Here is a 144,179-nt window from a genome sequence, read left to right on the forward strand (position 1 = left end):
GTGGATGAAGATTGAATCAAGAGTGATGCAAGGTTTATGCAGAAAAATGGAGAAAAGTTGAGAGAAAAAGTTGAAGAACTTTTGGATCTAGATCTCAATTTCACAATTCTGTTATGATTAGCCAGAAAATGGTTAGAATTAGGTTTATATATGTGATGTTAAGCATGTTGCTAATCATGATTAGCAAAAATGCAAATGATTAAGTGATGTCAAGTGTTATGACCAATTTTGCATTTCACCTTCAAGTGCATGAAAACCAATGTAACAGTACCATTTTCTGCCTTGGATCACTTGGAAATGTGGTTTAGAGGCAAATGCATGTGATTGGAAGTGAATACCGTGCTTAATTTTCAAATTGTCTTTTTCCCTCCAATTTTCAAATGAAATTCACATGAAAAATGCAATATTTTTGTGAGCAAAATGCATGAGTTATGATATGTAATTTGGATAGTACATGACAAAAGAAGAATTTGGCAAAAAAATCCCACTCCATTTGGCCTTTTGGTGTGAAAGTTATGCACTTTTGAAATTCAAATTTTCTTGACCAAGATTGATCCATAACTTGCCAACCACACATGAGAAATTCATGTTCTTGGACTTTTTGGAAAGGTGAGAGCAAGATCTACAACTTTCATGTTGGACAAAAGTTTATTTGAAGCATTTTTGGACATGTAATCTTAAGGAGAAGACCTTTCCATTTTTGGCAATTTTGAATTACAAGTCACTTTCTATTTTTGGAAAGTTTTCATCTGACTTTATTTTCTTCATTGTTGATGTTTGAAATGTCAAATGAAACTTGTTTGGACATGAATGAAGTATTTCTAACCCTCTCCCACCTCCAAATCCATCAGTTGACTTGTGGTTGACTTTTGTTGACTGATAGATGAATTGGCTATGTACAGATGAACTTGAGCCTCAATCTCCTGATGAAATGGCTCAAACATGAAACCCTAGCTTCCATAAGCTCAATGAAACCATATGATGATCTCTCATCTCAATGAAGACCTCATCTTCTTGACAAGCCCTGATTGGCATAATTCAGATGATTAGGGTTGACCAGTGGTCAAAACCCTAATCCCAAGGAACTAATCAAGCATAAGGAATCTCTTGGTGATGACAAAAACCATGATGATGGTGGTGTACCATTTCCCATAAGATAATGATCAATCTCCTTGAGGAACCAAGAAACCTTAATTGATGCACAACCCTCAGATGGCTAGTGATCAATTCATGAAACCCTCAAGCTTGAATATATCAACCTCTTTATCTTCTGATCAAGACCTAGGAGGATGACTTGCTTAATGTTGCCATATGATATGCAAAGATGCAATGACTAATGTCCTAAAAAATGCAATGCAATATGCTAGGCTAGTCCCAATAGAGGAGGGCAAATTTTGAGGTGTTATAGTATCGAGCTCAGAAGGCTATCAAAGGTAGTATCTTGGCTGACCATCTAGCGCACCAGCCGATTGAAGATCATCAGTCAGTTCAATACGACTTCCTTGAAGAGGAGATTCTGTATTTGAAAATGAAAGATTATGATGAGCCTACACTTGATGAAGGTCCGGAACCTGGTTCCAGATGGACGATGGTGTTTGATGGCGCTGTGAATCAGTACGGAAATGGAATTGGGGCAGTAATCATTACTCCTTATGGAACACATATTCCGCTTACAGCAAGGCTAACTTTCCAATGCACGAATAATATGGTTGAGTATGAGGCCTGTATTATGGGACTAGAAGAATGTATTGATTTGAGAATCAAGCATCTTGATGTGTATGGTGATTCGGCCCTAGTTGTCAATCAGATCAAGGGTGAATGGGAGACGAATCAGCCAAGTCTCATTCCGTACAGAGATTATGCGAGGAGGATTTCAACGTTCTTTACAGAAGTTGATTTTCATCATATTCCTCGAGAGGATAATCGAATGGCAGATGCTCTTGCCACGCTTGCTTCCATGATTGTAGTCAAGTATTGGAATGAAGTTCCCAACATTGCCGTGATGCGCTTGGATAGACCAGCTCACGTGTTTGCAGTTGAAGAAGAGAATGATGACAAGCCTTGGTATTTTGATATCAAGAATTTCCTCTAGAACCAGGTCTACCCGCCTGGGGCATCTGCGAAAGATAGGAAAACTTTGAGAAGGTTGTCAGGCAGTTTCTACCTCAGTGGTGAAGTGCTGTATAAGAGAAATTTTGACATGGTTTTGCTCAGATGCGTGGATAGACACGAAGCAAACCTGTTGATGACTGAGGTCCATGAGGGTTCATTTGGTACTCATTCCAATGGACATGCCATGGCAAGAAAGATGTTGAGAGCAGGCTACTATTGGCTGAAAATGGAGTCTGACTGTTGCAAATATGTGAAGAAATGCCACAAGTGTCAGATTTATGCGGATAAGATTCATATTCCTCTGACACTTCTGAATGTGATTTCGTCACCATGGCCTTTCTCTATGTGGGGAATTGACATGATCGGCATGATTGAACCGAAAGCGTCCAATGGGCACAGGTTTATTCTCGTAGCAATTAATTACTTCACCAAATGGGTTGAAGTCGCTTCATATGCGAATGTGACCAGGCAGGTGGTTGTGAAGTTTATCAAGAACCAACTGATTTGCCGTTATGGTGTGCCAGATAAGATCATTACTGATAATGGATCTAATCTGAATAATAAGATGATGGATGAGTTGTGCGCTGAATTCAAGATTGCACACCATAATTCCTCTCCTTACAGACCTAAGATGAATGGGGCTGTTGAAGCCGCTAACAAAAATATCAAGAAGATTATCCAGAAGATGACAGTTACGTACAAAGATTGGCATGAGATGCTGCCATTTGCTTTGTATGGTTATCGTACATCTGTCCGCACTTCAACAGGGGCAACCCCTTTCTCTCTTGTTTACGGCATGGAGGCTGTTCTCCCAGTAGAGGTGGAGATCCCATCAATGAGAGTCTTGATGGAAGCCAAGTTGACTGATGCTGAATGGATTCAGAGTCGTTATGACCAACTGAATTTGATTGAAGAGAAGCGATTGACTGCCATGTGCCATGGTCAGTTATATCAGCAGAGAATGAAGAAAGCATTCGATAAGAAGGTCAAGCCTCGTGTGTTCCGAGAAGGTGACCTCGTGCTCAAGAAAGTCTTGTCTTTCGCGCCCGATTCCAGGGGCAAGTGGACTCCAAACTATGAAGGTCCATATGTTGTCAAGAGAGCCTTTTCAGGCGGAGCTTTGATGCTCACAACAATGGATGGGGAGGATTTCACTCGTCCTATGAATTCAGATGCAGTCAAGAAATACTTTGCCTAAAAAAAAGTATGCAAATGAAAAACAGAATAGCTCGCTAAGTCGCCACCCGAAAGGGCGACTTAGGCAAAAATGAGCGTCTCGGTAGAGAACCCGCAAGGGCGATCCAGGCAAAAGTTAGAGACTTGAAAAAAGGTATATTTGCATCCCGCTAGATTGAGTACCTCACCCTGGGGCAATCTAGGCAAAAATTAGGGATTTGGCAAGTAACTGCATCCTAACAAGACGTTCTGTTCCGCAGTTGTCGGTTCGTCAGAAATTCTCGATTCGTCGTCGACTGAAGCTTCGAATACATCGAGATTCAAATTGGTAGAGAAAGGATCATTATGTTCAATGTAGCCCTCTTCCAATATATATCACTGATTTCAAACTTGTACAGATCTATGGAGTCTTGCCATTTGCAGGCTACCATTCCATCAAATCAATTTGAGCTTTTATCCAATTATTTGCACTCTTATTTGTTTCAATTCAACAAATGTTTTGCACGTTTTAATTGATAAAATGTCATTGTTTTAAACAAATAATTTTTTTCAAATTTGATGTTTTAAAACAAAGTGAACATTCACAATGATGAAAGGATACTTAAGAATTTCTCAGTGCTCTCCCAAGGGTGGCATGATTTCCAACAGGTAAGACATTTGTTCATATTCCTGGCATGGTTGTATCCTCTTTATCCTGCTGCGCTGTTGGGGTTGTTCCCCAAGCAGAGTTATTGTTGGGGTTGTTCCCCAAGCAGAGTGCTTGTTGAAGACTTCGTTTTCTTCTCCAGCAATATTATCTCCCCAGCATGGGTGATTTCTTCTTGAAGATTCAGTGGTTGGTGGAGTGATATCCCGGTACTTTACCACTTTCCTCAGCGCAGTCGCCTGCCGAGTTGTTCATATGACATACTGCATTTTATGCTATATCTCCCCATCGGAGCGTTTATTGAGGTTTTCACCTCTTCTCCCTTCAGCAGGGCAGTGATTATGTTCCTCCTCAGCAGTTGTGGGTATTCTCCTCAGAAGAGTCAGCATTTGGTGGTTGATCCCCAACTCTCTTCCATATCCCCAGTGGATTCTTCAGTGGATTCCCTAGTTGATCTGCCAGTAGATTTGTGGTTTGGTGGATTATATCTGTGTGATTTCCCCAGAGTCCCCGCCAGAGTTGGTTTTCCCAATAGAATCAGGATCCCCGCCAGAGTTGTTCTCCCCAGTAGGGTTGGTTGGTGATCTATCATCCAGAGATTTGGTTGATTCCCTGATGCTCTTTTGATCCCCAGTAGAGTGGCTTGTTGCAGAATCTACTTGTGTGATCTATCCTTCCTCAGTGGGTTTATCCCCAAGGGAATGACTGACATTATTCCCAGGTAGAGTTACTTGTGCAGAAGATTCTACGTGGATGATCTGTTCTCCCTTTGTGGGTTGTTCCCCCAGTGGAGTTGTGTGGAGTTGCTTTCATAGCAGTTCTCGCTTGTTTAATGAACTTTTGGTACGGAAGATCCCCCTGCAGATATCTTGGGATTTCTCCTGTTTCCCCAACAGATTGGTCTTTGCGGCTGTTTATGCCTGTTGTGACTTTCTGTACCCCAGTTGGGTTGATCCATCACTCAAAGATTTCCTGATATCTCTGATCTTTTGCCTTCCCGCAGATCTTTGCTTTTCAGCATGAGGATCTCCAGCAGATTGGCTTTCCAGTTGGATTTTTCCCTTGGAAGTGTAGTACCGGGTGTTTGATTCCTGGTCCTGTTTGTGTTAGATATGTTTGTTTTGTCAGCATTCATCAAACATAAATCATGCATATTCATGCATACTCATAAACATTCAGATATTCATGTTGCACTTTTTCCATATATCTCTTTGTTTGTTATCTCCTGCTAACGGTGATACAGATCTCCCCAGTAGATCTCCCAAGCAGACGTCGGGTGTTTAATCTCTCAAATTAGAGTCAGCCCTTAAGCAGAAAGTGTTTATCCTTTCCTGCCATTCCCCACTGAGATACATCCTCGTGGATGACGGTTGTTTCCGTTCCCTCCCAACACACACATTGGGACGGGTTTTCCCTTTTGAGTTCTATCCTCATTAGGACGAGTCTTGATTCAGTCCGCCTTTTTGGTTCGATCCCAAATTGGCACTTTTTTCAACTGTCTCTCGTGCTTCCCTGTGGTATAAATGAATAGTTGCTTACTAACCGGCGCTCATTCATCTTATCCTCAGTGGAACTTTTTGGGCCTCTGCCTACAAACCAGCAGTTGTAAGTCCTATCTTTGCGGTTTTTTCTACCTACTACCCGGTAGTTCAAACCCCGTTTTCTCCCCTAACGGAGTTAACTTTGTTGTTCATCCCAACCGATGACAATTCCCCTTCTGTGGTTTTCTACCCGATCTTTGGTAGATGTAATCCCCTCTTTGCGGTTATCTTCATCTAGTTCTCGATGTTGATTTTCCTTCGTTTGGATAAGTTGCTTGAGTAAGCACTTATATCCCCAACAAGTCTTTTGTGGATAATTGCCGTATGCTAGCAATTTTATCCCCAACGGGCCCTTTCACCTTTTGTCAGTGATTGTGTTCCCCGGATCATTGATTTTCATCAATGTATCCCCGACGAGTCTTCTTTCATTTACCCTCTTGTTGGTAATGTCTGTTGCTCCCTTTGATCGGTCATTTTTATATACCTAGTTTGGTATCCCGATGCCTTTCTTTTTGGATTTTTATCCTATAAACAACCTACAACCCGGTTAAGGATAATCTTCCTCTCGAGGTTATTATTCACGTTCTGACGGTAATGAATAATATATCTCATTCACTCTTTGGTCGAAGCCTTTCGTGTTTCCCCAGTCGAGTAAGATTCGTATTCCTTGTGGAATCGAATATCCATCATATAAACAAGTTTGTTGTTCTAGCTTTCTTCAGGATGATGAGTGTTATGGAACACAAACCAATTCACGATTTCGGATTTTATCCTATAAACAACCTACAACCCGGTTAAGGATAATCTTCCATGTGAGTATACTATCTGTCATACCCCAAAATTTACCCGTTAATATTACAAGGCATTTCTAAGGCACTCCAACTTATTTTTCAAGGCATTGATCTTAAAAGAACAAGGACCCAACACACGGATGACAAAATCCAGAAAATGGCCTAAACTGGTTTGCTCGCTAGGCGAGCAATTCCTTCGCCTAGCGAACCCTTCGCTACGCCACTCGCCTAGCGAAGCTTGCGAATACCAGAAAATTCTGGGCTTCATTCTGAGCCCATTAGGTCATAAAAAGAGCATTATAAATATCACAACTTCAGTCAGGAAAAGGGAGGAGGAAAAGGGAACAAAACCGGAGATAGAAAGAAGGCACAACAAACCCTGGAGGCTAACCCAGAGAATTCAGAGCAACCCTAAAGGAAACCCTAAAGGAAACTCATCTGCACCAAGGTTATATCCGCCCAACCCAATCCGACTTGCCCATTCAAGGTTGCAATTCAATTGCAAACAGGTTTGCATTACTATTACCGCTTTATGTTCTTAATAGGCATGTGGCATTATGATTGAATTTATAAAAATATCTTAAGTTTTGCATATGAATTTAAGTATGATGAATATCTTGAATGTTTAACCATGTAATCTCTGTAATGGATGCCATAGGGTGTGCAGCTTGCTGAAATTGTACTGTTATCAAAACCAGAACCCGCAGCCGCTCGCTAGCCCATCGCTAAGCGAGCATGTAGCGAGCGTTCGCTAAGCCTTCGCTAGGCGAGGCAGGAGCGAACGTGACAGTCGCTGATTTTTCTGTCCTGTTCTATGCTTATCGGATCTGTTTTATCCTATGATTGTTCTGTTCTGTTCTATTCTGTCCTACTGTTGTGTTCCTTTTGTTTGGTGCAATTCTCGATTGCACCCTGATTTGGTATTCTGACCTGTTTGCTGAGTTTTGTAAGGGTTCACACACTCCCGGAGAAGGTAGCTTGTTAGGTATTCCACTTTATTTGTGGGATACCCTTGTGGAGATTCATCCTAATTACCTAATTAATTTTAACATGGACCTAATTACCTAATTGATTACAACTACCTAATTGATTGTAAAATATTGCCTTTGAACATGTGATCTTGGACCTCTCTTTGTTGCCTTACGATATTACGGTATTATGGTCATGTCCCTCGAATGGGGGGATACACTTAGCAAAGACCCTTCGGTTAAATCATCATGTCCCTATAAAATAAATCATAGTCCCTCGGACGTTGCCTGCGAATATATGATTTTGTCCCTCGATGACCCTTCGTTGTAGCCTACGGTTAAATGATGATCGTCCCTTCGAATGCTAAGGTATCCTTACAAATGTTGCCTTCAATGACCAAACGATGACCCTACGATGTCCCTTTACATCCAAAGGGATAAGACTACTTACTTCTCAATAGTAAGGACAGTTTTACCCTCATAAGGATAGGAAAGGCCCATAAAGACCTTGGGTGGGTATAACTCTTAATTGCTAGCTCACAATCTAAAATATTTTTCATACCTCACACTTTGCAAATACTAGAAAATCACCACTTGGTATGCATTCGTACTAGAATCGTTACCAAGTTAAATTTTTCTAAACCGCTTTCAAAATTAAACGAGATAAACACTTTGTATACATTCGTACAAGAATCATTACAAAGTTAAACTCTCTTTTTAAAACATTTTTTAAGCAATTCACAAACACTTTTTTCAGACAAACATAAGTGATCGAGCAATTAAGAGCCCATGGATAACCATGGATACAAAGGGTGCTAACACCTTCCCTTTGTATAATGTACCTCCCGAACCCAAAATCTAATTAAGGTCTTTCCTGTTCTTTTCCACCTTTCCTTATTGGATAAAAGAAAAGTCGGTGGCGACTCTTGCTATCCGCGACATTTGCTTTCCAAAGCAAAAACACACCAAAGTCAGTTCACCGCATGACAGAACTAGCGACTCTGCTGGGGACTTAAAAAGAGAGGTTACCTTAAAAAACAAGATCACTTATTCAAATTGTCTGATTTACTTTTAAGGGATTGCTTGGGTATTTTATGCTTGAGTCAAAGATCCTACACCCGGATCTAGTGTACCTTAGGTAAGTAGCAATAGATCATCGCGACTATCCGGCGTATACTGGAATGGTCCAAATGATGGCTACGGTTAATGTGACACTTTGGATGTCTTGATGTTCCTCATGTTTACTTGAGGAAAAATTTGGCTTCCGCGTGGTGTCATCAAAGCAATAACCAGACCTTTAGAACCCTAATTGACTCATCCTAGCCATTAGAAAGTAGTGAGATAACTGACTTCGGTTCCGACTGGGGTTGGTTGAGACTCGATACTACACTCTTTGAGATTGGACTTTAGGGAAGCTTCGGTCAACCACTTGGTGTTGCACTGAGGTGGACTTAAAGGAAGGTCAATGATTTGAGATCCTTCTAGAACCCGGTTACTATTCTAGGACAGGTTGAACCAACCAAACTTCAGTGGGGAGTGTAACACCCCGATGAAATAAGGATAATTATTTAATTTAAATTAATATAATATTTATTAATTTAATTAATTAATTGGATTATTATTATTGGAATAATAAAATTGGAATATATATAAAGGGTTCCATTTGGTAAAAAGGGTTTTTCACGTGAAAAGGAAGAAGCGACTGAAAAGTGGAGAAAGGGAGAAAAGAGAAGAAACTGAGAAAAGGGCAAAGAGGAAGAGCTTGAAGCTAAAGGATTGCCGGATTAACTCAGGTAAGGGGGGTTTATCATCGTTTAATGGGTATTATGGGATAATATGTCATGGGTAGTGATAAACCATTGATTGATCTCTGAATTGGATGATTATGATGAAATTGTGAAATATTGGATGAACGAAATTGGGTTATGATTGAGAGGAATTCGTAGGAATTAGATGTAAAAATGTTAGATTTTTGTGAAATCGAATAGGGTATGATTCGTGTTAGATGATATGAACAATTATTGTGAAAAATTGGACTGTGAAAGGTTGAATTGGATAGATCTCGTAGCAGAGAAAGCCATAGCAGATCTGGAAGTCTGGTTTCTGGTCATACGCGTATGGCACTAGGCAATACGCGTATGAGATGGCATGGTACGTGTATGGCACTAGGCAATACGCGTATGGATTTGGAAGATGATGTTTTGAACGTAGATTGGTCTCTGTTGGTACGCGTATGGAGAAGTGGTACGCGTAGCATACGCGTATGAGATGGTGTTACGCGTATGGGATTTTGTCAGGAGATGGGCCATACGCGTATGGGGTTAGGCAATACGCGTATGGGCAGGATTGTGATTTTCCTGAGCTGTTGTTGTGCAGTTTTTAGCTGTTCAGCTGAGTAACGTAATGCAGATGATGTATGATATATTAGGGATCATTTCCCGTTGTTTTGAGTAGTATAGGTATTAGTAGAGTGTGCTAATACTGTGGTTGTTATTTGGCATGATATGATATGCTTATGTGATAAAATACTGCTGATGTGTGATAGTATGCGTGATGCTGTGAATGTATCAGTTATGTGTGCATTGGTGAATAGACTGTTTTATGGCTTAGAGTGTGAGCATATATCTATTCTTGAATTGTTGTTGATGATGTAGCATTGCTAGGTGATTAGCATGCATGTTGTGGCCTTTATGGTGGTAGCTAATTCCCATGGTGAGGAATTAGTGATGAGTTATTGTGGATTGTTGTTGATGTTTGCATGCTAGGTGATTTAGCGTGCATAGCATAGCCCTTGGGGTGGTAGCTAATTCCCATGGTGAGGAATTAGTGATGTGAGTCACTAGGTCTCAAATGAGTGGGACTAGTGAGCTTGGTAGCCGTACCTGGATTTGGTCGGTGAGGTTGAACTATATGTTCACGAATAGTCGGTACCGCATGCATGGAGTCTCATTGCATAATATATGTATGTATGGCGTATAATATGAATGGATGTATTCCAATATTATACGTGTGTTTTATGGTTGTTTTGAGTTTGAGTATAATGATGGTGATGATTATGAGTTGATATTGCCGTTGCTGAATATGTGTAATCTGATTAGGGTAATGATATGTGTTATATTACTTAGCATTACATGATATTTTATAATGCTTATTATATCGATTGAAGGAACTCACCCTTACAACTATGTTTTCAGGTAACGAGCAGTGATTGAATAGAAGCTAGTCCTGGGAGTCTAGTGTAGTCCTTAGTGGGTCATGCTCTGGTAGATGTAACATCGGGATGGGATGTTTTACTATGTTTTCTTTTGGTTGTTGAACAACTTTACATGTAATGTAGTACATGATTTGGATGTTGTTATTTCGTATCCGCTGTGAATTATGCAAAAGTGTCTTATTTTAATTAAATAAATGAGCATGACAGGATATTTTGATGATTGGTGTGAAGTGATTGTGTGACACCCTTCAGGGCATAATTACTCTGATTGATATTTTATTATTTTAATCAAATAGTTGGGGTATTTTAGAAGGGTGTTACATTAGTGGTATCAGAGCATAGTCGGTCGAGTCGAGTCGTAATTATTCTGTTTTCCCTGTACGGGATAGGTGTTGTGTAACCCCATCAGTACTTATTGTTTAGCTTGTTGGGTTTTCAGAATAGAGATGGCTGGAAGAGGTAGAGATGATGCTGCAATTGCTGAGGCTCTGGGTATGCTAGCTGGAGTACTTGGGGGAAATCCGAATGTTGTGGGAATGGGAGCTGCTCGTCAACTGAGTGAGTTCCAGAAGAACAATCCTCCAATGTTCAAGGGAGCATACGATCCAGATGGTGCTCAGAAGTGGTTCAAGGAGATCGAGAGGATCTTCCGAGTGACTGAGTGTGCCGATAACCAGAAGGTCAGGTTCGGTACGCATATGCTGTCAGAGGAAGCAGATGATTGGTGGGTTGCTACCCGCACTGAGTTGGAATCTGCTGGGAATGCTGAGATCACTTGGGCTGTGTTCAGAGAGAGATTCCTGAGGAAGTATTTTCCAGAGGATGTCAGAGGAAAGAAAGAGATAGAATTCTTGGAATTGAAACAGGGTAACAGGTCTGTTACTGAGTATGCTGCTAAGTTCACAGAGCTGTCAAAGTATTATACTCCCTATAACGAGGCTACTGGGGAATTTTCAAAGTGTGTGAAGTTTGAGAACGGGTTACGTCCCGAGATCAAGCAGGCTATTGGGTATCAGCGGATCAGAGTGTTTTCTGATTTGGTTGACTGTTGCAGGATTTTTGAACAGGATTCCAAGGCTAGAGCAGAGAGCTATCAGCAAAGGGTTGATAGGAAAGGCAAGAATCAGAATGATCGTGGGAAACCGTATGCAGCTGGCAAAGGTTTCCAGAGACAAAGTGGGATGAAGAGGCCTAGTGGGGGAGACTCTAGTGCCCCTGCCAAGTGTTACAGATGTGGTCAGGCTGGACATCGTTTCCATGAGTGTACCAGTGCTGAGAAGAAGTGTTTCAAGTGTGGCAAGGGTGGTCACTTGGCTGCAGAGTGCCGGTTGAAGACTATGACTTGTTTCAACTGTGGAGAGGTGGGTCATATCAGTCCGCAGTGTCCTAAGCCGAAGAAGGAGAATCAGTCGGGAGGCAAGGTCTTTGCTTTATCGGGTTCTGAGACTTCTGCAGATGATCGTTTGATCCGAGGTACGTGTTATATTAATGGCTTTCCTCTTGTAGCTATTATTGACACAGGTGCTACTCATTCCTTTATATCTTTGGATTGTGCTGTGAAACTTAAGTTAGAGATATCTGAGATGCGTGGTAGTATGGTGATTGATACTCCTGCGAAGGGTTCAGTGACTACTACTTCGGTTTGTTTGGATTGTCCTTTGAGTATTTTTGGTAGAGACTTTGGAGTGGACCTAGTGTGTCTTCCACTAGTGCAGATCGATGTTATCTTGGGTATGAACTGGTTGGTGTTTAACCGAGTTTCTATCAACTGTTTTGATAAGACTGTGATCTTTCCTGAGATTGAGGAAGGAAAGAGTTTGTTTCTATCAGCGAGGCAGGTGAATGAGGCAGCAGCAGATGGGGCAGAGTTGTTTATGCTGTTAGCGACTTTGGAGGCTAAAGATAAACTGGTGATTTGCGATCTAGCTGTGGTGTGTGATTTTCCTGATGTGTTTCCGGAAGAAGTGAATGAATTACCGCCAGAGCGTGAGGTTGAGTTCTCAATTGATTTGGTACCTGGTACTAGGCCGATATCGATGGCTCCGTACCGTATGTCTGCTGTGGAGTTAACTGAATTGAAGAGTCAGTTGGAAGATCTGTTGGATAAGGAATTTATTCGTCCGAGTGTGTCACCGTGGGGTGCACCAGTGTTATTAGTTAAGAAGAAAGAAGGTACTATGAGGTTGTGTGTGGACTACAGGCAACTGAATAAAGTGACGATCAAGAATCGGTATCCTTTGCCGAGGATTGATGATTTGATGGATCAGTTGGTTGGTGCGAGTGTGTTCAGCAAGATAGATTTGAGGTCGGGATATCATCAGATACGTGTGAGAACTGAGGATATTCAGAAGACTGCTTTCAGAACAAGGTATGGACATTATGAGTATTCTGTAATGCCTTTTGGTGTGACTAATGCGCCTGGAGTATTTATGGAGTATATGAATAGGATTTTCCATCCGTACCTAGACAAGTTTGTTGTGGTGTTTATTGATGACATTTTGGTGTATTCGAAATCTGAAGAAGAGCATGCTGAACATTTGAGAGTGGTTTTAGGAGTTCTACGAGAAAAGGAGTTATTTGCTAAACTCTCTAAGTGTGAATTTTGGTTAGAAGAAATTAGCTTTCTTGGTCATGTGATTTCAAGAGGTGGTGTTGCTGTTGATCCTTCTAAGATAGAAGCGGTATCTAAGTGGGAAGCTCCGAAGTCAGTTTCTGAGATAAGGAGTTTTCTTGGACTTGCAGGTTATTATAGGAAGTTCATTGAGGGATTTTCTAAGTTGGCGTTACCGTTGACGATGTTGACTAGAAAGGGGCAAGCGTTTGTTTGGGACTCAAAATGTGAAGAAGGTTTCCAAGAGTTAAAGAGAAGGTTGACTACTGCTCCTATTTTGATATTACCAAGTCCGTCAGAACTATTTGAGGTTTTCTGTGATGCTTCATTGTTGGGTTTGGGTGGTGTGTTGATGCAGAATAAGCAGGTTATAGCTTATGCTTCGAGACAACTGAGGGTTCATGAGAGGAACTATCCGACGCACGATTTAGAGTTGGCAGCCGTGGTATTTGTTCTGAAGTTATGGAGACATTACTTGTACGGGTCAAGATTTGAGGTTTTCAGTGACCATAAAAGTTTAAAGTATTTGTTTGATCAGAAAGAGCTGAATATGAGACAGAGGAGATGGTTAAAGAATTGGATTTAATTGAGCAGTTTAGAGACTTGAGTTTGGTGTGTGAGAGTACTCACAATAGTGTTAAATTGGGAATGTTGAAGTTAACGAGTGGTATTCTGGATGAGATTAGAGAGGGTCAGAAATCCGATGTGTTTTTGGTTGATAAGTTGACTCTAGTGAATCAAGGTCAAGGTGGTGAATTCAGAGTTGATGAGAATGGTGTTTTGAAATTTGGTAATCGGGTATGTATTCCGGATGTTACCGAACTTAAGAAGAGTATCCTGGAGGAAGGACATCGTAGTGGCTTGAGTATTCATCCTGGAGCTACGAAGATGTATCATGATTTGAAAAAGTTATTTTGGTGGCCGGGAATGAAAAGAGAAATTGCGAGTTTTGTTTATTCTTGTTTGACTTGTCAGAAGTCAAAGATTGAGCATCAGAAGCCGTCTGGGCTAATGCAACCGTTGACTATTCCAGAGTGGAAGTGGGATAGTATCAGTATGGATTTTGTGTCTGGCTTGCCGAGGACAAATAAGAATTTTGAAGCCATTTGGGTGATTGTTGATAGATTGACGAAATCGGCTCATTTCATTCCGATCAGAATGGATTATCCATTAGAGAGATTAGCCGAGTTGTATATTGAGAAGATTGTAAGTTTGCATGGTATTCCGTCGAGTATTGTTTCGGACAGAGATCCTAGATTTACATCGAAGTTCTGGGAAGGTTTGCAGAGGGCTTTGGGAACTAAGCTGAGATTGAGTTCTGCATATCATCCGCAGACGGATGGTCAGACTGAGAGGACGATTCAGTCACTAGAGGATCTTTTGAGAGCTTGTGTTTTGGAAAAGGGAGGTGCTTGGGATTGTTACTTACCTTTGATTGAGTTTACCTACAACAATAGTTTTCATTCGAGCATTGGTATGGCACCGTTTGAAGCTTTGTATGGTAGGAGATGTCAGACCTTTATGTTGGTATGAATCCGGTGAGAGTGCTGTGGTTGGACCGGAGATTGTTCAACAAACTACGGAAAAGATTAAGATGATTCAGGAGAAGATGAGAATTGCTCAGAGTCGTCAGAAGAGTTATCACGACAAGAGGAGGAAGTCACTTGAGTTCCAAGAGGGAGATCATGTGTTTCTTCGTGTTACTCCGATAACTGGGGTTGGTCGAGCTTTGAAGTCGAAGAAGTTGACACCTCGATTTATTGGTCCTTATCAGATTTGTGGAGAGGATAGGAGAGGTAGCCTATCGTATCGCTTTACCGCCGTCACTTGCGAATTTGCATGAGGTTTTTCATGTGTCTCAGTTGAGGAGGTACATTCATGATCCGTCGCACGTGGTCCAAGTAGATGATGTACAAGTGAGAGATAACCTGACTATTGAAACATCACCTATGAGGATAGAGGATCGAGAGTTGAAGCAGTTGCGGGGTAAAGAGATTGCCTTGGTGAAGGTAGCTTGGGGAGGACCAGCAGGTGGCAATGTGACTTGGGAACTTGAGAGTCAGATGAAGGAGTCTTATCCGGAGTTATTCACTTGAGGTATGTTTTCGAGGACGAAAACTCTTTTAGTGGGGGAGAGTTGTAACACCCCGATGAAATAAGGATAATTATTTAATTTAAATTAATATAATATTTATTAATTTAATTAATTAATTGGATTATTATTATTGGAATAATAAAATTGGAATATATATAAAGGGTTCCATTTGGTAAAAAGGGTTTTTCACGTGAAAAGGAAGAAGCGACTGAAAAGTGGAGAAAGGGAGAAAAGAGAAGAAACTGAGAAAAGGGCAAAGAGGAAGAGCTTGAAGCTAAAGGATTGCCGGATTAACTCAGGTAAGGGGGGTTTATCATCGTTTAATGGGTATTATGGGATAATATGTCATGGGTAGTGATAAACCATTGATTGATCTCTGAATTGGATGATTATGATGAAATTGTGAAATATTGGATGAACGAAATTGGGTTATGATTGAGAGGAATTCGTAGGAATTAGATGTAAAAATGTTAGATTTTTGTGAAATCGAATAGGGTATGATTCGTGTTAGATGATATGAACAATTATTGTGAAAAATTGGACTGTGGAAGGTTGAATTGGATAGATCTCGTAGCAGAGAAAGCCATAGCAGATCTGGAAGTCTGGTTTCTGGTCATACGCGTATGGCACTAGGCAATACGCGTATGAGATGGCATGGTACGTGTATGGCACTAGGCAATACGCGTATGGATTTGGAAGATGATGTTTTGAACGTAGATTGGTCTCTGTTGGTACGCGTATGGAGAAGTGGTACGCGTAGCATACGCGTATGAGATGGTGTTACGCGTATGGGATTTTGTCAGGAGATGGGCCATACGCGTATGGGGTTAGGCAATACGCGTATGGGCAGGATTGTGATTTTCCTGAGCTGTTGTTGTGCAGTTTTTAGCTGTTCAGCTGAGTAACGTAATGCAGATGATGTATGATATATTAGGGATCATTTCCCGTTGTTTTGAGTAGTATAGGTATTAGTAGAGTGTGCTAATACTGTGGTTGTTATTTGGCATGATATGATATGCTTATGTGATAAAATACTGCTGATGTGTGATAGTATGCGTGATGCTGTGAATGTATCAGTTATGTGTGCATTGGTGAATAGACTGTTTTATGGCTTAGAGTGTGAGCATATATCTATTCTTGAATTGTTGTTGATGATGTAGCATTGCTAGGTGATTAGCATGCATGTTGTGGCCTTTATGGTGGTAGCTAATTCCCATGGTGAGGAATTAGTGATGAGTTATTGTGGATTGTTGTTGATGTTTGCATGCTAGGTGATTTAGCGTGCATAGCATAGCCCTTGGGGTGGTAGCTAATTCCCATGGTGAGGAATTAGTGATGTGAGTCACTAGGTCTCAAATGAGTGGGACTAGTGAGCTTGGTAGCCGTACCTGGATTTGGTCGGTGAGGTTGAACTATATGTTCACGAATAGTCGGTACCGCATGCATGGAGTCTCATTGCATAATATATGTATGTATGGCGTATAATATGAATGGATGTATTCCAATATTATACGTGTGTTTTATGGTTGTTTTGAGTTTGAGTATAATGATGGTGATGATTATGAGTTGATATTGCCGTTGCTGAATATGTGTAATCTGATTAGGGTAATGATATGTGTTATATTACTTAGCATTACATGATATTTTATAATGCTTATTATATCGATTGAAGGAACTCACCCTTACAACTATGTTTTCAGGTAACGAGCAGTGATTGAATAGAAGCTAGTCCTGGGAGTCTAGTGTAGTCCTTAGTGGGTCATGCTCTGGTAGATGTAACATCGGGATGGGATGTTTTACTATGTTTTCTTTTGGTTGTTGAACAACTTTACATGTAATGTAGTACATGATTTGGATGTTGTTATTTCGTATCCGCTGTGAATTATGCAAAAGTGTCTTATTTTAATTAAATAAATGAGCATGACAGGATATTTTGATGATTGGTGTGAAGTGATTGTGTGACACCCTTCAGGGCATAATTACTCTGATTGATATTTTATTATTTTAATCAAATAGTTGGGGTATTTTAGAAGGGTGTTACAGGGAGGGTATTTACCTATGGAACTCATGCAAGCCTTAAAACCTAAGAATGATTGTTGTGTGACTTGTTTGTGCTTGTTATTTATTTAACATCATAACATCATAACATCATAAAATCATAACATCTTAACATCATAACATCATAACATTGTACTAACCATTTCAAGGACTTAGGGATTTAACGTTGCTCTATTTTGTAAGGCTATGACTCCCAGGAAGACCATCCGGATCAATTTGGTAGCCATCTCTCCTCAACTCAAGGATTTAGTGTCAGAACTTCCCGATCAGGCTCAGTTCATCAAGAAACATGGTTCTCTCCTCAATTTGGTTACCACTGGTTTCAAAGAAGATATGATGAGAGTCCTATTCCAGTTCTTCGATCCTAAACATCATTGCTTCACATTCCCAGATTATCAGTTGGTACCCACATTAGAAGAATTTTCCAGGCTGCTTGGGATACCTATTCTTGATCAAACACCTTTCAGTGGTTTAGAAAAGATTCCGAAGTCTGAAGAAGTTGCCGCAGCTTTACACATGACAAAGTCCGATATTGAAACCAATTGGGTAACAAGAAGTGGAATTAAGGGTTTACTTGCCAAATTGCTGATAAATAAGGCCCGAGAATTCCTAAAAGTTATGAATGTCCATGCTTTCGAAGATGTTTTAGCATTACTAATCTATGGTTTGGTGTTATTTCCTAACCCAGACCAATTCATAGATATGAATGCTATTAAGATATTTCTCACTCATAACCCTGTGCCTACCTTGCTTGGAGACATTTTGCATTCCCTTCACACTCGTACTATGAAGAGGCAAGGGACTCTCATGTGCTGCATACCTTTATTGTCTAGGTGGTTTATTTCACACCTTCCTCAATCAGTCTTGAAGAATGAGCAAAATCTGAAATGGTCTCAAAGAATAATGTCGCTCTCCCATTCAGACATCCGTTGGTGTCCTCATCTCAAAGAAAATGTTATCATCATTTACCGTTGTGGAGAATTCTCTAACGTACCACTCCTGGGGATAAGAGGAGGTATTACTTATAACCCAGCTTTAGCCCTACGCCAGTTTGGTTATGCTCGAAGAGACGGTCCACATGAAATAATTATTCAAGGCACGGTGTTTGACTATGACAACGATTCCCAAGGTCTCCGTCAAAGATTTGTACGAGCTTGGGGCATGGTGAAAAGAAGTACTTTAGGACCGAAAAACTCTATTCCTATGGAACCTTATCTCAGATGGGTACGCGCAAGAGCTCGTGAACTTGTCATGCCATATCTCGCAGTCAGACCGCTGATTGTTGAACCAGAAGTTGAGGGAAGTACTCCTCGGATCATTCCTTATCCAGATATGCCTACCAATGTGGAAGAATTAAAGAGATCCTGGATCCATTTGAGGGAGGAAAGAGATACTTTTGAAGCCCAGTTCTGTGCTGAAAGGAAGAAAGTGTTGGAACTCACCTGCCAGCTTCATGAGGAACGAAGACTCAATACATATCTTCGCCCGAAAAGAAGCCGCCCCTGGGAGACTTGAGCTTTTATTGTATTTTATTATTTATTGTAATGAACATTGATTAAATTTTTTTAATAAAAGTCCTTTCTTGGTGGTTCACGCAAAGTTAAATTCCAAAAGTCCTTGAAAACATTTCATACATTGCATAGCATGACATAACATTGCATAACAGGTATTCTAAAGGATCTATGTTCTCACGGTCTTCCTATTGCAAACAGAAAAATGGCTCTCGAACAAACTGTCAAAGATCTCCAGGCTCAGAATGCTCAATTCCAGGAGATGATGCTGAGCTTATCCAAGGGGCGGGAAGAACTGAAGGCTCTCTTGCTCGAGAAGAAGAAAGACAAGAAACCTGTGAGTTACATTAACCCGGGAAGAAGGCTTAAAGGACAGGCTGCAGGAGTCAAGATTAGACTTCCGAAGGATCAAGAAGAGGAGACAGAAAATGATTCGGAAGATGAGAATGTTGATCCTCTCAACCAGGAGGAGGACGATGAAGATTATGAAGATGAACAGTACTCTCCAAAAGAGGATAAGTATAAGTTGTTGGAAGAACGCATGCTAGCTATGGAGGGCCAGAAGGCGCCCGGTCTGGATTTCGAAAGCTTGGGACTGGTCTCTGATGTGGTCATTCCTTGCAAATTCAAGATCCCCACTTTCACTAAGTATGGTGGTGCGTCTTGTCCTCAGATGCATCTGAGAGCTTATGTGAGAAAGATTCAGCCGTATACCACTGATAGGAAACTATGGATCCATTTCTTCCAGGAGAGCCTGTCTGGCACACAGTTGGAGTGGTATTATCAGCTCGAGAGCTCTAACATCCGCACCTAGACTGATTTAGCGACAACTTTCTACAAGCACTACCAGTATAATTCTGAATTGGCGCTACTCGGCTACAGTTGCAGAATATGACTATGGGCTCTAAAGAAAGCTTCAAAGAATATGCTCAAAAATGGAGAGATTTGGCTGGCAGAGTCAAACCCCCTATGACTGATCGAGAATTAGTGGACATGTTCATGAGTACACTGACTGGTCCATTCTACAGCCATCTACTGGGAAGTTCTTCATCAGGTTTCACTGACCTTATATTGACGGGTGAACATGTTGAAAGCGGTATTCGAAGTGGAAAGATACAGGCAGCTACCTCTGCAAGCACCAGAAAGCCCCATCAGGGAAAGAATGAGTCAAATGCTGTGTATGGTGAAAGGGGTCATAACAAGAAAAGTCGTGACCATACCATCAGAGCAGTTACAATTGCAGCCCCGCCAGCTCAAAACTTCCAGCACAGACAAGACAGGCCAAGAAGGCAGTTTACCAAGATCAATATGACTTTAGCACAAGCACTGCAGAGTATGCTAAAGGCAAATTTAATTACTCTCAGAGGCCCTCCTGCAAATCTCAACACTACTTCTCCCTGTTATAATCCCAATGCCAGGTGTACGTATCACTTTGATAGCCCCGGGCATGATACAAACGATTGCTGGTTATTGAAGAATAAGATTCAGGATATGATCGATGCTGGGGAAATTGAATTTGATCCTCCGGAGACTCCTAATGTCATCACTGCTCCTATGCCTAACCATGACAAGACTGTTAATTTTGTGGATGACAATTCTCACATTGCTAATGCAGCCGACTTAGTGTCTCCTCTCCTGACCATCGAGAAGAATTTTATGCAAGCTGGTTTATTTCCAGGTTGTGCTGAAAGTTGCGATCTTTGGGTACTCCGACCCAATGGTTGCCTGAAATTGAGGAATGGTATTCAACGGCTGATGGATGATCGTACAATTCTCTTTGAAAGGATTCCTAAGGTGGAAAACGCTGTTGAAGAAATATCTGTGATTGCTAGGTCCAAAGTTCCAGTGAAGATTACCGCTACTAGAGTACCTGTGAAGATTACTGTTGAGCCCAAGGTATCTCCCCTAATCATTACTGCACCTGGCCCAGTACCGTATTCCTCAAGCAAAGCCATTCCGTGGAATTATGGAGGTGATGTTTACATCCATGGCGTGAAGCAAGTTGGTAATTCTGCTAATCCTAATGACATTGTTGGGACTAGTAAAGTTACTCGAAGTGGAAGGATCTTCTCTCCAGAAATCTCACCTCCCGCCCCTGAAATTCGAGGAAAGGAACCAGCGATCAACCCTGCTCAGTCGAAGACACCAGTCGAAGTTACTACCGAAGATGTTGCCAAGCAGGAAGTGGAGGAAATGCTGAAAATCATCCGTAAGAGTGATTTTGATGTGGTAGAACAACTGGGGCATACTCCGTCTAAGATCTCGATGTTATCCTTGTTATTGTCTTCTGAATCTCATGCCAAAGCGTTGATAAAATTCTTGAAGACTGCTCATGTACCTCAGGAGACCTCCGTCGATCAGTTCGAAAATTATGTTGCTCATCTGGCTGTTGACAATGGCCTAGGCTTTTCTGATGTTGACCTGACACCAGCAGGAAAGAATCACAATAAAGCTTTGCATATCTCCATTGAGTGTAAGGGGATCACCTTGTCTCATGTGTTTATCGATAATGGCTCTTCTTTGAATGTGCTACCGAAATCCGTACTCGATAAACTTGACTGTAAAAGCATCGAACTGAAGCCTAGTGACATTGTGGTACGTGCTTACGATGGTGCGAAGAGTGTTGTCCATGGTGAAGTGGTTCTCCCTATCAAGATAGGACCTCAAGTCTTCAACACTATCTTTCACGTAATGAACATTCGTCCTGCCTATTCCTGCTTGCTGGGACGCCCTTGGATTCATGGGGCAAGTGCTGTAGCCTCGTCTCTCCATCAAAAGCTGAGGTATCCAATAGAGGGCAAGATTGTCACTGTGTGTGGAGAAGAAGAATATATTATCAGTAGTGTGCAGGCCTTCAGATACGTCGAGATGGATGGTGAATTCTTTGAGACTCCTTCTCAGTCATTTGAAGTGGTTCCTCCCCCCAGTCCTGTCCTTAAGCCAACTTCCTGTGTGCCCAAGGTTATCAGTGCTCCTCCTGCTATGATTTCTCTGAAGGACGCTCAAGCCGTGGTTGAAGATGGTGGTCGTACTGGTTGGGGTCAACTGATCAATGTACCGTACAAGTCTGATAAGTCTGGCATGGGATTTAACTCTGAAAGGATGGTCAAAGATCAGATTAATGCTGTAGAAGATACTGATAGCGATTGTGACTTGGATAGCTGGATTTTCCCAACAATTGGTGACGGACTCAATAATTGGAAGGCTGAAGACACTATCCCGATTTCCTTTAGTCAGGAGTAATTGTTATTGTCTATTTTAGTGTTGCAAATTTTAATTTTTTACAATTGAACTTCTTAAAAGCATTGTGTCTATGCCCGGGGCGCAATAGCTAATTTGTTAAGGGTTTTGTCATCTTCATAAGCATATTCACATTCAATAAATCAATGGACGTTTTGCATTCAAATATTGCGCCCTTTATCTTTCCCGTCATCTTTCAAACGAGTTATGTTTTCTTACACACACTCACGTAACGAATTGCAGATCCACACCCACTCTGGATCCTGTTGATAATAGTTCTGCTACTGTTAATTATGACTTCGAAAATCCGGTCTACCAAACCGAGGATGGAAGTGAGGAAGATTGTGAAGTACCTGAAGAGCTTGCCAGACTGGTATTGCAAGAAGAAAAGACTATACAGCCGCATGAAGAGTCAATCGAAATTGTAAATCTGGGTACTGAAGTGGACAAGAAAGAAGTCAAAATAGGAGCAGGCTTGGGAAACAGTGTCAAGGAAAGATTGATTCAGATGTTACATGACTATATTGAGATTTTTGCTTGGTCTTACGAAGACATGCCAGGACTGGATACTGATATAGTAGTGCATCGTTTGCCGATGAAGGAAGATTGTCATCCTGTTAAGCAGAAGGTTCGTCGCATGCGTCCTGAGATGTCCGAGAAAATCAAAGCCGAAGTTATGAAACAGTTCAATGCCGGTTTTCTAGCTGTTACTTCTTATCCCCAATGGGTTGCCAATGTGGTACCAGTGCCGAAGAAGGATGGTAAGGTGCGAATGTGCGTAGATTACAGAGATTTGAATAAAGCGAGCCCCAAAGATGACTTTCCACTTCCGCACATTGATGTTCTGGTAGATAACACCGCTCAACACAAGGTATTCTCCTTCATGGATGGATTCTCAGGTTATAACCAGATTAAGATGGCGCCTGAGGACATGGAGAAAACCACGTTTGTGACGCAATGGGGCACTTTCTGTTATAAAGTAATGCCATTCGGTTTAAAGAACGCAGGGGCAACATACCAGCGTGCTATGGTGGTTTTGTTCCATGACATGATCCATCATGAAATAGAAGTATATGTGGATGACATGATAGCCAGATCTCATACCGAAGAAGAACATCTCGATCATTTATACAAACTATTTGAGAGGTTGAAGAAATACAAGTTGAGATTGAACCCGAACAAATGCACCTTTGGAGTAAGATCCGGTAAACTCTTGGGCTTTATTGTCAGTGGTAAAGGAATTGAGGTTGACCCGGCCAAGGTGAGAGCTATTCGAGAGATGCCAGTTCCCCGTACGGATAAAGAAGTCAGAGGTTTCTTGGGACGTTTGAACTACATTGCCCGATTTATTTCCCATTTGACTGCTACCTGCAAACCCATCTTCAAACTACTAAGGAAAAATCAAGAGATGATATGGAATGATGAATGTCAAAAAGCTTTTGACAAAATCAAGAAGTATCTCCAAGAACCTCCAATTCTGGTGCCACCAGTTGAAGGAAGACCTCTAATTATGTATTTGACCGTGTTAGAAAATTCAATGGGGTGTGTGTTGGGGCAACATGACGAGTCTGGTCGAAAAGAGCATGTCATATACTACCTTAGCAAAAAGTTTACCGACTGTGAAACAAGATACTCACTGCTCGAGAGAACTTGTTGTGCTTTGGCCTGGGCTGCTCGCCGACTAAGACAGTATATGTTGAATCATACCACTTTGTTGATTTCGAAGATGGATCCTATCAAATACATATTTGAGAAACCTGCCCTCTCCGGAAGAATAGCAAGATGGCAGATGATTTTAACAGAGTATGATATCCAGTATACTACCCAGAAAGCAATCAAAGGAAGCGTGCTAGCCGATCATTTGGCTCATCAAGCAGTGGATGATTACCAATCTATGAATTTTGAGTTCCCAGATGAGGATGTCATGCTTGTTACTGATTATGAAGAACCTGGACCGGATGAAGGACCCGAACTGGGATCCCGATGGACTATGGTTTTTGATGGATCTTCTAATGCATTGGGCAATGGTGTTGGTGTTGTAATCATTTCCCCCAAGGGTTGTCATACGCCTTTCACTGCTAGACTATGTTTTGATTGTACCAATAATATGGCTGAGTATGTGTAGCACCTCAAATTTGCACCCATCATTGTACATACATTTTCATATTAGGACATAGCATATCATGGCCCATTGCATAGCATTGCATTGTCCCTTTGCCTCAAGTGCAAGTCAATCAGGAAATTAGGTCAAACTGATCAGGAGATCAGTCAACCAAGCAAGCAAGTGCATTTCTCAAGGAGCCAAGGCCCTAGGGTTGGTCCAACATGTTCACATGACTTGAGGATCCATTTGAAGTGCTTTGGTCAAGGATTGGATGTTCAGAAGTCATCAGTCAATGCACAGTCAGTCGAAAACCCTAAAAGTCAACTGTTGGTCAACTGTCCATTTAATCAGTGATTTGAGGATGGAAATTGGTTTGAGAGGTCTCATTCATGTCCATATAGTCCTCATATATCATGTCAAACACAATCATGGAAGAATTTGAAGCCAGATCAGAAATTTCCAAAAATGGAAACTGGACCTGTAACTGAAACCTGCCATAAATGGAAAGTCTTGATCCTCAAACTTACATCATGATACAAGCTTCAAATGAATTTTTGCCCAGCATGAAAGTTGAAGATCTTGTTCTCCCATTTCCAAAAAGTCCAAGAACGCTCAATTCCCATGTGTGGTTGGCAAGTTATGATCGAATCGATTTCAGAAATTCTTGAACTTCAAAAGGCCATATCTCCCAAACCATTTGGCCAATTTGGGTGGGGTTTTTTCCTACAAGTCACATTTCATCTCCTCTTTCCAAAAATATAAATTTCATGAACCAAAACCTTGCCAATCAAAATGGCATTTTTTGACTTGTCTCATTTAAATTCAAGTTTGACCAAGGGTTGACTTTTTGAAATAATGATTTCCAACCATTCCCACTATCCAAATATGTTCAGAAATGTGGTTTTGGTCATGTTACAAAAGTCAAATTCGTGCAAGTACATAGCCATGCCTAACTTGCTTGAAACTTGGAAGAAAGTACAATTTCTCAACCACCACATCCCACAAATCCATGGACCATGCCTTGTACATCAAAACAGAAGATTTTAACCTCATTTTCTGTCATGGAAAACCAGCTGCAGCCAACATTTTGACAGCAAAAAAACCTTGGCTCACTCATTCTCAAAAAAATCACATTTTGGCCATTTTCTCAAAAACTGTCCAAAACTTCCAAAGAGTTTGACATGGCCTTGCCTAAAGCAACATCAAACAGCATGTCAAAACATGATTTTCTGCCATTGTAAACACAAATAGCAGCCACCAAACACAGCAAAAACCAACAGAAATCATTCATTCTAAAAAGCTTCATTTTTGGCATTTCTAAAAATCTGTCCAAAAACTTCCAAAGAACAAAACTTTGCCTGGCTTGAAACATCATCCAAACTACATTGTGGACCTGTTGCAACCACTTTCCTCCATCTGTAAACTCCTTTTCCACTGCTGTTTTAAAAAAGACATCATCCATGACAGTCCATGATTTGAGCATTTTCCAACATTCCTGAGCCAAACAGCAATCATCATCTATCATTGGAAGACCTTTGGAGCATCTATTTCAGGCCAAGAGGACCAAAACCACACTGTTTCTCCTTCTGCTTCAAAAATAGGTAAGATTTCGACCCTCTCTATTTCAAAAACCATGAGATGTTTCTGGTAGGTCTCTCCATGCTGAGTCTCGTGGTGTGTTTGTTTTTGAAAATGATTGACTGTTGCTCGAGTTATGCTGAAAACAAGTTTGATGTTGATTTATGTTTGTGCTCGATTCATGATACATACAAGGTTTTAATGAAAATGGTTGATGGATTCTTGTTTGCCATGATTAGATGAACATTTGTGTGCATCCAATTTTAATTTCTGGAAAAATTTCATGAAACGCGATTTGAAGGTGATGAATGAAGGTACTGTTACTGTGAAAACCCTAATTTCAGAAGCCTTGCCCAGATTCCTGTTTGCTTCACGTGCTGCATGCCCTTGTTAACCTCACAGCCAATCAAATTATTTCCCTGGCCGCGCCTAAACGGCGTCGTTTTGTTAAGTGGCACAAATAATTACAAAAATGCCACAGCGTGCCCCCCATGTGTCCCATTGGAATATGTTGTTTTGCAATTTTCATTTCATTTAATCACCAATCTTGTAAAATCCATAACTCGTCCAATTTTAATCCAAAAATCATGGGATTTTTTGTGTTGTGTTCATCACAATCTCTAGTTTTTTATCATAATTTTTCCAGAATTTTGTGATCAATGGATCTTAATTTGTATGAGGGTTTGTGACATGTGACTAATTTTTGTACACTTTGCCAAAACATTTGTGAAATGGTGATACTTTATCCAATGGCTCCCAAATTTTTTGTGCTCAAACTAGACACACTCATGGTGATTTTGGTGTAGAGTTTGTGAATTTATCATTTGTGGTTTGTGAGTTATGATTTTTTGAATTAGGGTGTGACAATTTGTGTCACACCATTGATGTCCAACTTGATGATTTTTGATACCATGCTTCTTGACCTCCAATTGATCTGATTTTTTGCATGAACCTACTCTTGTATGTCTAGTTTACATGTGAATTTTCTTGGAATTATTTGTGGCATTTCCTAATTGTTTGGGATTTTCTCCCCTGCTTAATCAAATATTGACTTTTTGTGACACATGTTCCCATTTCATTTGTGAAATTCTCATACTTTATTGGATGGACATGAAATTTTACATGAGATAACTAGACATCCTAATCTTTGCCATGGTTTTAGTCCCATTCATTTATCATACACCATCCCTGATTTATGATTTTTCTAAGTTGATGCATGTTTGGTTGACTTCCTTAAGCATGTTCAAAATTGCTTTGACTTTCTGATTTTCGTTGACTGCCTTCCACTTGTCCAAATGAGATGAAATTTGACATGCATACCATGCTATGGATTGGGATTGACCATGATTTATTTGGTGATTTTTGGAAATGTTTGAGTTTGCTTTTGAGTTAAGTCTTGCTGTTGACTTCTATGAGCTTCTGAATGCCATGTTTTGACCTAAATTGTTCATGAAATGATGATGATGATTGATATGAACATGAAACCAATTGGGGTTGCTTCTTAAATGTTTGCACTTGATCTTGATTGGGCATTGCTTGCTGTTTTGACTTTCTCATTCATTTTTGACCCTAGGCTTGCCCTAGTGGTCCTGTTACTCACTTTTGAGCTTGTGTTTTCAGGATGACCAACAAATGACCAATGAGAACAATTCTTTTGGACTGAGCTTGCTTAAATATCATTGTCTAACTTGTTTGTCTTGTAGGTGGCTTGGCTCACATGCCTTGAGCTTTGTGCATTGCACATTTATCTGCTTGTGTTGACTGTTGACCTTGGTTTCATTTTGATTTAACTTTGACTTGTGTACTAATGTTGTCTGACTGATTTCAGGTACTTTAGTTGCTTTTAGTTCCTTGTGAACTTTCGCTTTGCTTTGCTTTAAATAGCAACTTGCTTGAGGTATAATTCCTTTACTTCATGTAGTCTGGAAGACCTGGCCTGTTACTTGGCCAGGCAACTGTCTGAAGTCCCCCTTAAGAGGCAATGTTTGTGGATGTTTAATTTTGTCCTTGCATAGAGTCAAAGACCTCCTAAGTGAAGAGGCAATTGGCAGAACCCAAGGGATATGCAACCTATCCCCTGCTATTCAGTGTGTCATCTGCTTTGCTCACACCACTGTGTTGATGCATTACAGATAAAAACCCAAGATCTTGTGCAATTGTACAGTTGAGTCAGTTTCAAATGTGTAGAAGGGTTCCCACTTTCTGAACCCACACATTCTTGTCTTAAGCTCTCCCAGGCCAGGGATAAGAGCTGTGAAGTCTCATCTTCACTCACCTTTCATCTGCTTCACCTTAGCCCCTCAATGGCAAGGTTAAGAGCACATTCACCCAGTTCCAGAGGTTTGTTTGTTGAGGTTGATATGACCCCTCGACTAAAACCTAACCCTTGTTTGAGCCACTTGCTTGTGTATAGTGTGTGCTATCTGTGCTTGTAGGATTGTTTGACTTGCTTCCTATGCAAGTTAGGATTGTTTGACTTGCTTCCTGTGCAAGTTAGGATTGTTTGACTTGCTTCCTGTGCAAGTTAGGGTTAGTTTAGACTTGCTTCCTGTGCAAGTTAGGTTTTGCTTGGCTTGCTTCCTGTGCAAGTTAAGTGTGTGTGTGGCTTGCTCCCTGTGCAAGTCATGACTAGGATAGGCTGGCTCCCTGTGCCAGTTAGCTAGAAACCTTAACTTAGGGTTGATTTTGCATGACAACATCTAGGCTCGAGTCGTAGTCTCCCTAGTTGTGTCTCCCTCTGTTATCTGGTTAGGCTAGTCCTTTATCCCTCTGTAGGGGAACTACGTCGCCCTGATCCTCATACCAGATGAGGTACGTAGGCAGGAGATGAGCAGATCTCTCCGGGCGCCCGTGTCTTTGTTTTGTCTTGTTGTGTGCTTGGAAGCTGATGTAAGTCCCTCGAGTGGCATTTGGGTTCCAGTGTGCGTGTGTTTGGTTCGGATGCTGATGTAAGTCCAGTGATTGGCATTCAGGCTCCACGTTTGCCTTTGCCTTTGTTTGTTTGTGTGCGTGTCAGCCGAGCTACGAATGCTCTGATTCTTCTCTCGTCCGAGAAGATACGTATGCATAGGATGCGATATCCTAGCGAGCACGTGTCGTTTCCCCAGTCCGAACTACTTCGACTCTGATGTCTATGCCTGATAGACTAAGTAGGCCCAGGATGCGATATCCTGCCGAGTCAGTTTCAGTCAGTTTCTTGTGTCTCTTTTCAGCCAGTGTGTGTGAGTATTTGAGCAGTGTTTAGCAACCATTTTCCTTCCTATTGTGCGTGGATCCCGTCGAGTACGACGGATGTGTAGGGGTGCTAATACCTTCCCTTCACATAACCGACTCCCGAACCCATTCTCTTTGGTCGCGAGACCATGTCTTTTCCCAGGTTTACTCTGAGCGCTTCCTTTCCCTCTTTTGGGATAAATAACGCACGGTGGCGGCTCTGTTGTTCTTGTTTTCCCGCCGGTTTTTCGCGTGATGCGACAGCTGGCGACTCTGCTGGGGAAATAGAGAAGTTGACCTGTGCTGGTCCGTCTTCCCTGAGCGAGTCTCTCCTAGCGCTCTCTAGGTTAGGATTTTGGTTGCTTTGTGCTGTGTTTATTTATTGCATTCATTGTATATATGTGCACTTACTGTTTGCATTTATTATTTGCATTAATGTTTGCATTTCATTCATATTCATCTGTTGTGCTGTCTGTGTTTCTCTGTTTGGGGGTGGGAGTTACTTGAGGTAAAAGGGCCCAATACCCAGGCTACGAGTGAAATCTAGGGAACCTAGGAATAGAGTGATTCATGGGAAGCGGGTGGTATTGCGCCACTTAGCGGAACATTGATATCACGAGCAGTTCAGACCCTGGTGGGACATTATCGTTGCATACTTCGGGTGTGTATATGATGATGTTCTGCGAAAGGTTATTTATGCTGCGTTTCTCTCGACCTTACCCTGGCCTAGATAACACCCGTGAATGGGGAGGGTTTGATCATTACAGGTACAGTTGCTGATTGGTTGGTGACGTGTTGGTGACTCTTGGTACTGATGGTGACTGTGAATTATGGGGCATTTATTTCTGGGTCGCCAGAGTTCTGTCCGTGGTTTATCAGCGGGTTCCGTTTATTTCGGATCCCCGGGCTGAGTTGAGAGTACTTGTTCAGAGGATTTGACTGTCATCCGTTCAGTGGATGTTCCTGTGATGATAGTGATGTAATCTCCGGTTCCGTTTATTTCGGAACTCCCCCAAGTCGGATTTATTGGTGACTTGATCCCACAGATATGACTGGTTCAGAGAAGTATTGGGCTTTCAGATGACTTGGTGGCACAAGGGCCTGCATTCATGCATTTGCATCATATCATCTCGCATTCATCTGCATTCAACTCATGTCTGTCCGTACTCAGGGCCCGTTATTTTTAAATCAAAAACCCCGGTTGAGAGACATCCAGATGTCAAAATGTTGTTGATGAAATTTTATCTGTCTCAATGAAACCAGAAAAAAAGAGGACTGAATATTCCTAGTGCGGACAGACATTGCATGTGTGAGTCATACTAACCCATTTGCTGTTTTGTAGGTTTCAGTATTCAACCGGTGTGCATAGCTTGTCTGTTCAGATAACCTGCTGGGGGCCAACGAATCCAAGCTGATGGATCTTCCCAACGCCGACATCCTTGAGCTGAAAGGGATGATGAGGGACTTGTTCAGTGTTGTGCAAGGGCTTGCCTTGGGACAAAAAGCCATGTCTGAGAGATTGGAAAAGATTGAGAAATGGCTGATAGTAGAGAAGGTTCAGGGGAAGGCTCCGTCCTCCGAAGTGAACAAACCTTCCGGTACTGTAGCAAGGAAACCCTCCGACAGTGGTCCATTCAAGAAGAAGGTCGAGCCAGTTGGTGTGCCCGCAAAGAAAGAACGTGGTAAAGATCGTTATCACCCTTACGCTACCACTGTATCCACTCCTGTCAGCAATCCACCTGCTCAACAGCAACAACTGCCACCTCAACAGAAGACACCGAGAGCTGAAAGCCAGGTGAAGAAGAAGAAAGAGGATCGTCAGTTTGAGGAACCACCCGTGACTTACGCCCATCTGTTCCAAAGGTTGATGGATCTTGCTTTAGTACGACCAAGGATATTGATTCCCATAGAACGGCAGAAGAGGCCACCAAACTATGATGAGAATGCCAAGTGCGAGTTTCACTCTGGGGCACCCGGACACAACATTAAGGGCTGTAGAGCTTTTAAGCATGTCGTCCAGGACATGGTGGACTCCGAGACCATTAACTTGGCCCAGATTATGAAGGGGGATGTCAACCCTGCGCCCAGAAGGGGTCCTGTAAAAGTCAAGATGGTGAAGAAGGCCAAGAAAGGATTGGAGATGACTGAGGTGGATCAGCTAAAGGTTCCAATGGCTGTGGTCCCAAAACCCCTGGAGCAAGATGGAGTTTACCCTGTTAGTGATAATTCTTGTGCGATCGTCACCATAGAGGGAAGTGTATTGATGAAAGACACGACCCAGAAGATGAGGGAAGTAGAAATGGACGATGTAAGGTGTGGAGCACCCCGTCTGGCAGTTGAAACCGTCCAGGTAGAGAAGGCCCTTGTTGCTGAGAAAGAGAAGAAGTTGTCCATTTCTTCTTATAAACAAGCTCTGGAAGTGGTGAAAAACAAAGAGGCGCAGGGCTGGGGAAGGATCATTGACATCGTGATAAAAGCAGACATGTTTGGGGTCGGTTATCAGCCGGGTCAAGAGTCGTCTAGACCAGACAGAGGATGTCGTCCACTGTACGCCTTCGTCAGTGCAGGAATGTTGGATCCTGGTCATGCCCGTTCAGTGGGTGAGGATGTTGACAGCGACCGCGAACTCAAGTTGTGGATAAAGTCGTGTGTACCAGGAAACTGGAAGGACTCCAAAAGCATCACTGTCACTCATTCTGAAGAGTAGTATTTTTGTTTTTCAAATTTTTGTTTGCATGAAAGCCATACGTTTTGCCCGAAACGTAATGGTCCATTATAAGGGCCATCTCATGTGTTTCATTATGCAACATTTTGCATCAGTAATGAATGGATGTTTTTGTAGATAAAAGCGGTGTTCCCTGTTTTTCATTTAATTTTGCAATTTAAAAAAGGAAAAAACAAATAAAAATGGCAACGTTTTCTTCATTCTCTTTCCTTTTGATTTTGTCTCGTTCCAAAGTGATTACTCTCCTGATCTCACCGATAACGATTTGGTTACACCTCTGTATGACTTCGACAATTCGATCTATCATGCCAGAGAAAAAGGCGAAGAAGATTGTGATTTGCTGGAATTAGCCAGGTCATTGAAACAGGAGGAGAAGGTGATTCAACCACACGAGGAGCGATTCAAGATTGTTACTCCAAGCTCCGCCGAGGTTAGAAAGCGAAAAGCCGAGGTCGTTTCAGAAGCAAGTCAAGAACAGAATGGTAGCCCTGTTAGAAGAGCAGGTTGATACGTATGCCTGATTGTGTCTAGATACACTAGGGCGGAATACCAATGTTATGGGGCACGAGCTACCCTTAAGAGAAGACTGTCCTCCAGTAAAGCAGAGACTGGTGCTGAAAGATGAGAAGGTGTATGGACCACCAAGATGTGAACAGAGCTAATCTGAAGGATGAATTCCCAGTACTTCACAATGAGGTATTGGTTGATTATATGGCTCAGGTCTCAGTGTTTATCTTCATGGATGACTTCTTGGCCCAGACCAGATTGAATTGCTGCCAGATGATATGAAGTAAACCAGGCCTATCACACAAGGGGCACCTTCTTGTTCTAAGTTGATGTCGTTCCGTCACATGAGGCCGGTGCCACGTATCAGAGGTCTACGGTGACTTTGTTTCGTGATATGATTCATCGTGAAAGCAAATGCCATGTTGATGACATGATGGCAAAGTCCCAAGCAGAACAGGGGCATCCGGTAGACTTGGGGCAAGTTGTTTGACCGGTTGAGATAACTCATACTTTTGAGTCTGAATCAGTACACTTATGGAGTGTTGTCCATCAAGCTACCGAGGCTTGTTGTGAGCGAATCAGAGGAATCGAGGTCGATCCTGCTAAAAAAAAAAAAAAAAAAAAAAAAAAGAAAAGAGGGTAAGTTGTAGGAACCTCTGATTCCGATACCTCAGTGAAAGAAATAACTGTTAATCCGGTACTTGATAACCCTCGAGGGGTCTACGAGGTGCGTATTGAGTCAGCATGACTAGTCTTGTCGAAAAGAGTATGCAATTTACCTAAGCAAAAAGTTTATCGACGGTGAAACAATACACTCACTGTTCGAAAAAAACTTGATGTACTTTGGCATAGGCTGCTCGCCGACTGAGACAGTGTATGCTGAATCATACCACTTCGTGGATGTCCAAAATGGATCTGATCAGATATGTGTTTGAGAAGCTAGTAGCAACCCATGGAAAGGTTATCAACCAAGGAAGTTTGAAGTCCCTGATGAGGACATCTCGAGGTACTCAAATCGAAAGATTGAGAGTGACCGATCCCGGAGGAGGGGTCTGACCCCGAATCCGAACGGATTCCGATGTCTGAGGGGGAATGAGATGAGGTGAATAAGTTAGTGCTTCCCGGATCACAGTTGGTTACACCAACAATGGTGGCTGAACATAAAGTCTGTATCCTGGATATTGAACCTTGGGATGTGCATCTACTTGGGGCAGTGACTTCCTCACAGAAATATGAGAAATCAGAGAAGACTGAATGGATAAAGACTCGGAATGACACGTTAAGCCCAACTGAGGAAAGGGTTTGACAGTTACTTGTTATAGGGCAGTTGTACCCAGTGAATGAAGCATGTTGTTGACTGAGAAGTGTGACCTCGCGCGTACCACGTGGAAGAGTTGGTTGAAAGGGATCCTTCCTCCTCAAGACAATTGTGGGGCAAATGGAGGAACAGTTATGAATGTCCATTTGTGGTCAAGAAGGTTTCCTCCGACAGAACCTTGTTGTTTATGATCACGGATGACGACGATTTTCCATTCCCTGTGAATGCGGACGCAGTTGGAAAATACTTCGTGAAAGAAACCCGCTGGACGAAAAAAGAATAAAGAGTCCAGGCAAAAAAATGGGCATCCCGGCGAACCAAGAAAAAGAGAAAGGTTCGGGCAAAAGTTAGGGATAATAAAAGAAAGAAATGTACACCCGGCAAGTTGAAAACCCGCAAGGGCGACTTGGGCAAAAAAGGGTATCCCGGTGGACTGAAACCCGAAAGGGCGGTCCAGGCAAAAGAGGGAATGAAACGAACAACTGCGTCTAGCATGATCATTTGTGCTCATGATGACTTGGATAATCTCCGACAGAGACCGATCGGAAGCGTCTTGTTCAGAAGACAGAAGGTGCGGAAAGTCCTGAGGACATATGAGGTGTAACTGAGTTGGAACCCGATGAGATCACAGTTTCACGTTGCCATTAGGATAGAGATTTTTTCTTTTATGTGCAATCACCTCTTTCCAGGGTTTGCTTCCTGTGTGTTGCTCAATTGTGAGCCATCTTTTATTCCAGTCAAATAAAGCGTGTGTTTGGTCAAATAAATTTTGTTTTTATGTCGTTACTGTTTTGATTACGAAAACATCTATTCATTTTGATAAGAATATTTGCATTTTTGAAACATAGAGGTCCCTTCTGATGCATGCTTGTGAGATTGAAATCTGGAAATCTTACTTGGAAGTCTGAGTGACCTAAGTGTTGAAATATCAGAACACCTGGGGCATATCGGGGGCACGTTTTTGTCTGACGATCTCTTGTGCAGGTGCTGATAGATATCTTCATTCACTTGCCAGTGGTAATATGAACCTTTTTTGACAAGAGATCCCCTCAGAGTCCAACCAGGGGCAAGGGATAGATGAACCGTGAAAAGACGGTGAAGGATTACGACAACGATCCTGGAAAGTTAATCAAGAAGACTCTTCAAAGTCTGATGATTGGAAAGTATGTATGAATCCCAAGAGTTCAGCCTCCGTGAAGTACGGACGAGTTGGGAATACAAGATGATGGAGCAGAAAAGTCCAGATGAGTCTGGGAGTTCTTAAAAGTGGGAAGTCAACACTATGGGTAGATGATGGATACCTGTGTTCGACGAGTCGACCGACATCCCTGTCAAACAAGCCGTATCTCCCCAGAGGATTAAAAGTGTGATCTCCCTGGCAGATTCGAGGTCGTTGTTTCCTCAGCAAGCCCGAAGGTTATCACGTCCCCAGCAGGGGCAGGGGCAGAATGTTTCTCAGGGTGGAGGACGTCTCCCCAGCCCAAGCCAGTGATGAAGCTATCAGAGTTATCTCCCCTGCAGAGATGCCTGTGGACAGTACCTTTTTTTCCCCAGCAGATCCAAGGATTGTCTATCCCCAGCAGGCCTATGCTTGCAGATTTCCCCAGTTGAGAATCCCCGCTGAGCGCCTGGCAGTTATTTTCCCCCCAGGAGTCCCCCAGTGGAGTTTATCAGTAGACTGTTGGTGTGTTCCCCAACAATTGGTTTTGTGATGCTGTTACCTCCAGTATGGCCGTGAGTGCTTATCCCAAGCAGGTTTGTGGGAATTCATCTCCAGTATGATATGACGTGTTATCATCCTCAACAGAGTTGTTACTCTCACCATTATGGTTGTTCTCTCCACTAGGATCGTTCTCCTCAGCAGAATGGTGTGTTTTTTCCTCAGCAAGTTCCCTGAGTGGAGCGGGTCTCATGAAATACATCTCCAACAGTGATTCTCCTACATATGGATTGGTTGGGTCGTCCCTAGTGGAGTAGCATTTATTTCTCCAGCAGAGTTCATCCTACCAGAGGATTGGACGAGTTTCTGTAGTAGACTGATATCTGCATCCCCAGCTAAGTTGATTCTACCTATGGACTGCATGGGTTATCCCCAGCGGATTAACAGATTTTCTCCAAGCAGAGTTTATCCTATCTGAGGATTGGTTGGGCCTTTCTCCCAGTGAAGTCGCTGTACCATTCCCCAAGCAGAGTTCTCCGCAGAATATTTCCCAAGAGGAGTCTCCCCACAGAGTCAGAGTATCTGATCATTTTGGCTCCCTAGCCAGGGTTCATTTGCATTTTTGCATGTAGTAATCATTGCATCTTCAAAAATCGCGTAGCATTTCCATTCCTAAATAGAGCATTACGCCATAGAAAAATTCAAACATATGCATTCATGTGTTCGAAACCCCATCAAACCGTATTCCCTGCAGAGACGGATTTTTGCTCAACCTGTACAACGCATTTGCTACAGTTGCTCCAGTCAACAATTGGTGTTGATAATCCCCCATAGAGGTTTATTTCCTCACCCGTTGGTGACAGAAAGTTTGTTTCTCCCCAGTGAGACCCCCCTGCAAGTGTTCAGCCTTGCCCGGTCATCTTGTGGATGTCAGTACCCTGTCAGCACCCGTGTGTGTTGTTTCCTTGGTGTCGGTAAACACCATCTTTCGGTGATTCCCAGTCGTGCGTAAGTGTCTGGTTTTCTTTGATGTCTGTAAGCATCATCTTTCGATGTTCGTAACATCGTTATCCCTTCCCTAGTGAAGATTACTCCTCTCCGTTGGTGTCGATAAACGTTGAGTTTTTCCTGATCATCCGTTGATGATTTGGTTGTGTTCATTATCTTCATTACTCCTCTCCGTTGGTGTCGATAAACGTCGAGTTTTTCCTATTCATCCGGTGATGTCTAGTTGTACCCTCCCCATGTGGACTTACCTCTCCGTTGGTTTCGATAAACGACGAGTTTTTTCCCATTCATCCGTCGATGTCTGGTTGAGTCCTCCCATTCATCAGTAAATGTCTGGTCGATCTTTTTTGGTGTCTGTAAACATCATCTTTCGATGTCTGTAAACGACGAGTTTTTTCCCATTCATCCGTCGATGTCTGGTTGAGTCCTCCCATTCATCTGTAAATGTCTGGTCGATCTTTTTGGTGTCTGTAAACATCATCTTTCGATGTCTGTAAACGTCGAGTATTCCCATTCATCTGTAAATGTCTGGTCGATCTTTTTGGTGTCCGTAAACATCATCTTTCGATGTCTGTAAACGTCGAGTTTTCCCATTCATCAGTAAATGTCTGGTCGATCTTTTTGGTGTCTATAAACATCATCTTTCGATGTCTGTAAACGTCGAGTTTTCCCATTCATCTGTAAATGTCTGGTCGATCTTTTTGGTGTCCGTAAACATCATCTTTCGATGTCTGTAAACGTCGAGTTTTCCCATTCATCAGTAAATGTCTGGTCGATCTTTTTGGTGTCTGTAAACATCATCTTTCGATGTCTGTAAACGTCGAGTTTTCCCATTCATCAGTAAATGTCTGGTCGATCTTTTTGGTGTCTGTAAACATCATCTTTCGATGTCTGTAAACGTCGAGTATTCCCATTCATCTGTAAATGTCTGGTCGATCCTTTTGGTGTCTGTAAACATCATCTTCCGATGTCTGTAAACGTCGAATTTTCTCCCATTCATCCGTTGATGTCTGGCCGAGTCCTCCCAGTTATTCAATAACGTCTGGTTACCCCACCGTTGGTCCCGATAAACGTTGAGTTTTTCCCATTTCGTCCGTTGACGTATGGTTGTATCCCTTCCAGTTATTCAATAATGTATGGTTACCCCTCCGTTGGTCCCGATAAAGGTCGAGTTTTTCCTAGTTGTCCGTTGGCATCTAGTTGTGATCTCTTTTCCCATTCATCGTCGTTGCGATGTCTGGATGTGGCCGTACCCTTTGAAAACAAAACCAAAAAATATATACCCAGCAATAAATATCAAATCCCAGTGGACGTTTCCATTGGTGGATCCCTGTATTGTGCAAATTCTACGGTTCTTGGTATTCAATCCCTGTTTACCCTGAAAGTCTGACAGCCGTTGCTCTCATCCATTCGGGTTCCCAGCTGATTGAATAGGGGCAGCTGTAGCACCTCAAATTTGCACCCATCATTGTACATACATTTTCATATTAGGACATAGCATATCATGGCCCATTGCATAGCATTGCATTGTCCCTTTGCCTCAAGTGCAAGTCAATCAGGAAATTAGGTCAAACTGATCAGGAGATCAGTCAACCAAGCAAGCAAGTGCATTTCTCAAGGAGCCAAGGCCCTAGGGTTGGTCCAACATGTTCACATGACTTGAGGATCCATTTGAAGTGCTTTGGTCAAGGATTGGATGTTCAGAAGTCATCAGTCAATGCACAGTCAGTCGGAAACCCTAAAAGTCAACTGTTGGTCAACTGTCCATTTAATCAGTGATTTGAGGATGGAAATTGGTTTGAGAGGTCTCATTCATGTCCATATAGTCCTCATATATCATGTCAAACACAATCATGGAAGAATTTGAAGCCAAATCAGAAATTTCCAAAAATGGAAACTGGACCTGTAACTGAAACCTGCCATAAATGGAAAGTCTTGATCCTCAAACTTACATCATGATACAAGCTTCAAATGAATTTTTGCCCAACATGAAAGTTGAAGATCTTGTTCTTCCATTTCCAAAAAGTCCAAGAACTCTCAATTCCCATGTGTGGTTGGCAAGTTATGATCGAATCGATTTCAGAAATTCTTGAACTTCAAAAGGCCATATCTCCCAAACCATTTGGCCAATTTGGGTGGGGTTTTTTCCTACAAGTCACATTTCATCTCCTCTTTCCAAAAATATAAATTTCATGAACCAAAACCTTGCCAATCAAAATGGCATTTTTTGACTTGTCTCATTTAAATTCAAGTTTGACCAAGGGTTGACTTTTTGAAATAATGATTTCCAACCATTCCCACTATCCAAATATGTTCAGAAATGTGGTTTTGGTCATGTTACAAAAGTCAAATTCGTGCAAGTACATAGCCATGCCTAACTTGCTTGAAACTTGGAAGAAAGTACAATTTCTCAACCACCACATCCCACAAATCCATGGACCATGCCTTGTACATCAAAACAGAAGATTTTAACCTCATTTTCTGTCATGGAAAACCAGCTGCAGCCAACATTTTGACAGCAAAAAAACCTTGGCTCACTCATTCTCAAAAAAATCACATTTTGGCCATTTTCTCAAAAACTGTCCAAAACTTCCAAAGAGTTTGACATGGCCTTGCCTAAAGCAACATCAAACAGCATGTCAAAACATGATTTTCTGCCATTGTAAACACAAATAGCAGCCACCAAACACAGCAAAAACCAACAGAAATCATTCATTCTAAAAAGCTTCATTTTTGGCATTTCTAAAAATCTGTCCAAAAACTTCCAAAGAACAAAACTTTGCCTGGCTTGAAACATCATCCAAACTACATTGTGGACCTGTTGCAACCACTTTCCTCCATCTGTAAACTCCTTTTCCACTGCTGTTTTAAAAAAGACATCATCCATGACAGTCCATGATTTGAGCATTTTCCAACATTCCTGAGCCAAACAGCAATCATCATCTATCATTGGAAGACCTTTGGAGCATCTATTTCAGGCCAAGAGGACCAAAACCACACTGTTTCTCCTTCTGCTTCAAAAATAGGTAAGATTTCGACCCTCTCTATTTCAAAAACCATGAGATGTTTCTGGTAGGTCTCTCCATGCTGAGTCTCGTGGTGTGTTTGTTTTTGAAAATGATTGACTGTTGCTCGAGTTATGCTGAAAACAAGTTTGATGTTGATTTATGTTTGTGCTCGATTCATGATACATACAAGGTTTTAATGAAAATGGTTGATGGATTCTTGTTTGCCATGATTAGATGAACATTTGTGTGCATCCAATTTTAATTTCTGGAAAAATTTCATGAAACGCGATTTGAAGGTGATGAATGAAGGTACTGTTACTGTGAAAACCCTAATTTCAGAAGCCTTGCCCAGATTCCTGTTTGCTTCACGTGCTGCATGCCCTTGTTAACCTCACAGCCAATCAAATTATTTCCCTGGCCGCGCCTAAACGGCGTCGTTTTGTTAAGTGGCACAAATAATTACAAAAATGCCACAGCGTGCCCCCCATGTGTCCCATTGGAATATGTTGTTTTGCAATTTTCATTTCATTTAATCACCAATCTTGTAAAATCCATAACTCGTCCAATTTTAATCCAAAAATCATGGGATTTTTTGTGTTGTGTTCATCACAATCTCTAGTTTTTTATCATAATTTTTCCAGAATTTTGTGATCAATGGATCTTAATTTGTATGAGGGTTTGTGACATGTGACTAATTTTTGTACACTTTGCCAAAACATTTGTGAAATGGTGATACTTTATCCAATGGCTCCCAAATTTTTTGTGCTCAAACTAGACACACTCATGGTGATTTTGGTGTAGAGTTTGTGAATTTATCATTTGTGGTTTGTGAGTTATGATTTTTTGAATTAGGGTGTGACAATTTGTGTCACACCATTGATGTCCAACTTGATGATTTTTGATACCATGCTTCTTGACCTCCAATTGATCTGATTTTTTGCATGAACCTACTCTTGTATGTCTAGTTTACATGTGAATTTTCTTGGAATTATTTGTGGCATTTCCTAATTGTTTGGGATTTTCTCCCCTGCTTAATCAAATATTGACTTTTTGTGACACATGTTCCCATTTCATTTGTGAAATTCTCATACTTTATTGGATGGACATGAAATTTTACATGAGATAACTAGACATCCTAATCTTTGCCATGGTTTTAGTCCCATTCATTTATCATACACCATCCCTGATTTATGATTTTTCTAAGTTGATGCATGTTTGGTTGACTTCCTTAAGCATGTTCAAAATTGCTTTGACTTTCTGATTTTCGTTGACTGCCTTCCACTTGTCCAAATGAGATGAAATTTGACATGCATACCATGCTATGGATTGGGATTGACCATGATTTATTTGGTGATTTTTGGAAATGTTTGAGTTTGCTTTTGAGTTAAGTCTTGCTGTTGACTTCTATGAGCTTCTGAATGCCATGTTTTGACCTAAATTGTTCATGAAATGATGATGATGATTGATATGAACATGAAACCAATTGGGGTTGCTTCTTAAATGTTTGCACTTGATCTTGATTGGGCATTGCTTGCTGTTTTGACTTTCTCATTCATTTTTGACCCTAGGCTTGCCCTAGTGGTCCTGTTACTCACTTTTGAGCTTGTGTTTTCAGGATGACCAACAAATGACCAATGAGAACAATTCTTTTGGACTGAGCTTGCTTAAATATCATTGTCTAACTTGTTTGTCTTGTAGGTGGCTTGGCTCACATGCCTTGAGCTTTGTGCATTGCACATTTATCTGCTTGTGTTGACTGTTGACCTTGGTTTCATTTTGATTTAACTTTGACTTGTGTACTAATGTTGTCTGACTGATTTCAGGTACTTTAGTTGCTTTTAGTTCCTTGTGAACTTTCGCTTTGCTTTGCTTTAAATAGCAACTTGCTTGAGGTATAATTCCTTTACTTCATGTAGTCTGGAAGACCTGGCCTGTTACTTGGCCAGGCAACTGTCTGAAGTCCCCCTTAAGAGGCAATGTTTGTGGATGTTTAATTTTGTCCTTGCATAGAGTCAAAGACCTCCTAAGTGAAGAGGCAATTGGCAGAACCCAAGGGATATGCAACCTATCCCCTGCTATTCAGTGTGTCATCTGCTTTGCTCACACCACTGTGTTGATGCATTACAGATAAAAACCCAAGATCTTGTGCAATTGTACAGTTGAGTCAGTTTCAAATGTGTAGAAGGGTTCCCACTTTCTGAACCCACACATTCTTGTCTTAAGCTCTCCCAGGCCAGGGATAAGAGCTGTGAAGTCTCATCTTCACTCACCTTTCATCTGCTTCACCTTAGCCCCTCAATGGCAAGGTTAAGAGCACATTCACCCAGTTCCAGAGGTTTGTTTGTTGAGGTTGATATGACCCCTCGACTAAAACCTAACCCTTGTTTGAGCCACTTGCTTGTGTATAGTGTGTGCTATCTGTGCTTGTAGGATTGTTTGACTTGCTTCCTGTGCAAGTTAGGATTGTTTGACTTGCTTCCTGTGCAAGTTAGGATTGTTTGACTTGCTTCCTGTGCAAGTTAGGGTTAGTTTAGACTTGCTTCCTGTGCAAGTTAGGTTTTGCTTGGCTTGCTTCCTGTGCAAGTTAAGTGTGTGTGTGGCTTGCTCCCTGTGCAAGTCATGACTAGGATAGGCTGGCTCCCTGTGCCAGTTAGCTAGAAACCTTAACTTAGGGTTGATTTTGCATGACAACATCTAGGCTCGAGTCGTAGTCTCCCTAGTTGTGTCTCCCTCTGTTATCTGGTTAGGCTAGTCCTTTATCCCTCTGTAGGGGAACTACGTCGCCCTGATCCTCATACCAGATGAGGTACGTAGGCAGGAGATGAGCAGATCTCTCCGGGCGCCCGTGTCTTTGTTTTGTCTTGTTGTGTGCTTGGAAGCTGATGTAAGTCCCTCGAGTGGCATTTGGGTTCCAGTGTGCGTGTGTGTTTGGTTCGGATGCTGATGTAAGTCCAGTGATTGGCATTCAGGCTCCACGTTTGCCTTTGCCTTTGTTTGTTTGTGTGCGTGTCAGCCGAGCTACGAATGCTCTGATTCTTCTCTCGTCCGAGAAGATACGTATGCATAGGATGCGATATCCTAGCGAGCACGTGTCGTTTCCCCAGTCCGAACTACTTCGACTCTGATGTCTATGCCTGATAGACTAAGTAGGCCCAGGATGCGATATCCTGCCGAGTCAGTTTCAGTCAGTTTCTTGTGTCTCTTTTCAGCCAGTGTGTGTGAGTATTTGAGCAGTGTTTAGCAACCATTTTCCTTTCTATTGTGCGTGGATCCCGTCGAGTACGACGGATGTGTAGGGGTGCTAATACCTTCCCTTCACATAACCGACTCCCGAACCCATTCTCTTTGGTCGCGAGACCATGTCTTTTCCCAGGTTTACTCTGAGCGCTTCCTTTCCCTCTTTTGGGATAAATAACGCACGGTGGCGGCTCTGTTGTTCTTGTTTTCCCGCCGGTTTTTCGCGTGATGCGACAGTATGAAGCATGTATTTTGGGACTCAGAGCCGCTATAGACCTAAAAATCAAGCTTTTGGGTGTGTACGGAGACTCAGCACTAGTAATCAGTCAGATCAAAGGAGAATGGGACACTAAACATCCGAATCTCATCCCTTATCGAGAACGGGTGTTGACATTAATCCCATATTTTGAAGAGATTACATTCGAACATATTCCACGAGAAGAGAATCAGTTGGCAGACGCGTTGGCTACCATGTCATCTATGTTCAGAGTCAGATGGGACAACGAAGCTCCCATGATCACCATTAAACGATTAGATGAACCAGCATACTATTATGAACTTAATGCTGATGAAGTAGAAGAGAAACCTTGGTTCCACGAAGTAAAGAGATATTTAGAAACTCAGGAATACCCTGAAGGGGCATCCATCAATGACAGAAAATTTCTGAGGAAGTTTTCCGCTAAATTCCTTTTGAGTAATGGAGTATTATACAAACGTAATCATGATTCGACTTTGCTTCGCTGTGTGGATAAAAAGGAAGCAGAAAAGATTATGGGAGACATGCATGACGGTATTTTTGGGACTCATTCTAGCGGACATACAATGGCCAAGAAGATTCTGAGATCAGGGTATTATTGGTCTACCATGGAAGCTGATTGCCACCATCACTCCAGAACTTGTCACAAGTGCCAGATCTATGCGGATAAAGTACATGTGCCTCCGGCTCCATTGAACGTGTTGACAACCCCTTGGCCCTTTGCAATGTGGGGTGTTGATATGATCGGAGAGATTAAACCTACTGCTTCTAATGGACATCGTTTCATCCTTGTTGCTATTGATTACTTTACAAAGTGGGTAGAGGCAGCCTCATTTGCTTCTGTCACCAAGAATGTGGTGGCACGATTCACCAAGAATAATCTCATTTGTCGATATGGCATCCCTGAAAGAGTTATCACGGACAATGGCACCAATTTGAACAACAAGATGATTACTGAACTCTGCACGCAGTTCAAAATAAAACACCATAACTCTTCCCCGTACCGGCCAAAGATGAACGGCGCCGTGGAGGCTGCTAATAAGAATATTAAGAAGATTATACAAAAGATGACAGTGACGTACAAAGACTGGCATGAAATGTTACCATTTGCTCTGCATGGTTATCGCACTTCAGTACGAACTTCGACAGGGGCAACTCCTTTCTCTTTAGTCTACGGAATGGAAGTCGTCTTACCTGTGGAAGTTCATATTCCCTCTCTAAGAATCATGAAAGAGGCAGGTTTAGACGAGGATGAATGGATTCAGACACGACTCGATCAGATAAATTTGATTGATGAAAAGAGACTCGCGGTTGTTTGTCATGGGCAGATATATCAGAAGCGCATGACCCAGGCATTCAACAAAAAGGTCAGGAGACGGGTGTATCAAATCGGCGAATTGGTGATCAAGCGTATCATGCTACCACAAAGTGACCCCAGGGGCAAATGGACTCCCACATACGAAGGGCCATTTGTAGTTAAAAAGGTATTCTCTGGTGGAGCCATGATACTTGCTACGATGGATGGCGAAGACTTCCCACATCCTGTGAACGCAGACATAGTCAAAAAATACTACGCATAAAAGAGACCCGCTAGGTCGACATACCTAGGCAAAAGTAAGGGCATCCCGACGAACCAAAAGGGTTCGGGCAAAAATTAGATATAAACATATAAAAATGTACACCCGGCAAGTCGAAAACCTGAAAAGGCGGCTTGGGCAAAAAGGGGTATCCTGGTGGACTGAAAACCTGAAAAGGCGGTCCAGGCAAAAATTAGGGATTAAAAGCGTATGACTATGTCCCGTTCTCAGACAGCTTCATCCAAGTTCAAGGGACTGAACAAGCCAATCACTTCTATCCGACAACAGGAGATGAGATGCTTGAAGACATAATGACAGTAGCAGAATTAAAATCAATATGACTCTTTTTTCTTCATAGCTTTTTCTTTGTTGTCTCGACGATTTCCTCTGACTAGGATTTCTGTCTCCTTGTACACAAATTGCCTGTTTATAGGCCCTCTTTCAAAATCAATATAATTTTATTTCCAAAAAGATGCTTTTGTTTTACTTTTTCTGTTTTGTTTGCGTAAACGTCCATTGATTTAATTTGAATTAATATATGCATTTGAGTATGATCGATATGTACCAAAAATGCATGCATAAAATAGAAATAGCGATTACTACAAGACTTTAGGATCGAGGAGAAGGTCTAACCACGCTTTCCAATGAATCCGTTGCTAATTCTATCCCCCAGCAAAGCCAGTTATTCCCCAGAAGCAATTGGCATTACTAGACAAATTGGTCATCTCTTCCACCCCCAGCCAGGCTTCTGTTAAATATTTCTACCATCAGACAGAAATCAAGTATCCCTAGATGAGAAAGGGTCATCAATACAAATATCTCCAACCAGAAGATGGGGATTTATTTTCCCCAGGGGGTCGCCAGAAAAAACTTTTCAGACGCATAATTCATTCATTACATCATTTCACAGCATCCGCATGCATACATTGTTCGCATTTATTTTCATAAGCATAAAATATCTCATGCACCATGACATGGCATGAAGCTAACTTTATTTTTCAGGTTAATTATCCTCCTGCTACAGTCAAAACAAAGGTCCATTCAGACGGACATCTTTATCAATTACATTCAAGATTCAACTACATCTCGCAGATATGATCCATATGAACATTCATTCTGACAAGCACTCTGATATCCTCCCAATGGTGGCATCTTTAAGCCCACCCCAAATATTCATTGCAAATACAACAAATATTATCAGATACAGCCTAACGTACGGTTCATTCTGATTCAGCTCAACATATGACTCCTTCAACTCAGATGCGATCTAACGTACGATCCATTCTGACATTTTGCAACTACAATACGGTCTAGCGTACGACCCATTTGGATCTTCAAATCCTCAGATACTGCCTAGCGTACGGTACATTCCGAGGTGTAGTCTAGCGTACGACTACTTTCTTCTGCAGATACAGCCTAACGTACGGTTCATTCTGCAACTCCAATACGGTCTAGCGTACGACCCATTTGGATCTTCAAATCCTCAAATACTGCCTAGCGTACGGTACATTCCGAGGTGTAGTCTAGCGTACGACTACTTTCTTCTGCAGATACAGCCTAACGTACGGTTCATTCTGCAACTCCAATACGGTCTAGACCCATTTGGATCTTCAAATCCTCAGATACTACCTAGCGTACGGTACGTTCCGAGGTGTAGTCTAGCGTACGACTACTTTCTTCTGCAGATACAGCCTAACGTACGGTTCATTCTGCAACTCCAATACGGTCTAGCGTACGACCCATTTGGATCTTCAAATCCTCAAATACTGCCTAGCGTACGGTACATTCCGAGGTATAGTCTAGCGTACGACTACTTTCTTCTTCAGATACAGCCTAACGTACGGTTCATTCTGCAACTCCAATACGGTCTAACGTACGACCCATTTGGATCTTCAAGCCCCCAGATACTGCCTAGCGTACGGTACATTCCGGGGTGTAGTCTAGCGTACGACTACTTTCTACCTCCAGATACAGCCTAACGTACGGCTCATTCTGCAACTCAGATACGATCTAGCGTACGATCCATTCTGATCTTGCATCCCCAGCGAAGTCACCCGCCTAATGGATAACTCATTCTGCTACTCAGATACGATCTAGCATATGGTCCATTCTGATCCTTTATCCCCAACAGCGTATGATCCACTCTGATCTTGCATCATCAAACTTCCTGGATGGCATCTTTAAGCCCACCTCCATCAGGAATAACTTCTGACTAACAAGTGCAAATTTTTGGGGCATTCTAGTGTTCAATAATCTTCCACCTCCAGACCACGAATGGCGTACATACCATTCTAAATCTCTCGGTTCAAGAATATTGAACAGCGGCAGCTGTCATACCCCAAAATTTGTCCGTTAATATTACAAGGCATTTCTATGGCACTCCAACTTATTTTTCAAGGCATTGATCTTAAAAGAACAAGGACCCAGCATACGGATGACAAAATCCAGAAAATAGCCTAAACTGGTTTGCTCGCTAGGCGAGCAATTCCTTCGCCTAGCGAACCCTTCGCTACGCCACTCGCCTAGCGAAGCTTGCGAATACCAGAAAATTCTGGGCTTCATTCTGAGCCCATTAGGTCATAAAAAGAGCATTATAAATTTCACAACTTCAGTCAGGAAAAGGGAGGAGGAAAAGGGAACAAAACCGGAGATAGAAAGAAGGCACAACAAACCCTGGAGGCTAACCCAGAGAATTCAGAGCAACCCTAAAGGAAACCCTGAAGGAAACTCATCTGCACCAAGGTTATATCCGCCCAACCCAATCCGACTTGCCCATTCAAGGTTGCAATTCAATTGCAAACAGGTTTGCATTACTATTACCGCTTTATGTTCTTAATAGGCATGTGGCATTATGATTGAATTTATAAAAATATCTTAAGTTTCGCATATGAATTTAAGTATGATGAATATCTTGAATGTTTAACCATGTAATCTCTGTAATGGATGCCATAGGGTGTGCAGCTTGCTGAAATTGTACTGTTATCAAAACCAGAACCCGCAGCCGCTCGCTAGCCTATCGCTAAGCGAGCATGTAGCGAGCGTTCGCTAAGCCTTCGCTAGGCGAGGCAGGAGCGAACGTGACAGTCGCTGATTTTTCTGTCCTGTTCTATGCTTATCGGATATGTTTTATCCTATGATTGTTCTGTTCTGTTCTATTCTGTCCTACTGCTGTGTTCCTTTTGTTTGGTGCAATTCTCGATTGCACCCTGATTTGGTATTCTAACCTGTTTGCTGAGTTTTGTAAGGGTTCACACACTCCCGGAGAAGGTAGCTTGTTAGGTATTCCACTTTATTTGTGGGATACCCTTGTGGAGATTCATCCTAATTACCTAATTAATTTTAACATGGACCTAATTACCTAATTGATTACAACTACCTAATTGATTGTAAAATATTGCCTTTGAACATGTGATCTTGGACCTCTCTTTGTTGCCTTACGATATTACGGTATTATGGTCATGTCCCGCGAATGGGGGGATACACTTAGCAAAGACCCTTCGGTTAAATCATCATGTCCCTATAAAATAAATCATAGTCCCTCGGACGTTGCCTGCGAATATATGATTTTGTCCCTCGATGACCCTTCGTTGTAGCCTACGGTTAAATCGTCCCTTCGAATGCTAAGGTATCCTTACAAATGTTGCCTTCAATGACCAAACGATGACCCTACGATGTCCCTTTACATCCAAAGGGATAAGACTACTTACTTCTCAATAGTAAGGACAGTTTTACCCTCATAAGGATAGGAAAGGCCCATAAAGACCTTGGGTGGGTATAACTCTTAATTGCTAGCTCACAACCTAAAATATTTTTCATACCTCACACTTTGCAAATACTAGAAAATTACCACTTGGTATGCATTCGTACTAGAATCGTTACCAAGTTAAATTTTTCTAAACCGCTTTCAAAATTAAACGAGATAAACACTTTGTATACATTCGTACAAGAATCATTACAAAGTTAAACTCTCTTTTCAAAACATTTTTTAAGCAATTCACAAACACTTTTTTCAGACAAACATAAGTGATCGAGCAATTAAGAGCCCATGGATAACCATGGATACAAAGGGTGCTAACACCTTCCCTTTGTATAATGTACCTCCCGAACCCAAAATCTAATTAAGGTCTTTCCTGTTCTTTTCCACCTTTCCTTATTGGATAAAAGAAAAGTCGGTGGCGACTCTTGCTATCCGCGACATTTGCTTTCCAAAGCAAAAACACACCAAAGTCAGTTCACCGCATGACACTATCCACGTTCTGACGGTAATGGATATTATATCTCGTGCACTCTTGGGTCAATCTTTTGATTGTTTTCTCCGCAGAGTAAAATTCGTATTCCTTGTGGAATTGAATATCCATCCTATAAACAAGTCTGTTGTTCTAGCTTTCTTCAGGGTGATGAGTGTTTTGGAACACAAACCAATTCACGATTTCGGATTTTATCCTATAAAAAACCTACAACCCTGTTAAGGATAATCTTCCATGCGAGTATATTATCTACGTTTTGACGGCTATAGATAATATATCTCATGCACTCTTTTGTCGAATCCTTTGTTTGTTTCCCCAATTGAGTAAGATTTGCATTCTTTACAGAATCAAATATCCATCCTACAAACAAGTCTGCTCTTCTAGCTTTCTTCAGGATGATGAGTGTTTTGGAACACACACCAATTCACGCCTTGGTCGGTCACCTGTTATATACCTACAACCCGGTATCCTTGGTGTTCCTTCCTTTCTGCTCTCTATTATGACCTTGGTCCCCTGTGGAGTCAGGTTTTCCTGAGTTTATGTACCTTTTTAAGGTCTTTCTCAGATGTTTGGTTGATTGATATCTCTCACCCTTATACCGGTCTTAGATATTCATTCTTCCTGAGTTTGTTACCCTAACCGGTAACATCTCATTCCTTTGGCTTCCCCTGGAAAGTCTTTGTTAGATTTCCCCAGCGGAATTGTGTTTCTATTCGTGTTGTTGTATTGGTGTTATCTCCAGTACATGCATTTTGTGAGTCAACTTGTGTCTTTCCAATGGATGTCTTCCTTTGGAAATCTTCTTTTCCCCAGTGTGAGTCCTTCACTCCCCAGTGAGGTCTCCGATCCAGTCGTGTTTTGTTCACGCAGTGTCAATTTGTCCCCTAATTCAGAGTCGTGTCCTGCTCACGCAATCTTTTTTTTTCTTTCTATCCCCAATAAGAGTCCCCATGAGAGTCCTGTTTGAGTCTCTGTTCCTAGTGAGTGTATTACTTCGATGGATCGTCTTTTCTTCTGTGTGAACTATATCCCCACAGAGTTTGTGTCTTTTGCATGCATACATCTGCATCATGAGGTCTCTTAGGGACCAAAATTTGTCTCATTACTGTTATTTAAGACCATTCTACCGCGTCGAGATGAAGATTTCTAAACTTCACTTCTCCGGCTAGAATGACCTTAAATAGGGGCATCTGTAAGACCCCAATTTTGTCCCTAAGATCCCTCATGGCATCATATCATATCATATCATCGCCTCAAGGATCCTTGTGCACCTTGCCTCCTTCCCTGTGGGTGGGCTATCTTTTGAGAGTGATTTTTGATCACCAAGCATGTTTTGCATTTGTATATCATTGCTTTTCATTTGTTTACTAACCAAAAGTACAAAAATATTGTCATCTAACCTTGTTACTTGCAGATGAAGCAACATTAGGTCAAGCCAGTCAAAGGCATTCATTGAGCTATAGATGGTGGCCATTCTGAAGAATTTGGGCACCATGATCATTCACAAAAGTTCATATGAGTTGTGGCTTCATTTTGAATCAAGATCTCAAGTGGTAGGGACTTGAATTTCATCTGAGCATAATCAAGTCAACTGAAACCCTAGAAAAGTCAACACAAGTCAATTGTGCATTCAATCATGGATTTGAAGGTGGGAGATGGTTAGAGAGGCCTCATTCATGTCCATATAAGTCTCATTTAACATTTCAAACATCAACAATGAGGAATTTGAGGGCAGATGAAAAGTTTCCAAAAATAGTAAGTGACCTGTAATTGCAAATTGCCAAAAATGGAAAGGTTTTCTCCTCAAGTTTACATCATCAAGCAAGCTTCAAATGAAATTTTGTCCAACATTAAAGTTGAAGATCTTGCTCTCACCTTTCCAAAAAGTCCAAGAACATGAATTTCTCATTTGTAGTTGAAGAATTATGATCAAAACATGGCCAAGTGTGGATGGAACTTCAAAAGTGCATAACTTCTCAACCAAATGTTCAATTCAAGTGGTTCTTTTTGCTAAGTTCCTCTCTTGAATTCTACTATCCAAATCTTGCATTACATTGCATCATTTCTCATTTCATGAGCATTTGCAAAATTTTGGATTTTTGGAGGGAATTTTCACAAATTAAAATTGGTAATTCATTTGAATATTTTACAATTGCCAATGGTTTTAAAATGTGTTTTTAAGTGAAAATCATGCAGCCACGTGCACTGTTCATGCACCATTTTCATGCAAGGGTGAAAAATGCCAATTTGTCAAAACACCTCCAATTCCCTTAATTTGCATTAGCATTGGTTAAACATGTTTAGAGTTTGGTTAATTAGGAGTATATATAGTGAAACCCTAACAGAAAACACTAACCACACTTCACAAACTCAGATCTAGAATTTTTCTCTCAAATTTTTCTCTCAAACTTTTCTCAATTTTTCTCTCATTTTCTTCAAAGCATTTGCATAATCCTTGTTCAGTTCATCATCTAGCATCATCACTGATCATTGTTCAAGCAAGATTCAACTGAAATTCGTGAAAATTAAAGCTCCTCAAAGCAAGAACATCAACAATGGTGAAGTCTTGAAACTGTGGAATCGTGCATAGCTGAGCTTCGATCTTCCTTCTAAACATCTTCATAAGCATTGTAGAAGATTCTCCAAGCATCACAAGGCCTAATTCCAGTTGAATCCGCTTCTGTTGCTACAAGAGGTCACAAATTAATTTTCATAATCTTGGTTTTTATTGTGCTAGTGTTATAGATCCTTGATTGCTGAGTTGATTGAGCTTTGAATCGTGTTAAACCGTGCTGAAATGAGCGAGAACCGATCGATTTAAGTTTGGATGTTGATTTTTGTTTTGCTCGATTCATGCATGTTATGTTGATTTTGGACGAAATAATTGTTGATTCTTGATGCTGGATGTTAGATATACATGATGCATTGCTTGATTTACATTTCTGGAGACTTTGAAATTTTCTGGAAATTGAGGATGAAGATCATGAAGATCTTCATCATGTTCATGTTGCTGGAAATTACCTGCGGATTCTTCCATAACCTTCATAGCGTTACCTGCGTTTTTTCCTGCGAGTTCGTCCACTTTACCTGCGGATTTGGCCTGTGCATGCATGCATATTACGCTAGGGTTTGGTCTAAACGACCGTGTTTTGGTAGCGCGCGCGTTTCAATTCAAATGTCAGCATGGTTCGATCCTTGGCTTGCTCATTTTCTATTTGCCTTGCTGAATTATTTCACATGCTCCATCCATTCATATTCATGCTTCAACATTCATTTTTTAATTTTTCTTTTCATTTAAAAAATCATAACTCAATGAATATTGATCCAATTGATGTGAGATTTTTTGCACATTGTTCCTTATGATGTCTACCTTTTTATGGTTATTTTTCCAGAATTTGTGCTCGGTTGGATTTTAAAGTTGCCTAGGGATTGTTCATGCATATGCTATCTTGCACCTTGCTTGCCATTTTCTTTGTGAAATGATGATGGTTGATCCAATGAATGTGAAAATTGACATGCTTAAACTAGACATCCCAATGGTCATTGTGGTATATAGTTTGCATTTTTCTCATTTCTGGTTGTTGAGATATGATCTGTTTAATGTAGGTGTGACAATGTGTGTCACATCTTGGCTTGCTTGATTTGCTGATTTTATTTACCATGCCAATTAAATGCCAAATAATGTGAATTTTTGCATGATGCTACTTCTGGATGTTAGGATTGATCATGAATATTTGTGGAATTTTTGGATTCATTTCTGATTTGTTTTAGATTTTCCTTGCTGGTTGACCATATTTGAACTTTTGAAGAGTGTTGAACTTCCATGATTTGTGAAATGCTTAGGCTTGATCATATGAACTTGAAATTTTGCACATGTTTTCTAGACACATTGAAGTTTGTATTGGCTTTGGTTTGAGTCATTTATCATTTGTCATCTCTATTTTAGGATTGCCTTAAGTTGATGTATCAATTTGTGCCTCCTTTGAGCTTGTTTGTGCTTACATTGCCTTATGGAATTTGATTGCCATGCTTAAACTTGTGCAAATGCCATGATTTTTGGTGTGATGATCATTTGATGTGTCTTGTTTAGCCATTATTTTTCTTGAGATTTTTTGAGCCATTTTGGAATTAATATGCCTTTGTTCATTCTGTTGCTTCAATGAGTTTTCAACTTGCATACCTTGGCATGATTGCTTTATGAAATGAAATTGGTTGATGATATTGACATGAGACCTTTTGGATGATGTTCTAATTTGATTAAGCTTGATTCTTGTCAATTTTCATGTTCTAATTTGGCTTATTTCTCCTTCGTTGACCCTAGGCCTTGTCCTAGTGGTTTGCTTCTCATGTTTGAGTTTGTTTTCAGGTTAAGAAGTACATGGCCATAAGGAGATTAATTCACATTGCTTGAGTTGGTTTATTTGATTGATATTGGCTAACTTTGACTTGTTTTGTAGGATGATCTTAGCTCATTTGAGTTGAGCTTGTGCCTTGCACATTGTGGTCTTACTTGTTTGATTGTGCATTGTCTGTTGACTGTTGGATTATCTGTTTGACTTTTTTGAATTGTATACTGATTGAGTTGGATTGTTTTCAGGTACATTAGTTGCTTAAGTTCATTTTGAACTTGCTTTTGCTTGGTTGCTTAACCAATTAGGTATAATTTCTCTTCTTCATGTAGTCTGGAAGACCTGGCCTGTTATTTGGTCAGGCACCTGTCTGAAGTCCTCCTTAAGAGGCAATGTTTGTGATTGTTTATCTTTGTCCCCAAGCAGGAAAAGTCCTTTTGATAAGGCAATTGGTAGATAAAAGAGATGTGTAGTCCATCTCCTACTATTCAGTGTGTCATCCCTTTGCTCACATTACATGTTGATGCATTGTGGATCTTAACTCAAGATCTATAGAGTCATTTTCTTGTGGAGAGAGTTCCAACTTTCTGAACTCCCACACCTTCTGATATTCAATGCTCTCTCTGACCAGAGATAGAAGCCATGAGGCACACCCCTCATATCCTTTCTTCTGCTTCACCTTAACTCTCAATGTTAAGGTTAAGAGCACAACTTACCCCATTCCAGTTGACTTTAAAGTCTAACCCTTGCTTGAGCCTAATTGCTTGTATATAGTGTGTGCTAACTGAATCATTGATTACTTATTGGTTCATCTGTACATGTTTACTTGTTTGCCTTAGTGCATTTATCATCATTAATTGTTCATTATTGCATGATCATCATTTCATATCTTTGTGACACATCTTTGTTTGTCCATTGAGGAATCAACTGTAAGTCCATTCATTGGCCATTGTTCCTATGATTTGGAAGGGATTGAGTGTAAGACCATTTCATTGGCCACTTATGTCCTCTTTGCTTAGTGCTTTTGTTTGTTTGTTGTATGTGAGGATTCAATTGTAAGTCCATGTTGTTGGCATTTGTTTTCCTATGATCATCCTTTGGAGATTAGAGTAAGCCCAGATAGATTGGCATCTGACATCCATGTTTTGTTTTGTTTTGGGAGATTGGAATAAGTCCATTTATTGGCATCTGATATCCATGTTTTGTTTTGCTTTAGGAGATTGGTATAAGTCCATTTATTGGCATCTGATATCCTTGTTTGTTTTAGGAGACTGGTGTAAATCCATTGATTGGTATCCGGTATCCACCTTTGTTTGTGAGATTGGTATAAGTCCAGCAATTGGCATCCGGTATCATTTATTTTGCTTACTTGCATTGTTGCCTCATTCCAAAGGACACACTTGAATCATCTTCCATATGATTTCAAGAGGTGAACATCTGAGAAGTTTTACACTTCCTCACCCTTCCATATTTGTGTGTGTTTTCAAAACCCTCTTTTCACATGTTATTTCAAAAACTTTGACAAATATTGTGCAAACGTTTTCATCTCTTTTCAAATTAGAAACTTAGGCCCTAAGCCTATGATTTTCAAACTCCAATTTTCATAACATTTCTTCTGAATCAATTCTAATCATACTTTGACCATACTTTTCATGAATACTCAAATCAATTAATCTCACTCATTCAATTGTTTTGTGGCCCAAGCCCACTTCCCATTCAAGTTTTCATACATTAGCCATAGGTTTGATTTATCCTAGTTGGTTGATGTTAACCTCACCTTTTGTCCTTAGTGATCGAACTGTAAGACTTCCGTACTGAAAACAGGGTTAACCCCTCTAGTACGTCGAAGCTTTTCTCACATGGTGGACTTGTTGTTTGTATAAGGTTGAGTTTTCTCCCGTGGATAACGAAAGACCTTAGGGCTTTTGTTTTAAAATGAACCCACTCATATTTTGGAAATCTTTTAGCCGAACTACGACGTTTTGATCCTTATCTTTCATGGAAGGTACGTAGGCAACGGGTTCATCCGTTCAAACACAAAAATAACTAACTTGTATATTCTTTTATCATCTTCCCAATCATGTTTGCACAATATGTCATAAACAAATGAACTTTTTATACAGCAAGTGTGAAAAAGGCTCCCTAGGAGTACCTAGGACGTTTTGGGTGCCTAACACCTTCCCATTGCGTAATTAACCCCTTACCCAGACTCTCTGATCTTTTTATTAGTTTTCTATGTGTAAAACTTCTTAGGCTTTTGTTCGCTTTTTAGCCAATCCTTTGGATAAATAAAAGTGCGGTGGCGACTCGATTCTTTGTATGCTTTGCTTTTGATTTAGTCAATAAATCATAAAGTGACGAATACACCGCTACACATACTTACATCTTCTAAAGTTATAGTGCACTCACCGGTTGGGAAGTGAAAAGTATGTGTTTTGGGTCTCCATCATTCAAGTAGAGCATATATGAAACTTGTATCAATAACTATATCTTTCAGTTTTACGACGTTTGCAAAACTAGAGGTATCCAAAAAAGGTTGAATATAATGTGGGGCATCAATTAACTTATGGTTTCGGGTTCTAAAAGCTCTTTCAGGTTCCACCTGATACATGCAGTGAAAACAATAAACAAAATAACACATACATAATATATATTTATTTGTAAAAAAAATAACAAAGCAAATGTTAAACAATTATCAAAACAATAAGTATCACTTACTAATGCTTGAATGTTATCATTAGTTCCCCTATGTTTATCACCCATAAAAAAAAGGAGTTTGAGACATATTGAGATTTGTGGTAAAAATGATAGAAGCTTGAGTTGTGGTAAAAATGAAATGATGATAAATAAGTGAGTTGTGGTAAAAATGAAATCATGGAGGAGTATTTATAGATATACTTTCATGACGTGTTCTAGTTATCACTTTTACATAATGATACAATTTCATCTGCTGTTCTATGAAGACTAACATACAACTCTAATGGCCCTAAGTTAATGAAATTTAAATAATTGTCAAACATTTCACGTACATCTTCATCATTACAAATTCGAATTTCTTCATACAGCAGCATGCCATTTGAATTGATGTATGGTTTTCGATATCGCAGAGCAACAATTTCTCTCTCAAATTCGGTAACATGAAGTATCTGAGTTTGGATGTCGTCAAAACCAAAGTTTTACATTAATCTGATTGATATTGGATCAGAAATAGCATTGCAAGAATCAACTTTTTTAGATGATATTGGCTTAATAATGTATATTATACCAATTAAGAGAGCCATGTGGGTAGCTTATGCGTTTGAATTGCTCAGGTTTGGCTTCTATATTGTGTTTGATAAGACCAAACATGTAGTATATATACAACTTCCAAGATGGTGGACAAAAATAGTAGCCTTTCAGAATTTTTTAGGGGTACTCCAACCAAGATGGCGGTCCCCAACCTTGCAAATTTCCACGTGCCAAGGTCCTCCAACCAAGACGGCGGACCCCAACGCCACATGTCTTGACGCACGGACCCCTGCGCTCTTCCTGCACGCGCGCGCCTTCCCAAACGACGAACCCCAACGCCAGACAGAATCCCACGCGCTGACCCTTCATCTCAAATGGAGGGGGCCTTCTACCTTTACAGAGGTAGTTGAGGTTCTCCATCTCAAATGGTGGACGTCTTCTGCATGGCTACAACGTACAATTCCAGACAACCCTTATATATAATTGAACCTTTAATTTTCAAATTAAATCATACACACAATGACTCAAAATAATATCACAGTTCAAATCCATTATAATGGAAGTATTTTTCCAGATGTTAATGTCAGAGTCATATTTCAAAACACAAACGTGCATCAACTCAAAATACACCCCAGATCCAATTACACGCGTCTAAAAGAAAGACTCGAAAACAAGCTCCAACAACAGATAACTGATATTTATTATCGATATCCATATTTTAATGACATCGTTAATAGCGTGACTTATACAACAACGAAAATAGAAGACGACAATGACGCCGGGTTAATGTTCCAGTGCCATTCGACAAGTAATTTATCAGATGTGATTGAGTTATACGTATGCTTAGTAGACAACGATGAGGGTGATCAAGTAACGTATCTGACGCAAACTTCTCAATCTCATCAATATCAAATGAGTCAAGAGACTATACTATCGTTGACACCAGTTCCAGATGAGGATGTCAGGGATGATAGTGACTATGAAGAAGCGCGATACGTAGATACGCAGAATCTTTTCAGTGGAGAAAGTGACAACTCTGACAACGATATCCCCGTGGTGCATCAAGATCGAGTGCAAGATCTGTACAATCCACCACTACACATGAGAAATCCCACATACTCACTTGACGAAGATGCATTAATTTTTGAAACCACAGAGCCACTTCAGATAGAGGGGGGGTTGCTTGGAATGGAATTTAATAGCAAAGAGGGACGTGTATTCGCCATTCGCCAATTTCACATCAGAAACTGTCTTGATTATTCCGTTTATATGTATGATTCTAAACGACTCATAATCAAGTGTGTTAACGAAGAATGTGCCTTCTAATGCAAAGCATATGTGGGGAAGGGGAGTGGTAAGTGGGTGATCACTAAGGTTAGTGGTCCGCACACATGCATGTCTTCCACAATGTCTCAAGATCATAGAAAACTTGACTCTAATCTAATATGTAACAATATCAAGTCTCTAATCAACAGTGATGCCTCACTGAAAGTGAAACACATCATCGCTCATATTCGGGAGACATTCAACTACACAATCTCTTACAAAAAGGCATGGATTTCAAAGAATAAGGCTATCGTTGCTATTTATGGAAACTGGGAGACTTCATACAACAACCTGCCGCAATGGTTGTTGGTCATGAAAACATTTCTACCAGGTACTATAATAGAACTCGAGACCCTTCCTATATTTTCAAATGAAGGGACTCAAATCAGTGGTGCTAGAGTTTTTCACCGCCTTTTTTGGGCTTTCCAACCATGCATCAAGGGTTTTGCATTCTGCAAACCGGTGGTTCAAGTAGATGGCACATGGTTATATGGAAAGTACAAAGGAACTTTGTTAATGGCTGTGGCACAAGACGGAAATAGGAACATATTTCCAATAGCTTTTGCATTGGTAGAGGGTGAATAAAGAGTGCCTATGTTTGATATCAGATCGACATGTCACACCACAACCCAACCTATGTTTGATATCAGATCGACATGAGTCAATAAAGAGTGCCTATAATAACCTGGATAATGGATGGCAACATCCTCCCTCCTCACACGTCTATTGCATCAGACATATAGCGTAAAATTTCATGAGGGAATTCAGAGACAAGGAACTTCGGAAAAAAATTGTTAACATGGGTATCTTCCAAAACATATCTTTGTTACCATATCTAACATTAACTTCTACATACTAATTTAGTTTTCATTTTCATTTTCAGGGTATGCATTAAATGAGGCAACATATGAATACTACAGGGGAGAGATACTGAAGGAGAAAAGCGATCCAAAATGCAGCGGAAATTAAAATTTTCCCCTTTAGTGATCCTTACGAATGGGCATGATCAGTGATAGAAAGGTTACCTCTTGCGACGATTGAAACCTTTGATGCAGATCTACGGAGCGATCACGAATGTTGAACGACGACAACGCCTCTACTTAGTCCACACGAACAGATTCCTTCAATCTCAGTGCTAGCTGCTACGAATGAAGGCTTTGAGTGTGTGTGTGTGTGTGTGTGTGTGTGTGTGTGTGTGTGTGTGTGTGTGTGTGTGTGTGTGTGTGTGTGAGAGAGAGAGAGAGAGAGAGAAACAAAATTTCAACCGCAATGAGTGCTTCTGCACAAGGGTTCTATTTATATAACCACTTGTGTGGGCTTCAAGCTAAAAAACCCACTTAAGTGTAAGTGACCCATATTTTATAATATGCCAAAATCACTTAAGCGCGTGGTACCTTACCATATTTCGTATTATACTTAAGTACACCGTACCTTAAGATGTTCTACAATTCACTTAAGTGCACCGTACCTTACGGTGTTCCTTAGTTACTCTATCTCTCATCAATCCGTCCTTTGTGTGTCACCCTGTAGATTTTCGCGGCATCGGCAATTATATTAAATCACGTATTTAACATAATAAATAGTGAGCGGTATCTAGCAACACATCACTGCTACCCAAGACACGAAAATGTCATGTGATCTGACAAATCCTTCTGTGATAATACTTATGCATATAATTACCATTTTGCCCTTATGTCTATATTGAACACAAGGCATATACTGTGTCATCCTTGTCCAGTTCAATATTGGGCCCATAGACATTTATCCTGTTATGCAGGATGGGCAAATTCCATCTAGGTCACTCATGTCCCTCAGCATGCTTCGTGGAGTATCCATCAACTGTCTTTATGGTCATCCAGTTACGGACAATGTTTGATCAATAATAAAGCACTCGACTCTACATCTAGGGTCCATAGTGGTTTCAGGTCGAAGGGTGGTATACACCATTATCACCATGAGAATAACTTATGACACTTTGCATAACATTCTATATAGTATTCTCATAGCGGGTCAATCCGGTATAAATATTAATCTTAATATTCATACCTATGTTTAAGACTTGATAACTCCTTATCCATGATCTATGAGATGTGATCATCAGTCTATCTACATAATAGTCTTAATGCTTTAATGTTATCCCACTTCACAATAAAGCTCGACTACGGATACTTTAAGAATAATGTCCTTATGTTTAATGTGATCTCATGATCAAGTCACACCTGATACATTAAACGGACTAGCTATCCTAGGGACTTTATTAAATAAACATAATAAAGAAAAAGCTTTTTATTATTAATAAATATTTCGATACAAGTACCAAAAGTATTGGCCTCTAGGGCTTACACCAACAGATACGTAAGGTTAACATAGAAGCGTTAGAATGGGTAGACAATATTCCAAGAGAAAAATGGACGAGATCATTCGATGGAGGGAAACGTTGGGGTCATATGACTACCAACCTTGCAGAATCAATGAACTCTGTTTTAAAATCCACACGCAACCTACCTATTACCGCTTTGGTAAAATCAACATATTATCGAATGGGCACATTGTTTGGGAAAAGAGGACATGATTGGACTAAAATGTTGGGTTCTGGCCAACTGTTAACTGAAAACTGCATGAAGGGAATTGAGGAGGAAGTAAGCAAATCAAATAGCCACGCGGTTATGCAATTTGATCGTGAGAGGTTCTGCTTCCTGGTCCAGGAAACTGTTCATCATAGTGACGGGAGATCGACTACCCATTACAACGTCAACCTTTAGAATCTTACGTGTGAGTCTGGAAGATTCCAAACGTTTCATGTCCCTTACTCACATATTATTGCAGCGTGTTCAAGCATAAGACAAAACTATTCTGTGCATATAGCTGACGTGTTCAAAGTTGTAAACGTATTTAAGGTCTACGAGGAAAGTTTCCTCGGGATCCCGGCCGAAACAAGTTGGCCACAATATGAAGGTGACACGTTATGCCACAACGACCGCATGCAGAGAAACAAGAAAGGTCGCCCAAACAGTTGTCGGACTAGAACTGAAATGGACAACGTTGAAAAAGAAAAAAAAGGAGGTGTGGTATTTGTCGAGAAATATGACATATGCGCAGAAAATGTCCAACCAGGCCTGACCCTTCTACTTAGTTATGTCTGAAGTTTTAGTATATTCAATCTTCGTTATATTTCGTGTATTTCCTTTTTCCAACAACAAGTTCTATTAACAGCGTAACATTATCTTCTACAACACAAGATAGGTTACAACATAATAACAACTTCATCTAAAGATAAAAAACTACAACTATTCCAACACGTTATAACAACTAATCATTACAACACCTTTGATCATATTATCATTTTAAACGACAATAGCTAAAACAAGTGGATCTTCAACACCTCGACTAACTTCTCCGTTATGCGCAGAAAACATACAAGTAACATCCATATCATTTTCTACACGATCCCAATAATGCATGTATGTCTCATCTGGGCTAGCATCCGTAAGAGTTATGTAAGGACAATAATATTCAATTTTTCTAACACGTCGAATCGGACCACCCAGCTGTCCAAAACTTCCGTTGATGGCAGAAACCAACTGCCTGAACTTCCATTGTGGATTGAAGCAAACCCTCATCTACTTATCTGTTTCAAAGAAAACAATGCAACACACATACATCATTCACAACTGATATATTCATCTGTCATATGCTTCCTCTATTTATAGGAAATCTACTGGAAATAAAAAATAATATTATACTATGGTTTAAGCGGAAAAAATCTATATCAAAATATTATTTGGGCGGGAAAAAAATAATTGTAACATTAAATATTTATACCAAATATTACAAAAAAAAACTATATAATTTCGAAATCTTAATTAATTATTAAAAAATATTTTGCTAATAATATATCACTATTTATTATTTATTTTAATTTTAGAACAATTTATTTTTAAAACAATTAATTAATTAATTATTATAAATATTAATTTTTAATTAGTATTATATATTTATTACAAATATTATATAAAAAGTAATATAACAAATTAATATTAAATAATTATGAAAAATATTATATATCAAAGTATAGTTAAAAAAACATTATAGTTAAAAAATATTAAGAAAGTAAACATTGTAATTATTGTTTTTAATTAATATTATATGAAATTATATTTTTTATTTAATTTTTAAAGTTTACTAAAATTAATATGTAATCATCTATTGATAAATTTATTTTTAATAAATTTATTGTAAGTATCATTAATTTTTCATTTTTATTAAAAATATTATGTAACAATTAATTTAATTTGTTACAAAAATTTTAAAGTTTTCTTTCTTAAAATTAATTTCAAAATATTATGTAATATTAAATATTTGTAACAAATATTACAAAAAAAGTTATATAATTTCGAAAAATTAATTAATTAATTATTATAAATAACAATTTTAATTAGTATTATATATTTATTACAAATATTATGTAGAAAGTAATATAACTAATTAATATTAAATAATTATGAAAAATATTATATATCAAAGTATTTATTTTCTTTTAAAAAAAATATTTTATTTTTTATTAAATATAATATTTTAATTAATTTTTAATATTGAATAATTATTTTAATTATTTTAAATTAAATCTGAAATTACAAAAAAAATAAATAATAAAGTAATACACACTCCATCCCAGATGGCGCACCCCATCTTGGATGGAGTATCCTGAAAATATTAAAATATTCACAAAATGACAAAACTGGTGGCAGATTAGGAAATTTATCTAATTTCAGATAGTGGCATTTTGAGAAAATTTTTTGAGCGGCATGCATGTCAAACTCTCAATCAATCGTTAAGTTTCTATCTATCTCTTTCTTATCCTACGGACATCGATTTTGTGATCATTAATTCGGTATTCACTTTTACTTACACATTCAAATGCTGTGCCGGCCAGAGTATTCATTTGATGATTGAATACTCAGAAACACATATCATAGAACATGGAACCACAAATATATTTGACCCTTGTTTTCCTTTTGGTTCTAAACTTGTCTGTCTGGGTGTTTTCTACTACTCATCATAATGATTACAGCAGAAGTGATTTTCCAGTTCATTTTGTTTTTGGTTCAGGCACATCTGCTTATCAGGTGGAAGGAGCTGCTAATGAAGACGGAAGAACTCCTAGCATTTGGGATTCCTTTGCTCACGCTGGTTCGGTTATTAATTCAATCCTTCTTTTTGTTCATGTTCATCTCATCATTCATCTGATCAATTTTAGAATATTATTTGTTATTGCAATTTAAGGGTTTGGGCATGGTGGAAATGGAGATGTTGCCTGCGACACATACCACAAATACAAGGTGAACAAACAATACACAACTTCTATCTTTCTGATTCCTTTGTTAATTTCAAGTATTAGTTGGTTAAGACAATCCAAACAATAATGCAGGAAGATGTGCAGCTCATGGTTGAAACAGGCCTTGATGCCTTTAGATTTTCCATTTCTTGGTCCAGATTGATACCAAGTACTTCTACTCAACCTCAACTTTAGTACATATTGATGTTTCTTATACACTTTTTCAAATGCTTTTATTTCTCCTCAGATGGTACAGGACCCGTCAATCCGAAGGGACTGCAGTACTACAACAATCTCATCAACCAACTCATTAGCAATGGTTCGATACAAGTTTCTTAATTTCTTGCATCATAAAACATGCCTCAGTTAAGATTTCATTATGCAAGCAAGTCTTTCCCTTATGCAGGTATCCAACCACATGTCACACTACACAACTATGATCTTCCACAAGCACTTGAAGATGACTATGAAGGATGGCTTAGTCGTGATGTCATGTATGTTCCATGCTTATTCTAAAAAATGTATTTATTGTACTTAGGTTGAAATGTTCTTCTTAATTGCAACTTTTTTGACAGAACTGGGAATTATGTCTTGAATATCGATGCAGAAAAGACTTCACGAACTATGCAGACGTGTGCTTTAGAGAGTTCGGAGATAGAGTCAAATATTGGACAACTGTGAACGAGCCAAATGTCTTTGCCATAGGTAGTTATGATCAGGGACTTAGCCCACCTAAACGATGTTCTCCTCCATTTTGTATTATAACAAGCTCTAAGGGAAACTCAACATTCGAACCGTACCTGGCTGCGCATCATATTTTGTTAGCTCATTCTTCAGTTGTGAGATTGTATAGAAGAAAGTACAAGGTATATCACCTAATCTTTTTCTTTTTTTTTATATCTTGTACTAACAGACCTACAGAAGCTTTTTTGGCAAGTAATGTTCATGATTCCATAGAGACTAATTACATTGCAGAAGCAACAACATGGATTTGTTGGTATCTCTCTCTATACATTTGGGATAGTTCCGCAGACAAATACAGAGAAAGACAGGGCAGCATGTGAACGTATCCGTACTTTTTATTATGGTTGGTGAGTTACTAACACTAAAACTGGTTGTAATATTTTCTCTTCTAACCTTAAACATTTAAGTCTTATAAGCCTACTTTATCACAGGATTATGGAACCCTTGTTGCACGGAGACTATCCCAATTCCATGAAGGAAAATGCAGGCACAAGAATACCGGCATTCACAACTCGTGAATCTGAACAAGTTAAGGGCTCCTACGACTTTATTGGCATAATTCACTACAGCAAATTTAATGTATCAGATGATTCTGATGCCCTGAACACAACACTAAGAGATTTCAGTGCAGACTCGGGGGCAAAACTACTCGGTATGTGTTGTACTTATGTTTAAGCGCAGTGGATTTTAAAGATTAAAGTCATATAAGCTTGCTGTACTAATTGTATTCACTCCATCTTTTTGTTATGACTCTTGATGTTTTCAACTTGTTGAACTCTAACATCATTTGGTATCACTTGTTGAATTATTGGTGGAGCAAAATGAATCATCCCCTTGTTTTCCATGGTTTTGCAGCTGTACAGGATATACTTGCAGATGAAGAGGTAAGGGTTGAAAAACTAATTACAATTATCATCTTAATTAATAACTGGTTCAATCACTAGATTAATTTGCTATACAACTATCTTGCTTGACTTGACTCAGTACCCTGTGGCACCATGGGCTTTACAAGAAGTGCTGGAAACATTCAAGACACTTTATGGCAATCCACCTATATTCATTCATGAAAATGGTATGTTTACCCCTCATTCAAGATTACATTGATTGCAATGAGTCTCTTTTAGGAAATCGTCTTTGGATCTGGATTGAATTGACAGCCAAATTACTCTATCACTCACTATGTTGTTGCATAGGATGATGTTCAAGTGTTTTCCATTCATAAATAATGGTTGTCTTTTTAGGCCAACGGACAGCAAGCAATGCATCACTCGACGATGTATCAAGGGTGGAATACTTGCAAGCATACATTGGTAGCGTGCTCGATTCCTTGAGGTATGTGATTGCAACTCCATTTTATTCTCTTTTGAAAAATAACATCTCAAAAATATCCTTGAAACAAGTTACATATGCGGTAAATGAAAACCATGTTCATAACAGAAATAAACACTATACATTGTTTGATCATTGTGTCTTTTTTTCCTTCAGAAATGGATCAAATGTAAAGGGGTATTTTGTGTGGTCTTTCATGGATGCATACGAGTTGGTGGATGGATATAAATCGGGCTTTGGACTATACTATGTTGATAGGAATGATCCAGAGTTAAGAAGATACCCAAAGCTCTCCGCAGAATGGTATAAGCAATTTTTGAATGGCTCAAGAACCTCTCTAGTTGGTGCTATTGAACTCGAGGAAGATTCATCACTTGCTTCTCTTGGACATTCATTTCAGTAGTAGTTTCTATAATTTATGTTCATTACCTGTCTTCCGATATATGGAAAGAACTCTCAAAACAGGACTTATTTGAATAAAGTGAAGAATAATTCTAAATAGAATAAAGATTGATCAACAAAATTGAGATAATGTGAATTCTTTGAATTTCTTTCTGTTACTATAAGTTAAATTTCAGAAAAAGAAAAACACTTTTTATAGACACATTAACCTGAGTTTTTCATATAGAAAATAAAGTAAGGGCCACAGTAGGAGCAACAACAATCCAACAGTTACATACTTTCTATCACAAACTACAAAGCCAATATGCCAATAGGACAAACTAAGTGACAAACTTTATGAGAATATTGCTATTTTACTTTTGCAGAAAGGATTACATATTTATTATTGAAGGATATGGCAGTATAGATCAGTGCTTGGTTTTTGGCTTCTTTACAATCATCACGGTGCAATGAGCATGATGAGCACAATAGTCACTCACACTACCTAAAACCGCCCTGCATATAAAAAGTACAAGAGATTATGAACCGAGTGTTTGCTTCAAGCAACAATGAAAGCACATGTTCTCTATAATAAATAAAACGAAAAAATCAGATAATGTGTGATCATTGCTTAAAATAGAAATGATGATCCTACGAAGAGTTATCTAAATGGATTGAAGTGTGGGAAATTGCAGTTTATTTATGCTTTTGGCAACTTAATTTTGTGTTTGTGGTGATAGTATGATGATATTGGCTTAATTGGAAACGTTAGAACTAAATTCAGCATATTCATGGTATAGCCCATTTAGAAGTTTCAGAAAAGGATGCATTATAAATAATTCACATTCACAGTGACATATCACTGCAAACCAAGGATGACAACAATGACCAAAATGAAACCTTACCTTTTTATAGCCCCATAACCGTGACTACCCACAACCAATATTGAAGCATGGTGTTTCTCCACTGTATCACAGAGAACATTTCTAGCATCACCTTCCACCACCTCCACTATTACATCATTTACCTAAGAAAATTTAATCATGAATTCAAGTATGAATCTTGCTCAGCCTATTATTTTAAATAGTAGTTGATAGAAAATCTTTCTAAAACCATAAACAAAAACAGAAATACCGATTTCTTAATGCAAAGCTGTTTAGCACTATCAGCAACTCTAGCAGCAACCCTTTTCAAATCAGAATCGACCATCGGCAAAACCTCAGCAGCTCCTGCATACACTTCATTCAATTACCAAAATCATTTATTCAACTGCGAAAACATAGATAAAAATAATAATAATAATGGACGAAATTGAAAAGGAATTAGGGTTAAATATATACCAGGGCCAGCGAGACCAACAGAAGAAGTAGCGGAAGGTCTAGCGTGAAGAAGAACAAGCTTGAAAAGGGAATTGTTGTCGTTGAAGAAATGATCGAGAGTCCATTTGAGAGCGTAAGCACTGTGTTCACTCTCGTCGATTGCAACTACCATCACTGGTTGTTGTGGTTTCTCTGATTGATCTGAACTCGCCATTCTGAGAAGACAAACCGAATTTTGATACCGAATTAGTTACCCTTTCTCTCTTCTATATATCTCTTTTTCTTCACTTGCTCCAGACGCAACAAAACGTTGCCTTATATATATATATATATATATATATATATATATATATATTATATATATATATATATATATATATATATATATATATATATTATATATATATAAAATACTATATTTATATTATGGGTTTAATGGTGATCCGATTTCAAGGAATAAATCATGTAATTGTTTGACAATGTAAAAACTGTTTTATTTTATATTATATTAATATTAGTAGTATTTTAGAAAATGAAAACAAGGGGCTGATTCTGCTGAATTGAAATTGAAGTAATCATTGTTTTGTTTTTTAACTGAGCCAATCGCATTCAATATCATTGAATACGAAACTTTTTTTTGATACCATGAATACGAAACATTTATCTCCAGCGTGGATTTTTTTTTTTTGGTTAAAAGGATTTTTTAAAAATTTATTTATATTAAAGGCATTTCTTTTATACTTTATAACTAACCGGAGACCCGGTTCATGAATATCTAAAATCATTAGTTTGTAATTACTGCAACTAATTAAATATCCGTACAAGATTAAATTATTTTATACAGCATAATTTTATTTAAATATATATTAAGAATAATATTTATTATTTCTTCAATTCTAAAATAATTATCATAATTTACCTATTAAAAAATATAATAAAGAATAATATTTTTATCAAACTATCTTTGTTTATTATTGATGTATTTGAATTATCATAAATATATAATAATAGAATAATAAAATGAGAGTATTAATGAGAGAGGATAAAAAGAAGATAAATATTAGAATTGCATTGAAAAATAAAATGTGACGTTTATTTTAGAAGAAATGATTTTTTAAAATGCGGCAATTATTTTGTGATAGAGAGTATGTTTTTTTGTTTGAATTTTTATTTTATATTTCATGTAATATTTCATTCACAATTCCAACATTAATTAGTAAGATAATCTTGCGTCTGCACGGTTAAATTTATTTAATACAGCGTAAAATATATTTAAATACATGTGTAAATTTGAAATGGAAAAAAGAAATTTGAAGAATAAAAAGAAAATTTATATTTAAAAATAAATAATTTATTTCTTAATTAAAAACAATTGTTAATTAAAATAAAATAAATATTAATTTGATAGTGATACGTGAGATTGAAAGTTAATGGTGTGCACCAATGATATTCAATTTAATATAATATAAAAAAATTAGATACATATCAATTTAAAAGTAATTATTTCTCGAGTAATTGTTTCTCAAATAAAAGTAATTATTTTTCATATAAAAGTAATTATTGATTAAAATAAAATAGATATTGTCTTGACAATATAAAATATATTTAGATATAGATATTAATTTTAAATTAGTTATTTGACTATAAAATGAACAAATAATCATATAAATTATGGAGAAAGAAAATTGTTTTAAAATTTCAACAATTTTATGTATTCTTCTTCATTAAATTAAAAATAGGTTCAAATTTTATTATTTATATTAAAAAAATAAAATAGAAAAAAATGGAAAAAGAAAAAATTAAAATAAAAGTGTGAGAAAAAGAAAGGGGAAAGAAATTTAAAATTTGAATTAAGAAAAGGAAAAAAATGAAAAAATTCAATGTAAAAAATGAAAATGAAATAAGGTGGCAAAATGAAATAGTTTAATTTTTTTTTAACATTTATTAATTAGAAATATGTCATATGTCATTTGACTAGTATAATTTTTTAAAAGAAAATTAGTAAAAACTAGTGTCTTGCGCAGATATAAAAAAATATATCTATATATCTATCTATCTTGGCAAGTATTTTTACCATATAAGATATGAAAAAATATATCTATATATCTATCTATCTTGGCAAGTATTTTTGCCTAATATGGATACCCAACAAATGATAAAACATGTGCAGGCTTTGAAAAGGAGCCGTTGAGAGAAGCAATCAACTATGAGATGCAACTATCAAAGCTTCAAATTTACCTTCGCAACTTGTAGCACATATTTAACGAGAATCTTATATTTTTGTACACAATGACGCACATCATGTGATTCTTCTATATAAGACTTGTTTGTTAAACCTACAACCTGATGATAGAACGATTCACCAAACTTATTACAAGACACTCTGTAAATAAGAGACATGAGCTTTTCAATTGTAAATGGGGATTACAATTTGCAGGATAAACAACTAAAATGAAGCACTCTACATATCCATCTTGCTAGCAAATCAATATTTCCAATGAAAGTTGTGGAATTTGGCATTGACACATAAGTCACGATTGAATCATCTAATAATTAAATAGGTGATTACAAGGGATTTTTTAGTTTTAAAAAAATGCATCCATATTTTTTTAAGGAAAAATCAATGCCATCAAAATAGAAAACAAATTCCAGGCAATAAATTATATTTGAACAGTGATTTCAGAAAACAGTTAAACATTCATAGTATTTACAAAAATTTATGAAGCATGAATCTCAATAATACAGAAGAAAAAAAACATTACACATGCAAAAGTACCTGAAATGGGGCTAGGATCGACTCAATAGGTACTCATTCGTGATTGATGAGAATTAGTTTGGCTAAGATCGACTCAATAGGTACTAATGCAATACTAAAGGTATTACAACAACACAAATCACTCTCATGGACATAAGCCTCCCTCCTATGCAAACTAGTTCCAATAACACCATTGAATAAATGTCTAATTCCCCTATTCGTCTTAATCCTCTTTCATCCATGACAGTCATATTAAGGTTCTTTATCTCTCATACAATACGGTAGGCAGTTTGTTAGTGATTATGGTCAAAACCTTTTTTTTTGTTTTAACAATTTTTTTTCTTTTACAAATGTGTGTTTTTTCTTTCTTTTTAAAGGATTCAACCACATTTCTTTGGGTTAAATCACCGAGTGAGAGTCACTTAACTTAGTAAAATGCGGTTTTTTCTTTTTATTCATTTTTTTCTTCTACACAAAAGATCATTCACTTATTATTCGTCGACTGTCCTACTCAATGACTATAGGTGGTGCTTGACTGGATAGAGAAACTACTTTGAGGATATTTTCAACAAATAGAAACTTAAGACTAAAATTCAATGAGGACTTAAACTAACGTGCATAATTGGGAGCTACGAGGTGTTAGGGAAATACCAATAATTTCGAATTTTCCCAAGTCTCATCGTCCTAGCCTCTCCTCTCCTCACAACCTATACACTTTCGAATCAAACTGAGCTTCCTAAGTCTGTTCAAAACTTTGGTGTGGCTCAAGTAATCAGGAAATTCAATGAACAATAGAAAATCACGCGTAAATGACTCGACAACACATGCAATGACTCAGCTAAACAAAATTAAACTAGCAACAATTAAAATTCTAACATGAAATAAACTAGAAAGCGATAAATCTGCCTAAAAAACAGTAAAATGGTGACGGTAAAGTTCCTCCCCCACACTTAAATTAAACATTGACCCCAATGTTTTGATAAAAGGAGGAAAAAGGGATGATATAACTTGAAAGAAGTGTTACTGTGGGCCGCCACGACCGGCTCTTCTCTGATCTGGCTGGTCATTATGGTGACGACGTCTTCTGCTCCGGTGTCGGCCACTCTGGGATACTTGCATTTGTTGGAACTGCTATGATATTGAGTATTGTGACTCTCGCATATGGCGCATGTTCCCCAGTATGGCAGCTTCATTTGCTTGTACCAAGGCGAAGTCGCGCATCATATGATTGTAGGCTACTTGCTGATTCTGCATTTGCGTTGCCAAGTTTGCTTGAGTCTCACGCATCGCTCGCATATCAATGGTGGTCTGAGCCCCTTATGCTTGCATATCTCGCATGTACCCTATCACCTCTGTTTGTTGTTGGTACATGGCATAAATCAAGTTGTCTCATTCATCTTCAAAAGACCTTCGACTACACAATTTCTGAAGCAACTCTTCCTACTGGTTGCTTTCAGAGGAGGTACCTGCAAAAGTGTTAGTAAAATTTTGTGTGGTGTGTTTAGGTGAAACATACTCATGGGAGCCTCGCTCTCGCTGGTCATACTAATCGTCGGTGTCTCCACCGGGATTGACATTCTTAGAAATGTCCAAGTGTACAGGGCCAGCAGCAAGAGCGGCGTGCAAATCATATAACCAATTTTCCCTTATACGTACATGTTAGCTAGAAAATTTCATCCCAGGGCGTGCATGGTTTGGTCGACCACAGGAACGGTCGGAGGATCGGATCGACGAGGCAGAAAACCAGAGTACAAAGTTAACATGGAGGAAAGTCTGTCGAAGTCGAAGGCCAACACCCCATGATGGAAATTAATCGTGGGTGTTTGAAACATGGGAAGTTACCTGCAAACGTGGGGGAGGTTCTCCGATACGTGTCATCTCGTGAAAGGGTTGCAATCTCCCAACAGTTATTTTCTACTAGTATTTAAGCAAATTGTAATGATCATTTCAAAGGGGGACATTTTTAGCATTGCAGTAGGAGTATCCTTGAAGTACCAAAGTGTTTACGAGAAAAGAGTCATCTTCCTACAAAATATACTTTTGTTTCCATTTATATTTACAAGTCATTTAACGTACCCAATTGTCTTTGTTTATTTTTGTCCATTTACATCAAACTTTTTGTCCTTTACTGCATTATTTTACTGCATTTTGAACTTGCAAAACCTTAAGTTCACTACCCTTAAATATTCCAAACACTTTACAAACGAAATAGTCATATACTTAACACCAAGTCTAGGACTTTGTAGGCGGTCCTGCAGGTAAGCCTCGGATAGGAAGGCTAGAGATTATTGGTGAAAAACAAATTGGCACAATAAAAATATTGTGGGTTGCCTCCCACACAACGCTTTGTATAATGTCGTTAGCTCGACTAACCGATGTTAATTTAGCAGAATAAAATCCTAATCTTGAAAGCAATGGAAATCCTAATCTAGAAAGACGGGAAAAGTTTCTTCCCCCAAACTTAAACAGAGCATTGACCTTAATGTTCAAGGGTAAAGAAGGAATGTAGTAAAATAAAGTAAATATCAGCCACCATAACGTTCCATCATATCAGCATAGTCTTTGAAATTACGACAGAGAGTGGTTAGATCAGTTATGAGGGTGGTAAGTTTCGTTCGGATGGTATGTATCTTTGTACGACGCTCGCCAAGAGGAGGTACACCAGCTGAGTAGGAGGAGGAAGACGTATCAGATGATGGAGTGGAGTGGTACACTGGTGCAGGTGGATCTGTGGGGGTGTGGGTGACTCATCCTGATTCTCTAAAGGGTAACGCCATTTTTCACGATTGTGCACACTAGTCTTCTCAGGGTTAGGAAGGGTGAATTGGTGAACCACTTCACGTGGGATTACTATCCTGTACTCATTTGATCCCTCACGCCTCACTAAACAGTAATTCAGGCAATGATATATATCTAGCAAATCATATCCACACCAAGTGATCAAGATGGCTATTTGGTTATGTAGGCCTAAAGCTATAGCTAAGTGGGTAACAATACCACCTACATAAATATTCTTTATCTCCTGATTTACTACTCTGTATAAATTGGCAAGCAAGAAAATGACAGAGTTTATAGGCCTAAACTGGAAGATTCTAAACATGAAGAATAATTTTTCTCTACTCACTGGGCCAATGTTCCTAACTTTCCCAAAAAAAGGCATGGGCTGCAACCATCTGGAAATACCTAATCGATGGGTTATGGATAAGGTTATGGTTCATTATGATGTGGTATGGTGGGTAGTCCTCAATGATCCCACCCCAGAAAAAATCTAGTTCAAACTACATATCATCATCAGTGGGTACCTTAGAATAGACATGAGGGCTATGTTGGAATGCTAGGAGTTAGGCTAACTCGATGTAGTTAAGGAGGTAGTTTCTTCCAAAGAGTCTAAATGAAACTATGCATATAGCTGGTCCTAATCCCAATTTAGGGCGATAGTCGAAAGAGCTAAGGAAATCCAGGGTTAGGGTTCTGTAAGTGGGATGCTTCGCAATCGAGAAGCCGTCCCAACTCACCTGACTGAACATGAATCACACACTATCTATGAGTCCTAAGGCTACAAGGGTAGGAAAATTAGGGTATCTGGTAGGTGAGGTGGTCCTCTCAGCAAGGACTTCGTAGCGCCTCCTCTGGGCACCGTTCTTGAAAACGACCCTCATATCATCTTCGCGTTGCATTATCTAATTAGTTAGTAGAAAAGTTAGTCTGTGAATGCACTATCTAATTAGTTAGTAGAAAAGTTAGTCTGTGAATGTGACCTGTAAGGAAATAAAAGTAAAGTTAGTACTAATAAATAAGTTAGTTTACCGCTTTATTATATCGGGGGGAGTAATACGAATCAAAAACCATGGGTTGCCTCCCACGCAACACTATGTTTAACGTCGGTAGCTCGACGCAGTTTCTATTGCCTCTAATCTTGAGAGGTGGCGGGAAACTCCTCTAATTTTGAACTAGTATAATAATTTGAATCCTCGGCACAATGGTAGTGCTTTAGTCGTTTCCCGTTTATAGTGAACTTCTTATTGGACTGATCTTTTATTTCGACAACACCGTTTTGGAAACTTTAGTCACCTTGAAGGGTCCTGACCATCTAGAGCAAAATTTTCCAGGAAAAAGTCTTAGTCGAGAGTTAAAAAGGATAATTAACTCCCCTTCGTTGAACTCCCTCCTTGTTATTCGCTTGTCGTGCCATTTCTTCGTCCTTTCTTTATAAATTTGGGCGTTTTCATATGCGTCCAACCTTAATTCCTCTAACTCGTGTATGTCTAGAATTCGTTTTCCACCAGCAGCCTCGTAATCCATATTTAGAGTCTTTATAGCCCAATATGCCTTGTGTTCTAGCTCTACTAGAAAATGGCAGGATTTACCATAAACTAGTTTAAACAATGTAATTTCAAAGGGTGTCTTGAAAGCGGTCTTATAGGCCCACAGAGCCTCTTGTAGCTTCGATGACCAACCTTTTTCTAGATGTAGCAACTGTCTTTTCTAAGATTTTCTTAATTTCCCTATTAGAAACTTCGACTTGGCCACTCATTTGTGGATGATATGGGGGTTGTTATGCGGTGTTTAACTCCATACTTAAGTAACAAATTTTCAAATATTCTAGATATGAAGTGAGACCCATCGTCACTAATGACGAGTCTCAGAATATCAAATATATGGAAGATATTGTTTTTAAACATTTTGACCACAACTCGTGCATCATTAGTAAGTGAGGTTATCACCTCAATCCACTTAGATACGTAATCTACTGCGACAAGTATGAATCTATTTCCAAATTATGATAGGAAAGAACCCATGAAATCGATACCCTATACGTCAAAGACTTCTACTTCTAAGATATTTTTAGAGGCATCTCGTCGCGTCGAGAGATGTTCCCAGTGTGTTGACACTGATCACATTTAGTGACTGCGATATGGACGTCCTCCCATAAGTGAGGCCAATAAAGGCATGCTTGAAGAATTTTTGCACAAGTCTTAGATGTGCTAGCATGCCCTCCATAGGGGGCAGCATGGTAGTGGGTTATGATGTCATCAATCTCTTCTTCAGAGACACAACAATGAAAAATACCATGAATTCCCTTTTGAATAGGAGTGGTTCGTCCCAATAATATTGTTTAAGGTCATAGAGAAACTTATTTTTCTATTGATATGTTAATTCTTGGGGTAATACTTTGGCTGCTAGGTAGTTGACGAAGTCAACATACCATGGGGTTGTGGATTGCTGTAATATGGCTTCCACATCTTCTATATTTTCATCACATGTCATCCCTTTCAGAGGAATCATCTAGTTGAGAACAACTGGGTGTGTCATTTCTTAAATGTGCTACAAGTCTTTCATAAGGGAAATTATCTTTAATTGGTACTTTTTCGGTCTTGACATTTTCCAATCTAGAAAGGTGATTTGCCATCACATTCTTTATTCCCTTTTTGTATTTTATTTCTAAGTCGAACTCTTGTAGCAGTAGGATGCACCTAAGGAGCCTTAGTTTAGTGTCTTTCTTACTCAGTAGATACCTAATAGCTGTATGGTCTGTGTAAATGACGATTTTAGCTCACACTAAGTAGGAATGAAATTTATCAATCGCGAAGACCACAACTATGACCTCTTTCTCAATTGTGACGTAGTTCATTTGAGTTGTGTCCAAGGTCCTACTTGGATAATATATGACATGGAGTTTCTTCTCTTTCCACTGCCCCAAGACAACGCCTATGGCGTAAGTGCTTGTGTCGCACATGAGATCAAATGGTTGACTCCAATTAGGAGGTTACATTATGGGTGCGGAAATCAAGGCTTGTTTAAGCAGTTGAAATGCTTCTAAACATTTTTCATCAAAAATAAACTCAACATCTTTCATTAAAAGACCGGTCAGGGGTTTAGTTATCCTAGAGAAATCTTTAATGAAACATCAGTAAAAACCGACATGTCCTAAGAAACTTCGGATTTCTCTAACAGTTTTGGTTGGTTGGAGTTTTTCAATTACCTTAATTTTAGCTTTATCCACTTCTACCCCCTTGTCAGAAACTATGTGTCCAAGAACTACTCCTTCTCTAACCATAAAATGACACGCATTCCAATTAAGCAATAGGTTAACCTTTACACGTCTCTCTAAGACCAATTCTAAATTTACAAGACAACCCTCGAAGCTCTGCCCGTATACTGAGAAATCGTCCATAAAGACTTCCATGATATTGTCCAAAAAATATGCAAATATTTCCATCATGCATCTTTGAAAAGTCGTGGAAGTGTTGCACAATCCAAACGACATTCGCTGGTAAGCGAACATGCCATATGGACAGGTGAAAGTAATTTTCTCTTGGCTGTCAGGGTGGATTGAGATTTGAAAGAATCCATAGTAGCCATCTAAGTAGCATAAGTGAGAGTTCCTAGCTAGGCGCTCTAACATTTGGTCAATGAAGAGTAAATCGAAATGATCTTTATGGGTGGCTTTGTTCAATTTTCGGTAATCTATGCACATTTTCCACCCTGTTTCTACAAGTTTTGTTACAACTTTGCCTTTCTCATTTTTAACTACCATGACTCATCCCTTCTTAGGTACTACATGAATTGGACTGACCCATTTATTGTTAGATATCGGGTATATGATTATTGCTTCTAGTAATTTCAGCACTTCCTTCCTGACTACATCACTCGTGATAGGGTTAATCCTCCTCTGATGCTCCCTAGAGGTTTTTGAGTCCTCTTCTAACATTATTCGGTGCATACAAACAGAGGAACTAATTCCTTTCAAATCAGAGATGTTATACCCTAGAGTTGTTGGATATTTCCTTAAGACTTCTAACAATCGCTCAGTCTCTTCTGGACCTAAGTCTACGTTGACTATCACTGGGAGATCAAGTTCCTTATCTAGAAACTCATATCTTAGGCTTTTAGGCAACATTTTAAGCTATATAGTTGGTTGCTTTGGGTCGGGCATATGATCGGGGATAAGTGAGAGACATTCTCTCAAACTGTCATCCTCATATGGTTCACTCCATTCATTATCTTCGAATATAAGTGATGTTGGGATTTTTAGGACTTTAGTAACTTGAGGTGTCTCCATCTCCAATTCTTTCACGCATTCATCGATGATGTCTATGACACAACAAGTATCGTCTATGGTAGGCCCTTTCATGAATTTGGATATGATAAACTCAATATTCTTCTCACCTACTTCGAAGGTTAGCTTTCCTCTCTTTACATCTATTATTGCTCCTGCAGTGGCTAAAAATGGTCTTCCTAATAGAATCGGAATGCTTGAGTCCTTTTTCATATTCATTACTACAAAATTTGTAGGAACGTATAGTTGCCCAATTCTTACCGGGACATTTTCCAGGATACCTACAGGATATTTAATTGAGCGATTGACCAATTGAAGGCACATTTTTGTTGGCTTTAGGTTTCCTAGGTTTAGTCTTTCGCCAATTGAGAGGGGCATTAAGCTCACACTAGCTCCTAGATCACACAATTCTTTATCAATAACAAATTTGCCTATAACATATGGAATGGAGAAACTCCCTGGATCTTTCAGTTTTGGAGGCATTTTGTTTTATATGATTGCACTACACTCTTCAGTCAGTGCTACAGTATTATAATCATCAAGCTTCCTACTTTTTTGATAGGACCTCTTTAAGAAATTTGGCATATGAGGGCATTTGAGTAATTGCTTTAGAGAAAGGTATTGTTATGTGGAGTTGCTTTATAAGTTCTAAAAACTTTTTGAACTAACCCTCTGTTTTAGATTTAGCTAGTCTTTGAGGGTATGAAATAGGTGGCTTATATGGAGGTGGAGGGACATAAGGTTTCTATTTTTCTTGGTTGCCCTTATCCTTAGGGTCTGGTTTAATTATTTTGTCTAGTTCTCCTTCGGGGTTACTATCTATAATTTTCTATAGCTCTTTATTTGTCTCCTCGGTTCTCTTACTAATCGTCTGATTGCTCATTATAGGATCAACTGGGTCGTCCAATTATGTCCTAGTTCGCAGTGATATAGCATTAGTATGCCCTTTCGAGTTCGGTTGGCCAGGAAAAATGCCAAATGGGGCAGTAGTAGCTGTTTGTTGTTGTGTTACTTGGGAGATTTATGTCTCTAGCATTTTGTAATGTGTGACTAAAGCGTCTACCTTATTTGCCAACTGTTTCACCAACTCAGTTTTTATGAATGTTTTGATTCATAAATTCCTTATTTTGTTGAGTCTGAGATGCGACGAAGTTTTCCATTATTATTTCAAGATTAGACTTTTTGGGCGCTTAAGGAGTAGTAGATGCAGCTTTTTAATAACCATGAGGGGTAACAGGTGTTGGGCTTGGAGCAAACAACACATTGTTGTTCTTATAAGAAAAGTTAGGGTGATTCCTCCGGCCAGGATTGTAGGTATTGGAGTACGGGTTTCCTTGGGCATAATTCAATTGTTCGGATGGAATTCTAGCCAATAATTAACATTCGGAACTGTTGTGCCTAGGGGCTCCACATAACTCACAATTAGGTGTCACAGCAGCCACGGTAGTCGTTGGAGTTACGGTCAAACTCTCGATCTTTTACGTAAGGGTGTCTACCTTAGCATTGACATGGTCTATGCCATTCGCTTCATACATACCGCCCCTTGTTTGGAATTTTTCTACTGGAGTTCGCTCACCCCCCCAGTGGTAATGATTTTGCGCTATGTTTTCTATGAGTTGATAGGCGTCTTAGTATGGTTTGTCCATTAGAGAGCCGCCAGCTGCAACATCTAAGGTTAATTTAGTGTTATACAGGAGACCATTGTAGACGGTATGGATAATTAGCCATTGTTCAATTCCACGATATGAACAAAGTCTTATCATATCTTTGTACCTTTCCCATGCTTCGAAAAGTGACTCTCCATCTTTCTATTTGAATATGTTGATTTGGTGTCGCAACTCGAAAAATGAGAACACGACCTTGTAAAGCATAATCGCACATTTGCAGGGTGGATTGAACATAGTCATCATCGAACTTTATTTACTACCAAAGAGGGAAAAGGAAAATGTCAATAAAACCCCTAAAAGAAAGGATAATATATGGTCATCGCAATGAATATCAAGGTTCGGGAGTCAGTTACGCAAGGGGAAGGTATTAGCACCCCCCATATTCGTTGTACTCAACGAGAACCATTTAGTTAGTTTTGAATTGGATGTTAACTTATATTAGTTAGACTTCTCAAGTTATTAAGGGGAAAGAAGAATAAGACCAAAAAGAAAAGAGAAAATATTTTTGGATTTTTTATTAATGTGCGAAGAAAGGAACTAAACCTAATTTTTTTATTAATGGGCCTGACAAGATTTACAAATCCTGCTCCTACGTATCTCTGGGTGCAATAGAGAACTCAAGGCTTACGTAGTTCTGGGTAGAAGATGTTTGTTTGTTGGTCGATTTTAGCAAAATCTATCTTGTATTAATCGACTAGAAACATCATTTTACCCAAAACAGATGAGGAGCAGACGTATACATCACATCGAGTGGATTTACAAATCAACATTCGGAAAAACATCACTTATCTCAACTCAGCAGTTGTGGATGAAGCATTGATTTGCATCATCTTAAGACAAGATGTCTTTCGTTTTGAAAAGATATTTGAGATCGCACAGTGACGAGAAAAAAGAGTTTGATTGGTTAGATGTATTTTATAGGTGAATGACGAACGTTTGATGAGAACAAGACCTAAGTCACGAGATCAAACATTCAAGGTTCTACCGGAATTCTAGATTCCAATGGTCCTTTTTCATTCAAGGTTAATTGAGAAAATTGTTTGATGGACAATGAATGTTTGATAAGAATCAATTGTTCAAAGAGTTACACCAGAATGCTTGATCTCAATGGCCCTTATTTGTCCAAGTTAATTAAGTGTTTTAAGAACAAAAGAAAAGAATGAATGGTTAACCCAAAACGCGTGGTTCGGGACCGATCATTCGAGGGTTCCCACCGGAATGCTAGATTCCAATGGTCCTCTTCTTTCGTGTTTGTTTAGAAAAAGAATTTGATATTATGTTTGATTTGAGAAAAATAACTCAATGTTTGATCGAGGTTTGATTCATATAAATGATTTGAGAAAGGTTTGAATTTATGAAAACTATCTTGATATTGATCAAGAGTTCATTGTAAGAAGGCCCAAGAGTAAGCCATGTGACCGGAAACCAATCGAAATCGAAAGCAAACTGAATTGAGCTCTAAACTAACTTAGAGTGGATTCATGTAGGAATCACTCTATAAGAAACCGAGTCAAAATATATGCGTCCAAGCAATTTTCGAAAGTTAAATTAAATTTTAACTCCGAAATTACAATGCAATAAAAGAAAAATAAAATAATTAATTAATTAAAATTCAATCAACTAAATAATCAATTAATTACTTACTAAATCAAAAGAAATAATAAAAATGAAATTAAAATAAAACAAGAGAAGTACATATTAACATGAGAGGTGTAAAAAATATATGGGCCTAAAGTCCATATCAACCTTAAACCTAATTACTAGCCCACAATAATAATTAATAATAAAAAATAATAAAAAATAACAAACAAAATTAGCGGAAAAAAATAAATAATAAATAAATAGAATAAACAAATTATTCAAATGCCTATAGTTTTCGGATATAACGACCCGTATAATATATATATCTAGAATAATATTATACAAGTGTTAATTTTTGGTATTGTCACAACATAAGTGCCTAATGGCATCATTATATACACATGTCCAACTAAAAACATCAAAGAGACATGTTATACAATAAAATCTAAGAACTATGTACAATATCTTCATTGTATACAACTCCATAGTGGAAGATCACAATAATCAATATCATGTTGAATGAGCAAAAGCTGTAAGAAAACTTTATTCAAATAAAGCCATGGCAATGTAAGTTATGTTTTTTATCAGGTGAACATTTGATATTTTTATTCACTATAAATTATATATCTTTTGTTTTATTTATAATGATGAAGATATATAATATTTGTTATATATGTGTAATTTTTTCAGATGTATGATCAAGTATGATCATTTTGAATTATAGAGCCTGAGTGAGTACTATAATAGAAAATATTCAAAATGGTAGATGAAGAATTACATTTTAAAAGTGTTTTGAGGAGGAAGAATGCTGCAAAAGCCAGAATTTATAGAAAGAGTGTTATTGATGACAAGAAATCTAAGAGGTTGAAAACTGCTCTAAAAGAAAACGGTACATTTGATAAAAGACGCGGCAATGACTCAACAACTTTGAGGATACCACTATCAGAACTTTCGCCAAACATACTAAATGACGGTCGTGGTATAGCCAACGTTGAAGTAAGTCGTCAACTTCATTCGTCCTTAAAGACTAAGCCAAGTACCAATAATAATATCAGATCAAAAAGGATATCAAGCAGAAACATTACCAAATTAGGAGTTAACTTATCTAAGAGGTTTGACAATACATTTGCTGCAACAACATCAAACCAAGATCCAATACCAGAATTGCAACTCAATGAGCTTTTTGCATCTGATAGTGGAGACGATAATATGAATGATGAATCTGACGGTATATTCTTAATTATTTTTCATTTGAGTTAATTTGTTTATGATATGTCATAGAATATTACAATATTCTTAACACAATAAATGTTATGTCAAAAGGTTACAGTTCAGCAACAAATTCAAGTTTTGATGAAGATGAAATGTCTAATGGAACAGATGCTATGGAAACTTTTGAAATTACATCAGGTATTTTAAAATGATTTACTATAAATAATATTTTATTATTATGAAATACAACTCATTTAACATATGAATTAAATACTATTGATGATCAGGAGGGTATTATGATATAGGGGATCCTGTCATTGAATGTCAATATTGTGGTGCAAATATGTGGTATTCGGAAAGGAAAAACAAATGTCGTCATGCGTCCAATCCTAAATTTTCCATGTGTTGTGGATCAGGAAAAGTTCAGTTACCTTTGTTAAAACCCGCTCCTAAAGTTCTACAACATCTGTTGTTTGACAACGAATCATGTGAATCAAAAAAATTCCAACAACAAATTCGAATGTACAACGTTATGTTTGCATTTACATCTCCCGGTGCGAAAGTGGACAATCGATTTAACAACGGTAGATGCCCTCCCAATTTTCGTATCCAAGGTCAATCATGTCACCGAATAGGAAGCATGTTACCGATGCCAGGTCAAAATCCACGATTTGCACAACTATATGTTTATGACACTGAGAATGAAATTGAAAACAGAATGCATGGATTCAGGTTAGATATCTATTATTTTCCATACTTTAAATTTATTTATTTAAGAAACTTGCAATAAACTGTTTCAACTCTTTTCATTATAGGTCAAAAAGTGGAGTTGATGTTAATATTGTGAGAAAACTATCTGAAATGTTATATGAACATAATGTTCATGCACAATCATTTCGCATGGCAAGGGACAGACTTTGTGAAGAAGGTGTTTCTGATTTAAAACTTCGTTTAATAGCTGAACGAAGAAATGATGGAAGGATATATAATCAACCAACTGTATCCGAAGTAGCTGCTTTAATTGTTGGAGATGTCGACACTGCAGAAAAAAGAGACATTATAGTGCAAAAACAATGTGGCGAACTTCAAAGGATAGATGAGTATCATACCAGTTATTTAGGATATCAGTACCCATTATTATTTCCATATGGTGAGGATGGATATAGACCTAATGTGAGGCACCGTGATAAAGGGACAAATATTCGCCACTTCACAGACATAACACAGTCAGAACAGAACAATAAAGATATTCCTTGGGAAGAAGCAACAAAGCGAAATCGACTTACAATAAGAGAGTGGTTGGCCTTTAGAATTCAATCAAGATCTAATGAAGCACAAACATTGTTGCGATCAAGGAGACTTTATCAACAATTTTTGGTAGATGGTTTTACAATGATGGAATCAGAAAGACTTAGGTGGCTTCGAAAGAATCAGTCAAAACTGAGGGTTGGCAAGTATCACAATTTGAATGAATATAATTCAAATGGAGAAACGCACGGGTCAAACACAGGTAAGAGGGTTGTGCTACCTTCTTCATACGTTGGTAGTCGTAGATATATGGATCAACTATACTTTGACGGAATGGCAATATGCAGCTATGTCGGATTTCCAGATCTTTTCATTACATTCACATGTAACCCCAACTGGCCTGAAATTCAGCGTTTGCATGGTTCTGTTCATCTAAAAGCATCAGATCGTCCTGACATCATTTCAAGAGTCTTTAAAATGAAATTTGATGAGCTTTTGTCTGATCTCACAAAGAAAAGTCTATTGGGGAAAGTTCTTGCATGTGAGTAACTTATTCCATATTCAATTAATCGTATTGTTATTTTCAAATTTATCATTCGTGTGCTGACTATTGTATATATTTTATATATTTATTTTTATAGATATGTATACAATTGAGTTTCAAAAGAGAGGATTACCACATGCTCACATCTTAATTTTCCTCCATCCATCTAACAATATCCAACTCCAAGTGATATTGATCGCATTATTCCAGCTGAAATACCTGACCAAGATACCAATGAAGAGTTGTATAATTTGGTTAAAACTCACATGATTCATGGCCCGTGTGGATTTGCAAATCGATCTTCACCGTGCATGAAAGATGGAAAATGTTCTAAATATTTTCCAAAACAGTTTCAGCCCGAAACAATTGTTGATCAAGATGGGTTTCCGGTATATAGAAGAAGGGACAATGGACATACAGTTCTTAAGAATGGAATTCAAGTCGATAACCGGAATGTTGTTCCATACAATGCAAAGTTGTTGACAAAGTACCAAGCTCACATAAACATGGAATGGTGCAATCAAAGTACATCGATTAAGTACTTATTCAAGTACATCAACAAAGGTTACGACAGAATCACCGCTGCCATTGTACCGAATGATGATGGAACTTCCAACCAGCCGCAGAATATTGATGAGATCAAACAGTATATTGATTGTAGGTACGTTTCTAATATATCACTTGAAATATGATGTCATGCAATTTATCTATTTCAACTAAAAGTGTGCAATTTTTCTTTACATGCATGGTGTAGAAAATTTTATATGTACACTGTTTTGACTATATGTGTTATAATAAAATTTATATATTCTGTCTACAATAATCATTCTATTAATTTTAAATCCATTGCCTTTCATTATATTATTTGTAGGTACGTTTCTTCGAGTGAAGCATCTTGGAGGATATTCTCCTTTCCAATCCATGGTAGAAAACCAGCTGTTGAGAGACTGTACTTTCATTGTGAAGGTCAAAATTCGGTATATTACACTGATTTTGATCGTATCAATACAGTTCTGGAAAAACCAAGTGTAACTGAATCGATGTTTACATCATGGTTCGAAGCAAATTGCAAGTATCCTGAAGCACAAAATTTAACTTACAGCAAATTTGTTTCAAAATTTGTTTATGTTGAGAAAAAAAGAGAATGGAAACCCCGTCAAAAAGGTTACACAATTGGTAGGCTTATATGGGTTCCTCCAACAACTGGCGAATTATACTATCTTAGATTGATGTTCACACATGTCAAAGGCCCCCGCAGTTATAATGATATAAAAACAGTGAATAACGTAAAATATGATACTTTCCGGGATGCCTGTTTTGCTATGGGTTTTATCGGCGATGATAGAGAATTCATTGCAGGTATTAAAGAGGCAAATCATTGGGGTTCAGGTCAATATTTGAGATTACTATTTGTTCACATGTTATTATTAGGCAGCATTAACAGGCCAAGACATGTATGGAGTAAAACATGTCATCTCTTAGCTGATGGAATACTATATGCTCAACAGCGAATTGCAAACAATAGAGGTATTATTTTTCCTATATTGTGAATTTTTATTATATTTATTTGTTTTATTCTTAAAAGTAAATTTGTTTTATAGTTTACACTTATAATTACTATTGTATAAAGGTTTGAGGTTGTCGGATGCAGAGATAATGAACTTAACATTAATTGAGATTGAACGAAATCTTCAAAGGAAGAGCCGAAGTTTAAAGGAATTTGCTGGAATGCCTTATCCAAGTGGATATGTGGTTAAGCAGTTGGGAAATAAGCTCATATACGAAGAGCGGAGTTACAATCCAGCCGAACAATTGCAAGAATACAATAATTTATTCTTAAATCTTACAGGTAAATATGTTAAATGTGTCATACCCCAAAATTTGCCCATCAATAGTTCAAGACATTTTTCAGGGGCATTCCGACTCATTTTATGGCACTGATCTTAAAGGGACAAAGGCCCAGCTCACGAATGGCCCAATCCAGAAAATGGCCCAAACTGGCCTGTTCGCTACACGCTCGCCTAGCGAACGTTACGTTCGCTACACGCTCGCCTAGCGAACGTTCGCTACACGCTCGCCTAGCGAAGCAAACGTTCGCTACCAGCTCGCCTAGCGAAGCTGACAGATAACAAAAAATTTCGGGCTTCGTTCTGAGCCCATTAGGTCATGAAAAAGGGCATTATAAATACCAGCACTTCAGTAATGAAAGAGAGGACGGAAAAGGACGAAAAACAGAGGAAGACGGACGGAAACCCTGGCACGGAAACCCTGGAGGCTACTTTAGAGAGTTCCGAGTGAAGAAACCCTAAAGGCCGCTTCCCCGCCCCGAAGCTATCGCCGCCCAACTCAATCCGGCTCGCCAATTCAAGGTTGCAATTCGATTGCAAACAAGTTTGCATTACTATTATCGTGTTACTTTCTTAATTTGCATGTGATACCGCTTTATGTTCTTAACTTGCATGTGATAATATAATTGAATTCATAAACATATTTGAGGTTTTGCATGTGAATTTAAGTGTGCCTGGATATTGTGAATGCTGAACCATATAATTATGTGTTGGATGCCATAAGCCATGCCGCAGGTTGAAGTCATACTGTGCTGAAATTCAAAACTCGCAGCCGCTCGCTAGCACATCGCTAAGCGAGCACGCAGCGAGTGTTCGCTAGACCTTCGCTAGGCGAAGCAGAGGCGAACAAGGGCAGCCGCCAATATTTTGTTTGTTATGTCTTATGCGTATCTGGTCGATTCTATGTTAATTATACACTGTTTTCTTGCTGCTGTTTTTCTTTTACGGTGTAATCCTCGATTGCACCCGGATTTGGTATGCTAACCCGTTTGTTGAATTTTGCAAAGGTTCATATGTCCCAGAAAGAAGATCGCCGTTTAGGTCTTCCACTTTATTTGTGGGATACCCTTGGGGAGACTCACCCTAAATTGCTTAATTAATTTTAATGTGTTAATTTTAATGTATTAATTTTAATGTATTAATTTTAATGTATTGATTTTAGTATGGACTTAATTACTTAATTGACTTTAAAATATGACCTTTAAATAAGTGATCTTGGACCTCTCTTTGCTGCCTTACGGTATTACGGTATAACGGTCATGTCCCGCGAATGTGGGGATACACTTAGCAATGGCCCTTCGATTAAATCATCATAAAATAAATCATAGTCCCTCGGATGTTGCCTTCGAAAATACGATTTTGTCCCTCGATGACCCTTCGGTGTAGCCTACGGTTAAATGATGATCGTCCCTTCGAATGCTAAGGTATCCTCACAACTGTTGCCTTCAATGACCAATCGATGACCCTACGATGACCCTTTTACATCCAAAGGATAAAACTACTTACTTCTCAATAGTAAGGACAGTTTTTACCCTCATAAGGATAGGAAACGTTCATAACGACCTTAGGAAGGTATAACTCTCAATTACTGGATCATAACCTAAAATATTTTCAACACCTCACACCTTTCAAAACCTCTTTTGGAAAATCACCACTTGGTATACATTCATACTAGAATCATTACCGAGTTATATTTTTCTAAACAACTTTCAAAACTAAACGAGATAACTACTTTGTATACATTCATACGAGAATCATTACAAAGCTAAACTCTCTTTTCGAAACATTTTTAAACAATTCACTAACACTTTTCAGACAAAAATATAAGTGATCCAGCAATTAAGAGCCCATGGATAACCATGGATACAAAGGGTGCTAACACCTTCCCTTTGTATAATGTACCTCCCGAACCCAAAATCTATTGAGGTCTTTCCTGTTCTTTTCCACCTTTCCTTATTGGATAAAAGAAAAGTCGGTGGCGACTCTTGCTATCCGCGACATTGCGATAAAAAGCAAAATACCCCAAGTCAGTTCACCGTGTGACAGAACTGGCGACTCTGCTGGGGAAACTTACAAGAGAGGTTACCTTAAAAAAACAAGATCACTTATTTAAAATTGTCTGATTTACTTTTAAGGGACTGCTTGGGTATTCTTGAGTGAAAGATCCTACACCCGGATCTAGTGTACCTTAGGTAAGTAGCAATAGATCATCGCGACTATCCGGCGTATACTGGAATGGTTAAAATGATGGCTACGGTTAATGTGACACTTTGGTTGTCCTGATGTTCCTCATGTTCACTTGAGGAAAAATTTGGCTTCCGCGCGGTGTCATCAAAGCATTAACCAGACCTTTAGAACCCTAATTGACTCATCCTGGCCATTAGAAAGTAGTGAGCTAACTGACTTCGGTTCCGACTGGGGTTGGTTGAGACTCGATACTACACTCTTTGAGATTGGACTTTAGGGAAGCTTCGGTCAACCACTTGGTGTTGCACTGAAGTGGACTTAAAGGAAGGTCAATGATTTGAGATCCTTCTAGAACCCGGTTACTATTCTAGGACAGGTTGAACCAACCAAACTTCAGTGGGGAGGGTACTTACCTATGGAACTCATGCAAGCCTTAAAACCTAGGAATGATGGTTGTGTGACTTGCTTGTGCTTGTTATTTATTTAACCTCATAACATCATAACATCATAACATCTTAACATCATAACATCATAACATCACAACATTGTACTAACCATTTCAAGGACTTAGGGATTTAACTTTGCTCTGTTTTGTATGAAAAAAAAACAAAAACAAAAAACAAAAAAAAAAGTTTCCCTTTCCGGTAGTTTATGCAAAGTTAAATTCCAAAAGGCCTTGAAAACATTTCATGCATTGCATAGCATAACATATCATAACAGGTACTCTAAAGGGATCAATGTTCTCACGGTTTTCCTCCAAACAGAAAAATGGACCTCGAACAAACTGTCAAGGATCTCCATGCTCAGAATGCTCAACTCCAGGAGATGATCTTGAACTTATCAAGGGGGCAGGAGGAACTGAAAGCTCTCTTGCTCGAGAAAAAGAAAGACAAGAAATCTGTGAGGCACATTAACCCGGGAAGAAGGCAGTTTACGAAGATCAATATGACTTTAGCACAAGCACTGCAGGGTATGCTAAAAGCAAATTTAATTACCCTCAGAGATCCTCCTGCAAAACCCAACACTACCTCTCCTAGGTATAATCCCGATGCCAGGTGTGCGTATCACTCCGATAGCCCCGGGCATGATACAAACGATTGTTGGTCGTTGAAGAACAAAATTCAGGATATGATCGACGCTGGAGAATTTGAATCTGATCCGCCTGAGACCCCTAAGGTCATCACTGCTCCCCTGCCTGATCATGACAAAACTCTTAATGCTATAGAGGATGCTGACAGCGATTGCGACCTGGATAGCTGGGTCTACCCAACAATTGGTGACGGACTCAATAATTGGAAGGCTGAAGACACTATCCCGATTTCCTTTAGTCAGGAGTAATTGTTATTGCTATTTTAACATTTTAAAGCATTGTGTCTATACCCGGGGCACAATAGCTAATTTTTCAAGGGTTTTGTCATTTTCATAAGCATATTTACATTCAATAAATCAATGGACCTTTTGCATTCAAATATTGCGCTCTTTATCTTTCCTGTCATTTTTCAAAACAAGCTATGTTTTCTTGCACACACTCACGTAACAAATCGCGTATCCATATTCACTCTGGATCCTGTGGATAATAGTTCTACTACTGTTCGTTATGACTTTGAAAATCCGATCTACCAAGCCGAGGATGGAAGTGTGGAAGATTGTGAAGTACCTGGTGAACTTGTCAGACTGTTACTACAAGAAGAAAAGACCATACAGCCGCAGGAGGAATCAATTGAAATTGCAATGGGTACTGAAATAGACAAGAAAGAAGTCAGAGGTTTCTTGGGGCACTCGAATTACATTGCCCGATTCATCCCACATTTGACTGCTACCTGCAAACCCATCTTCAAATTACTAAAAAAAGGAAAAAAATCAAGAGATGGTATGGAATGATGAATAACAAAATCAGGAAATATCTCCAAGAACCTCTAATTCTGATACCACCAGTTGAAGAAAAACCTCTCATCATGTATTTGACCGTGTTAGAAAATTCAATAGGGTGTGCGGGGGCAACATGACGAGTCTGGTCGAAAAGAGCATGTCATACACTGCCTTAGCAAAAGGTACCGACTGTGAAACAAGATACTCACAGCTCGAGAAAGCTTGATGCGCTTTGGCTTGGGCTGCTCGCCGACTAAGACAGTCTATGTTGAATCATACCACTTTATTGACTTCTAAGATGGATTCTATCAAATATCTATTTGAGAAACCTGCTGTCTCCTGAAAGAGTTATCACTGACAATGGTACTAATCTGAACAACAAGATGATTACTGAACTCTGCACGCAGTTCAAAATAAAACACCATAACTTTTCTCCGTACCGGCCAAAGACGAACGACGTCGTGGAGGCTGCTAACAATATCAAGAATATAACAGTAACATACAAAGACTGGCATGAGATGTTACCTTTTGCTCTTCATGGTTACCGCACTTCGACAGGGGCAACCCCTTTCTCTTTAGTCTATGGAATGGAAGCCGTTTTACCAGTGGAAGTTCAGATTCCCTCTCTAAGAATTGTGAAAGATGCAGGCTTAGATGAGGATGAGTGGATTCAAACTCGACTCGATCAGATAAATCTGATTGATGAAAAGAGACTTGCGGCTGTTTGTCATGGGCAGATATGTCAGAAGCGCATGACCCAGGCATTTAACAAAAAGGTCAAGAGACGAGTGTACCAAATCGGCGACTTAGTTATCAAGCGTATCATTCTACCACAAGGTGATCCCAGGGGCAAATGGACTCCCACATACGAAGGGCCATTTGTAGGTATTCTCTGGTGGAGCCATGATACTTGCTACAATGGATGGCGAAGAGTTCCCGCATCCTGTGAACGCTGACATAGTTAAAAAATACTACGCGTAAAAGAGACCCGCTAGGTCGACGTACCTAGGCAAAAGTAAGGGCATCCCGGCGAACCAAAAGGGTTCAGGCAAAAATTAGGGATAAACATATAAAGACGTACACCCGGCAAGTCGAAAACTTGAAAAGGCGGCTTGGGCAAAAAAGGGTATCCTGGTGGACTGAAAACCTGAAAAGGTGGTCCAGGCAAAAATTAGGGATTAAAGCGTATGACTATGTCCCGTCCTCTGTCAGCTTCATCCAAGTTCAAGGGACTAAACAAGCCAATCACTTCTATCCGACAGCAGGAGATGAGATGCTTGAAGACATAATGACAGTGGTGGAATTAGAATCGATAGGACTTTTTCTGCATAGCTTTCTCTTTGTTTGCCTGACAATTTCCTCTTACCAGGATTTATGTCTCCTTGTACACAAATTGTCTGTTCATAGGCCCTCTTTCAAAATCAGTACAATTTCATTTCCAAAAAGATGCTTTTGTTTTACTTTCTCTGTTTTGTTTGCGTAAACATCCATTGATTTAACTTGAATTGATATATGCATTTGAATATGATCAATGTTTACCAAAAATACATGCCTAGAATAGTAATAGCAATTACTACACGACTTCAGGATCAAGGAGAAGGTCTAATCATGCTTCCCAATGAATCCGTTGCTAATTCTATTCCCCAACAAGAACCAGCTATTGCCCAGCAGAGGTCGGCATCACCAGACATACTGGTCATCTCTTCTACCCTCAGCCAGGCTCGGTTGAATATCTTCTACCATCAGACAGAAGTCAAATACCCCTAGCTAAGGAAGGGTCATCAATACAAATATCTCCGACCAGAAGACTGAGATTTATTTCCCCAGTAGAATCCCCTGGAAGAACGTTTCAGACACATAGTGCACTCATTTCACATCACATACCTACATACAATTTTCATTCCGCATCATATATATTACATCATTTCATAACATATACATGTATACAATGCTCTCATTTATTCCAGACGCATAATTCACTCATTACATCATTTCGCATGCATACAACATTTGCATCTCATGCATCATGACATGGCATGAAGCTAACTTTATTTTTCAGGTTAATCATCCTCCTGACACAGTCAAAACAAAGGTCCATTCAGACGGACATCCTCATCAATTACATTCAAAATTCAACTATAACCCTCAGACACTGCCTAGCATACGGTATATTCCGAGGTGTAGTCTAGCGTACGACTACTTTCTTCTTCAGATACATCTTTCAGATCTGCTCCATGTCGACATTCATTCTGACATCCTCCTAACGATGGCATCTATAAGCCCATCCCAAATATTCATTGCAAATACAACATATACAAATACTATCAGATATAGCCTAGCATACGGTTCATTCTGATTCAGCTCAACATATAACTCCTTCCACTCAGATACGATCTAACGGACGATCCATTCTGATCTTCAACTATCCCAACACGGTCTAATGTACGACCCAGTTGGACCTTCACTTCTCAGGTACTGCCTAGCATACGGTCCATCCTGATTCATCTCAACACATGACTCCTTCAACTCAGATACGATCTAGCGTACGATCCATTCTGACCTTCAATAACTCAAAGACAGTCTAATGTACGACCAAGTTAGACCTTCAAAGCTTCAAATACCACTCAAAGACAGTCTAATGTACGACCAAGTTAGACCTTCAAATCTTCAAATACCACTCAAAGACAGTCTAATGTACGACCAAGTTAGACCTTCAAGTCAGATTCTGCAAAGATAGTCTAATGTACGACCAAGTTAGACCTTCAAGTCAGATTCTGCAAAGACATTCTAATGTGCGACCAAGTTAGACCGTCAAGTCCTCGGATTCTGCTCAGATACAGTCTAATGTACGACCAAGTTAGACCAGATTCTGCTCAATGACAGTCTAATGTGCGACCAAGTTAGACCGTCAAGTCCTCGGATTCTGCTCAGATACCGTCTAATGTACGACCAAGTTAGACCAGATTCTGCTCAGTGACAGTCTAATGTGCGACCAAGTTAGACCGTCAAGTCCTCGGATTCTGCTCAGATACCGTCTAATGTACGACCAAGTTAGACCAGATTCTGCTCAGTGACAGTCTAATGTGCGACCAAGTTAGACCGTCAAGTCCTCGGATTCTGCCCAGATATAGTCTAATGTACGACCAAGTTAGACCAGATTCTGCTCAGTGACAGTCTAATGTACGACCAAGTTAGACCGTCAAGTCCTCGGATTCTGCCCAGATATAGTCTAATGTACGACCAAGTTAGACCAGATTCTGCTCAGTGACAGTCTAATGTACGACCAAGTTAGACCGTCAAGTCCTCGGATTCTGCTCAGATACAGTCTAATGTACGACCAAGTTAGACCAGATTCTGCTCAGTGACAGTCTAATGTGCGACCAAGTTAGATCGTCAAGTCCTCGGATTCTGCCCAGATACAGTCTAATGTACGACCAAGTTAGACCTTCAAGTCAGATTCTGCAAAGATAGTCTAATGTACGACCAAGTTAGACCCTCAAGTCAGATTCTGCAAAGATAGTCTAATGTACGACCAAGTTAGACCTTCAAGTCAGATTCTGCAAATACAGTCTAATGTACGACCAAGTTAGACCGGATGCGGCTCAAATACAGTCTAATGTACGACCAAGTTAGACCTTCATCTCCTCAGATGCTACCTAGTGTACGGTACATTTCTGAAGTGTAGTCTAGTGTACGACTACCCCCTTTTTATCATCAGATTCAGCCTAATGGACGGCTCATTCTTCTCAGATACGGTCTAATGTACGACCCAATTAGACCTTCGTCTCCTCAGATGCTACCTAGTGTACGGTACATTTCTGAAGTGTAGTCTAGTGTACGACTACCCCCTTTTTTATCATCAGATTCAGCCTAATGGACGGCTCATTCTGCTCAGATACGGTCTAATGTACGACCCAATTTGACCTTCGATGCTACCTAGTGTACGGTACATTTCTGAAGTGTAGTCTAGTGTACGACTACCCCCTTTTTATCATCAGATTCAGCCTAATGGACGGCTCAGTCTGCTCAGATACGGTCTAATGTACGACCCAATTAGACCTTCGTCTCCTCAGATGCTACCTAGTGTAAGGTACATTTCTGAAGTGTAGTCTAGTGTACGACTACCCCCTTTCATCATCAGACACAGCCTAACGTACGGCCCTCTCTTCAACTCAGATACGATATAGCGCATGATCCATTCTGATCCTTTATCCCCAGCAGCATATGACACACTCCGACTCCCCAGCGAAGTCAACAGCCTAATGGATGACTCATTATTCGGTCTAACGTACGACCCAGTGTGGCGCCCATGTCTTCAAATTGGCCTAATGTACGGCGCAATCTGAAGCTTTCATCATCAAATTTCCTGGATGGCATCTTTAAGCCCATCTCCGTCAAGACTAATTGACAAGTGTAAATTTTTGGGGGCATTCTAGTGTTCAATAATCTTCCACCTCCAGACCACGAATGGCATGCACGTCATCCTAACTCTCTCGGTTCAAGAATATTGAACAGGGGCAGCTGTCATACCCCAAAATTTGCCCATCAATAGTTCAAGACATTTTTCAGGGGCATTCCGACTCATTTTATGGCACTGATCTTAAAGGGACAAAGGCCCAGCTCACGAATGGCCCAATCCAGAAAATGGCCCAAACTGGCCTGTTCGCTACACGCTCGCCTAGCGAACGTTACGTTCGCTACACGCTCGCCTAGCGAACGTTCGCTACACGCTCGCCTAGCGAAGCAAACGTTCACTACCAGCTCGCCTAGCGAAGCTGACAGACAACAAAAAATTTCGGGCTTCGTTCTGAGCCCATTAGGTCATGAAAAAGGGCATTATAAATACCAGCACTTCAGTAATGAAAGAGAGGACGGAAAAGGACGAAAAACAGAGGAAGACGGACGGAAACCCTGGCACGGAAACCCTGGAGGCTACTTTAGAGAGTTCCGAGTGAAGAAACCCTAAAGGCCGCTTCCCCGCCCCGAAGCTATCGCCGCCCAACTCAATCCGGCTCGCCAATTCAAGGTTGCAATTCGATTGCAAACAGGTTTGCATTACTATTATCGTGTTACTTTCTTAATTTGCATGTGATACCGCTTTATGTTCTTAACTTGCATGTGATAATATAATTGAATTCATAAACATATTTGAGGTTTTGCATGTGAATTTAAGTGTGCCTGGATATTGTGAATGCTGAACCATATAATTATGTGTTGGATGCCATAAGCCATGCCGCAGGTTGAAGTTATACTGTGCTGAAATTCAAAACTCGCAGCCGCTCGCTAGCACATCGCTAAGCGAGCACGCAGCGAGTGTTCGCTAGACCTTCGCTAGGCGAAGCAGAGGCGAACAAGGGCAGCCGCCAATATTTTGTTTGTTATGTCTTATACGTATCTGGTCGATTCTATGTTAATTATACACTGTTTTCTTGCTGCTGTTTTTCTTTTACGGTGTAATCCTCGATTGCACCCGGATTTGGTATGCTAACCCGTTTGTTGAATTTTGCAAAGGTTCATATGTCCCAGAAAGAAGATCGCCGTTTAGGTCTTCCACTTTATTTGTGGGATACCCTTGGGGAGACTCACCCTAAATTGCTTAATTAATTTTAATGTGTTAATTTTAATGTATTAATTTTAATGTATTAATTTTAATGTATTGATTTTAGTATGGACTTAATTACTTAATTGACTTTAAAATATGACCTTTAAATAAGTGATCTTGGACCTCTCTTTGCTGCCTTACGGTATTACGGTATAACGGTCATGTCCCGCGAATGTGGGGATACACTTAGCAATGGCCCTTCGATTAAATCATCATAAAATAAATCATAGTCCCTCAGATGTTGCCTTCGAAAATACGATTTTGTCCCTCGATGACCCTTCGGTGTAGCCTACGGTTAAATGATGATCGTCCCTTCGAATGCTAAGGTATCCTCACAACTGTTGCCTTCAATGACCAATCGATGACCCTACGATGACCCTTTTACATCCAAAGGATAAAACTACTTACTTCTCAATAGTAAGGACAGTTTTTACCCTCATAAGGATAGGAAACGTTCATAACGACCTTAGGAAGGTATAACTCTCAATTACTGGATCATAACCTAAAATATTTTCAACACCTCACACCTTTCAAAACCTCTTTTGGAAAATCACCACTTGGTATACATTCATACTAGAATCATTACCGAGTTATATTTTTCTAAACAACTTTCAAAACTAAACGAGATAACTACTTTGTATACATTCATACGAGAATCATTACAAAGCTAAACTCTCTTTTCGAAACATTTTTAAACAATTCACTAACACTTTTCAGACAAAAATATAAGTGATCCAGCAATTAAGAGCCCATGGATAACCATGGATACAAAGGGTGCTAACACCTTCCCTTTGTATAATGTACCTCCCGAACCCAAAATCTATTGAGGTCTTTCCTGTTCTTTTCCACCTTTCCTTATTGGATAAAAGAAAAGTCGGTGGCGACTCTTGCTATCCGCGACATTGCGATAAAAAGCAAAATACCCCAAGTCAGTTCACCGTGTGACAAAATGTTTGTAAGTTTTGTCATAATTTTATAAAGTTAACTTTTAAAGTATGATTTTATCTTACAATTTTTTTTAATGTATAATTAATTTATTCACTGCATGTTTGCTATGTATTTTTTTAAAATTAGATGAGCAAAGAGGTGTATTCAAGCGAATAATGGAAGCAGTAAACAATCAACAAGGAGGCGTATTTTTTTTGTATGGATACGGTGGCACAGGGAAAACCTACATGTGGAGAACTCTAGCTTCCTACATAAGATCAAAGAAACAAATTTGTTTAACTGTTGCTTCATCGGGCATAACTTCACTACTACTTCCAGGAGGTCGAACGACTCATTCAATGTTCAAGATTCCAATACCTACAATGGAGTCTTCTACATGTAATATCGACAAAGGTAGTGATCGTGCAGAGCTACTAAAAATGGCAAAGTTAATAATTTGGGATGAAGCTCCAATGGCACACAGATTTTGTTTTGAAGCGTTTGATAAAACCCTTAAAGACATAATGGGGCGTTCCAATTGTTCTGACAAATTATTCGGAGGGAAAGTAATTGTATTTGGTGGAGATTTTCGGCAAATATTACCAGTTGTACCAAGGGGCAGCCGTTCAGATATAATACATTCTACAATAAATTCATCGTATATCTGGGATCATTGTGTTGTGCTGAAGCTTACAAAGAACATGCGACTCCAACAAGCCGACAATACTTCAAGTACATCTGAATTAGAATTGTTTTCTAATTGGATATTAAAAGTTGGCGATGGGAAATTGGAAGAACCTAACGATGGTTACACGGATATTCCTATTCCAAATGATTTCTTAATTTCTAACTATGATGATCCACTAGAAGCCATTGTTAGTGAAACATATCCGAATTTTCTTAACAATTACAAGAATCCAGAATTTTTGCAATCAAGAGCTATATTGGCAGGAACAATTGAAACGGTTGACATCATAAATCAATATGTTTTGGGATTCATACCAGGTATGCGTTATCCATTGTAAACATATTTATAGATACATTCATATATTTATATGTACTAACATAGATTTATAATAATAAAATTTCAAAAATTTTCCCAAAGGTGAAGAAAAGGAATATTTAAGTTCAGATTCTGTAGACACTTTTGACGGTGAAGGAAATGAAGCTTTTGATGTTTTGACCCCAGAATTTTTGAATACGCTTACAACTTCCGGCCTACCTAACCACAAGATTAAATTGAAGATTGGGACCCCTATTATGTTGCTTCGAAACATTGATCAACCTGAAGGTCTCTGCAATGGAACAAGGCTTATAGTTACAAGATTGGCAAACCACGTTATCGAGGCAAAGATTATATCTGGAAAGAATATTGGAGGGGTTATCTATATTCCAAGAATGGATATGACTCCAACACAATCTTCGTGGCCATTCAAAATGACTAGAAGGCAATTTCCCATAACTATATGTTATGCTATGACAATTAACAAATCTCAAGGTCAGTCATTGGATTATGTTGGATTGTATTTGCCTAGAAGTGTATTTAGTCATGGTCAACTATATGTTGCAATATCAAGGGTCAAAAGCAAAAAAGGGCTTAAGATATTAATCCATGACAAGGATAACCATCCATTGAATTCTACAACAAACGTCGTGTTCAAAGAAGTTTTTGAAAACTTATAGAACGTAAGTTTTTCATTAGTTATATTATATCAACAAATGTCGTTGTTTATTATTAGAATTTTATTGAATGAGTTGTATAAAATATACATTATGTTTTAACATTTGTTTATATGGATGTAATTGTTTTTTACAGGGTAATGAATCATCACTTCCTAAAAGGTTGCGGGCAGGTTTTGTATAAACCCAGTTTTTTAAGGACCAAAGAATTGTACGAAGTTAAATCATTTTTGTTGCTGGACTTATTTCTCACAATTTTAACTAAAATTGTGAACCTTTTGTTTCAATATCTTTTGTTGCATTAAACCTTACTGTATCAATTGCATTTAATTTCAACATTTGGTAGTATTCATTACTATATTTTAAAACAAATGAGGTTCTGGTATTTCTTTTACATGGTTTATGTATTTTGGTTAAATAATCATTTATTATGAAGGTTAATATTTGCACTTTTATACCTCAAATTAGTAACAAATTGGAATATTTCATTCATTACTAAATAACTATATTTTTATTTCTTATGTCCAAAATCTCAATGATAAATGAAATGTTTATTCATAACATTAACAATGGAATGTTTATTATATATCAATATACCAATAAATTGTAAAAATATTTTTGTATTATATTTTTTGATTATTTCCTTAATATAGTATACAAAAAAATTAAGCAAATTATATTACTATAAATTAATAATGTTTTACTTTATTATGTCCCAAACTGGAAAAAGTTATTTGTGGAAATTTTTTGAACCCATTTATTGATCATTTAACATCCATTACATTAAAAAAAACTCTTATGCAATAAATTTGTGTACGTTGATCCAACCATATATATATATATATATATATATATATATATATATATATATATATATATATATATAATATATATATATATATATATATATATATATATATAAACAAAAAAATTATTATATTTTAATTTTTTAAATAAATTATTGCACTTGCGCGACCCGTGCGAACGCACGGGTCCTTTACTAGTAATAATTAATAATAAAAAATAACAAACAAAATTAGCGGAAAAAATAAATAATAAATAAATAGAATAAACAAATTATTCAAATGCCTATAGTTTTCGGATATAACGACCCGTATAATATATATATCTAGAACAAGGAATTGCATCAGAACAACCTCTAAGAACAAGGAATTGCATCAGAACCTCTCAACCTCCACCTGTTCTAAAAGTTGCTCGTAATTTCACAACAACCTCTGACCCTAATCAACTATATCACCACAGCTCTTCCTCATCCTCTGAACCAGAAACACCCCCATACTTTAGTGTTTCTTCATCATCATCCACAGAACACTCTGACCCTAACTCCCCAACAATAGCTGAAATTTATGCTAAAAAATTTCGCTCCACAACCCACAAGACAATCTGAAGTAACCTCACCCCTCCAAACTTCACTTCCACCACAACAAACAACAACCTTACCCTCTGAAACTCAACCATCTGATCCCTTCACCTCTAATATCATTCCACCATTTATTCCCGCTGTACCTGGACCAGACTCTGACCCATTAGACCTAAATCCACTATATGCTTCATCCCCTAGTCTTCAACCAGACGCAGATTCTGAACTTCAACCAGAAGCAGAATCTGAACCTCAACAAACTGAACCTTCCTCTCTAAATCTCAGCCCTCAAAACTCTCCACCTCATTCACCTGAACCTGAACCTGAACTTACCATACCTACCCTTGAGGAGGCCATTTTACAGGTTGCAGAAGCTTCAGTCCAGAAGATCAAGTCTCTGGCTAAAAACTCTGAAGTTAGTGATGATCCTAAATCTGTTAGGACACACTGGAACAGAGTCATTAGTTGGATGACCTCTGAGTCTTATAGGCTGAAGAGTATCTCTGAACAAGTCAGAAATGGCTACATCAGAGACTCTGAGGAAAGACTCCAAGAGAGACTGGCTAGAGAAGCTGAGGCCAGAAGATTAGAGGAGGAAAGATTGGCTAAAGAAGCTGAAGAAGAAGCAAAGAGGTTAGAAGAAGAAAGAATTGCTAAGGAAGCAGAACTTCTAAGGATTCAGGAAGCTGAAGCCAAGGCTCAGGCGGATGCCGAAGCCCAAGCTGCTGCTGAAGCTGAAGCTCAGCAGGCTCTGATTCAGGGGGAGTCTTCCTCTGCGATCCCTCTGATTCTTAACACCCTGAAAGAGATAAAGCAAGATCAGCAAGAGATCAAGAAAGATCAGAATGAGCTCCGTGCCAGGATGGACAAGCAAGATGCTTTGAATGAAAACATCCAGAACATGTTTGCCATGTTGCTTCAGAGACTTCCTCAACCTCCGAACCCTTAGGCACTTAGGATTTATTTTGTTTGCTTGCCTAGTGTTTTTGCTTCTGACTTCTTTTTAGCTCTGATATTCTTCCTTGAATCTGATGTTTTTGACTGTTGTTTGCCTTTGTGCTTTTTAATGAAGTTTTTTTCTCTTTATTATTCTTTTTATTTTTTATGCCTTTTGATTATGCCAAAAAGGGGGAGAAATTATTAAATAGCTCTGATGAAAAATTATGTCTAAAACCTTAAAGCACTCTGCAACAATTGTTTAAATAATTTTATCTAACATAAAATTTAAGCATTTACAGAAAGTTTTCAGAAACCTAATTACTTGGAAAGCTCTGGTAAGAACTTCTGAACTCCCTAGCGCTAACTCAGGGGGAGCTTTTGTCTATCTGATCTAATATTTTTCATGTTTCATCTGATATTTTATTTGTTTTGTCATCATCAAAAAGGGGGAGATTGTAAGAACAAAAATTGTTCTACAACAAATTCCATGATTTTGATGATAACAAAGGATGAAACCAAAAATGGCACCCTAACGAAAAGTTTCTAAGTGTGCAGGGTTCTAAAGAAAGAAGAAATAAATCTGATGATGTCATCAGATGCACAACAAGATCAGATACAAATTATCAAGTATCAGAAGCATCTAAAGTGGAATCTCGTTTCAAGAAACTCTGACTCTGGACAAAACTGCAAAGTATCAGAAGCATCTGAACATAAAGTAAAGTCTAGAAGCTCTGATTCTGAACAAATGCCTTCTGTAAACTCTGGAAGTTATCAGCGCCATCTGAACTCTCAAGAGATAACATCAGAAGCCAGATTCCCAGATACACGAAGACTCTAATCAGAATTGTTAATCATGATGAAGTAACGTTTAAGCCAAGTTAAAGTTCTGCAAATGGATTTCCTCAATTAGAAAGAGACGTTAATCTCCACTTCCAAGAGAGAAGATACTACTTGTGGTAAGTAGTCACTTCTAAAAGAAAAAAGTCTCCTGCAGAAGCTATTTATGGAATGGCGTAATTACATCTCATTATCCAGCAGATTTAACTCTACTCTATTTCAACACTACTTCAACTCCTATATAAATAGAGAAGAAATCAACTTTCAGTAAGCAAGAAATCACTAGCCAAAACTATACTGAAATTATATCACGCTCAAGAAAAACATCTTTGTTCTTCAAAGTTTTTCACTAAGCTTTTGCTTATCAAGTGAAAAATTTGTTCTTAAGTTTGTAATATTTGCTTTCCTAGAAGCACTCTAGATTACATATCTTGTATCTTTTATTTGTTTGATTTCCTCAAGTGACTCTTTGTAGTCTGTAGACTTGAGAGGACTAAGAGATTTTCTTCTCTCTTAGGGGTTGTTTGTAATCTTTCAAGATTAGTGGATTAAGTCCTTGTTGAAGGCGAAATCACCTTGGCCGGGTGGACTGGAGTAGCTTTGTGTTATAAGCGAACCAGTATAAAATCATTGTGTGATTTCATTTTGCAAAAGCGCTTATTTTTCAAACAATTCAAACCCCCCCTTTCTTGTTTTTCTCACCTTCACATGTTATACAATAAAATCTAAGAACTATGTACAATATCTTCATTGTACACAACTCCATAGTGGAAGATCACAATAATCAACATCCCTTGAAATATCAATGCACAACATTCGCTTGTAATATAACCTACAAAATAATACCTGAAAAGCAACAACAATATTGGGGTGAGATAATAATCTTAGTGAGTTCCCTTATCATATGGGTCCACTCGGCTCTACAGGGTTTTCTAATCGAATCCTAACTCAAGTGTTCATCTCTCGTTACTTGTGTACCATTCACACAAGACAACTAAGACTCAGGTGTCTAAGGGATACTCGCAATGTATGGAAACATGTCACATGAGTTATCATAACTCAAACAATCACTATTCAGATTCGCGTAATATCAATCCCCGAACGGACTTATGTCTAAGCCAGGCCCGGTTCACGCATGCTCGTATGATTCGACTTTCGCGGTGGATATCGGATCCTCTATGAGAGTACACTCAATTCAAGTGACCGTCACCCGTATGAGACTCTAACCCACTTAGGGTATCTTTCACCATATGGGACTCTAACCCACTTAGGTGTTCACCTTTCCCCCATGTCCTCCATGGTTGGGACTCAAACCCAATTGAGGCATAAATCATTGGTGCCACATCCCCACTTACCGTTTTACCTAAGCCTTTGAAGTGGTATGTGCACAACCACATCCAAATACGTGATTAAGTCTCAACAATAAAATAGGACTTTCAGAGCAAAGCTCCTCACCAGATAGGACTTTTGGAACAAATGTTCCTCACCAACTATCAACTGAATTCTCATGGTATTCATTAAATACTAGGTGTTCATATCCATCCATTCACATATTAATTCACATGTTCCATACAAAGCATATTGATTCGTTTATCAGGTGAATACTTGTCTGCAATACACACCTAGGTACTATTATGTCCAAGCATCACCGTATACCCATTTCCATAACCTAGATTGTCTTTCTAAGTTATTAATCAAGTTATTCTCCTAGGTTTACTCACTTATCCTTATAAGGTTTTTAATCATGTTATTTCACAATCAAACATCTAACCAATTCATAGCATACACATTAGCATAACAAAATGTCATACATGAAACACACATAATAGCATAACATGTCACAATTAACCCTAGGTAAATCCATCTCACAACTCACTCATCATTATCTTAGGGTATTCAAGTTATTATGCACAAACAAGTCAAACATAATCATTACTATCCTCTACCAAACATCCTTAGTTATTTCATGGTCTCTCATCACCATGAAATAACCCATTGGATTATCTTTCCAAAGCTTCAAGTCTCATAGCAATCAGATTCACGGTTCTTGAATAATGGTGGAAACAAGAACCATGGTATTCAATCAACAATTCATAATGGTTCATCTTCACTATCCTATCAATAATTGACGTAAAATCATGTCTTCACTTCACCATCTAATAAAGTATTGAAAGAGCATTCCAACACTTCCGACCGTGTGTTAAATAGAGTTATGGAACTAAAGTTACGCCACAAATAGTGCAAAGGGAAAAACGCAAATTTGTCAGCTGCGCTTTGCGCCAGGAAAAGAGAGACCCTGTGCTAGTAGCAGCCCCAGGAAGTGGTTGGGGTTGCGCGTAACACCCTCAGGCTGGGCATAGTGTGAAAACCAGTTCCAACACTTATAAAACTCCGTTTTCCCCCATCTTTTATCCAATCTAAGTCATGTATAAACACCTCCTAACATGCATAATCATCTCATACCATGAGTTTCATCATTCTTACACCCCAAGCATTTATAAAACATGGATCACACAAATGTACATGAAGGACAACAAGAACATCATGCCTCAAAGAATACAATATAGTTCCAAACACACATGACATGATTTTAACATAATAACATAGCTCATGGTTTTATCATAACATTAATTCATCATAAGACCTCAAGAACAACATGGAAGCAATATCATCATGTTATGATCAACAACAACAACATCACAACACCCTATTATTCCTTCATGAAATTCTCCCATCCAAGGCTAATTCTATCTATGAAACTCACCTTAGATCAAAGAACCTGAAATTATGATCCGATTCCACTTCCCGTGCCCTCGGGCCGCTTGAAATCCGTTGAACCCGTAGGTAATTTCCTACAGAATTCTACATCAGACCTGCAACTTAAAGATGTTTTCCGACCACATCACATACCCCAGGCATACGAAATTAATGTCTAAAATAAAGGTAATTTTGTCTAGTTTTTGAAAATTCAAGAATCACTCAACTCTGAGTTATAGGGAGAAAGTTATTACCTTCTGAATAAAGACATGTCAAGAGTCTAAATTTTGCATAACTTCTTCAATTCTTTCCGATACTCGCCCATAGCTAATTCTAACTATGGGATTATCCCTGGAATAAAGATGAAGATGATGAGATGGTGATATTGATGAAATAATGATAGTCTTATGACCTTTCTCTTCCTTGGGCTTCTTTCCTTTTCTTCTTGTTCTCCCTTTCTATTTCCCTTCATTTCTCTTCTTTCTTTTCTTTCTGATATCTCTATTCTCTCTTTCTTCTTATCCCTTTCTATTTCTATTTATCCATACTTTCTTTTCCTTTTCATTCCACCACATGAATATATATATATATATATATATTATATATATATATATATATATATATATTAATATATATATTATATTATATATATATATATATATATTATATATATATAATATAATATATATATATATTATAATATATATTATATAATATATATATATATATATATATATATATATATATAGTTAGTAATACAAAATATCTCAATTGATATTTTATCTTTCAGTACTAATTGATCAATTATTAATGTTATCAAAATATCCTCTCTTATACTTATTAATATTGGTCTGTCTCTTTTATTAATAATTAATCTCTTCAGAGTTTACTAGTTACTCTATTGGTCCCAACTGACAATATTTAGAGCATATATGAGCTCTAATTGTTCCAACTCATAAGAGATAAAGTACATAAGAACTCAGTTGGTCTCAACTAACAACTAATTGAACATTTAAGGATATATATGATATTACACCGGAGATGCATCTCCGAACGCACCAAATTATTAATGAATGTTAAAATATTCTGGAGATGCATCTCTGTAACAATTTAATATATTCAATACATCCAACTCAGAAGCCGTTATACACTTGAATTGGATCGGAGATGCATCTCCCTGAATATTATGGAGGTACATCTTCCTAACATCTTAGAACTTGGTCTTTCATGTAATGTTTTGTTTATCTGTATTCAAATGAAGATTTAAACCATATTATATGATCGAAAACCAAAAATCTATGTACATAAATAAAATATTAATAAATGTCAAAATGTCATACACTCGAGACCAATAAAATATCAAATCTGTCAAAATAAAATACAGACCATAATACTACTACTATATACTAAGACACTACTGTGTATGTCTGACTATCTCTCATATATCTTCTCTTCCTGCTCTGCCTCATCGGCCATCAATCCCCCGTCCTTCGGTGCTGTCTACTGTACATCAATGCCTCATGTGTCTCTGCCATAATGGCATATAGAACCTGCCTCACATCAGACCCATCAGGGAAGATACCTTTATCAATGTTTGCCTGCGCAATCTCCAATATGCAATGAAACCTAGGCAAGACATCCTCAACATGATCTAGTTGTGCATGCTCATCCTCTAGTATCTCTTGATGAGCTGGTCTCAGAGGGTCTCCTGGAGCATCCTGCACCGCCGTTTACGAATGTGACACCCTGAAGAACCATCTGATTTACCCTTCGATGTAGCTCCAGTCTCTCTCAGCTATGATAACATGTGCCTCCTCTGATATTAGATGATTCTCATAATCATCAAACATGTCTTCTATCATTCTACGTGTCAAGGCAGGAGGAGCAAAAATAGTAGCGTGTCTGGGAATGGTATGCGTGTAGCTAAACTGCCGCATGACACACTCAGGCAGATAAGGAGCAATGAGACGTGATATGCATGCCAACCATCCAGAGTATAACACTATCTCATCAAAGGCCGCGTCTCATGGTGATCAACATAGATGTTGAAGTGCATGCCCTCAACAACCAAATGATCAAGATAGACTTTGTAAGGCTCGACCGCCTGGTTCCCCCTGAGAGGGATAAAAGCAGTAACACTCGACATATCTTCAGTGTATTTAGGTACAGTCGCCCAAGAGGATCCAACCCTAGAATGAAAAGTTTGGAACACATAAATCATCAGCAATGGATTTGCAAAGATGAAATGAAAAATACAAAGAAACATTCAAAGACCAATAATTATTATCGTCAGTAGTGTGACGCTGCTTGTGACCTGCTTCGTCTTTTACATACAACCATCTCTCAGCTTCGAATACAGGTAGACAAAACAAGCCTTCCCCCAGTTGTACTCATGGATCCGCTCGAAATCCACGAAGTAAAGCAGGTAGACGACGTATGTATAGGTGACACTTTTGTCCATAAAAATTATAGTGTCAACCAAATAAAACAGGTATGCTTTCAATGCATGTGATCTATGGAGCGCCACCTGCTCATCATCACCATCAACCCACTATGCACTCAGGATCGCATCCTCATATACCTTCTTCAGGTATACAAATCTAGCATGAGCACCACTGGTCTTATCCAAATCATCTATCGCCTACCCTGGATCAGCCCCTAGATACTCTACCATCATCTTGAGTGCCTCGTCTTTGATCATCCTCTCATGATCTAGGAATCTCCCCGTGATCGGAAGATGTAGCAAACACAAGCTATTGTCATGCGTGATAGACATCTCACCTTGCGGGAGATGAAACGATGAGGTCTCCGAGTGCCATCTTTCCACGAATGCATTAAGCATCATGTGGTTAACCGTAGTATAACCGGTCATACATAAGTCCTTCGGGCCAGATAAGGACAACTGACTGAAACTATTCCTCATTCATCTGAGGCAATGCAACAATCTTTCTCCCATGGTTAAGAAACTTATGTGGATCACGCTCTTGAAATTTGTTAGAAATAATCAATGTTAGAAATTTGTCAATTAAAATTAACGTAAAAATAATAATGAATCCAACTAATGCTACCTATCCGTCACAGATATGTTGGGCAATATGGTCTGGATATAGAGGTAGTAATGACAAATCATTTGGGCCTCCTCCAAAGGCCTCTGGCTCAGCATGCACAACAACCTCACTCTCTGGGGGCGACACAAGATCAACAATATCTATAGTAGGAGTTGACACTGGTAAAACCTGACGCCTGCGGGAGGATGAAGGGAATGTTGCATTAGATGGTGAATCTCGTCTTCTACGGGAAAAAGAAGACGAAGTGCATGAGGAGAAACACGAGCCCCGTAAGTAGATGGCTCTGCCTGACCAGAGGGACCAAGAGCCTCCAGAATCTGCTGACTATTCTCCCGTCGCATGAATGCATGTTGAGCAACCCTCCCATGCCTCAATCTATCATATAATATAATATATATATATATATAATATATATTATATATATATATATTATATATATATATATAATATATATAATATATATATATATATATATATATATATATATATATATATATATATATATTATATATAATATATATATCAGCCATTATGTATGTAAGTTAAAGTAAGTCAGACCATTAGTGCAGACAAACAACATAAGTAAGAAAATCAAAAAATAAAAAGACTGAGAAAATTATGGAGATGCATCTCTGGTTATTGAGAAACTAAAACGCTGAAAAATTCCGAAGATGCATCTCCGGAATTTCCTGCAACTCAGAAGTTGCGCCAATGGTGTAAATGTACTCCATGCAATGTAAAAAAAAACTCGTTTTGATCATCATTTTCAGTCAATAAGCATCTAATACAATATATCTAAACTATCTTATATGCTATTTCTATTCATTTCTAAAACTAATCATTGATTTTACTCACTTACACTAAAACTAAAAAATTTATCGAATATTTAAAAAACTTTCAAGAAATTGATGTTTCAGATGTTAGCGATGATGATGATTGAAATTTGAAGCTCTTTTAAACCTTAATGATCGAGTTTTGAGTTGGTGCAGAGAAAACTTTGAGAGAGTTTGAAGAATGATTTTGAGAAAAATGAGAAATGAGAAAGAAGAATGGTTTGACGTGATTTAACCTCTAAAATATTCTGGAGATGTATCTCCATATTTTTTACATTAATTATCCTTTAAATATGTTGAAAAATACATATCAAAAATTTAAAACTATTTATATATTTTTGTGTTGCGTAAGAAATATGAAGAACATTAAATCTTCATGTTTTATTAACTTTTTTTCTCATCTTACATTTATTTTATGTGAAGGAAAAAGAAAGCGAGAAAAAGAGGATAGAAAAGACCAAGTTAGACGCTATTTTGAGTTTTTCATATCGAGACTCGGATATTGTACCCTTAAACAGCCTCACACGTGAAGTTCCGAAAATCAAGGATTTGAGATAATCACGGGAAAGCACTTAAAAAAAGAAAGCAACCAAATTTCAAACCCTTTTTTCCTCCTCCTTATTCATTCATATCCCTTGCGCAATTTCTCTGGAGCCACAACAAATCGTTCGAAATCGTGCCATGTTTGGACGCAAAGATGAAATTCTGCAAGACTTATCAGGAATTCATGCGAGGTCAGGAGCAGAAGAAGCTCCCCGTCGTTGGATTCAAGAAGCTCAAAAAGATCATGAAAACATGTCGACGATCTTCTCCGTACCATACAACCTGCCCTGATCAATGCGCAGGTAGGTCACCAATTGTTGTTTTAATCATTCGTTCGATCTTTTCTGTTAAATTTTACCGCTAGGTTATATTTTCTATGAATTGATTCCTAATTTTCTTCAGCGATTTTCATATGTATACGTTTTGAATATCAGAATATATTGCTTATATGCTCAAATTGATTTTGTATGTGATTGATTGGAATCAAGGTTTTAAAAAAAATGCTCTTAACTTAGTATAATCATTTTATGCAGTGTGCGATGGGACCTTTTTCCCTTCCCTTCTCAATGAAATGTCAGAAATAGTGGGATGCTTTAATCAGCGTGCACAGAAATTGTTGGAACTGCATCTTGCTTCTGGATTCAGAAAGTACATTATCTTATTGAAAGGGAAATCAAAAAGGAATCATTCTACTTTAGTTCATGAAGGCAAAGATCTAGTTGTATATGCACTTATAAATGCTGTTGCAATTCGCAAAATACTAAAGAAATATGATAAGGTGTGTCAAATCCTCCTTATTTCTTTGGCATGCTAATTTAAGTAGTGACAATACTTGTTTAGATTATGTTATGTTCTTAATATATGACTACTACTATGATGGCAGATTCATTATTCCAAACAAGGGCAATTATTCAAGTCACACGCCCAGACTATGCATAAGGAAATTCTTCAGAGTCCCTGGCTTATTGAGCTTATGGCATTACATATCAACTTAAGGGAAACTAAAGTCAAGTCAAGGAAGTCATCTGCATTATTTGATGAATGTTATCTCACAATTAAGGATGGAAAACCATCACTTGCTTGTGAGCTCTGTGATTCCATCAAAATTGATATTGACTTGACTTGCTCTATATGTTTGGTACGTTACGTGTATTCTCTTGTTCGATTAATTTCTCTTTTCTGTGCACTCTCATTTTGGATGTTTTCATTTATATGCACGACCAAATCAACTCAAGGTTTTGCATTGAAAATTTTAAACTCAACCTAGTTTTTTGTCTCCACGAACTCAAATTATTTAATTTTTAAATGGATTCAAATATTTCATATATGTCACATGGTGTATAGAATCAATTCCAGATCTCCTTATATTGTCAAATCGCCCCAAAGCATTTGACTTTTGGATTATAATGACAATATCTCCATAGTTTCCTCAATATCGATATACTTTTCTATATGAAAGCATGTCTCTCATAATGTCTTTCACTTTCTTTTTTGATTTTTCAATTGATAGTTTTCATCTGGCTCTTCCATGACAGGAAACAGTGTTTGATCCAGTTTCTCTGTCTTGTGGCCACATATTCTGCTACAGTTGTGCTTGCTCATCTGCATCTCTTACTATTGTTGATGGACTAAAGGAAGCACATCCTAAAGAGAAATGTCCTCTATGTCGATCGGTAAGAAACCAAATATAGAAAACATTCACATGGGTGGATTTCCTTTTTTTACATCCCTGACTTCTACTGGCCTGTGTACGTGATACATAATTTCATCTTTTACTGGTCATTCGAGCCAATGGATAATCATTTAGTCATGACTGACATTCTCATATTTTAAATGTGTATGCTTATGAAGCAATGCAAATACCCAACCAAAAATTTAGATTAAATAACTTCTAAAATTTAAATTATATATCTGCAGATGAGACCATGAACCTGGATCATGTCCTAAGCTTTCATTAGTCTTTTAATTGATGACTACACTATAAAATTTGCTCAACCTTCGATGAGGACAATTAATTTTTACCATCAAAACTTTAGATCTTCTTGAATAAGCTTACTTAGTCTTCTGTAATTGTTTAGCTTCTATATTTTAATATTGCAAAAGATATTATGATTCTATGATTGATTAATTGCAGTTTTCCAGAAAGAACTGTTTACTTATTTTAGCCATCTTAATGCTGAATAAGTATGATTGATCAGTAACTCTCTTTCATCATAATTGCTACGACTTTGCTAAGAAATTGCAAAAGATATATTACTATTGTTATTGTTGGCAACTAATATACTTTTTATATTGTTTATATAGGCAGGAGTTTACGAAGGTGCTGTTCACTTGGAGGAATTAAACATTATGCTAGGTCGAAGGTATGGCATCATTTGTTCCATTTGCTTCCATTTAATCTTTGTTTTCAGTCATTCTAACTGTGGTTTTATATTGTAATATCAACATATTATTTCCAAGTATCTTAACCTAAGAAATTGAATATGTTTACAGCTGCACGGAGTACTGGGAGGAAAGACTTCAAATGGAAAGGGTAGAGAGGGTGAAGCAAGCAAAGGAGCATTGGGAAACACAGTGTAGAGCATTCATGGGGATCTAAATGGATAATTAGAAAAGCAACTCTTCTTGGATTCAATGCTGTAGTTGTAGGTTGAAACATTGTTGGATTCAATGTTGTAGTTGTAGGTTGAAACATACTCGTTTTGTGAGATAACATTAATATTTTTAGTTAAAGGTATACTACTAGTATTCTTGCCCCTTGCCTGATTTGATGATCAGAGTAAATTTTCTATTATTGTATATGTATCTACTAAAAGCATTTATTTGCCAGTATATAAATAAACTTTTACCCTGTCTAGAGAAAATGCAACATCCAGCTTATCGGAGCCTAGGTTAAGAAATTCTTCTACTATTTTGTATGAGAAACCCTAGTCTAGTTACAATATATGTTAACTATAAAAATAAAAATTTGTGTCAATTTGTATGTAATTTTAGAATTTAAGTATTAATTTTTTCTTCTTATTGTTGTACTATTTATTATTATTTTATTTTTCAATTATTTTATTTCACTTTTACATATTGCAAGTGTTGGTGAAGGGTAATTTTATAAAATAAATTAGAGTTAAATAAGATATTCGTCCCTCTCTAAATATAGTTAAATTCGTCTTTGGTTCATTTGAATTTTCCCTTCAAATCCATTGTGAAATTTTCCTTCAAATTTGAAGGGTAATTTTATAAATAAGTTAGAGTTAATTAAGTTATTGGTCCATCTAAATATACTTAAATTTGTTTTTTATTCTTTCAAATAATAGATCTCGTAATATTTTTTATCTATATTTTTAGTGTCTTATGGTTGACAAATTGATGGCCACTTGGAATATTGTTGGATTGTTTTTTATTATAGTATGAAATATGAATTAAATTATAATAAATATTTGTTTTAATTTATAGAACAATAATAACAAAAGAGGAATAATGTTAAAATATTGGTGAACCTAATCTATTTTAAATAAAGTTTTCTCTCAACTTCAATTAAGTTGGTCGAAGCTTAGTAAAATTAAACAAGTCACGACTGTGGGTTTTTTAAACTCCTTCAAGATGGGCCTCTTCTTTCACGCTTAAACTCTAGGTCTCATTTAAAGGTGTGTAGGAAGTGAAAGTTGTGTTTTTATGTGGACCCTCAAGTTTGTAGTTTAGGTTGGTCTCACATATTTCTCACAACTTGTAATATCTTTTTTGAATCGTAGTTTAGGGTTTTTTGCACTCTTAAATTTTATATGTATTATTTCTATTCGTCTGAAATTGAATACAATAAAGTAGACTAATGAATGTATTTGAGACAAACTTAGTTTTGTATTGTAGAATGTTGATTCTATTTGATTGTATGTTATACAATTTTGTTGTGTCATTAATATCAGATTTAAACGTTATCATTTGTGTTATGTACAATACATGACTATTTTATTTAAGGTGAAGAGACACTATATTAAGGTACGAAGGTTTTGACTCTATGTTATATAATTTTGTTGTGCCATTAATACCAAATTTAAGCCTTACCACTTGTGTTATTAGAATATGAGTTAATTTAAGGTGATTTCTATACTAAGGTTTTTTTTTTTTGTAAAAGACACTAAATTAAGATATAAAGGTTGTGAAGTTTACCCATATAATGGACATGATTCTGTTTTTTTCTTTCTATTTTGATGTTTATGACCTAATTAAGGGGATGAATTTAGAGTTTGATGTTGTAAAATTATGGTGAAAACATGAGTGGTAGTTTTGAAGACCTAGAACCCTTTAGGAATGATGGCGATGAAGTGCAAATCTAATTTTGCTGAGGAAAGTATGTATGATGTTGAAATATACGTTGAGCTCAAACCTTCTACAGTGACTCTACATTTATTGATCTGATCAATAAAAAAAATAAGGAAAAGAAATTTGATGAGGATGTTGATCACTCTAGTGAATCAAGTGATGAGTCGGTCAGAAGTATACACTTTGATATTTAAATAAGACATGATGAATGAATTTAACGAACATTTTAGTGAAAGGTTTGAAGAAAGATTCTGTATTGGTTCAAAAGTGATCATAGAATTGCTTCATCTTCACCAACAAAAGGATACATAAACCAAAAACAAACTACCTACACATTCCATAAAAAAATTACTTTCATCTACTAAAACATTTTCGGCAACAGGCAAGAAGACCATAGGGCTTCATCTTCCCCAACAAAAATCCATACAAATTAAAAGGCATCAGCAAAATTTCATAACAATATTCCACGAGCAACATCCAAAGTGCCCATTATGACCCATACACCAGTAGTTGGTAATCTTCGACAGCACTACACTTGCTCCTAAGCCAAGCATTTCATCTTCCAACAATAAGCGGATTCTTGTTCTTGTATATGTAATAGCTCATGCACAATTTCTCTAAAGTCGCAACTGAATGCTGCATAGGATTTAGCTTTATATCCATCATCATTCTCTGCCATAACAAGAACCAAACATAAAAAAAAAAAAACTAGAAAAACAGACTAATAATGTGAAATTGTAATTTGATCTTAACCTCGATTGCAACCTTATCACTTTACAATATTAAAATCTTCAATCGAAATGAACATTGAAAACAGAAAATAAAGAACATTTAACCAAACCAAAAGGTCCTCCTAAAAGCAAAAATGAAAATCAAACCTGAAAATCAGCTCCATATTTTTCAACTAGCCGACTAATATAAAGACGCTGAATTGAAGTCAAAGGTTGAGGAAGTGCACTTTTACCATCTCTTCTCCTCTTTCCCAGTGCCGATTTCAAATCTACAAACCCAAAATTCACACTCATTTCAACAAAATATAAACAAGTTCTGACACAAAAACACACTAATTGTTGAAGCAAGAGAAGATAATGAATTGAGGAGAATATACCGTCTTCTTCGAGATCACTGCCGGAATCGTTGGGGTCATCGGAAACAGAAGGAGCTTGAAGATTATCGTTGAGGGAGTTAGGGTCATTGACGACACCGAAGGAGTTGTAGTTTTGTGTGACGCTTCCTTTTTCATCCCATTTAGGGTCTTCTGCAAGGGATTGTAACAGTTTGGGAGGAATGGTGAAAGCGGGTTTCAAAACTTTAGGGTTCTTCTTTGGAAGACCCACACGAACCTTAGGTCGAGAATTCTTGTATTTTCTTCGTGAACCTCCCATTCTCGTTTGTTATCTCTCTGAATCTACAAATTAGGGTTTTTCGAGTATGTGATTATGGTTTAGGGTAATAAATCAAATTGAATGAAATGTGCGTCTCTCACACAGTACTCAAAGTCTCAACGCCGTCGTTTCGTTTTGAGTTTTAGGGCATGGAATTAACTGGGCTTATCAGGCCCATTTATGTTGACTTGTAATTTGAAAATGCTTTTTTTCCCTTCTAGTTAAACCCTCTACATCCAAGTCACACCATTCTGTCACAAATTATTTATTCAACTCAATATGTTATTTATCTTTCATTGGCGTTTTAAATATTAGACAATACTGAGATTCAAATTCTCTCTATGCAAGTGTTCACCTTAACAATACATGACGACACATCATATTTTCTAACTCTTAAGGTCATCCATGTAAACTAACCTCTTTATTAATTAAATAATTAAAAAATTAAAAAATACCAAGGTATTTGTAAAGTTTCGAATTATCAGGAGTATATTTAAATCAAATAGGTCTCACTGTTTAATTTGGAGTTATTCATGTCAATAAGTATGCATTTATCCACCGATGATCTCTAATACTGCTTTAATAAAGATATCATTGTATAAGTATATCATAATTCAGTCATTCTATAAGTATGATCTCACTTTTTTTTTTTTGGTATAATCTCATAATGACTTCACATATTTTTACAAGTTAGCCTAACATGAAAGAGCATTTTAATTTTTTTTCCAAAGTTTTTTCAGTATAAATAACACATTTTATGAGACACATATCATATAATGATCCAAAATTTTAAGGTAATATGTGTGTGAGTTTTTTAACTTATAAATATTTAAAGAGCAAAAAAATTATCAGAAATTTAAGCTGTGTGAGTTCTCTTGCAATCCATCTTATTGTTTACAATGATGGATTGTCAAGAGCAAAAAATTACTCACAATGATGAATTGTAAGAGCAAAAAATTATTGGGTTCAAAGTTTGTGTTTTTAAATAATCATATAATTGAAAATTTATTTTATTTATCTAACATTTTTTTTTGTTTTGTATCAGACATTTGATCTTCCTCAAAATAAATGAAACGATGATCCCAACATTTGTTCTTCTCCAAGATATTCAGCATTTGTTCTTCACCAACAACGATGACGATGAAGAACAAATTTAATATTCTATATAAATAATATAATGAGTGTATATATATATATATATATATATATATATATATATATATTATATATATATATATATATATATATATATATATATATATATATATATATATATATATATATATATATATATATTCATCTTTCCCCTCGATTTTGTTATTAAACCGAAAGGTATACGGTGCTAGTTTGGAAAATATAAAAAAAAAAAATTTGGGGATCGAACAATTTAAACTGAGGGATAAAGTGACAGTTTTTCATGATACCCTTTGCTACCTCGCCTCTTTAACCGATGTTAAATTAACTATGCGTCTGAGGTTACATGTGTTTTTTGTAGTAGTGTCTCCACTTTTGTAGTTAATGTGAGACTTCCTCACACTTTATTTCTCAAAGTTCTTAACTTACATTTAATTTTTTTCTCAACACTCTCCCTCAAGTGTGAGTCTATCCACATTGATCCCCCTCAAGCAGAAGCTATTTTATCCACATGCACTTGTATCGTCGTTGACACTCTTCAATGGGACACCTCCTATCCACCACCTATGGGGATGAATTTTGATACAAGTGAGTATGTCCTTCACTCAAACCAGACTCTTATACCACTATTTGGTCATCAATTCGGTGATCAACACGAGAGAACATTTTTACATTCCTTGAGCCTTTTTCTTTATGAGCAACACACATTGTGAAGGACATACCACATACTCACCCAAAATCTCAAGAAGATATGTGTGTGGGTTCTCTCACTTATAAATATACTCAAGTCTCCACTTTTTTAATCAATGTGAGATTTCCCTACACTTTATTTCTCAAAGTTCTTAAATCACACTTGCTTTTTTATCTCAACATCTTGTGCATCAAAGTGTTATTTGTATGGCAATGAGTAATAGTGAATGATGGTACCTAGACAAGGTGGAAGAACTTTTAGATGACAAGAGAATTAGAATGAAAAAGAACCCAACTTACAAAACATTAAAACATTATTGGTGTTCTTTAGGAAGATGAAATGACTTTATAGATTTGAATACACAATTTTCCAACAAGACCAAAGAGAAAAAATGGATGGAAAACCATAAATTTATTAGAGAATGTGAATGGTATGGAGGAGGCAAAGACAAAAACAATGGATGATTTGAGTAGCCTTAGAAAAGGTCTTACAGATGGACGATTTATAAGGGAGTAAGTAGAATTTGAGGAGAAGGCCATGTGACATTAGGAGGATAAGGTAAAAGAAAATAACAAAAATAAACTAGATTGACGATGATATCATTGAGACAAATCCATATGCTTTTAAGAGCGTCGTAACCCAAGTCAAATTTTTAATAAACCCAGAGGTCTAGAGGAACACCAAATGGGTGAATTGGTTGAATTTTTTGTGAATGGTAAACGGATCGTCCCAAAAGGATTTCATGACAAGGAGGAAGAAGTCGTTTGGTCTCCTATTTATACATGTGTTTTTATTTTAGATGTTATATGTTAGCACACATAAGGTTTTTGTAATGAACATCTTTTGTTACAAATAAATTATTCTTTATGCAAATTGTTTTTTAGTTTGCACACTTTTTAAAATTTAAATTATTTATTATTCTAGTTCAAATTTTTTATTATGAGCTGAAAACAAGTTCTTAATCATTAGTTATGATTTTAGAATTTTTGAGAAGGTGAAAATCCTTAAATCTAATCACAACGAGGATATGACTTTGCCTTTTTTCCTTGAGTCAACCTTATTATCTAGTTATCCATTATGTGTGTATTTTGCTTTGATTCATCTTGTTATAGACATGATTTACAATCTTCGGTGTTGTTAATCTTGTCAAACATCATTTACTTCTTTGTGAATTGAGGAGATATATATGTATAATTCATTTTAACAAATAGGAAAAAAGGTATGCTTATGGGGATGTAAATTTAGAAATGGCTACACCACATTTTCGATCCTGTAACTTGACATTTGAGTTCATTTTGGTCCATTATCTTTAAAAAGTATTATATTGGTCTTTTAACTATCTAAAATGGGTCATATTAGTTATATTTTTCCTTTCAATTAGTTATAAGTACCAAAAACACGTAAACTACAAAAGTACTTATTAACTTCTTTTGCAGGTAATCAATGAAAAAACCTCAGTTTATCAGTAAAACACGATAAACGCGGGTACAAACTTTTTAACCATGTATTTATTAAGTATAGGTAAAAACAGCCAAGAAAACATCAAAACCATTAAAAAAACACCTTTCAACAATCAAATCTCGTTAAGCCAAGAACAATGTCTCGCTAAGCAAGCCATGGCGGCAAAAGAAGACTTAAGAGCCAAGTAACTTCAAGGCTAAGCAACACAACTTGCTTAGAGCAATATCAGATGCGCTAAGCGATGTATGGAGGTTCATGACTTCAAGACTAAGTTAATTCATGGGCAAATAAGGGTTTACTCTCCAAGCGATCTTGAGCGGCACGCTAAGCGAGGATAGGCAGGAAAGAAAATGTAGGATGAGCTGGAAAAACGTAGATTAAAAGAAAGCAGGCGTGCTAAGCGAGCTTTAAGCCTCACTTAGAGAGAAACATGGATCAACACCCTATGAATAGGGTTTTAGTAAGTTCATTTAAGGAAAATTGTGGTGAAAATTTGGTAGATTTTTAAGAGAAACATGTTATATACGAAAAACAACAAGAAATGGAAAAAGAGGAAGATTGAGGGCGGGAGCGCTGTTTGAGGAATAAACAATAAATGTTTTTAGCTTCTTTCTTCTAGATCTTATTGTAAAGCTACAATGAGTAAGTGTAGCTAGTTTCTCTTTTTTGGGGTTAAATGTAGTAGTCCTAATACTCGTTAATTAATCACGATCGTGGAGTTTTATGTATTTTTTGTTATACTTTAATATGATGAATTCTTTGTTTGTAATGCTTATTTTGGATTAGTTCCTAAAACATGTATTCATGGTTTGACTTGATATTCAAAATGTACTGGCCATTAATAGATCCAAGTTTTTTTTAATCTATTGGATATGTTAAACTCTAGAGATAAATTTAGGTCTAGTATCCATATAAAATATTGAAACTTATAATGTTATTTTATTGGTGAGTAGGTTGAGAGATCGCCTTTTAAAAAGTAAGATTGATTTCACTTTGTTGTCTCAGACTTAAGCTACAATCCAAAGCGATGGACGATAATATTAATAGTTCATTAGAATCACATATTAATGATCAATGATAATACACGAGGACAAGTCGACGAAATCTAACCCCAATAAGTTTTCTTAACTATTAACACCAAAGTTCAATTTACTTTCTGTCATTTTGTTTTGTGTTACTTAGATTTCACAAACAAACAACCTTTGAAAACCCATTCTTTAAATCATAGAATCTATTTAAAGGTCTTTAAACCATTCTTAAGATTGCAATTGGAGCCATACACAATATTTTAGTTAATAATAAATCAAGGAAAACACATATATGAAAGAAATATGTTTTTGATTGTTGGTAGTACTAGAAAGACTTAATGATAATAAGTTAAAAAGTGTGAATGGTAGAGACTAGTGAGTATAGGAAGCACGTTACGGAGAATGTGACATTTGTAACACCTCGTTATTAGTATTTAGTTAATTGTGCTATTTTAATTAAATTTGTAATGTGTTAGTGAATTATTTTATTTCATGTGTTTGGGGTAGATGGCCTAAGATGAGAGAACACGCCCTTTAGAAATAAAATGAGATTTTTATTTAATTCTAATTGATTTAATTATTTAATTTGAGAAAATATAGTTTGGGATAGAAACTATAAGTTTAGTAGAGTTTTGGAATGTGAGAGTAATTAACAAGGGATGAGGGTATCAATATTAGTAACAAATAATTAAGTTTTATTTGTTTATTTAAATAGGGAAATTGAGAGGTAAATAAAATTAGTTTGTTGTACATGAAAGTTGAGAAGGATTAGAGCAGGGGCTGGAAGAGGGAGATTCAGGAGGAGACACTGTAACCAAAGCTTAAGAGATCATGTAATTCTAAGGTAAGGGGGAGAAATTACTCACGTGTGGGTGCTTAGCCAATGATGATAGAGAGGGTTCCTTACCCTCTTCCTTTGGGGTTTTTCTAATTTCACCATTGATGATGAGTTTTAATCAAATCGATGTAATATGTGTTAATTTGTGCCTATTTGGTTGTTTTTAATACTGTATTAACATGTATGATTGAATTTGCGTGTTTGGAATCGATTGGGGTCGAAATCAGAGCTTTGATAGAGCTTAAATGGTGGAAATCACACATTTTTACATTGATGTTCTGGGATATCATGCTCAGCACGGTCGAATCCCCTCTTAGAGAAATTTTGCTCAATGCGAGGAGGGCTCGTCCAGTAAAATGCTTTGTTTTTTGTTCCTGGTCTAAGCGAGGAAGAGCTTCACTTAGTGAGAGCTTGCTTAGAGAGCTATTGTGTTCGCTTAATTAGCGTGACAAAGTGAGTGTTCTGGTTTTTTTGGAGTCTGCGCTTAGCGAGCAAAATCTGCGTGATCAGCGAATCCGTGCTCAGCATGCCCTGGTTGTGTTTAACGAGGATGATAGTGCAGAGTTGGCTGTTTCAAATCAATTTTTGTGACAAAGTTACTTTTTGGTGATTAAATGGTACTGTTGGGTACTTAATGAGGTTATTTGATTTTGTTTGATGTGAATAAATTGATTTTATTAATTTGATAATTATTATGCATGAAATTGTTGAGTTTATGTTGAGTTGTGATCAATTGATAGATAATAAGCATTGTTGAGTTTCATGGTGAGTGGCCATGGAGGAGTAATGATTGATATGTGATGAGTCTGGTTTAGAGAGAGGACCATGACGAGCATTGATATAGTTGAGTTGTGAGTCCGTTCAGAGAGGGGACCGTGACGAGCATCGAAAGAGTTGAGTTGCATTGCATGCATTCATGAGTTGTAGACTTTCCTGGTTTAGAGAGGGGACCTTGGGGAGGCCCAGTTTAGAGAGGGGACCGTGGCGGGATGGCAATCAGTAACAAAACTTTGATTATCCAAAAACTTGGTACCACATGCATACAGAGTTGAGGAGTCGAGCATTGCATACACATCTGATTGAGTATGAGTTATTGTCTATACGAGTTGATGTGAATGAGTAATTTGATCGTATGAGTTGATTTGGTTGTTTTATAAGAGTTTATGTTATCAATGATATCCTGGTAGTTGATATGAGTTATGAGACTGATAACATGTTGCTTATCTATCCTTGATGTTTATGCACATTACCTATATATGAATGTATTCTCACCCCCTGTTATTTTTTGTGTTTGTACTTTACTCCGGTGGAGCAGATACTAAGGTAGAGGAGCCTTAATAGATGTAGGCTTTGAGGATGGCGTATTTGGCCTCTTTGTTTATCTTTTTTCATTTTGAGTTATTAGTCGTGTTGCTCTGATAGTGTAACACTTAGGGGAAAATGTTTCTATTTTGTTTCAGGTTTAGTAGTTTGGTTTTGAGCACTATTTGCCCAATTTGAGAAGTTTTTAGATAAACTTTAATTATTAGATATTTGAATTATTTTATGAGATTACTAGATTTATTTTATTTTGTTAATTTCGCTGTTATGAATCTATTAAAGATGCACATGTGATGATAAAGTGTGTGTGACACCCTATGTTCGAGTATTTGAAACTACCTATAATTCTATATATTTGTAAGTAGTTTTTTTAGGGTGTTACGTAGTTGTTATTATAGCCTGGTTGGTCCATTCAACCAGGTTTTGTAACAGTTATTTTTTCCCTAGTATGCGGCGAGTGTATGAACACTTTCTATGCAATGTTTCTTCTAATGGTTATTTACTATTGTGCAGCGAAATGGGTGGAGGAAATGATCATGCAACCGCTGACGCTTTGGAGGCTATGGCTTGTGTATTGGGTCAGGAAAATCAGGCGCTGCAGAATCATAATGGGATGACAAACAAGTTCAGAGGGCTGGGAATGTTCTAGAGGAACAATCCGCCGACTTTTAAGGGAAGGTACGAACTAGATGGTGCCTCGGTTTGGTTACAAGAGATTGAGAAGATCTCTATAGTGATTGTTATTTAGACATGTAGAAGGTCTTATTTTGTACTCATTTGTTGGCTGAGGAAGCCGAGTATTAGTGAGACAATTCTCGTTAGAGGCTTAAAGCTGCATGTACTAAGATCACTTGAGAGAATTTCTAGACTGAGTTCTTTGACAAGTACTTTCCTGTTGATGTTCGTTACAAGAAGTGTTGGAAATTCACCAATTTCCCTTTACGAAATTCTCCAAAACCTAGAATTCCAAACCAAATCTTGATGAACAAGAATCAATATTTATGATTGATTACTCCTCTTGTTCTTCACTCTTCACTCTAGTGAATCAATCATACTAGATTGCAAGATTATATCGCTGCACAATTGTTAATGGAAGAAGAAATAAAAGATGAAAATTTGGAAGAAAGGGAATTAGGATTTTATAAAAATAGGGGAAGAAGAAGAAGAATTTATGCAGTGTAACTCTCTGCTCTCAAACTGAGATTTTATTCAACCGTGCAACTGCACTTCTGTTGTGTTACAATCAATATGGGTTACTCCCTATTTATAGATTTTGGACTTGCTTTCTCTTCAAGCAAAGCCCAAATACCTAATTCTGCTAACACTGAAAATTGGGCCTAAGTAAAAATCCATGTCGAGGCTAACTCCTCAACACTTCAACACTTCGACACCTAGGTGTTTCGACAACAACATGCTTTGACACCATGAATTATATTCTCAACACACCACCTAACTCATTGTGTATAATCTATCTACATTAATCATAGACCTTAATTTCTTGAATACTTCGACCTGCACTCCTTTCATCATGATATCTGCAATCCGATTCTCTATTATGTAGTGTTCTAAGTTCAACTTCACTTCTGCTAGTTGCTCTCGAAGATAACGGAACCTCATTTCTTTGTGCTTACTTCATCCACGTGCTATCAGATTTTTCTCCAGATTGATAACAAACATGTTGTCGATCTTCATGGTAATCGCTCCATGATTCTTCCCTGTAATTTCTTCGACCAAATTCACCATCCATGTTGCTTAACATGCACAAAGAGAAGCAATTATGTACTCTGGTTCACACGATGACAATGATTCTACTGGTTCCTTTCTTGAACTCCAAGCAACTGATGCACCACATAGCATAAACACATATCCAACTATGTATTTTATATCCTCAGCATCACTACACCAACTTGAGCCGACGTATCTCATTAACTTGCATTATTTTCCTTCATAAACTGGAAGAAACAAAATTCCATAGTCGAGAGTTCCTTTAAGATACCTTAGTATCCTTTTCATCGCTGTTAGGTGTGATACCTTTGGCTTCTGCATGAATCTACTCACCATACTTGAAGGTGGCAAGAAAGACAAGAAAGGGGGGGGGGGGGGGGGGTTGAATTGGGTTTCTAAAAACAAAAGCCTTTTCAAAACCAACTCAACAAAGAAACAATATGAACAAGAAAAACAACAAAGTTATTTTTATACTGGTTCGCTGTTAACAAAGCTACCACCAGTCCATCTTACCAAAGTGGTTTCTCCTTCTCAAGAAGTACTTAATCCACTACAACCAAAACCTAATTACATACACCACAAAGACAAACTGTCCTTGTCTTCTTGAGTCTATCTGACTAAAACCTAGTCACTCAAGGAAACCACTCAAACATATTTGAGATTTACAAGTTCTGTTTACAAAGAATGCTTCTAAAAAGCATATTAACACAAGATAATACAATGAATATTTCTCACACAGTAACGAGCAAAAACTCTTGTGTGTTTACAAAACTATACACGGAAATAATATGTTTTTCAACAAGAACGTGTGTAGTAGCATTATCAAAGCATTAACAACTTCTTCCAATCTTCAAGTCTCACTTATATAAGCATATAAAATAACCGTTGGAGGGTAGAATTGGAGTTCTGAATTGCAGTTGTCTCTTTTCATAATGGTTTGCACATGGGAGGCAAAATGGTACAATAGTATTGTTCTTAGCCCACAAAATCAGGGTAGTGGAGGAAAGGGTGATCTTGTATTGTGTACTATTTTCCTGATGCAAAAACTTTTGATTTTATCTTCTAATATTTAGAGGCTTCATATGAAATAATGTTGAAGCATGCTTAGAAGGATCAATAGACAAGTTATCATAGTCTTCAGAACCTTAGTCTTCAGAGTCTTGACACAATTCCTCAGAACCTGGTCTTCAGAGTCTTCTGATCTTGTTCTTCAGAACTTGAGCGCATAATCTTGAAGGAAGACAAACCTTCAGAGGCTCTTCCATCAGAGTCACAGTTAGAAGCTTTAACATAAACGTTCTTCAGAACCATTGTTTAAGAGCTTTCTAGAACTCGACAACATCTTATAAAGCACTTGAATCTCCTCAGAGTTAGAGTGTGTTAATTCCAGAATCTAATGACATCACACGTCATTGCTTCAGAGTCAGAACCTGTTAGCAAAATCTACACACCAGATAAAAACCATTAATGTACAAAATTATTCTCTAAGAAATAATGCATTGTTATCATCAAACATAAAGGCCAAATGCAGAACCAAATTTTGTTCTAACAATACCTACATTGTATGCTAGATCAGGACTTATGTGGAAAAGGTATCGAAGTGATCCAGTGAGTCTTCTGTATTGCACTGTATCAACATCATATTCACATGTTTTTTGCGGGTTTTTACCCTACCCGTTGTGGGTAAATTTACGAGTGCCCATTGGGGATGGGCCAAATTTCCATCCCTAAAAACAAACGACCCCTTAATCACTTATAATTTAACTAAACAAAAACGAAAAGTCACCATTGATAAATGACATATACACTAATTCATTGTCCTTCATGTCAAATTTGTGTTTAATTTTATTGATATCATTTTTTTTATGACCGAGTGATAATGATTTCCAAATATCAAAATTTCTTTCTTACACATCTTATAAAATAATTTTATGAAATAACGATTTCTAAATTTAAAAGTTATCCATTTAATTGTGCCAAATTTGAATTGTGTGTTAGCATGTAAACGATATTTGCATGTTTGGAGTTTCTCAAATATATCTCATGATTCCAACATGAAAAATCGTGTAGGGTCCAACCATTGCCACATGGCCAACATACATTTGACAAAAATGAAAGGTTGCATGTGATAACAAGTAGCAGGGTGTATGGTGTACACGTGGTGTAGTGCATGAGTAATACATGTTATGGTGCATGCTTTGCAAGGGACACTTGGTGCTTTGCATGGAAGGCAAATGACAAGTGTTGTCATGCATGTAAGACACCATTGGCCTTCTTCAAATATAAATATGACCATGAACAAAGTATTCAAAACGCAACCACAAAAGAAGAACAACAAGAAGCAAGAGAGAAAGATAGTCTTGTTCAATAGAGAAAAGTGATCCTCATAGAGAGTTTCCTTGTGAGAGAAATAGTGAGCCAATTTATGATAGTGTTTCTTAAAAATTGAGAGATTAATTATAGTGAAATCCACCTAAGGGTGAAGTTGTTGTATTCCCATTATCATTATAATGGAAGTTTAAGAGGCCTAAGGGTTTCATGTTTTTTTTCTTTCTCACATTGAGAAGGTTTTCTACAGTAAAATAATTGTGTCATTGCGCTTATATTTCACATTTCCACTAGTGCCAATTTTTTGAGTTCACGATGAAGGGAAATTATTGAGGTCTTTTCCAAATAGTGGTATAAGAGCACTTTCTGAGATCTGGGATACTAAGGTGTTGTACACATGATAAATTTCTTAGTATGCTATATGGCTATAATATTGTTTGATCTTCCACATCAAAAAAGAACTATTATTGTTGGAATTAAATCGTAGTATTGCGAAAATGTGTCTTGGTAAGTTCTGGCTAAGGAAAGACTTAGGATTTAAGTGTGTCAATATTGACCCACCTCCCTTTCCTGGGAACTTCCTAGTTGCGCTATTCATAAACTACAGTGACTTTTCCAGTGTACGACACTATTTGCAAAATCTCATAGTTAAAGTAACTACTTTCCCGTTTTCTCAAGATGGAGGATTCTACGAGTCATGATGGAGATATGTTCAAGCTAAATTCTGATAATTATACCTATTGAAATTTGATTATAGAAGACCACTTATATTGCAAATATTTTCATGAGCCAGTCTCCTAAAAGGATAAGCCAAAGGGGAAGAACAAAAAAGAGTGGGAGCTCCAAAATCAGAAGGCAATTGTCATGATCAAAAAATACATATATAGGAGTTTATTCGAGCATGTTTCAACTTATACCAATTCATATGAGTTATGAACCAAACTAGAATCCTTGATTCAAAAGAAGATGTCGAGAAACAAATCCCATGTTGTCAGATGATTGGTGAAATTAGAGTACTCAAACGACCAAAACATGATCGAGAATTTGAATACCTTCAAATGTATTGTGAATAAACTGACGAAAGATGACATGAAGATAGATGATGAGTTGCAAAATCTTCTACTCCTAAGTTCTCTACCTGAGAGTTGGGAAACTATAGTGGTCACTCTTAGTAACTCTGCTCCAGACGAAAAACTTTTCATGGAATGTTACAGATCCCTTGCTAAATGAAGAGTCAAGACGGAGGGAAAGTGGTTTCAACAACCAGTTCGAAGCTAACATTGTTGATAATAGGGGAAAGATTAATATTCGTGAAAGAGGAGATCGTGAGAGATCACAAGCATGACCCAAGTCTCGCACAAGAGTAAGTTGTTATTATTGTGGTAAACCAAGCCACAAAAGACCTGAGTGCAGATTCTTGAAGAGAGGTCAACAGGCTAGAATAATCTATACAAATTTGATAAACCCAAAGAAGAATAAGGAAGATGGAACTACAACTGCAATAGACTCGAACGACGAGAATATTTTTCTTATTGGAGATGACAATGATCTAAATGTTTCATTCGATGACTGTGCTTGGATAGTTGACACATGAGCATCTTTCCACCTTATACCTAATGAAGAATTATTCTCATCATACCAAAGAGGATATTTTGGTACGGTGAAGACGGTAAACCTCGTCACAAGCAAGATTGTTGGTATTGGTGAAGTGACCTTGATCACAGAGAATGGTAATAAGCTCGTGTTAAAAAAAGTAAGACATGTATCATAAATGCGTTTAAACCTTATCTAAGCAAGAAAGCTGAATGATTTGGGATGATAAACCAGTTCGACAATGGTAGATGGAAGCTTAGAAAAGGGAGAATGATAGTTTCTCATGGCAAAAAGGAAGGCTTCATATACATCATGCAGGTAAAGGTAAACAAGGGAGAGACTAATGTTTCTCAAGATACAACCAAAGAATTGTGGCACAAACGACTTGGCCACATGAGCGAGAAAGGTTTAGAGACTCTTGCTAAATATCATCTTTAAAATATCAAAGGACATATTGAATCATGTGAAGATTGTCTAGCAGGAAAACAACATAGAGTATCTTTTCAAAGATCTAATGATGCAAGAAAACGAAAGAAAATCCTAGGTCTTGTTCACTCAGATGTTTTCTCCACATCTGAAAGATCTCTTGGTGTCGCACACTACTTTGTTACCTTCATTAACGATCACTCCAGAAAGGTGTGGGTATATACATTAAAGAAGAAATATCAAGTTCTATAAGCTTTCAAGGAGTTTCACACCTTTGTAGAACAAAAATATGGAAGAAAGTTGAAATGCATAAGAAATGACAATGGGGTGAATACCTAGGTCTGTTTGAAGCATATTATAAAGCTCATGGGATAAGACATGAGAAGACACCTCTGAAGACCCCCCAAATGAATGAAATAGCTGAAAGGATGAACAAAACGATTGTAGAGAAATTCATAAACATGCTTTCTCATGCAAAAATTCCCAAATCATTTTGGGGTGAAGCAGTAAGAGCTGCATTTGATTTGATAAACTTGTCTCTTTCAAGACCGTTAAATGGAGAGTTATCAAATGAAGTATGGTATGGAAAGAAAGCCTCTTACAGTCAATTGAGAGTATTCAGATGTAGGGCATTTGTTCATACTCCCAAATATGAAAGAGCAAAACTTGATGCTAAAGACGGAGGAGTGCATATACCTCTCTTCACCAAGAGATGAACTTGACTTCAGATTATGGGATCCTACAAACAAGAAAATTGTTCAAAGTAGAGATGTGGTATTTTATGAATATCGGACAATCCATTATGTTCGATCTAAGAATCCAAAGACAATTGTGGTACAAAACTCAGGGGGGATATTCCTGAACGAGATATTGAACCTGATCAAACAACACAACCCCATCATATGGAGCAACCTGAACAAACATAACAAGGTCAGTAAATATAGGGAGAGAAAATGATAGAGACTGATTATAGGGACCAAGAACCTCAAGTTAGAAGATCCATGTGATTAAGATAACCATCAAGAAGATATTCCCGAGATGAGTATGTCACTCTCACCGATGAAGGATGACATCAAAGCTTCATGGAAGCCATTAAGACTGATGGCAAGGACAAATTGATGGAAGCCATGTAAGAAGAATTACAGTCACTGAAGAAGAACCAGACGCATGACTTAGTGAAATTACCAAAGGGAATAAGGGCTTTGGAAAACAAGTGGGTGTTTAAACTCAAGTCTGAAGAGAACAATCCAAACCCTATATACAAAGCACAAATTATCATGAAAGGGTGCCATCAGAAGAAAGGCATGGATTTTGAAGAGATATTCTCACCAGTGATGAAAATGACATATAAGAGCAATCCCTGGTCTAGTTGCAATAGTAAACTTGGAGATAGAGCAACTTGATGTTAAAACAAAATTCTTACATGGAGACTTAGAGGAACAAATATACATGGAGCAACCTGAAGGATTTTCATAACCAGGAAAATAACACCTTGAGTGTCGCTTAAAGAAAAGTCTATATGGGTTGAAGTAAGATACAAGGCAATAGTACAAGAAGTTTGAAATCTTCATGATCCAACATAAATTTTAAAAGATATTTGCAAACCACTGTGTGTTTGTGAAGAAATATGATAATGATGAACCCATCATACTTGTTGTATGTTGATGATGTGCTCGTTATTGAGAAAGACAAGACAAAGATAGATTTTATAAATAAGGCATTGAGAAAATCCTTCACCGTGAAAGATTTGGATGCAATAAAGAAGATTCTTGGAATGAAGATCATTCGAGATTGTCCCAAAAGAATGCTTTAGATGTCACAAGAAGATTATATCAAGAAAGTCCTTGAGAGGTTCAACATGCATAATGTTAAACATGTGCATGTCCTACTATCTGGTCATCTGAAACTCAATAATACACAATGTCTAAGCAATGAAGAAGAAAAATAAGAAATGAGCAAGGTGCCCTATTCTTCACTTGTGGGTAGCCTTTTGTACGCAATGGTTTGCACAAGACCAAACATTGCTTATGTTGTTGGAGTTGTGAGTAGATTCATGTCGAGTCCAGGAAAGGAACATTAGAATGTTGTGAAATGGATACTGAGGTATCTAAGAGGAATTGTCAAACAAAGTTTGTGTTTTGGTAATGAAAAGCAATTACTCATTGGTTATGTAGATGCAAATATTGAAGGAGATGTAGATTCAAGAAAATCTACTTCCGGGTATTTGATCACTTTTGCATAGGGGAGTTATCTCATGGCAATCACAATTACAAAAGCGCATTGCTTTGAGTACCACGGAAGTTGAATACATCACAATCACTTAGGGTTGTAAGGAGATCTTGTGGATGAAGAAGTTCTTGCAAGAGTTAGGCCATAATCAAAAAAGTTATGTTCACTATTGCGACAGTCAGAGCGCAATTCATCTCAATAAGAACTCGACATACAATTCAAGGTCAAAACACATTGATGTGAGGTATCACTCGATTCGTGATGTGTTGGAGAGTAAACTGTCGAAAGTAGAGAAAGTTCACACCAATAAAAATGGGACAGAGATGATGATAAAACTTTTACCAAAAGAGAAGATAGAGTTCCGTAAACAAGTTGCTGGATTAACAATAATTCCAAACTAATCAATATCGTTTCCTTATGGCTGGAGGGGGAGAAACGTATGGTCCAACCATTGCCACATGGCCAACATACATTTGACAAAAATGAAATGTTGCATGTGATGACGAGTAGTAAGGTGTATGTACACATGATGTAGTGCATGAGTAACACATGTTATGATGCATGTTTTACAAGGGACACTTTACATGGAAGGCAAAGGACAAGTGTCTTCAAGCATGTAAGGCACCCTTAGCCTGCTTCTGCTTTAACATGGCCATGAACAAAACACAACCATAAGAGAAGAACAACAAGAAGCGAGAGAGAAAGAGATCATGAGATCGTTGTTCCAGAGAGAAAAGTGATCCTCATAAAGAATTTTCTTGTGAGAGAAATAGTGAGCCAATTTGTGAGAATGTTCTTTAAAAATTGAGAGATACATTATCATTATCACAAGTGAAGTTGTTGTATTCTCATTATCATTATAGTGGAAGTTTAAGAGACCTAAGGGTCCCGTGTTTTTTTTTTTTCTTTCTCACATGAAGAATGTTTTGTAAAATAGTTTGTGTCATTGCACTTATATTTCACGTTTCCGCTAATGTTTATTTTTTGAGTCCACAGAGCAGGGAATTATAGAGGTCTTTTCCCAACAAAACGAACTTGCAAGCAAAACATTGGCCAAATCTCATAGGAGTAATTTCAAATTATTCAATACTATAATGCAAAGGAAAACATGCAACTTATTATAAGTCATTACACTTTGGTGTAGTATATTACTAATCAGAGCCTAGAATCGCTACATTTTCTTACTACTAACACTAATTCATGGTCAAAATACACCAGCAACAAATCAGCTCATCTTAAAATGATTATGTAATGGTAGCTGAATTGAGCCTCTCCATGCAACATGCTTGTAATATTAATCAAAAAGCTTCGCTTTGATGAACATGTTTTCTGTTTTTGTTATTTTCTAGCTATAAATATGGATGCCGGAGAAGCTAACAGATATAGAGAGAAGCTGAAGTTTTGTTATAGTCCAGTAGAGCGGTTGGCATACTCTTGAACCAATGCTGCAAACAACGATTGCCTCTGGAGCAAGTTCGTAGGTGTGTCGAATTCTTTCACACGCCCTATATATTAAAACAAACATAATTTAGACTACGATACACACGATCAACGTAGAATTCAAGTTTAATATCTATGCACTGACAATGAAAAAATAGACGCGCATTCATTACCTGCATCTACAACTAACACTCGATCACAGTCCATCACTGTTGGTATTCTATGAGCAATGCTGATGATGGTACGCGCTGCAAAGTCCTCTCTGATGATCTTCTGAATTACAGTGTCGGTTTGAGAATCGACAGAAGCTGTAGCCTCGTCCATGAATAACAGCCTGCTTTGCTTAAGCATGACTCTCCCTAAACAAAGCAACTGCCTCTGCCCCACACTCCAGTTATCTCCGTTGTCAACCACTATAAATAACATCGGCGCGCAAATGAGTATAAAGAAAAATGGAAGTGAAGTTCAAGTAGTTCAAAGAAAATGGTAAGAGTCTTCAATACCTAATGAGTCGAGTTTCTCAGGCTTTGAAGCTACCGAGTCTTTCAGTTGACAGCGCTCCAAACTCTGAATCAAGACAAACGTTATTATTAAGATTATTTGCCAATGATATCAAAAACTAGTTTGTTATTTATATAAGGAGAAATCGAGTTACTGATGTTGAGCAAAGTTTTAGACCTTATAAAGATAGCGATTGAAATTTGAATTACCTTCCATATCTCATCATCTGTATACTGTCCAGTTGGATCAATGTTACTTCTAACGGTACCTTCGAAAAGGACAGGCTCCTGAGGGATGATACCAAATCGAGATCTGAGATCATGAAGTCCTAAGGCGGATATGTCAATGCCATCGATGATTATTTTGCCTCCGCTGGGTTCCACCAGCCTGAAGAAAACTTGAATTAAAGTTGATTTTCCACTCCCCGTTCGACCAACAACACCAACCTTTTCTCCTCCATTAATGCTTAAAGTAATGCCTTTAAGAACCAAAGGAGTGTTCGGACGATATCTGACCTGAAAACAGAAGATTAATTTATATTGACAACATATATCATCGCCACTAGAATGTATAACTTTTATCAAAAGAAATAATCAATTTAAATCTATTGTAGAAACCTGCAAGTCTTTGATATCAACATGGCCTTGACCGGGCCAATTTGGAGGAGGCGAGCGATCCTTAATGTTCCACGCTGCTTCTGATGGAATATTTGAGAACTGTTTTATCCTCTCAACAGACACCATTTTGTTTTCAATGAAACAACTCATGTATATGGCCCAGAACATCACCGAATTCAACGACAATCCATAGGAGAGAGATAAACCAACGTTTTCTGCATCGAACATCCAACAGAACCGCGGTTAATTAAATATCTCAATAATAATTTTTTATTGCAATATAATGATGAGGGAATTACCTGGCTTTATTATACTGCTAGGTAATATAATCATGAACAAAGCAGACATGCAGAAAATCAAGCTTCCAAGCAATTCTAAGCGGAAACCCAACCAAGCATTGGCACTGAAGTTGTGGAAATCCATTCGCAAGTTAGAATTTACTCGTCTGATGTTTTCTAAACTAAACTCCTTCTGTTTACGGAATGCGCGGACCGTCATTACCCCGGATATGCTTTCGGAGAAATGAACAATCACAGGTGCTTTTGTAATTGAATCCAGCCTAGTTAACTCGCGAGAAGTAGAAAGAAAATAACCCTGCAAAACCAAAAGGAACAAATATAACATGAGTTGTTAGCAATAGCATAATATTGAGTACTATAATCGATTTAATCTTTCAAACAACTGACTATTCTTATCGTACCCGGTACCAAAGGTTCAACCAAACAAGAGGAATCAGCAAGAAAGCTGTCGGCCATGAATTTTGGCATGTGACTATGATGATGCTGACGACCGTAATATACATGGCGACCACAAAATTGATGAACAAAGGGATGAAGATATCGACATTCGTCTGATCAGTGGATGCCTGTGGAAGTTCAAAAACAATGAAGTTGCAATTATACATACATACATACATATGAAATCAGTTATACACTTGAGCCTTAAACTCTTACCCTGCTTAGAATTCGGCCTGATGGAGTAGTGTCGTAGAAAGACATTGGAGCATGCAAGATGCTATTAAGAATTTGATTGAAGAAAGTCTGTGCTGTCTTTAATCCAAAGACTGTAACCGAGTAGGATCTCAGAACTATCAGAAGAACTGAAACTAAGCTGATAATTGCATAGACGGAAATAAACAAAGACGGATTGAAAAATTCAGCACGCTTAACCGATGTTTCATATGCCAACCAATAATCACTAGCCATCATAGATGCTTGCCACAACAAAGAAAGAAAGAATACCGCGAAAATCCCCACCCATCCAAAAGCCTCCGTGCAGTAGAGTTTATAGATATTAAAGCTAACTTTACCGGTTTCTCTTTCTTCTTCTTTGACAAGTTTAGAACTTCCCTTAGCAGATTTAGGTTGGTCAAGAGAATTACTTTCACCATTGGTTTCTCTGTTGTTAATAGACGCTGACTTAGATATCATCGGTTTATTCGAATTTTCACCAGGCATGGCCGCGCCTTGTTCTACAAGTTCCATAGAAGTCTCGTGTGCTGCTACCAGGATACCGAAATCCAATCCAGAATCAAGTAGGTTATTGTACCGACCTGATTGGACTATTGTTCCTTCCCTCATCACCTTTTTGCAAGCAAATATATATACATGTTAGAATAATTCACCGTTCACCGAGAATCACACACAGGACTTAAAAAAGAGACTTACCACGATACAATCCACATTATGTAAGAAGTCTACTTGGTGTGTTACAAGAACTATGGTCTTTCCTTTCAGAGCTCCCCTCACACATTCCTATATGAAAGATAGATATGATTAAAGCCAAATATTTTTAACGATTCAACGATTATGAATGATTGAGAGGATAAGCACCTTAAATATTTCAGTGCCGGTATGTGCATCAACTGCGCTGAAGACATCATCAAGAAGATATATGTCACAGTCTTGGTATACAGCCCTTGCAAGCTGTATACGCTGCTTCTGACCACCGCTGAGGTTGATGCCGCGCTCTCCAATCTCAGTCTGATCTCCATATTCCATCATTTCTAAATCTTTCTCCAAACAACAAACCCTGATAACATCATTGTACTTCTGTCTATTCAATGGTAAACCAAAGAGAATATTCTCTTCAATTGTCCCGTTTTGAATCCAAGACGTTTGCGCAACATAAGCAGTACTCCCACAAACTTGAACCTATAAACAAAATAAATAATCATATGAGTGTGAACTTTATTTCCAAATTTTAAACTTAAAAATGATGATACCTTTCCAGAAATTCTGTGCATTTCGCCAAGAATTGATGCAAGCAGGGAAGACTTTCCAGATCCTACCGTACCGACAATAGCTGTGAGTTCGCCTTTATTAACCTTCAAATGAATATTTTTCAGGTCCTGTTCTAAGCCATCATCATCCCAACTGAAGGTACCATCTTGAACATCGACGGCAGTTTCTCCATCGCAGCCGACATTTCTCTCAACCGAATCATCATTCAGTTCTCTGCTAGACATGTACCTATCCAACCTCCCAAGTGATACCAATGCTTGTGAGAGAGATATCATTGACTGAGGAAAAGTCCTAATAGGTTCCTGCAGGATCTTAAACACAGTTGTTGTAGTGAAAACAGTTCCTGCATCAAGTTTAACTCCAAGCAAAAGCGCGGTACCGAAAGTGAGAGTCGATATCAACATAGGAGAGCTCCACAACACAATGATATTGCCACAAATCGAGTACATAAACTTCGAAAGCCACCCGAATTCCGACTGACGGAAACTCAAGATTCTACTGTTGAAATGCTCTTCCCATGCCTGAAACTTGATAACACGCATGTAATTAAGCATCTCATTCACAGCTTTCATTCTCGAATCGCGGCTTATCATAGCTTTAAACTGGTAGTTTTTGTTCTGTCGAGTTGTCACCACGATAAACACGAGAACAAGAAGAAGGCAAAGAAACGCGGTGATCACCGAAACACCGAGACAATTGTAAAGCAAAAACAAACCAATACCAACTTGAAACGGCATCATCCAAACCGCATGTAACTGAAGCATCATATCAGATAGCTGCTGTGTATCAACAGCCATGTAATTCACAATGGGACCAACACCGTGATCTTGTCTTGCAGAACAAGATAGCCTCAACCCCTTTTTATATAAAGAAGTAATGAGAGTGCATCTTATAAGCATTCCAAGTTTCTGAGAGTTGAAGTTGAAATGATGAGTTGTTAAAACTTCAATAAACTTGGCTACAAGAAGAATCAGCACTAGATAGTAACCTTCATACACGGAACTACCTTTTCCAGCAGTGAAATCAACAAAATCTTGAATTAAAACCGGTCCAACAAACATAACAGATAGCCTAATAACAGCAAGAAAGGCAGTGAAGATTATGTCTTTCCAGAAACACCGAAGCAACGTGGTTCTAACCGGATACTTCGACCTCTCTTCCGATTTCGGCCATTTTGACTCAAAGATAACAGACATCCTCTCAGCTCTATGCTGTGGAGAAAGATACGGAACTTCATCGATATTAAGCGGCGAAGCATACCCTTTACTCAACAAAGGGTTTAACCAAATCCAAAAGGTTTTCGAAAATTGAGAAGCCGAAGCAAAACCAGTAGTAAGACTTGGTTTATCCAAACCATGATCATATAGTTTTGTTTCTTCATCATTATCAACAACACTTTGAGTTTCTTCTCTTGAATTAACAACACCAGTGGAACCTTTAACACCAACAATAAGCAGAAAAAGCGAAACAGGTAGAGAAATGAAAGACACAACATCATCTACCATAAATCCAAAGGACTCACTCCCCTCCAAAGAAACCAATCGCGTAACACCAGAAGCAGCGAACAAAGAAACAACAACGAAATTTGCAACCCAAAAAACTCGAAGCGATAAAGGGTGAACAGCAGCTTCAAATCTTTTGACATGGATGATCAAGATCACAAGGACTAATTGAGTTACTACTTGAACAACCCAAAATAGTCCATCAAGTTGTTTCCATGAGGACTCAACACCGGAACTGCTAAACACTAAAATGCAAGCAACAGTGTACAACACAGTCAAAACAATCGTTGCAATTAGAGTTAGGTTGAACCATAGAGTTGTTCTTGTTCTCGTTCTCAAACCTCTTGTGTTACTGATAAGAGGCTTGTTGATTTCTTCTGTGTTGGTACTTCCATTGGAAGTAAACCTAGAATAAAGCTTTATGATGGCAAAGACTAATAGAGTAAACAATAGCAAAAAATCAACGGCTGAGAGAAGAGCTCTCTGAGGACACGGTGACAGAAAAACAAATCTCAGCCATTGAGGTAATGCATATACTACAGCACCATCACCTGAAGAAGGTGAACATGACAGAGATGTAACCCAAGTTGAATATAAAGAAGACATGTTTGTGTTTTTCTGCAATCAATCAAAATCCTGAAACAATCACAAACAACATCATGGTTATGAGGATTTTTTTTTAAGGAATCAAAAAACAACTACTACTATAAACAATGATGAACCTATGTAACAAAAAAAAAAAAACAATGATGAAGATGAAGAAAAAGGCAAAAGGTGATGATGGATACAAAGTTTAAAAACAAAAGCGGACAATAAAGAATGATTCGGCATGAAAAGCAAATAGACCAACAAGCTAAAAACACGTTCTCTCTATTTAAGACATAAACGACACAGTACTATGTATATAACATAGCTGTAAAAATGGTTACCTTTTAGTATTTGAAGTTTTTTCTCTTGTTTTTTTAGTACAAAAACAATTTTAATAAGAACAGAATCAAGAAAGGAGTATGAAACGATGTGTCGTTTCTATGGTCTCTGGTTTGTTGAGGAGGTGAAGTTCCTCTCACCAGTTTTTCCTCTATGGCCTAAACTATTTAGGACCTTATCATTGTTAAGAAGATAGGTTTTAAAATATACAAGTTTAATTGAAATAATTATTTTTCTCCGTCTTCAAAGGAAATGGTCATAAACACGTGAATTAAATATTACTATTAGAATTAAGTGCAAAAAAAGAAAACATATAAAAAGGATATTAAAAAAGAAAAATAAATAAATAAAATTGTTTTAGTAAATAATTAATAAATTTTATATTAAATAATATAATTGTTTCATTAAAAAATTATTGTTTTAATATTTTTTGTATTTTGTATTTGTATTGTATGTGTATATTATATTGATTAGGTACATCAACACCAATATATATGAAGACAATAGTTCCACCTAACCATACCTCTTTTGTAGAATAATATGAGCATTTGAATTTGAGACGACTTAACATAAATATAGTACTAATAAATAAATTTGTGATGCAGGATAGTCAACTGGAAAAACACATGCCATGAAAAGTACTAGAAGTCAGAAAAGAATATAGTAAAATTCAATTTAGCGTGGGAACCTTCGTCTTTGGAAGATGCGTGTGAATTTCTTAAATTTTTAGTCAAAGGAAATTGTACGTTACTTAGTAGATACTATGGTAAATACATCTAAGCCATTCACGTTTATTAAATTAAGAAATTGTAGTAAAATTTTGAATTATGAAATAAGAAGATAAAATAGAAAATAAAGTAATTTTATTTGACATGTTTGAAGTTGATTTAAAAAGAATATTTACACATAAATATTATTCTAAATACATATTAGTCATTTAAATAACAGAATTATAAATAATTAAAAAACTTCTAGAAACAATATAAAATAAAAACTAATATATTTAAATATTAAATCATTATTACTTATTATAATTCTCTAATATATATATATATATATATATATATATAATATATATATATATATATATATCATATATAATATAGAGAGAGAGAGGAGAGAGAGAGAGAGAGAAGAGAGAGAGAGAGAGAAGAGAGAGAGAGAGAGAGAAGAGAGAGAGAGAGAGAGAGAGAGAGAGAGAGAGAGAGAAGAGAGAGAGTAGAAGAGAGGAGAGAGAGAGAGAGAGAGAGAGAGAGAGAGAGAGAGAGAAGAGGAGAGAGGAGAGAGAAGAGAGAGAGAAGAGGAGAGAGAGAGAGAGAGAGAGAGAGAGAGAGAGAGAGAGAGAGAGAGAGAGAGAGAGCGAGAGAGAGAGAGAAGAGAGAGAGAGAGAGATCAACTTACTCCAAATCATAGCCTTTGAATTGAATCTAATCTAAAACCATTAGATTATATTCAGTTCAAAGATTGTGATTTGAAGTAAGTTAAAAAAGCTTACCATTGAAATAAGTTGATCTCCACTCATACATAAAAGTTATAGACGTGTTTATGCTAATTTGAACATAATAATGACAAAGATTGTAGAAACCAAAAACAAAAATAGTATAACACTTCCTTAAACTAAACAAAAGAATTCATTTTTCTTATTAAACAAAAATCAACCAAAAATAAGTTATGGTAAAAAAAACTCAAACTGAGTGAGGAATCAAATTTCAACAAAGAGACAATAACTACTAGGTGATGGGTGCAACAAATGGTGGTGATGGGGGCGGATGGAAAATGATACATCGACGGGGAAGGGGAACTATGAATCATAGTACAAGATGGGAAGTTCAAAAAGGTAAGGGAGTGGGAAGGAACGAGGAAATGACCAACTTTTACTTCTCAAAATTCTCATATTCCTACGGAGCCAAACAAATGTTTGAAATATTTCGTGAGTATGGGTTAATAGAGGAGGTGGTGATTCCACCCAGAAGGAATAAAAATGAGAAAATATTTGGCTTTGTGAGATTTAGAAAGGTGCTTGATGCAAGGAACTTAGAAGTAAAACTAGACAACATCTTTATCAAATCAAAGAAGATATATGTCAACATTCCAAAGTTTCAACACGGGAGAATGGAGGCTCCAGATGGGAAGCAAAACAGCAGGGACTTTGAACATAATAAAGGGATTGGTATGGGTGGTGGTGAAAATTACAAACAGGGTTTTATGACGAACAATACAAAAAAATTTGGGCAGGTGGTGCGGGATCATGGAACCATAACAACAAGCCTAAAAATGGAATCAACATGGAACAGAAGTGGGAGTCAAAGTTCGGTAATAAAAATAATGATAGGAAACCAACATTTGCTCATCTTCAGTTTGATATAGAAAAAGAAAAGTTGGAAAGATTTCGAAAAGCATTTGTTGGGGTGGTTGAAGATCCAGGAGTGACGTACAATATCCAGAAAGCATTCTACACTGAAGGTTACTTTGGAGTAAAAGCGACTTCCCGTTAGGGCGAATTAATGTTTGTTGGAAGAGCAAGAGGAAGGTGAGATTAAGGTATTGATAAATGAAGCTATATATTGGATTGGGAAATGGTTTAAGGAGGTGCATACATGGTCACCAAATGATGTGGATAATGAAAGGCTTACATGGTTGAGATGTTATGGTATCCCAGGTCATGCATGATCGCCAACTTTATTTACATTTCTAACATGTTTGGTGGGTGTGTATGTATGCTCCGACGATGAAACAAGACTTTAAATGAAACTTGATGTGGCTAGAATACTGGTTAGAACGAAATATAACTTGGTGTTGAATGAAATATTTAACGTAGACATCAATGATAATATCTACCGTGTTAAGCTTGTGGAAGACATGCATGGTCCAAAAAGGATAGTGATTCCAACGAAAACTGAGATCAATGAGCCAGATGGTGATGATAGTAGCTTCAGTTCAGATGAAAGTGGTGGCGCGTGCGATCAAGAAATTTTGTTTGAGGAAGAAAATAGAAGCTCCATGAAAGAATGAGAAAGCAACAAGTCAAATCAATCTGAGACAGATGATTAGATGGGGAGAAGGAAATTTTGATTTTCAAGGCGCATGAATTGGTAGGGAAGAGGTGCAGGCGGCGGGAAGCTTAGGGGGCTCAGGTGAGAAGTACATAGTGGATGTTGGAGGTCGTGAAAAAGATGTTGAGGAAGAAAATAAGTGTGATCCAGCATTAAATGTTAGATCAGGATTGACACGAACGTGTAATGATGTCGAAATGGTATTAGAAAGTATGTCAGGAGTTAGGGCTCATGGTTATGGGGATAAAGGTGATTTACGTCAGAATGAAGAATTAGGGTTATGAATGTTGTTTTAGACTCTATTTATTTCACACATGTGGGACCAAAGGGATTAGGTGAAAATAATTTGGCCTAGAAGAAAAAACACTTTATTGGGGGTCGTACATTGGAAAGTAAAGATCCAAAGCCTAGTATGCAACCCATTAGACCAATATTATCTCCTAAATCTTTGAATCCCAAGAAAGTAAAAAATTTAGGGAGCATTATGGAATCATTGAAGAGGCGGTCGATTCCTTCATTCTTTAATCCCTTGATTCCTCCGTCCCGACCTTATCCTTCAAGGATTTCTCAATTGTTTGAGGCAAGTCAAGAATAGGAAGTAAAACAAACTATTAGATTCTCAAGTTGGTCGGTTATGTGTTGTGAGTCCTTGAATGATTCAGATGTGTGTCGGGTAAATTTGAGATTCTAGAAGAAGATTGATAAAGAAGTTCCAAAGGAGGTCCGGAATGCAATCAAAGCTTTAGGGTGGAAGGGGAAGAAAATGGTGAAGTTTTTGAAGAAAATATTTGAGATTTGGAAGCTAGAGATAGAAGTGAGAATGATATGGCGAAGGTGTCTTATATTCAGATTCCATGAATATACCTACAATGTAAGAGGGTGTGGGATCTCAATCAAAAGGAGAAGGTTATCTCAATTATTGCAGAAAAGTAAGGTGGATTTGTGTTTTATTCAAGACTAAAAGTGGAAGCATCATAACGATGACATGGTGGCAAGTCTGTGGGGAAATAAATTATGTGAATGGTCTGCAAGTGGAGAAGAAGGGAGATCTGGAGGTATAATTACGATGTGGAGACAAGGTGTGATTGAAGCGGAATGAAATTTCAAGGGAATCGAATTTCTGGGTGTAAAGGCTTGATGGAAAGGTATGTTATGTTATTTCTTGAATGTCTACTCTCCGTGCAACTTGGCTAAGAAAAGATCGATGTGGCTAGAAATCCTAAACTGGAAAAGTAGTTTGGAAGTTGGGGAGTGGCTTGTGGGGGTGATTTCAATGTTGTTAGGAATAGGTTGGAAAGAAGGGGTAGAGGTAATAGTTCTATGGCGGCATAAATGGAGGATTTTAACAGCTTAATTGATGAATTGGAAGTGGTTGATATTCCATTGGTAGGGACAGTGGCGGAGCCAGATAAAAAAATTTGGGATGGCCGCTAACGTAAAATAAAGATTATAAATAAAATGTAAATAGTATTTTAAATAAAACATTAAAGTTAAAATAAGGACAACCCTTTGTAATTGGGCAGCTTGTAACTCATCATGACGCTTTGTAGAAGAACAAACAACATTCACAATAAAGATCAGCTTCTCAAAAAATTTATGAACAGGTTTGACTTCTCTTGATGATGTAACTAATGCAAGTTGCAATAGATGAGCAAAATAATGAACATAGTATGCATAAGGACAATCATTCATAAAGAGGGCTTGTAAACCATTCCATTCTCCTCTCATATTTCTAGCACCATCATACCCTTGGCCACGAATGTTAGAAACATCAAGGTTATGTCGAGAAATTATATCATATATTGCTTCCTTAAGAGTTAAAGATGTGGTGTCTTTAACATGTGCCACATCAAAAAATCTCTCTTGTATTAAACCAACTTTATCAACAAATCTTAATACAAGAGCCATTTGTTCCTTTTTTGACTCATCACGAGCTTCATCAACAACGATACAAAATTTGGAATCACCAATTTCCTCACGAATACTCTTTTTCACCCTACTAGAAAGAATTTGCAAGAGCTCTTTTTGAATTTGATGTGAAGTATACTTGCAATTTTGTGGAGCATTTTCCAACACAACTTTTGCATCTTCATCATTGTAGGATGCTAAAAGTTTCAATAACTCAAGAAAGTTACCTTGATTTCTTGATTTGCTACTTTCGTCGTGACCCCTAAAAGCACAAGCTTGTAGTGTTAACCAACGAACAGTGTCAATTGAAGTCTTGAGTCGTAACCGATTATTCATTCTTTGACTTGAACTTTGCACTTGAATAACATTTCTAATATGACCATCTTGATTCAACAAGTCTTGACAAGCTTTCATTGCATTGTTGTGTGGTGAGCAAGGATCCTTCCATGTGTGTTTAAGAAAGGAACAATGTTTTCAATTCCTAACTTTCTTCCAATTTCTAAAACCCATAGAAATAAAGACAAGTGATCTGGGACGTCCACTTAGTTTTTTGCTAAAAAGGTAACATGGTAAGCAATATGCGGCATTTTCAGATGGTGAATATTCTAACCATGATGGAAATATGTTAAACAAAGTATGTTTGAACCTTCTCGGATGATCCTCGTTAAGACAAAGGATAGTTTTCTAAATGAATTTGATATGGACCCCATTTTAGATAAGCTCTTCGTATTGCATCCACTTGATTTGGTGGATATTGCCAAATCGGAGGACGTTTTCCAGGATCGCGTTCCAAAGAATTGTCAAAACCATGATGCTCTTCAATTGTTGGATTCTCAAGAACTATTTCAGATTCGGATGTCGGGTTTATAATTTCTTTATCTCTCTCTTCTCTTTCAATTTCACATGCTTTTTAACCCATATGAGAAAGAAAGGAAAGGTATGAGTTTTTTACCTTATCTGTATTTTAACCTAACTTTGAATGAAAAAAAAAAAGAAAAATTAATTTTAATTTAAAATAAGGATGTTTTAGTAATTTAATATATATGAATTAAAAAAATATAAAAAGTTGAGGGGTGGCTGTGGCCTTCCCACGTCCCCCCTTAGTTCCGTCACTGGGTGGGGAATATGTTTACTTGGTGTAGTTCTTATGGTAGAGCTAAGAGTAGGTTAGATAGGTTTGTGGCGTATGGGGGGATCATATCTCGTTGGAATAATTTGGGTCAAGTAATGGGATTAAGGAATATTTCAAACCATAAACAAATATGGATTAAGTGCTGCAAATTAGATTGGGGCCCCAAGTCTTTCAAAGTGAATAGGTGTTGGTTTGAGCATGAATATTTATTGAATTTTGTCAAAAAGGAGTGAGAGGCTATGAAGTTTAAAGGGAGGAGAGGTTTCATTGTAAAACAAAAGTTGAACATATTAAGAGAGAGACTTAGACGGTGGAATAAAGTAATTTTTGGGTGAATTGACCTTCAAGTAGAAGACAAAGTGGGGGAGCTGAATAAATTGGAATAAGAGCTATTGTTGGGTGCTAGTCAAACAAGTTTGGAAGAAAGTGAGAAGTTGAAAGAGGTGTATGAAACAATTTGGAGAAATTTATATTTCAAAGAGAGTATATTACGACAAAAGGCTAGACATAGATGTGTAGTTGAAGGGGACTTGAATACAAGATTTTTTCACATATTGTTAAAAAGTAGAACTAGAAGGAATGGTATTTTTACACTGCAAACTGAAACTGGGGTTATGGAGGGTGTGGAAGCAATTAAAGAAGAAGTTAAAAACCATTTTGCTAAGAGATTCCTAAAGCATGAAGTCCTAAGACCTAGCATGGAGAGGTTGGAATTCAAGAAACCAACCCAAGATGAGTGTTGGAAACTTAAAGTGGAGTTTCCTAAAGAAGAAATAAAATAAGTGATATTTGAAACTAACGGGGATAGGAGCCTAGGTCCTGATGAATTTAATCTAGAATTTCTAAAAAGATGTTGGGGGATTGTTGGAGGTGATGTGATTGGTTTTGTACAAGAATTCCATAAGCTAGGAAAGCTCCCAAAGGCCACGACCTCTTCTTTCTTGGCTTTGGTTCCTAAGATTGATAACCCCGAAAGGCTTGATGACTATAGGCTCATTTGTTTAATTGTGTGTTTATATAAAGTGATATCCAAATTGTTAGTAAAAGGGCTTATTAAGGTTATAGGTAAACTTATATCAAGCAATCAAACAACCTTTATTCCGGGTAGGAAAATCCTTGATGGTATATTGGTTACTAACAAAGTATTGGATTATGCTAAAAGGAAAAGAAAAGATTGTATGCTCTGTAAAGTAGACTTCCAACAAGCATGTGATTGTGTGGATTGTGATTTTTTGAGGAAGATGTTGAGGGAAATGGGGTTTGGACAGAAGTGGATGGACTGGATGGAAGCAAGAGTTTTTACCAGTTCAATGTATATATTGGTAAATGGGAGTCCCACAACATAATTTTTAGTTAGCAGAGGTTTGAGACAGGGAGATCCATTGTCCATTCTTATTCATAGTAGTAGCATAATGGTTTGTAAGATTGGTCAGTGAGGTTATCATAGTGGGCATGTATAAACCTTATCGTTTGAGTGAACGAGTATCATATAGCATGTTCCAGTTTGCTGAAGATACGATATTTGTGGGGGGAAGTTCATGGGATAATGTGTGGGCTTTAAAAGCTATTTTAAGGGCATTTGAGATGTTGTCAGGGTTGAGGATTAACATGTGAAAGAGTAGGTTGTATGGATGTGATGCAGATGACTATTTTTTGGGGCGGCGGCTTCTTTCATTTCGTGTAGGATTGATAAGATTATGTTTACATTCTTGGAAATTTGTGTAAGGGGAAATCATAGACTTATAAACTTTTGGAAGCCAGTGGTGAGTATTGTGAAGGCTAAATTGTTAACATGGAAGGGAAGATTGTTATCCATAGGAGGGAGGATTACACTTATCAATTTAATGTTATCCAACTTAACTATATACAATATTTCCTTTTTTTAAATGCCAGTTGAAGTCATCAAGGAAATTCGTAGAATTCAAAGAAACCTTTTATGCAATGGGATGTATGATAAAAGAGGTGTGTGTTGGGTAAGTTGAGAATCAATTTGTAGATCCAAAGAGGAGGGTGGATTGGGGATAAAAGATATTGCAAGCTTTAATAAGGCCCTTGTGAGTAAGTGGATATGGAGAATTTTGTGTGAGGAACATGCTCTTTGGTCTGGGATCATTCAACGTTGGTATGGGTGTCTAAGTAAGAGTTTGTGGTGTAATGAAGAAAATAGGGGAAATAAGTTGGATTCTTTATGGTGGAGGGATCTCATGTTAGTGGCGGGTTCAGTTGACTCTGTTGGATTACGACAGTTAGTGACTTTTAAACTGAGTAATGGTGTTGGAATACTTTTCTGAATAAGTTGGATTCTGAAGAAGTAAGAGTTTGTGGTGTAATGAAGAAAATAGGGGAAATAAGTTGGATTCTTTATGGTGGAGGGATCTCATGTTAGTGGCGGGTTCAGTTGACTCTGTTGGATTACGACACTTAGTGACTTTTAAACTGGGTAATGGTGTTGGAATACTTTTCTGAATAGTCAAATGGCCGAGTCCAATTACTCTTGCAGGTTAATTTCCGGAACTCTATCATGGAATTGTGGCTCCTAATGGGAATGTCACGAACAATGGAGAATGGATTGGATCGAGTTGGCATTGGAATATTTCAAGGTATGCCATTTTTGATAATATTGTAAAGCAAGAGTAGTTGGAGGCCTTGGAAATTTTACTTTTTGTTGTTGCTCCAATTTTGTCACAAACTAATAGAGTTGTATGGCCTTTTGACCATTCTTTTTCAATTAGTTCTTGTTATGTAAAATTGTTACAGGAAAATGAAACAAGGGTACTGACAAATAACATAAGATTGGCACTGAGGTGTATTTGGAAATCCTTGGTTCTTTACAAGGTGAAGGTTTTCAGTTGGAGGCTTGTGCAAGATCGTCTTTCAATAAGAAGTCAGTTGGCAAGTAGAGGAACTCTTGTTCATCTATTGGATAAAATTTATGTGTTCTGTTTCAGGGAGAACAAAAACGTTGAACATGTTATGCTTCATTGTGCGGTGGTGAGGAAAATCTAGGAACATTTGCAGAGTTGGGTACAAGTGGATTTGGCGGCGGAACCGGAATGCAGTGGCCACTTCAGAAAAGTATTGATCTCTCTGAATAAGCTTGGAATTAAAAAAAGAGCATGGGCTTTGTGGTTTGTTGGATGTTGGTGTATTTGAAATAGCATGAATAATATCATTTTCGATGGTGGTATTGGTGATGTAGGAAAGGTTGTGTGTATAGTGAAATTGTTTACTTGGAAATCACTAGTCATTAGCTTGAAAGGGAAGGTGTCTTGCAATTTCTTTGAAAATGTTGTCAAAATCTGTTGGAATGTATTAAAAACTTATAATTGTTTTAATTTTGTACTATTCTTTTGTATTTGGGTTAGAGTATCCCTAATACTGTCACATAAATATAGTTGCTTATAAAATATAATGAAATAAATTGGTAATTGTCTT

General features: G+C 37.7%; 9 protein-coding genes across 10 annotated transcripts; 5 read left to right on the top strand and 4 right to left on the bottom strand.

Moving 5' to 3' along the window:
* The first annotated feature begins 62,158 nt into the window (after positions 1-62,158).
* On the top strand, positions 62,159-65,244 carry LOC127091195 (hydroxyisourate hydrolase). Its single transcript, XM_051029759.1, has 12 exons — positions 62,159-62,494; positions 62,588-62,643; positions 62,733-62,808; positions 62,887-62,958; positions 63,046-63,133; positions 63,247-63,505; positions 63,615-63,730; positions 63,815-64,035; positions 64,239-64,267; positions 64,368-64,455; positions 64,625-64,715; positions 64,869-65,244. Exons 1-12 carry the CDS (start codon positions 62,284-62,286, stop codon positions 65,113-65,115), a joined length of 1,554 nt encoding a protein of 517 aa, XP_050885716.1. The 5' UTR covers positions 62,159-62,283; the 3' UTR covers positions 65,116-65,244.
* Positions 65,245-65,284: 40 nt separating this feature from the next.
* LOC127091196 (universal stress protein PHOS34) lies at positions 65,285-66,740 on the bottom strand. Of its 2 annotated transcripts, none has more exons than XM_051029760.1 (4): positions 66,434-66,740; positions 66,228-66,331; positions 65,999-66,120; positions 65,285-65,609 (listed from the first exon to the last, which is right to left on the bottom strand). In XM_051029760.1, exons 1-4 carry the CDS (start codon positions 66,624-66,626, stop codon positions 65,522-65,524), a joined length of 507 nt encoding a protein of 168 aa, XP_050885717.1. In that variant the 5' UTR covers positions 66,627-66,740; the 3' UTR covers positions 65,285-65,521. The 2 variants fall into 2 exon arrangements, with proteins under 2 accessions (XP_050885717.1, XP_050885718.1); XM_051029761.1 differs by having other exon boundaries at positions 66,228-66,322; positions 66,434-66,731.
* Positions 66,741-76,074: 9,334 nt separating this feature from the next.
* LOC127095655 (uncharacterized) lies at positions 76,075-76,710 on the bottom strand. The gene has a single exon (XM_051034313.1). It carries the CDS (start codon positions 76,708-76,710, stop codon positions 76,075-76,077), a length of 636 nt encoding a protein of 211 aa, XP_050890270.1.
* A 3,524-nt stretch (positions 76,711-80,234) lies between these two features.
* LOC127095656 (uncharacterized) lies at positions 80,235-82,484 on the top strand. Its single transcript, XM_051034314.1, has 4 exons — positions 80,235-80,703; positions 80,799-80,885; positions 80,975-81,419; positions 81,503-82,484. Exons 1-4 carry the CDS (start codon positions 80,235-80,237, stop codon positions 82,482-82,484), a joined length of 1,983 nt encoding a protein of 660 aa, XP_050890271.1.
* Positions 82,485-82,787: 303 nt separating this feature from the next.
* On the top strand, positions 82,788-84,115 carry LOC127095657 (uncharacterized). The gene is made up of 4 exons (XM_051034315.1): positions 82,788-83,140; positions 83,351-83,838; positions 83,911-84,006; positions 84,081-84,115. The coding sequence occupies exons 1-4, from the start codon at positions 82,791-82,793 to the stop codon at positions 84,113-84,115; spliced, it is 969 nt and encodes a 322-aa protein (XP_050890272.1). The 5' UTR covers positions 82,788-82,790.
* Positions 84,116-84,135: 20 nt separating this feature from the next.
* On the top strand, positions 84,136-96,594 carry LOC127095658 (ATP-dependent DNA helicase RRM3-like). The gene is made up of 4 exons (XM_051034316.1): positions 84,136-84,328; positions 95,059-95,586; positions 95,686-95,916; positions 96,017-96,594. Exons 1-4 carry the CDS (start codon positions 84,136-84,138, stop codon positions 96,592-96,594), a joined length of 1,530 nt encoding a protein of 509 aa, XP_050890273.1.
* Positions 96,595-106,811: 10,217 nt separating this feature from the next.
* Positions 106,812-109,748, top strand: LOC127091197 (E3 ubiquitin-protein ligase BAH1). The gene is made up of 6 exons (XM_051029762.1): positions 106,812-107,251; positions 107,483-107,727; positions 107,833-108,087; positions 108,485-108,622; positions 109,254-109,312; positions 109,443-109,748. The coding sequence occupies exons 1-6, from the start codon at positions 107,104-107,106 to the stop codon at positions 109,546-109,548; spliced, it is 951 nt and encodes a 316-aa protein (XP_050885719.1). The 5' UTR covers positions 106,812-107,103; the 3' UTR covers positions 109,549-109,748.
* A 1,724-nt stretch (positions 109,749-111,472) lies between these two features.
* LOC127091198 (nucleolar protein 16) lies at positions 111,473-112,794 on the bottom strand. The gene is made up of 3 exons (XM_051029763.1): positions 112,372-112,794; positions 112,142-112,263; positions 111,473-111,935 (listed from the first exon to the last, which is right to left on the bottom strand). Exons 1-3 carry the CDS (start codon positions 112,646-112,648, stop codon positions 111,819-111,821), a joined length of 516 nt encoding a protein of 171 aa, XP_050885720.1. The 5' UTR covers positions 112,649-112,794; the 3' UTR covers positions 111,473-111,818.
* A 15,676-nt stretch (positions 112,795-128,470) lies between these two features.
* LOC127091199 (ABC transporter C family member 4) lies at positions 128,471-134,863 on the bottom strand. The gene is made up of 12 exons (XM_051029764.1): positions 134,654-134,863; positions 132,204-134,360; positions 131,812-132,132; positions 131,647-131,733; positions 130,933-131,562; positions 130,680-130,844; positions 130,279-130,573; positions 129,980-130,194; positions 129,572-129,877; positions 129,365-129,428; positions 129,035-129,274; positions 128,471-128,926 (listed from the first exon to the last, which is right to left on the bottom strand). Exons 2-12 carry the CDS (start codon positions 134,328-134,330, stop codon positions 128,826-128,828), a joined length of 4,551 nt encoding a protein of 1,516 aa, XP_050885721.1. The 5' UTR covers positions 134,331-134,360; positions 134,654-134,863; the 3' UTR covers positions 128,471-128,825.
* Between the last annotated feature and the right edge of the window lie 9,316 nt (positions 134,864-144,179).

Source organism: Lathyrus oleraceus, chromosome 6, assembly GCF_024323335.1.
Source record: "Lathyrus oleraceus cultivar Zhongwan6 chromosome 6, CAAS_Psat_ZW6_1.0, whole genome shotgun sequence".
NCBI lineage: Eukaryota > Viridiplantae > Streptophyta > Magnoliopsida > Fabales > Fabaceae > Lathyrus > Lathyrus oleraceus.

Bases quoted from the DNA above. Each gene is read 5' to 3' on its own strand.
- LOC127091197 (XM_051029762.1), top strand. From the start codon at position 107,104: ATGAAATTCTGCAAGACTTATCAGGAATTCATGCGAGGTCAGGAGCAG. The intron at 107,252-107,482 runs GTAGGTCACCAA...CATTTTATGCAG, and splicing joins CTGCCCTGATCAATGCGCAG to TGTGCGATGGGACCTTTTTC. The intron at 107,728-107,832 runs GTGTGTCAAATC...CTATGATGGCAG, and splicing joins TACTAAAGAAATATGATAAG to ATTCATTATTCCAAACAAGG.
- LOC127095657 (XM_051034315.1), top strand. From the start codon at position 82,791: ATGAAAGATGGAAAATGTTCTAAATATTTTCCAAAACAGTTTCAGCCC. The intron at 83,839-83,910 runs GTATTAAAGAGG...TGTTATTATTAG, and splicing joins TGATAGAGAATTCATTGCAG to GCAGCATTAACAGGCCAAGA. The intron at 84,007-84,080 runs GTATTATTTTTC...TTTGTTTTATAG, and splicing joins GCGAATTGCAAACAATAGAG to TTTACACTTATAATTACTAT.
- LOC127091196 (XM_051029760.1), bottom strand. From the start codon at position 66,626: ATGGCGAGTTCAGATCAATCAGAGAAACCACAACAACCAGTGATGGTA. The intron at 66,332-66,433 runs GTATATATTTAA...AATTGAATGAAG, and splicing joins TGTTGGTCTCGCTGGCCCTG to TGTATGCAGGAGCTGCTGAG. The intron at 65,610-65,998 runs GTAAGGTTTCAT...TTTTATATGCAG, and splicing joins GGTTATGGGGCTATAAAAAG to GGCGGTTTTAGGTAGTGTGA.
- LOC127091198 (XM_051029763.1), bottom strand. From the start codon at position 112,648: ATGGGAGGTTCACGAAGAAAATACAAGAATTCTCGACCTAAGGTTCGT. The intron at 112,264-112,371 runs GTATATTCTCCT...TTGGGTTTGTAG, and splicing joins CAGTGATCTCGAAGAAGACG to ATTTGAAATCGGCACTGGGA. The intron at 111,936-112,141 runs GTTTGATTTTCA...TTGTTATGGCAG, and splicing joins AATATGGAGCTGATTTTCAG to AGAATGATGATGGATATAAA.
- LOC127095655 (XM_051034313.1), bottom strand. From the start codon at position 76,710: ATGCCTCCAAAACTGAAAGATCCAGGGAGTTTCTCCATTCCATATGTT.
- LOC127095658 (XM_051034316.1), top strand. From the start codon at position 84,136: ATGAACTTAACATTAATTGAGATTGAACGAAATCTTCAAAGGAAGAGC. The intron at 84,329-95,058 runs GTAAATATGTTA...TTTTAAAATTAG, and splicing joins TTTATTCTTAAATCTTACAG to ATGAGCAAAGAGGTGTATTC. The intron at 95,917-96,016 runs GTATGCGTTATC...ATTTTCCCAAAG, and splicing joins TGTTTTGGGATTCATACCAG to GTGAAGAAAAGGAATATTTA.
- LOC127091195 (XM_051029759.1), top strand. From the start codon at position 62,284: ATGGAACCACAAATATATTTGACCCTTGTTTTCCTTTTGGTTCTAAAC. The intron at 62,959-63,045 runs GTTCGATACAAG...TCCCTTATGCAG, and splicing joins CAACCAACTCATTAGCAATG to GTATCCAACCACATGTCACA. The intron at 63,506-63,614 runs GTATATCACCTA...ATTACATTGCAG, and splicing joins TGTATAGAAGAAAGTACAAG to AAGCAACAACATGGATTTGT.
- LOC127095656 (XM_051034314.1), top strand. From the start codon at position 80,235: ATGGTAGATGAAGAATTACATTTTAAAAGTGTTTTGAGGAGGAAGAAT. The intron at 80,704-80,798 runs GTATATTCTTAA...TTATGTCAAAAG, and splicing joins TATGAATGATGAATCTGACG to GTTACAGTTCAGCAACAAAT. The intron at 80,886-80,974 runs GTATTTTAAAAT...ATTGATGATCAG, and splicing joins AACTTTTGAAATTACATCAG to GAGGGTATTATGATATAGGG.
- LOC127091199 (XM_051029764.1), bottom strand. From the start codon at position 134,330: ATGTCTTCTTTATATTCAACTTGGGTTACATCTCTGTCATGTTCACCT. The intron at 131,734-131,811 runs GTGCTTATCCTC...TCTTTCATATAG, and splicing joins CCGGCACTGAAATATTTAAG to GAATGTGTGAGGGGAGCTCT. The intron at 130,574-130,679 runs GTACGATAAGAA...TTGGTTTTGCAG, and splicing joins GGTTGAACCTTTGGTACCGG to GGTTATTTTCTTTCTACTTC.